The sequence below is a fragment of the Podarcis liolepis genome, assembly GCF_965112155.1.
Source record: "Podarcis liolepis genome assembly, chromosome: 7".
NCBI classification, from domain to species: Eukaryota; Metazoa; Chordata; class Lepidosauria; order Squamata; family Lacertidae; genus Podarcis; species Podarcis liolepis.
The window spans coordinates 75,459,051-75,580,946 of record NC_139561.1 but is presented as its reverse complement, the minus strand read 5'-3'; the positions used below and the strand labels follow the sequence as shown (position 1 = coordinate 75,580,946).

General features: G+C 45.6%; 5 protein-coding genes across 6 annotated transcripts; 2 read left to right on the top strand and 3 right to left on the bottom strand.

The window, feature by feature from the left end:
- Nucleotides 1–1,591: 1,591 nt before the first annotated feature.
- Nucleotides 1,592–32,487, bottom strand: LOC310711153 (uncharacterized protein). The gene is made up of 21 exons (XM_083512621.1): nucleotides 32,326–32,487; nucleotides 29,989–30,027; nucleotides 25,927–25,971; nucleotides 25,449–25,484; nucleotides 24,885–24,941; nucleotides 24,135–24,179; nucleotides 23,600–23,635; nucleotides 15,400–15,441; nucleotides 14,680–14,724; nucleotides 13,485–13,520; nucleotides 12,772–12,828; nucleotides 11,280–11,330; nucleotides 11,000–11,020; nucleotides 9,466–9,516; nucleotides 8,341–8,397; nucleotides 7,583–7,618; nucleotides 5,592–5,624; nucleotides 5,129–5,164; nucleotides 3,568–3,600; nucleotides 3,258–3,290; nucleotides 1,592–1,877 (listed from the first exon to the last, which is right to left on the bottom strand). Exons 1-20 carry the CDS (start codon nucleotides 32,383–32,385, stop codon nucleotides 3,264–3,266), a joined length of 843 nt encoding a protein of 280 aa, XP_083368747.1. The 5' UTR covers nucleotides 32,386–32,487; the 3' UTR covers nucleotides 1,592–1,877; nucleotides 3,258–3,263.
- A 3,329-nt stretch (nucleotides 32,488–35,816) lies between these two features.
- On the top strand, nucleotides 35,817–49,830 carry LOC310712362 (uncharacterized protein). The gene is made up of 12 exons (XM_083515333.1): nucleotides 35,817–35,933; nucleotides 37,285–37,299; nucleotides 39,077–39,097; nucleotides 39,752–39,772; nucleotides 40,804–40,824; nucleotides 41,784–41,810; nucleotides 42,111–42,134; nucleotides 43,457–43,480; nucleotides 44,285–44,308; nucleotides 46,459–46,641; nucleotides 48,273–48,323; nucleotides 49,629–49,830. Exons 1-11 carry the CDS (start codon nucleotides 35,874–35,876, stop codon nucleotides 48,300–48,302), a joined length of 450 nt encoding a protein of 149 aa, XP_083371459.1. The 5' UTR covers nucleotides 35,817–35,873; the 3' UTR covers nucleotides 48,303–48,323; nucleotides 49,629–49,830.
- A 5,470-nt stretch (nucleotides 49,831–55,300) lies between these two features.
- Nucleotides 55,301–66,434, bottom strand: LOC310712355 (uncharacterized protein). 2 transcript variants are annotated; one of them, XM_083515315.1, is made up of 12 exons: nucleotides 66,266–66,434; nucleotides 64,475–64,531; nucleotides 63,695–63,718; nucleotides 62,654–62,710; nucleotides 62,032–62,055; nucleotides 61,325–61,381; nucleotides 60,519–60,542; nucleotides 59,847–59,903; nucleotides 58,621–58,644; nucleotides 57,652–57,708; nucleotides 56,355–56,381; nucleotides 55,301–55,453 (listed from the first exon to the last, which is right to left on the bottom strand). In XM_083515315.1, exons 1-12 carry the CDS (start codon nucleotides 66,338–66,340, stop codon nucleotides 55,448–55,450), a joined length of 489 nt encoding a protein of 162 aa, XP_083371441.1. In that variant the 5' UTR covers nucleotides 66,341–66,434; the 3' UTR covers nucleotides 55,301–55,447. The 2 variants fall into 2 exon arrangements, with proteins under 2 accessions (XP_083371441.1, XP_083371442.1); XM_083515316.1 differs by lacking the exon at nucleotides 60,519–60,542 and having other exon boundaries at nucleotides 66,266–66,422.
- Nucleotides 66,435–73,429: 6,995 nt separating this feature from the next.
- On the top strand, nucleotides 73,430–82,516 carry LOC310712348 (tapasin-related protein-like). Its single transcript, XM_083515307.1, has 5 exons — nucleotides 73,430–73,670; nucleotides 76,646–76,984; nucleotides 78,970–79,254; nucleotides 81,280–81,381; nucleotides 82,119–82,516. The coding sequence occupies exons 1-5, from the start codon at nucleotides 73,601–73,603 to the stop codon at nucleotides 82,145–82,147; spliced, it is 825 nt and encodes a 274-aa protein (XP_083371433.1). The 5' UTR covers nucleotides 73,430–73,600; the 3' UTR covers nucleotides 82,148–82,516.
- An 8,989-nt stretch (nucleotides 82,517–91,505) lies between these two features.
- Nucleotides 91,506–118,525, bottom strand: LOC310712344 (free fatty acid receptor 3-like). The gene is made up of 2 exons (XM_083515301.1): nucleotides 118,234–118,525; nucleotides 91,506–93,001 (listed from the first exon to the last, which is right to left on the bottom strand). The coding sequence occupies exon 2, from the start codon at nucleotides 92,982–92,984 to the stop codon at nucleotides 92,019–92,021; it is 966 nt and encodes a 321-aa protein (XP_083371427.1). The 5' UTR covers nucleotides 92,985–93,001; nucleotides 118,234–118,525; the 3' UTR covers nucleotides 91,506–92,018.
- Nucleotides 118,526–121,896: the final 3,371 nt, after the last annotated feature.

Here is a 121,896-nt window from a genome sequence, read left to right as displayed (position 1 = left end):
TCTCTGCCATAGACTCTTCTTGCTCACTAAACCCTTTTACCTCTTCAGCTTCCAATACATTCTCTTTGCAGTCTGCTTCCTATTGTTCTTCTGACCACACAGACCCCTGGCTCTGAACAATTTACCCCTGGGGCTTCCAGCCGATTCATGACAATGAACTACTTTGAGGGGGTTTTCATATATTGAGAAGCATACAATTTTAATGAAATAAAATAAATATGAAGTATCAGGACTGGTGGTCTAGACTACGGTTCACCAATCTCTTGGGGCACATTTGAAAACTAGCGAAACTGTTGTGAGCACCCTCCCACACCACACCACCTATTATATTAGCTACAATGGAATGTTTCTTTCAAGCCTAACTTTTGTGCAGGAACCTACTTAATTCACATTTTCTGAAACAAGACATCATTTGAAATCCACACCTCTCAGAATTTTGCAACACAGCTTTTCAGCCAAGTGGTGTGTACAGAAATGCATATAATGTGGGTAAAGTGTGCATTAGAATGCAGATATTAGAAGAAGAAACCATGTCAAAATGCATTAGACTGTGGGGAATTACTATGCAAATAATAAAATTCCTTCCAGTCGCACCTTAAAGACCAACTAAGTTAGTTCTTGGTATGAGCTTTCGTGTGCATGCACACGAAAGCTCATACCAAGAACTAACTTAGTTGGTCTTTAAGGTGCGACTGGAAGGAATTTTATTATTTTGACTATGGCAGACCAACACGGCTACCTACCTGTATATGCAAATAATGTATATGTTAGACAACATTGCATACAGAGGTGTGCATATCAGGAGCACAAAGATGCTGGTGGATTTTCATGAGGACTTAAAAAGAGAAAACTGATGCAGAAATGGGGATGGGGGGATAGAAAGCAACCACACTTAACCCAAGAATTTGCTTGCACTTATCAGGCCTGCCAAGACAACACTATTGGTCACTTGTGTCTCCTGACACTGTCTGTGCCGGTAATGTTATAATTTTTCTAATAATTCTGTAAGTTTTGTATTTTTGTGCCTCGATTTGATCCTTGTACATGGTTTTGTACGTATTGTGGTATTTTATCCATTGTGACTTGCAGTTGCTTTTATTGATCACAGTTTATTAATTATTTATTTTAACGGTTAAGAGTGAATTTATTCTTAATTATTATTTGCTGATGTTTTGAGAGTTAATATTATTGTGTACTATTATATTCTAATCGATCACTGGATATTACTTTCTTTGATATAAGTCATTCCATTTTAAAGATATATTTTATTATGACTTTCTGTATCGGATCAGATTATTATAAGGTGCATGTTCTTCATTGCTGTAAACCGCCTTGGGCATAGTAATATAAAAAGGAGGTACTGTATACAAATTAAAAGTGAAAAGAGAAGAAATGGTAAGTACATTACTGCCTGCTGCCTACTGGTGGCACTACAGCTCAGCAGAAGAGGAGTGAGCAGCTATCTTTTCTAGCAATGGTACAGCTGTAGCAGAGAGAATAAGACAACCTTCATGAAAATCGAGATTTAGGAGTACAATCAAGGCTCATGTCAGCATCGTCTACTCCACAATAAAACAAATTAAGAACCATGTCTGTGCAATTGGGGTTTCAGTTTTATTTGCATGAAATATTTTCCAGGGCCAAAGGACAAAGGAATAGTTAATTAAAGACACCAAAGTAAAATCACCCCTAAACCAAGATTTGTTTAGGTCGAATGTTCTGTTTTCCTTGATGGAACGGACTCTGTTAATTTTGCAGACATGTACGTAGGTTTCTTGTCTTTCTGGATGAAAGGAGAAAGGTGTGCTAACTGGTGTCCCAATTAGCTCCTTCGGTTTCTGATCTGTTAGCTCTTGCTCTGGGCTATTTCAGGCATCCTGGAAAAAGACGAGAGGGGAAGAAGTCATAAAAGAAAATGACTGCAAAAAATGTAGGGGCGCCAACTTGGGCCCTAGGTTATGGCATCCATGACGTAACATGACGTTGTGAAGTCATGATGTCACAACATCACATTAATGAGCAAGCTACTGAGGTGCTTCTGAGGCCTGGCTTCTGAGATCACGTCTGAGGCCTCACGGGGCCTTGGCGATCATGTCCAAGACCTCCAATGTGACTTTGGTTTGTACCGGAAGTTGTGTCAGAAGCCTGGCAGGGCCTCCGACTTTGCCTTGGAAGTCACGTTGGGCTTCCAGTGTGACTTTCAGTAGAAACCGGAAGTTACGTCGGAACCTGCGCTGTCGAAAACCACAGCCGAGTCCCCCCACTAGTTGGCAGCTATGACCTGGAGTGAACAAATCATGAGGTCAAATCTCATCCTCCAAGAGAGAGCTTTTGGGGCCCTTCAGTTGCCATCTTACAGGAAAATGAATGCACAGAAACAGCACTGCATCTCTACTTCAGACTCTTCAGGGCTGTCAATGCAGGAGGGCCACAGCTCAGTGGTAGAACACATGCCTTGAATACAAAAGGTCCCAGCTGGAAGATAAGCCCATCTGAAATCCTGGAAAGCTGCCATCAATTGGTTAATAATAATAATAATAATAATAATAATAATAATAATAATAATACCTCACCCATCTGGCTGGGTTTCCCCAGCCATTCTGGTCGTCTTCCAGAAAGATATAAAAACATAATAAAATGTCAAAAATAAAAAAAAACCCTGTTATAGGACTGCCTTCACATGTCTCCTAAAAGTTGTGTAGTTCTTTATCTCTTTGACATTGGATGGAAGGGTGTCCCACAGGGAAGGTGCCACTGCTGAGAAGGCCCTCTGCCTTCTCAAATGATACTGAGAACTACATAGACCAATGACCTGAGTCAGTATAAGGTAGCTTCCTATGTTCCACTCAATGGAGCTTACTCCTGAGTAGATATGCATAGGAGTGCAATGTTAGTTTTTAAAACCTTGGCCATAAAATAAATTTAAAAATTATAAACGAGTAGGCATGAATTTTATCAAAATATAGATAAAATCAGCAGTTTTAAAAGAACAAACCTAATTAGTCGCCCAATTCTCACTGAACAAATTTTCACTGGAAGTTTTTAAACAGAGGTTGGAGGGCCATCCACCTGGGCTTATTTAACTGTACTTCCTGTTTTGCAGGGCATTGGACTAGGTGGCCCTTGGGCCGCCTTTGAATTGCGTGGCGAGTTTCCGCCTCCCCCCAGTTGGAATAAAGACACGGGACACCATTGTTTAGGTTAATCACAAGGAGAAAGGAAGAGGCAATGCCATTATAGGCATATTTGATACTCACATGACTTTACTGCTGCTGTTGCTTTCCCCCCCTCTGGAATGCAAAGTTAGAAATTCAAACAACCGAAAGATACTATTACCCATGTGTTCAATGTAGGCATCTGCAATTGGGTGACTCGTTATGAGCAGTCACACATGTGCAGAACATGCCTCTGAATAGACATAGGGGTCCCAGCCACACAGATCAGCTACATCTGAGCAGCTCTGTGCCCCAAAGGGGCAGGGCCAGTGGAAAGGTGTGGCCGAAGCTTTGCTCGTCCCCTGGAGCACTTCTGGGAGAACTGGTGCTGTGCCCCATGATATGTATTCACCTTTCTCCATGGTTGTCTTTTGTTACCACCACCCTAAAAAGAAAAAAATAAGCCATAATTATTTCTAGGCTTGCGAGAGGAATGGAAACATTGGCTTTGGTCCTGGAGGCCTGGAGAATGGAAACATTGGCTTTGGTCCTGGAGGGCTGGAGGCCAAATGTGCCCCCCCCCCACTGGCAGAGGAAGAGGGGGGCAGGGGAGCGGCCGCCGCCCCCCCATGCTGGGCGCCATGCCCCCACAGATGGCACGCCGCACCCCTGCAGGTGGTGCACCATGCCCCCGGGACGCATGCCAGCCATTCTCCCGCCTGCTTTCCACCCCCAGTGCCAGAGCATGAAGCTCTGCCACTCCCCCCACCTCTCTATCTGTCCTTCCAAATTCTCCCCAGGCCACACCCCTCTAATTTGCACCCAAATCTTTTTGCCTGGCTGCCATGTGTCCTTTAACTCTGGTGAAGCATTTTGTATGCCTGGATGAAGGACATGGAGGAGTATAAGCATGTAGAAACCAGCTTCCTACACAAAGGTGAAATTAACATTGGTTGCTCTGCCCACCTTTATCTCTGGCACTGTGCACCACTGCGTGTGGCCCCTGGAAAGTTGCCTAGGACTGAAAAGGTTTTCCCATCCTTGAGCTAGGAAAAGTGAGGCTGCTCAGCGTGCTTTCTCCTTTCCTGTTCTCGTCTGCAAGCCAACATGATCTGCAATTTGGCATGGGCAACTCTGTCCATTTCAGTTCCTCATTTTTTGCATAGGAAGTTCAATTTTCCATATGTCCACATCGGTTTGCAACTACTACTATTGAAAGTGCTCATGAAAATGCACCACCAGCAATTTGCAGCTAATTTCTCCTAATATACATTGTTTTCATATGCAATTTCCCCAGTTCGCATTTTTGGAAACCAGTTTTCTCCAATTTTGTATGCTGCTTTCAGTAGTAGATGCATTCTTAGGCACACTTCCACCACGCATGCTGGAGAACTGCATTGTAAAATGTGACGTCCAAATTTTGGGGGATGGCTGTGTTTTGGTTTGCGTCTTGCTTCAGAAAGTGTGAGCTGGGGAGGCTGGCTTTCAAATGAGAACGGAATCAGATTTCTCACCTCCTCTATCCCTACCTGCAATAGCCAGGCTGCACCTTGTCTCATTTAAGGGTCTCCGTTGTGGAAGGGAGAGGGAGAAATTCATTTGGTTCACATTTTCAGGCAAACCTATCTAATTCATATTTCACGGAACATTAAACAAGCAATAAACAGCTACCCTTCAAAATCCGCACTTCTCTGAATTATGCGATGCAATTCTTCTACCGAGGAATGTGCTTGTTTGCTTTGTAAAAAGTGCAAATGAAATGAACACACACACATGTGCATATTAGAGCAACTAATGTACAGAAAGGCATATTGGGGGGAAACTGCATGCAAAGGAAGTGTGTATATTCCATTAATTTCTCCAAGTAGTTTCTTGGAGAAATGCATATGGACGTGTGTATGAATCTCCACTCCATCTCAAATCCATTATGATGGGCCTGAAAGTAAGGGAGGTGACTCTTGAGAGTGTCTTACCCTTCCTCCTGCCTTTTTATTCTTGTTTCCTCCAGCCTGCAATGAAAAGAGATAGGGAACATATTAGCCAGGAGTGTTTTCTTCCTCTCGAGACCAATCATGCCAATAGAATGGGGGCAGATGGGGCACCAAAGGAATATAAGGGATAGAAAATACGGCCCTTTGCTTGTTCAGAAGCCCCTGGGGTGCATGCCAGCCACACCCGCGCCTGCTCTCTGCCCCCGGAGCCGGAGCATGAAGCTCTACCACTGCCCCCCCACCTCTCTATCTGTCCTTCCAAATTCTCCCCAGGCCACACCCCTCTAATTTGCACCCAAATCTTTTTGCCTGGCTGCCATGTGTCCTTTAACTCTGGTGAAGCATTTTGTATGCCTGGATGGATGTGTGTATGAACCTCCACTCCATCTCAAATCCACTATGATGGGCCTGAAAGTAAGGGAGGTGACTCTTGAGAGTGTCTTACCTTTGTTCTTGCCTCTTGTTTCTCTGCTCCAGCCTGCAATGAAAAGAGACAGGGAACATATTAGCCAGGAGTGTTTTCTTCCTCTCGAGATCAATCATGCCAATAGAATGGGGGCAGATGGGGCACCGAAGGCATATAAGGGACATAAAATACGGCCCTTTGCTTGTTCAAAAGGTACATCTGTTTCTTGAGCCATTTGGATAGTAATGAAAGGGCCAACCTCAAAACTGGAATGGGGAATCAGGAGAGACTAGAGTTGGGAAGCCAATGAAATACATGAAATAGCAATAAAGGATCAGAGCTGACCATGCCACCAAGCTGAAGTACCTTGCTTCAGCTGTCAAATTCTGGTTGCCTCTAGAGGGCAAACAATTATTGGATCCAAGAGTGGTGACTTCAGTCTTCCTATACTATTCAGCATGAGCAACTTGGGGAAAGGTGGGGTGTAAATGTTAGGCGTGTGCGCTAGCTAGAAGAGGCAACTTGTATCTGTAGATTTTGGGAAGAAGCCTGATGTGTTTCAGAGCCTCTCTGTGTCTTTCCTATATGATTAGACTTTCAATAATGAAATAAGGTTTGTTAAAAACAAGTCTGTTTTCTCCTCATTCACTATAATGGGGGATCTAATAATAGCTTATTGGATGAAATTTGCTGGCATCTAGTGTAGATTAAGTCAGCCGACCTGTACACAGATACATCCAGTGGTTTTCCTTGCAGGTCATCTTTAAAGTTTGATTTAAAAACAAAGGCAAAACAAAACATTTTCATTTTCTGCCAAAACTGAATGCAGTTTGCTGGCGTGGCCACTTCTTTTGAAGAATAATAGCTGCAGTGATTCTCACAGAATTAAAATCATTACTATTTTGGATTGGGTACAACAGGAACAATAGGGGAAGGGGTGGTCGTGGGAAAAGGAGCATGGTTACCCAAGAAATACTGAGGGTGGGGAGGAACAGCAGAGCTGAAAAGAGTATACTTAACGTGCTACAGACATGGAAGTACCGTATTTGGGGAAGGGGAAATGTATGTGCATCCTATGGAGCGAATGCAGGCTCCTTGGCTTCAGCGATAGCAACGGGAAGCCTCCGAAGCGCAGAGGGAGCACTCCCTCTGGAGGCTTCGCGTTGCTTTCGCTGAAGCCTGCAGAGCGAGAGGGGTCAGTGCGCACCAACCCCTCTCACTCTCCAGGCTTCAGGCAGCTATCGGCAAGCCTTCGGAGCATAGCAGGAGTTCCCCCCGCGCTCCTAAGGCTTGCAGATAGCAGCCTGAAGCCTGAAGCCTGAAGTCCAGGGAGCGCAGCGCCAACTCCCGCTGCACTCCCCGGGCTTCAGGCAGCTATCTGCAAGCCTTCGGAGCGCGCCCCCAGTCCTGCAAGCTTCGGTGCAACCTTGCCGCCGATCCCAGACCTGTTCTGGGGGCTGGTGTCAGGGGAAGCTTGGGCTTCTCCCGCCCCATCCCCGCAGCTAAAAACAAAGCCAAGACAGCGAGTGGGATCCATCCCGCTCCCTGTTTTGGCTTCTGCCAAAGCCGTGCGCAGCCTCTCCAAGCTGGAGACGTTGCGCGCAGCTAAAAAGGAAGCCAAGACAGCCAGGAGGATGGATCCCGCTCGCTGTCTTGGCTTCTTTGCCCTTTGGGGAGGGGAAAAAATATTTTCCCCCCTTTACCCCCCCCCCAAAAAACTAGGTGCGCCCTATAGTCCGGTGTGCCCTATGGAGCGAAAAATACGGTAAGTAGTTTGTAGGCTACCAGGTCCCAAACTGTCCTTACTGTCTGTAAGGGTTCATAGAATCATGGATTCATAGAATTGTAGAATTGGAAGCCCAACCCTGCGCAATGCAGAAATCTCAACTGAAGGGCATGTTTTGCAATGATGCAACACGCCTCACCATACAGGTGTCAGTTACATTTTAGGATTAATTCTGACTGCCCCTCCTCCCACCACCCAAAAAATGGGGGGGGGGAATGGGAGAAGGTAATGGAAAATGTCTTACTGCACCGCCGCCATTTCCAAACATCGACATTAGACTCTACAAAAGGAAGAAAAGGCATTAATCTTTCTCTGGCTGATGGACATATAACACCCCACGCTGTAAATCAGGCATGTCCAACTCTCAAGAGACTGGAGATCTACTCCAGCTATTAAAAAACTGGCAGTGATCTATCCATTGGATTGACCAGAGTTGTTGAGCTTTTTGGGGTGAGGATGACAGGTAGAGCGTGATTGACCGGCTGGACATGCCTGCTGTAAATGTATCTACCTCCAGTTTTCTGCATTCTCAGGACTAGACACATAGCCTGAAGGGGCATAAGCCAGCTTCCTATCCAGGAGACTCCCCATTTCTGCAGGGGCTATGCTCTGGATCCCCTAACACATACACAAAATAGAGTAAAATGGGAAGTCGCTTAGCTGATGGCCGGAGAAGAACCTTGCATTCAACTTTTCAGGATTTGTTGTTGTTGTTTTGTTAATTTATTCAGTTTGTTAGTCACCTAATACATTTAGCAAAGACAGCCTAAGTGCCTTCTGAAACTTACTTACAAATGTTCACTCCTGAGGCCATTTTATGTTTTTCTATAGGTGTGCCAGCTAGGATAGAGAAGTTTGTTGTGCACATTGCATACTCGTTAACAGAGCACAAAGTAACTGGGGGAAAGATATTGGGAGGAGCCAACATTATTACTTAGGAAAGGCATTCATTCTGCGATAAAACTATTGTCTTCATAGTCCATGTAATGGAAGGCATCTTACCGATAACGCAGCTCCTCCTCCTCCCCCTCCTCCTCCTCCAAGCAAAGCCATTACGTTCTAAAGAAAAGGAAAACACAGAATTCTTCTCTAACACTGATTTTGGTGCCTCCATCTTGGGCATATCCTATATGATTTTATATTTTGTCAGAGGTGCTGACTTGTGCCCCAGATTGTGGGTGTCCAGCGGTGCATGCATGTGCAATGTGACATCCTGACATCGCTCACACATCACATGCGCATTACACTGGGCTCCATGCTCAGCCTCCACCAGCCACCACCCGCTGCCTCGTGTCCACTGGTCCTCTGCTGCCACTGCAGTGATGAACCTCTGCATCTGCCATGGGGCCCCCATTGGGGCCTACTGTGGCCGCAGGTGTGTTTCCAGGGCTGTGTCTGTGGTGGGCCTCAGTGGAGGCCTTGTAGTGGTGGCCTTGGCCTGGTCACTGTGTTGGTGGGGATCGGGTGGGTGGCCAGCTCCCCTCTTCATTGCAGGGGCTTGGCCCCCCTGCTACAAATATTGAGGGGGCTGAGGCACTCAGGGCTCCATAGAGATAGTGCCTATGTAGATTATTGGGGGTGCCAAAGACCCACCATAGACACCTGGAGTTAGCGCCAATGTATTTTGTTGTCAGGCAAAGAAATCTGCTCTCTGCCCCATGATGGCGTTGCATTTGCATCAGTAACTGCTGTTGTGTTGTCAGACCTTGTAGGGTCAGATCCAGGTTTCTGTGGCCCCTTAGGCAATAGGGTTTCAGTGGGTCCCTTGCCTCACCCCTTCTAATCAAACCACACCCCTCATAGTTGGCTCTCTCTCTGCATCCCATGCTAGTCTTTGTGTCTATTTCTTTTTTGCAGAAGGAGTTTGTGTAGGCTTTTTACATTGCAGTGACTTGGTTAGAAGGCATTCCTTCCTGGAGGACATTTGAGAAACTCAGTAGCACTGAACAAGTAAATGTCTACTCAGAAGTAGGCCATATTGAATTCAGTGGGGCTTACTCCCAATTGAATGGGGTTAGGGTTGCAGCCTTAGAATGCGCTTGGGGAGAAGCAACAAGTATCTGAATAATGATGTCTGAACAAATGTTTAATAAGAACTCCTGGCTCCATAACCAGTTATTCCCTTACCGAGCCGCCACCTTCCTTTTCATCACCACCGCCACCTGAAGACATCATGCTCTACAACAGGGAGAAAAACATAATTTTCTGTAATGCACATGTCCACATCTCCTTTTTTTTGTGTGCACTGTGTGATTTGGTTCATTATTGGGTGAAGAAACCTGCCTTCTGCAGTTGACCCTAGCTGAGGGCCACGGTGTGCTGTGCCGTCTAAAGTGGACTGCTGCCAGTGGTGGCTCCTGAAAGGACTTACGGACGTATGACACCCTCCCTGTTTCCTCCTCTCACCATGTTTCTCGCACACATATAAACAAGGGGGGAATAGGATCTGTGCTGCTGGCCCTGCCCTAAACAATGCACACTGCATTGGCTCAACCAATTCATGTACAATGGTACCTTGGTTGTTGAACGGCTTGGCTCCTGAACAAATCGGCTCCTGAGCGCCACAAAACCGGAACTGAGGGTTGCGGCTTGCAAACGTTTTTTTGGAAGCTGAATGTCCTATGTGGCTTCTATGGCGTCCGATACAGTGCATGAATCTTCTGCAGCCAATTGGAAGCCACGCCTTGGTTTTCAAACAGTTCCGGGAGTCGAATGGACTCCCGAAATGGATTAAGTTTGACAACCAAGGTACCACTGTACATGCATTTAGTACAGCCTATCATCATCATAATTATTATTATTATTATTATTATTATTATTATTATTATTATTATTCTGCCCTTCAGTCATCATGTTCAACGTTGAGCCCTTTTTACAAGTGGCACATAAAGTTCACTTCACATTTTTATGGTGTCAGCCTTCAAAGTATTATTACTATTACTATTACTATTACTATTACTATTACTATTACTATTACTATTACTATTATTCTGCCCTTCAGTCATCGTACCCAGGGTGGTTTGCAAAGAAATGAATTAATTAAATTGGGAAAGGTGAACAGAGACCCAAACAACAGCAGTTAAAAGAGCCTCAGTGGGATGGAAAATGTATATTGAAAAGCACAGGGTGTCTCTCATCATACTCTCTATGAAGTTGCACTGTGATAATATCAGATATAGGGTCGCAGGTGGCGCTGTGGGTTAAACCACAGAGCCTAGGGCTTGCCGATCAGAAGGTCGGCGGTTCGAATCCCCACTACGGGGTGAACTCCCGTTGCTCGGTCCCTGCTCCTGCCAGCCTAGGACTTAGAAAGCATAAAGAGCAAGTAGATAAATTAGTACCGCTACAGTGGAAAGGTAAACGGCATTTCCGTGCACTGCTCTGGTTCACCAGAAGCGGCTTAGTCATGCTGACCACATGACCGGAAGCTGTACGCCGGCTCCCTCGGCCAATAAAGCGAGATGAGTGCCGCAACCCCAGAGTCATCCGCGACTGGACCTAATGGTCAGGGGTCCCTTTACCTTTACCTAATATCAGATAAATGAGTAGCACCCTAATAAGAGATATATTAGATAGTTTCTTCTACTGTCCTGATTCCCAGGAAAACAACTAAAGACTGAAGGAACTAACAGTACAGGCGCTACAATGTATGGTTTCTTACCGAAAACTTCTTAAGCAATCCCTACAAAGGAAAGGAAATGTATTAATCCGTCTGTACATGGAAGACAGGAAATGACATTTAGCTCTTCTTTGACAACACATTGTAGAATTTGAATCACTTATGAGCCTTCTTTAGATGTTTTGTTTAAAATTCAGCTTTGATGGGATACTTTAGGCTTCCTCACAGCCTACTTGTGTTTGCAGAGGAAATATGGTGATGGGGCCACATCCTTAACCCTGCCCTCAGAATTGCCCTGGAATTAAAAGGGAGAGTTTCTTACCGCAGCACCACCTTCGTCAACACCACCTTCGGAAAGCATAGACAACATGGCCTACAAGGGGAACAGGAGAATTATCTCGGTTAATGCACATATTCATAGGTCCACCACCATTTGCTTTGGTTTCTCATTGCATGAAGAAACCAGTATTCTCCAGTCGGCAAAGTTTTATCTTGCCCCTAGCTGCACTCAGTAGTGTGTGCCATGGCGGGCAGCGGCACTCACCTGACCTCTTGACAGCTGAGTTGCTGCTACTTAGCAAGAGTAATTGGGGGTGGGGTGATAGAGGGGCAGGTGCAGTGCAAACCTGCCAGCAGGATCATGGGATCAGATCCTCCAGTACATTTGCACCATGCTGACCTCCTCACCAGCTCATCCCTCCCCATTTCTTCCCAGAAGGAGGTGGGGATTCAGCTGCTGGGAGATCAGGTAAGCAGTCCTCCTGTGTGGCGATACATTCCATTGCTGTTTCAATTGCAGGATGGCAAAGTTTCTAGTCAAGGCAACATTTCTATTTTCCATTGCTTTTGGAAGAGAAAAGTCAATGGGCAGACCCTTTGCAGTACAGTGGTACATCAGGTTAAGTACTTCATTCGTTCCGGAGGTCTGTTCTTAACCTGAAACTGTTCTTAACCTGAAGCACCACTTTCGCTAATGGGGCCTTCTGCTGCCGCCGCGTGATTTCTGTTCTCATCCTGAAGCAAAGTTCTTAACCCGGGGTACTATTTCTGGGTTAGTGGAGTCTATAACCTGAAGCGTCTGTAACCCAAGGTAACACTGTACTTGAATTGCATTTGGAGTATTGGAAATTCTTGGAGGTTCATAAGAAAAGCACACCACTAACCTAGAATACTTCCCAGAATCATATATATGTTCAATGCGTCATGAGGTCCCACTTAAAGAACAAAATGAGTTCCCAATAAATTGTTGGTTAGGGGCGAGTGTTTTGCATAATGCGCTGGCAATCTCCAATATTTCCTATGGGAACATGTCTAATCAGTGATCTCCCCTCCCTCTCTTGCCATGGTTTCTTCTTAAAATGGCTGCAGCCAGCCAGCAAAGGAGAGACAAGGGGGGGGGGGAATTATTTGTCTGATCTCTCTCCCTCATCCCTTTCTAAATGGTTTCTGCCTGTCAACAGCTGCTACCAGCTAGCAGAGCACAAACAACAAGTGGGCAAATTGTGGCTGTTCAGATATAGGAATCAGCTGCACTTGTAAATGAGGTTTGGGCATAATGCTTTATGTTCAGATATGTAATATTTTTGCAGAACAATCAAGCTGATAGCAGGACCTGTGTGCATAGGAGACCCTTAATTGAACCCAGAAGGAGCATGAGTATGGTTTGGGGAGGGGTCGGCTAAACACATGTTTTCATGGTGGTTTCCCTCAACAAGCAAGTCATGTACAGAATAAGGTGATGGTGATGATGCTTCACATTGACATCTGACTTCATGGCAAGATCTGCCCTGCAATGAAAAAGGATTGTGCCTTACCCCTCCACCACCTTCCTCGTCATCACCCCCACCTCCAGCTAGCATAGGGAGCATTGCCTACAAGGAAGTAAAAAGAAAGATCTTTACAGAAAGGCAGGTTACTCTAAGAATAGATGAAGAGTCACTTGGATCATACCCCAGGCCTTTAAGGTCTATCATCCTCTTTTCACATCAACCAAGTGGGTGCCTATTAGAACCTCGTATGTAGAACAAGAGTACAATAGAAGCCTCCTGCTCTAGTTCCTCAGCAACTATCATCTACAGGCATAAGGCCTCTGGTACTTGAGGTAGTGTAACAGCCATCATGATGAATATTTATGGATAGCCTTAACCTCTAAGCATAGGTGCCTACAAAGGAGAGAAAAACATCATCCTATATAATGCGCACGTACAAGGCTTAAACGCCTTACATGACTTTATTTGTTATCAGGTGAAGAAACTTTCCTTGCCACCAACATGTATTACCAAAAGGCCTTGGATGCTCAAAAGTGTCCTGGGGGAGGGAGACACCTGGAAGTCAGGTGCCTGAAGGCTTTGCAGGTAGCAAAACACTTTTAGTACTTGTAAGAATTGAGCTTGCATCGGAGAAACTCTCTTGGGGCGATGTTATTTGCCTCCCAATAAGGACAGCCGCCATGTTTTAGGATGAAATTCTGACTTCCCAAAATAATAGCAGAGAAGAAAATGAGAGAAGGTAATAGAAATGCTCTTACCGCTAGTTTACTAGCGCCACCATTTCCAAGCATCTCCTGCAAAGGAAAGGAAAAGAAAGGTTTTTGATCGTCTCTTGGCTGATACACACTTGGCATCCCCGCTACTCAGTTTTAGACATACTTTGCAGCAGTTGATGTGGAGCATTCCAGCCAATCTGGGCTTTCTTTAGTTGCTGCTTTTCTGGTATTTCTTTGTAGAGTCACAGAATCACAGAATTGTTTAATTTCTACAATTGGTAAATGAAGCCCTTAATGTTGTGGAACAAGTTTATTTAAGGCCCCTGGCTGATGGGTTCAGAACTGTGAAACTAGTAGCACTTTTACAAATGCCACATAATACTTGTTCCACATTTATAAGGAGTCAACAGTTTAGAGCAGGCTTCCTCCACCTCAGCCCCCCAGATGTTTTGAGACTACAATTCCCATCATCCCTGACCACTGGTCTTGCTAGTTGGGGATCATGGGAGTTGTAGGCCAAAAACATCTGGAAGGCCGAGGTTGAGGAAGCCTGGTTTAGAGTAGCAGCATTTTCAGTTAGGGACTCCTACCCTGTTGACATTAGTCAGGCATCCTTGCTATGTTGTTGCAGATGCCTGCTGAAAATTGTTTTAATTCATCAAATCTACCCAGACATATAAGCTAGTTGCCTACATTCATCTCTCAAGGGCTTTACTGATTTTACATGCATTTTATAAATTATTTTATGTATATATGTTTTCAAACAATTTGGGGAATATTTAGCTGTTTTTCTATCAACAGTTTTATTATGTAGAGAACTTAGAGCACTCTGGGATGAGAGAGAGAGAGAGAGAGAGAGAGAGAGAGAGAGAGAGAGAGAGGCTGCTATTGGCCTGCTTGGTAGCCAGCAGTTTTGTTTGCTTCACAAAGAGCAGTTTCATCCCATTGCTTTTATTGTTCCCTTTTTTCTTATTTTTTTAAAAACAACAACTGCCCTACACTTTATAGTTAGATAGATAGATAGATAGATAGATAGATAGATAGATAGATAGATGATAGATAGATAGATAATTGCCTTCACACCATACCTTGGACACCAGGTAACTATCTCTGGGCAGACAGGCTTAGCTACAACAAGGGAGCAACCTCATGTGACTTTGGTTAATGCAATTTTTAAAATCTTTATCCCAGCTGCCTCCCACCAACCAACTGGAGAAGGTGATGGAGAAATTCTTACCATTAAGCCGCCACCGCCACCACCTCCTAGCATGGACATTAGACCCTACAAAGGAAGGAGAAAGCATTGACTGATCCACACATGACATGCACCCCCAACCTCCCACGCTCCAGTATTCTACTACTCCAACTTAGACATGCCATATATGCATTGCTCCATTCTCTTGAACTCAGCCATACTGTCATTTAATGAGCATAGGAAGCTTTCTGTATCTCTACAAATTCTCAATTTTCCATATGACATTCTCCTCTAAATCACTGCCTTCCCACACCCCTTCCTCAATACAGATTTTTTTTTTTTTCAGACCAAGGGTACTCCTAAATGGAGAGGATATGGGAAAATCTGGACTGAGGGAGGGGTATATGTGGGAAGGCAGTGATTTAGAGGAAAATGTGAGACAGGTTAGGCTGAGAGACTGTTACTGGCACCTTGTCATCCAGTGTGCTTCATGAGAGAATGAGGATTTGTCTTCTGAGGGCTGCATGTTGCCTATGGTCCTGGGGGTTCCACGCATGTGCTCAGCATACTGACCAGGAGGCAGCATGAGTATGGTCTGGGGAGGGGTCGGCTAAACACATGTTTTCATGGTGGTTTCCCTCAATAATCAAGTCATGTCCAGAATAAGGATGATGGTGATGATGCTTCAAATTGACATCTGACTTCATGGCAAGATCTACCCTGAAATGGAAAAAGATTGTGCCTTACCCCTCCACCACCTACCTCGCCATCACCTCCACCAGCAGCTAGCATAGGGGCCATTGCCTACAAGGAAGTAAAAAGAAAGATCTTTACAGAAAGGCAAGTTTCTCTAAGAATAGATGAAGAGTCAGTTGGATCATACCCCAGGCCTTTCACGTCTATCATCCTGTTTTCACATCAGCCAAGTGGGTGCCTATTAGAACCTCACATGTAGAACAAGAGTACAATAGAAGCCTCCTGTTCTAGTTCCTCAGCAACTATAATCTACAGGCATAAGACCTCTGGTACCATCATGATGAACATTTATGGATAGCCTTAACCTCCATGTATTTGTCTTCTCCCCATTTATAATGATCCAAATTGATGGTCAACATTACATCCTGTGATTGCAAATGCTATAGTTTCACTTCCCATTACCCACTCAAATCTGCTTAACTTCAGTTAGGTGGAGTCTTCATGTGTGTCAAGACCATACCCATGCCATTTATGTTGTGGGAGATAAAACCTTCACCTAAACAGTCTGGGAAGGTCTTCCTCCTTTCTAAAGTTTATGTATTTCCTAGGACGCTGAGGACTTGGAATGCATTTGAGGTCTCCTTGGGTGATGTTATAGGACTTCCGAGAATCTTTCAGGAGGACTTCTGGCTTCACAACCATAAGAGCACCGGGACCAGTATCCTATTATTAGGTCTAGCACATGGAGAAGATAGATGGAGCGACATCTCTGTCACTTTCACTGTCTCCAATGACGAAACACACACTGATGTCGCACCGTGGAAATAGCTTGAATCTGTATGGGCACCTGCAAGGGGAGAGCTGATATATATTCATGCCCCCAGTACTGAAAACAGCAGACCCTCCAAGTGTCCCTATTTCCCAGGGGTGTCCCTGATTTAAATAACCCGTCCTGGTTTCTGATTTGATCCCAGAATGTCCCACTTTTTGTTAGGATGTCCCTCTGTTTTCATTGAAGAAATGCTGGAGGATATGAAGCAGTGAGATCCTGCCAGCATATTACAGTTATCTTCAAAGAACTGAGCCAGGCTGCCAATTTGTTTTGGAGTCATGTTCAAGGTTTAGCCTTTTTAACAAGTGGCACATAAAGTTCACTTCACATTTTTATGGTGTCAGCCTTCAAAGTATTATTACTATTACTACTACTATTACCATTACTATTATTCTGCCCTTCAGTCATCGTACCCAGGGTGGTTTGCAAAGACATGAATTAATTAAATTAGGAAAGGTGAACAGAGACCCAAACAACAGCAGTTAAAAGAGCCTCAGTGGGGTGGTAAATGTATGCTGAAAAGCACAGGGAGTCTCGTGTCATACTCTCTATGCAATTGCACTGTGATAATATCAGATATAGGGACGCGGGTGGAGCTGTGGGTTAAACCACAGATCCTAGGGCTTGCCGATCAGAACGTTGGTGGTTCGAATCCCCGCGATGGGGTGAGCTCCCGTTGCTTGGTCCCTGCTCCTGCCAGCCTAGCAGTTTGAAAGCACAAAGTGCAAGTAGATAAACTGGTACCGCTACATTGGAAAGGTAAACAGCGTTTCCGTTCACTGCTATGGTTCGCCAGAAGCGGCTTAGTCATTCTGACCACATGACCGGAAGCTGTACGCCGGTTCCCTCAGCCAATAAAGCAAGATGAGCGCCGCAACCCCAGAGTCATCTGCAACTAGACCTAATGGTCAGGGGTCCCTTTACCTTTACCTAATATCAGATAAATGAGTAGCACCCTAATAAGAGATATATTAGATAGTTTCTTCTACTGTCCTGATTCCCAGGAAAACCAACTAAAGACTGAAGGAACTAACAGTACAGGCGCTACAATGTATGGTTTCTTACCGAAAACTTCTCAAGCAATCCCTACAAAGGAAAGGAAATGTATTAATCCTTCTGTACATGGAAGACAGGAAATGACATTTAGCTCTTCTTTGACAACACATTGTAGAATTTGAACCACTTATGAGCCTTCTTTAGATGTTTTGTTTAAAATCCAGCTTTGATGGGATACTTTAGGCTTCCTCACAGCCTACTTGTGTGTGCAGAGGAAATATGGTGATGGGGCCACATCCTTAACCCTGCCCTCAGAATTGCCCTGGAATTAAAAGGGAGAGTTTCTTACCGCAGCACCACCTTCGTCAACACCACCTTCGGAAAGCATAGACAACATGGCCTACAAGGGGAACAGGAGAATTATCTCTGTTAATGCACATATTCATAGGTCCACCCCCATTTGCTTTGGTTTCTCATTGCATGAAGAAACCAGCATTCTCCAGTCGGCAAAGTTTTATCTTGCCCCTAGCTACGCTCAGTAGTGTGTGCCATGGCGGGCAGCCGCACTCACCTGACCTCTTGACAGCTGAGTTGCTGCTACTTAGCAAGAGTAATTGGGGGGGGTGATAGAGGGGCAGGTGCAGGACAAACCTGCCAGCAGGATCATGGGATCAGATCCTCCAGTACATTTGCACCATGCTGACCTCCTCACCAGCTCATCCCTCCCTATTTCTTCCCAGAAGGAGGTGGGGATTCAGCTGCTGGGAGATCAGGTAAGCCGTCCTCCTGTGTGGCGATACATTCCATTGCTGTTTCAGTTGCCAGATGGCAAAGTTTCTAGTCAAGGCAACATTTCTATTTTCCATTGGTTTTGGAAGAGAAAAGTCAATGGGCAGACCCTTTGCAATACAGTGGTACATCAGGATAAGTACTTAATTCGTTCCGGAGGTCTGTTTCTAACCTGAAACTGTTCTTAACCTGAAGCACCACTTTCGCTAATGGGGCCTCCTGCTGCCGCCGCCACGTGATTTCTGTTCTCATCCCGAAGCAAAGTTCTTAACCCGGGGTACTATTTCTGGGTTAGTGGAGTCTATAACCTGAAGCGTCTGTAACCCAAGGTACCACTGTACTTGAATTGCATTTGGGGTGTTGGAAATTCTTGGAGGTTCATAAGAAAAGCACACCACTAACCTAGAATACTTCCCAGAATCATATATATGTTCAATGCGTCATGAGGTCCCACTTAAAGAACAAAATGAGTTCCCAATAAATTGTTGGTTAGGGGCGAGTGTTTTGCATAATGAGCTGGCAATCTCCAATATTTCCTATGGGAACATGTCTAATCAGTAATCTCCCCTCCCTCTCTTGCCATGGTTTCTTCTTAAAATGGCTGCAGCCAGCCAGCAAAGGAGAGACAAGGGGGGGGGATTATTTGTCTGATCTCTCTCCCTCTTCCCTTTCTAAATAGTTTCTGCCTGTCAACAGCTGCTACCAGCTAGCAGAGCACAAACAACAAGTGGGCAAATTGTGGCTGTTCAGATATAGGAATCAGCTGCACTTGTAAGTGAGGTCTGGGCATAATGCTTTATGTTCAGATATGTAATATTTTTGCAGAACAATCAAGCTGATAGCAGGACCTGTGTGCATAGGAGACCCTTAATTGAACCCAGAAGGAGCATGAGTATGGTTTGGGGAGGGGTCGGCTAAACACATGTTTTCATGGTGGTTTCCCTGAACAAGCAAGTCATGTACAGAATAAGGTGATGGTGATGATGCTTCACATTGACGTCTGACTTCATGGCAAGATCTGCCCTGCAATGAAAAAGGATTGTGCCTTACCCCTCCACCACCTTCCTCGTCATCACCTCCACCTCCAGCTAGCATAGGGAGCATTGCCTACAAGGAAGTAAAAAGAAAGATCTTTACAGAAAGGCAGGTTACTCTAAGAATAGATGAAGAGTCACTTGGATCATACCCCAGGCCTTTCAGGTCTATCATCCTCTTTTCACATCAACCAAGTGGGTGCCTATTAGAACCTCACATGTAGAACAAGAGTACAATAGAAGCCTCCTGCTCTAGTTCCTCAGCAATTATTGTCTACAGGCATAAGGCCTCTGGTACTTGAGGTAGTGTAACAGCCATCATGATGAATATTTATGGATAGCCTTAACCTCTAAGCATAGGTGCCTACAAAGGAGAGAAAAACATCATCCTATATAATGCGCACGTACAAGGCTTAAACGCCTTACATGACTCTATTTGTTATCAGGTGAAGAAACTTTCCTTGCCACCAACATTTATTACCAAAAGGCCTTGGATGCTCAAAAGTGTCCTGGGGGAGGGAGACGCCTGGAAGTCAGGTGCCTGAAGGCTTTGCAGGTAGCAAAACACTTTTAGTACTTGTAAGACTTTAGCTTGCATCGGAGAGACTCTCTTGGGGCGATGTTATTTGCCTCCCAATAAGGACAGCTGCCATGTTTTAGGATGAAATTCTGACTTCCCAAAATAATAGCACAGAAGAAAATAAGAGAAGGTAATAGGAATGCTCTTACCGCTAGTTTACTAGCACCACCATTTCCAAGCATCTCCTGCAAAGGAAAGGAAAAGAAAGGTTTTTGATCGTCTCTTGGCTGATACACACTTGGCATCCCCGCTACTCAGTTTTAGACATACTGCGCAACAGTTGCTGTCTTCCCCAGGGTAGGAAATCGATATCTCTTGCCATGATGTGGAGCAGTCCAGCCAATCTGGGCTTTCTTTAGTTGCTGCTTTTCTGGTATTTCTTTGTAGAGTCACAGAATCATAGAATTGTTTAATTTCTACAATTGGTAAATGAAGCCCTTAATGTTGTGGAACAAATTTATTTAAGGCCCCTGGCTGATGGGTTCAGAACTGTGAAACTAGTAGCACAAATGCCACATAATACTTGTTCCACATTTGTAAGGAGTCAACAGTTTAGAGCAGGCTTCCTCAGATGTTTTGATACTACAATTCCCATCATTCCTGACCACTGGTCTTGCTAGCTGGGGATCATGGGAGTTGTAGGCCAAAAAACATCTGGAGGGCCGAGGTTGAGGAAGCCTGGTTTAGAGTAGCAGCATTTTCAGTTAGGGACTCCTACCCTGTTGACATTAGTCAGGCATCCTTGCTATGATGTTGCAGATGCCTGCTGAAAATTGTTTTAATTCATCAAATCTACGCAGACATATAAGCTAGTTGCCTACATTCATCTCTCAAGGGCTTTACTGATTTTACATGCATTTTATTAATTATTTTATGTATATATTTTTTTAAAAAATTTGGGGGATTTTAAGCTGTTTTTTTATCAACAGTTTTATTACGCAAACAACTTAGACCACTCCGGGGAGAGAGAGAGAGAGGCGGCTGTTGGCCTGCTTGGTAGCCAGCAGTTTTGTTTGTTTCACAAAGAACAGTTTCATCCCATTGCTTTTATTGTTCCTTTTTCTTTTCTTATTTTTTTAAAACAACAACTCTTTCTTTCCTTCCTTCCTTCCTTCCTTCCTTCCTTCCTTCCTTCCTTCCTTCCTTCTTTCAATTGCCTTCACACCATACCATGGACACCAGATAAATATCTCTGGGCAGACAGGCTTAGCTACAACAAGGGAGCAACCTCATGTGATTTTAGTTGATGCAATTTAAAAAAAAAATATCCCAGCTGCCTCCCACCAACCAATGGAAAGGACAGAAGAAAACAGGAGAAGGTAATGGCAAAATTCTTACCATTAAGCCGCCAGCGCCGCCACCTCCAAGCATGGACATTAGACCCTACAAAGGAAGGAGAAAGCATTGACTGATCCACACATGACATGCACCCCAGCCTCCCACGCTCCAGTATTCTACTACTCCAACTTAGACATGCCATATATGCATTGCTCCATTCTCTTGAACTCAGCCATACTGTCATTTAATGTGCGTAGGAAGCTTTCTGTATCTCTACAAATTCTCCATTTTCCATATGACATTCTCCTCTAAATCACTGCCTTCCCACACCCCTTCCTCAATACAGATTTTTTTTTTTCAGACCAAGGGTACTCCTAAATGGAGAGGATATGGGAACATCTGGACTGAGGGAGGGGTATATGTGGGAAGGCAGTGATTTAGAGGAAAATGTGAGACAGGTTAGGCTGAGAGACTGTTACTGGCACCTTGTCATCCAGTGTGCTTCATGAGAAAATAGGGATTTGAACTCTAAACTCCCAGTTCATCATTCAAGCCACATCACCACTTTGGTACCGCGGTCTTCTGAGGGCTGCATGTTGCCTATGGTCCTGGGGGTTCCACGCATGTGCTCAGCATACTGACCAGGAGGGAGCATGAGTATGGTTTGGGGAGGGGGCGGCTAAACACATGGTTTCATGGTGGTTTCCCTCAACAAGCAAGTCATGTCCAGAATAAGGTGATGGTGATGATGCTTCACATTGACGTCTGTCTTCATGGCAAGATCTGCCCTGAAACGGGGAAAAATTGTGCCTTACCCCTCCACCACCTTCCTCGCCATCATCTCCACCACCAGCTAGCATAGGGGCCATTGCCTACAAGGAAGTAACAAAAAAGATCTTTACAGAAAGGCAGGTTACTCTAAGAATTGATGAAGAGTCAGTTGGATCATACCCCAGGCCTTTCAGGTCTATCATCCTGTTTTCACATCAGCCAAGTGGGTGCCTATTAGAACCTCACATGTAGAACAAGAGTACAATAGAAGCCTCCTGTTCTAGTTCCTCAGCAACTATCATCTATAGGCATAAGGCCTCTGGTACTTGAGGTAGTGTAACAGCCATCATGATGAATATTTATGGATAGCCTTATCCTCCATGTACTTGTCTTCTCCCCATTTATAGTAATCCAAATTGATGGTCAACATTACATCCTGTGCTTTCAAATTCCATAGTTTCACTCCCCGTCACCCACTCAGATCTGCTTAACTTCAGTTAGGTGGAGTCTTCATGTGTCTTCAGACCATACCCAGGCCATTTATGTTGTGGGAGATAAAACCTTCACCTAAACAATCTGGGGAGGTCTTCCTCCTATCTAAAGTTTATGCATTTCCTAGGTTTCTGAGATCTTGGAATACATTTGAGGTCTACTTGGGTGATGTTACAGGACTTCCAAGAATCTTTCAGGATGACTTCTGGCTTCACAACAATAAGAGCACAGGGACCAGTATCCTATTATTAGGTCTAACGTATGGAGAAGAGAGGTGGGACGACATCGCTGTCACTTTCACTGTCTCCAATGACAAAACACACACTGCTGTCGCACTGTGGAAATAGCTTGAATCTGTATGGGCACCTGCAAGGGGGGAGCTGATATATATTTAGCTATTCATGTAAAAATGCCCTTTTGGAGACATCCTCACTGAAGATGGAAATGTTGAGCACGCAGCAAGAATGTGTCATCTGGGGTGTGGCCAGCTGAGCAGACATTCTTCATGCAATAGCCTTGCATGTGAATATAACCAAAAGTCTAACACATACTGTAAGAGGAGCTTATATTAGATTCTTACCAACCCAATGACATTACTGACTTCATTCCCAAGGCCTACAACAGCTTCACAAATACAGGAAGATTATAATGGATAGTTTCTTACCACCACCAAATATTATATTAGGAAAAATGCATTGTATAAGGAAAAATGCTTGCAAATACTTGGATATTAATCAGAACTGCCTACAAAGGGGAAGTCCTATGGTATATGTAGATATGCTATATTTGGTACAGTGGTGCCTCGCAAGACGAAAATAATTCGTTCCGTGAGTCTTTTCGTCTTGCGATGTTTTTCGTCTTGGGAAGCACGGTCCGTCGCAACTGCGCCTCTTCAAGCGGCTTTTTAAAAAAAGCGCAAGACGTTTTCATCTTGCGAAGCAAGCCCATAGGGAAATTCGTCTAGCGAAGCAACGCAAAACCGAAAAACCCTTTCGTCTAGCGAGTTTTTCGTCTTGCGAGGCATTCGTCTTGCGGGGCACCGCTGTATGGTTGTAAGTGGGATGGGGGGAGGGGAGGGGGGATAAATATGCTCTGTGTTCCTGTATTTGAAAATTCAATTCAAACCCAAAAACACCTGCATGCAAAAATATGGTTTTCAGGAGAATATTGCACTAAAATACTGAGGAATTTTCTTTTTTTTCTTTTTAACAGATGGCTGCAGAAATGTGGAGAACCAGATTAAAGATTGGAAAAATTGGAAATGGGAGAACCAAAATTGACAGATCCTTCTATATGGACATGGAAAGGATGGTCAGTTTCTTACCAAAAAAGACTGTTAAAATTCCCAAATATGAAAAGTAAAAGGCGCCATCCAGCTTACGTGTGGTAGACATGAGAGGACTCTTTGTCCACATTTGACATAATTGCAGAATTCTGACTTCCCAAAATAATAGCACAGAAGAAAATGAGAGAAGGTAATAGAAATGCTCTTACCGCTAGTTTACTAGCGCCACCATTTCCAAGCATTTCCTGCAAAGGAAAGGAAAAGAAAGGTTTTTGATCTTCTCTTGGCTGATACACCCTGGGCATCCCCACTACTCAATTTTAGACATACTGTGCAACAGTTGCTGTCCGCCCCAGGGTAGGAAATCGATATCTCTTGCTGTGATATGAAGCAGTATCTCCATCACCTCTGTTAGCCAGCAGTTTTGTTTGTTTCACAAAGAACAGTTTCATCCCATTGCTTTTCTTTGTTCCTTTTTTCTTATTTTTTTAAAAAACAACTGCCCTACACTTTATAAATAAATAAATAAATAAATAAATAAATAAATAAATAAATAAATAAATAAATAATTGCCTTCACACCATACCCTGGACACCAGGTGACTATCTCTGGGTAGACAGGCTTAGCTTCAACAAGGGAGCAACCTCATGTGATTTTAGTTGATCCAATTTTAAAAAAAATTATCCCAACTGCCTCCCAGCAACCAATGGAAAGGACAGAAGAAGGTAATGGAGAAATTCTTACCATTAAGCCGCCACCGCCACCACCTCCTAGCATGGACATTAGACCCTACAAAGGAAGGAGAAAGCATTGACTGATCCACACATGACATGCACCCCAGCCTCCCACGCTCCAGTATTCTACTACTCCAACTTAGACATGACATATATGAATCGCTCCATTCTCTTGAACTCAGCCATACTGTCATTTAATGTGCATAGGAAGCTTCCTGTATCTCCACAAATTCTCCATTGTCCATATGACATTCTCCTCTAAATCACTGCCTTCCCACACATACTCCTTACTCAATATAGATTTTTTTTCCAGACCCAGAGTACTCCAAAAAGGAGAGGATATGGGAAAATCTGGACAGGGAGGGCAAAATGTGGGAAGGCAGTGATTTAGAGGAGAATGTGAGATAGGTTAGGCTGAGAGACTGTTACTGGCAATTTGTCATCCAGTGTGCTTCATGAGAGAATGGGGATTTGAACGCTAAACTCCCAGTTCATCATTCAAGCCACATCACCACTTTGGTACCGCGGTCTTCTGAGGGCTGCATGTTGCCTATGGGGGTTCCACGCATGTGCTCAGCATACTGACCAGGAGGGAGCATGAGTATGGTTTGGGGAGGGGGCGGCTAAACACATGGTTTCATGGTGGTTTCCCTCAACAAGCAAGTCATGTCCAGAATAAGGATGATGGTGACGATGCTTCAGATTGACATCTGACTTCATGGCAAGATCTGCCCTGCAATGAAAAAGGATTGTGCCTTACCCCTCCACCACCTTCCTCGTCATCACCCCCACCTCCAGCTAGCATAGGGAGCATTGCCTACAAGGAAGTAAAAAGAAAGATCTTTACAGAAAGGCAGGTTACTCTAAGAATAGATGAAGAGTCAGTTGGATCATACCCCAGGCCTTTCAGGTCTATCATCCTGTTTTCGCATCAACCATGACTAAAATTAGACTGATTTGCCCATTTCTGGTTGTGATTTGCTCATATGGGACTTCCTGTGGAGGGCATCCCAGAGTTTTTGCTCCACCATTGAAAATTCTCTCTCTTCACACCCACCCGTTGAACTGTAGTTGGTTGTAGGACAATGGATGCTCAAAAGTGTCCTGGAGGAGGGAGATGCATGGAAGTCAGGTGCTTGAAGGCTTTGCAGGAAGCAAACCACTTTTAGTGCTTGTAGGAAGTTGGCTTGCGTCGGAGTGACTCTCTTGGGGTGATGCTATTTGCCTCCCAATAAGAACATCAGCCATGTTTTAGGATGGAATTCTGACTTCCCAAAATAATTGCTCAGAGGAAAATGAAAGAAAGTAATAGAAATGCACTTACCGCTAGTTTGCTAGCGCCACCACCTCCAAGCATCTTCTGCAAAGGAAAGGAAAGGTTTTTGATCTTCTCTTGGGTGATACACACTTGGCATCCCCACTACTCAATTTTAGACATACTGTGCAACAGTTGCTGTCTTCCCCAGGGTAGGAAATTGATATCTCTTGCCATGATATGGACCAGAATATTTTCCTTTTCTTATTTTTTAAAAAACAACTGCCCTACTCTTTCTTTCTTTCTTTCTTTCTTTCTTTCTTTCTTTCTTTCTTTCTTTCTTTCTTTCTTTCTTTCAAATTGCCTTCACACCATACCGTGGGCACCAGGAAACTATCTCTGGGCAGACCAGCTTAGCTTCAACAAGGGAGCAACCTCATGTGACTTTGGTTGATGCAATTTTTTTAAAAAATATATCCCAGTTGCCTCCCACCAACCAAAGAAAAGCACAGAAGAAAAGGGGAGAAGGTGATGGAGAAATTCTTACCATTAAGCCGCCACCGCCACCACCTCCAAGCATGGACATTAGATCCTACAAAGGAGGGGGAAAGCATTGACTGATCCACACATGACATGCACCCCCAACCTCCCACACTCCACTGTTCTACTACTCCAACTTAGACATGCCATATATACATTTGCTCCATTCTCTTGAACTCAGCCATACTGACATTTAATGTGCATAGGAAGCTTCCTGTATCTCCACGGATTCTCCATTGTCCATATGACATTCGCCTCTAAATCACTGCCTTCCCACACATACCCCTTACTCAATATAGATTTTTTTTTTTCAGACCAGGGGTACTCCAAAAAGGAGAGGATATGGGAAAATGTGGACTGAGAGAGAGGGATATGTGGGAAGGCAGTGATTTAGAGGAGAATACGAGATAGGTTAGGCTGAGAGACTGTTACTGGCACATTGTCATCCAGTGTGCTTCATGAGAGAATGGGGATTTGAACTCTAAACTCTCAGGCCCTAGTTCATCACCACACTGACTGTTAAACTGATGGACAGGAGAGGGAAAAGGGAGGGGAGAAGGAGCGATCACCCTGTAATATTTATTTCATAGAATCATAGAACTGTAGAGTTGGAATCTACCCTGAGGGCCATCTATTCCAACCCCTTGCAAAGCAGGCATTCTGCTCACAGCCATTGCTGATTATTAACTGAATGGCCAGATAATGGTTCATATTGTTTCCTTTTGTTTTTGTGTGATTATCAGAAACTTTGGGCTTCTTTTCAATGGGGCAACTGAGATCCCCCCCCCCAAAAAAAAGATTGTTGAATGGACCACAGCTTAGTCATAGAGCCTATTGGTATTGGGAGACTTCAACTTCCACGCTGATGCCACTCCCTCCTCACAGGCTCTGGCCTGATGTCTTCCATGGCGACACTAGGGCTCTCCCAGTTTGTTTCGGGCCCCACACATCAAGCAGGCCACACGCTGGATTTGATCTTTGGCGCCGGTATAGATGTGATCATGTCTCCTTCGATGAAGGTGCCATGGTCTGATCACTACGCTCTGAAAGCCAGGATTGACTTTCCACCCCCACCCTGCTTAGGTGGCGAGCCGATTTGGGCTCGCCCGCAGAGGCTGATGGACCCTGATAGATTCCGTCAAGCCTTGCGGGACCTTGCTCCCCCTGGCGACTCATTGACTGAGCTTGTTGAGGGCTGGAATACCCAGCTCCTGGCAGCCATTGATGAGATCGCACCTAAGCGCCCTCTGTGACCCCGCAGAAACCGGGCTCCCTGGTTTACCGAGGAGCTTCGGAAAATGAAGCGGGACCTCAGATGGCTAGAGCGAGTATGGCGGTGTGCCCGTGACGGAGCCTCAAGAACATCTTATAGGGTTTTTATGAAAACCTATGAGATGGCAGTGAAGGCCACTAAGAAGTCTTACTTCTTGGCCTCCATTGCATCCGCTAGTTCTCGCCCGGCACAATTATTTAGTATAATTCGGTCTTTAACGTCCCTTGAAGGACAGCCAAATTTAAATAAAAATCTGACACACAGCTGTGAGGCATTTGCGAGCTTTTTTGCTGAGAAGGTCCTGTTGCTCCGCCATGACCTCCCTGCTAATTTGGATACAATAAAGGAACTGGAGGCCCCTCGACTGTCCTTGAGTCCAGTATTGGACAACTTTGACCGGATATCTCCAGCCGATGTGGACAGATTCCTCCAAGCTGGAAAGCCCACCACCTGTCCTCTTGACCCGTGCCCGTCATGGCTGATTAGAGCGTGTCCAGACGAGGTGCGGGCCCCCCTGGGGGATATCATCAATTTGTCCCTTGGCACCGGGATATTCCCAGGGGAACTGAAGGAGGCGGTGGTGCGTCTGCTCTTAAAGAAAACATCATTAGATCCCTCAGATCTATCCAATTACCGCCCGGTCTCGAATCTTCCATTCCTGGGTAAGGTGATTGAGAGAGCGGTTGCTGAACAGCTTGGTAGGTTTCTGGATGAAACATCTGCTTTGGATCCATTCCAGTCCGGCTTCCGCGTTGGTCATGGGACCGAGACGGCTCTGGTCGCCCTAACAGATGATTTCCGCAGGCAGCTGGATCGAGGCGGGTCGGGGCTGCTGATTCTTCTAGATCTGTCAGCAGCCTTTGACATGGTCGATCACAAACTCCTGGACCACTGCCTTGCCGACGTGGGGATCCAGGGCACAGTCCTTCAATGGCTGCGCTCGTTTCTCTCTGGTTGGGGACAGAGGGTGGCGCTTGGGGGGGAATTGTCATCGCGCCACTCCTTGGTGTGTGGAGTGCCTCAGGGTGCGATTCTCTCCCCAATGCTTTTTAACATCTTTATGCGCCCCCTCGCCCAGCTTGTCCGGAGTTTTGGGCTGGGTTGCCATCAGTATGCTGATGACACCCAACTCTATCTGTTGATGGATGGCCATCCTGACTCGGCCCCAGACACACTGACCAGATGTCTGGAAGCTGTGGCTGGATGGTTACGTGGGAGCCGGTTGAAGTTAAATCCTTTGAAGACAGAGGTCCTCTGGCTGGGGCGGGACGATATGGGATCAAGGGGGCAACTCCCATCTATTGCGGGGGTGCAATTAGTGCCAGCACCGTCCATTAAGAGTTTGGGTGTAATCTTCGATACCTCCCTCTCTATGGAGGCGCAGATTACAGCTATAACAAAGGCGGCATTTTTTCATCTCCGCCAAGCTAAGCAGTTGGCCCCTTACCTCTCTCACCCTGACCTAGCCACTGTGATCCATGCGACGGTCACCTCCAGACTGGATTATTGTAACTCGCTCTACGTGGGGCTGCCCTTGAGACTGACCCAGAAACTCCAGCGGGTGCAGAATGCCGCGGCGAGACTCCTTATGGGGTCTTCGCTGCGAGATCACATTCATCCGGTACTATACCAGCTGCACTGGCTCCCGGTGGAGTACAGGATCAGGTTTAAGGTGCTGGTTTTAACCTTTAAAGCCCTATACGGCCTAGGACCCTCGTACCTACGGGACCGCCTCTCCTGGTATGCCCCACAGAGAAACCTACGGTCTGCAAATAATAACATCCTCAAGGTCCCAGGCCTCAGAGAGGTTAGGCTGGCCTCAACTAGAGCCAGGGCCTCCCTGGCTGCGGCTCCAATCTGGTGGAATGCTCTGTCACAAGAGACTAGGGCCCTGAGGGACCTGACATCTTTCCGCAGGGCCTGCAAGACAGAGTTGTTCCGCCAGGCCTTTGGTCAAGGCGCAGCCTGACTCCCTCCTCTGGCAACCTGCACAGAATTTTGCTTAATTGGTTGCCATCAATTTGATTTAATTAATTTTTATAATGAAATATTTTTAGATTGTCTGACTATTTGACTGTTTGATTATTTGATTGTTGTTAGCCGCCCTGAGCCCGGCTTCGGCTGGGGAGGGCGGGATAGAAATAAAATTTATTATTATTATTATTATTATTATTATTATTATTATTATTATTATTATTATATGATTTGCATGCAGAAGGTTCCCAGATTTGATCCTGGTCATCCCCACTGAAAGGCCCCTGAGAGCTGCTTCTGGTCAGAGTGGCCACCACAGTTCAAGATGAGGACAGCTTCCTTGGTTGCAAAAAAAAAAATTCCTCACATGAAAATTGCTGCCTGTTGTAGTGACTGTAATGTGCTGGCCTCGTTGGTGCATGGATTCTTGTTGTATTTTACGGATATGCTGCTAGCCATCTGAATGTAGCTCACAGACCATGGCTTGAGAACCCCTAGAATGGAGTATCAGAGGTCAGATCTCAAATATCTTCTCAGGCATTGAACTTCCTGGATGATGCTGGGGCATCCAGTCTCTCTCTGCCAACTGACCATCTTTCTTGTAGGGTTGTTGTGAGAATAGAATGGGGGTGGTGGTTAGAAAATCCTATACTGGATGACCAAGACCCTTAGTTGAAGGGTGGGATAGGTGTGTGAGATATATTTCTGTGCGGAGTGGAAATCGATGTGAGGTAACTGTTGCTGCCCACTCATTCAAGTTGTGAACCTTAATCATTTTAAAGGGGAGACACTGTAACTGAAATCCAGCTTTGCTTAACTTACCGGCATCCCGCCTTCATCTTCACCCCCATCTTCATCACCCTGCAAAACAAAACAAAACAGGCATTATTTTCATTTCTACGATGTCTGGCCAGTTACAGAGATGCACTCAGGTGCAGAATGTCAGTGTCACTGTGCTAAGCATTCTGGGAAACAGGTGCCCTGTTGACCTCCAGAGTTTGGAGGACCCCTGGACAAGATAACCTCTGTGATTTCGCCTTCACAACCCTCAGGAAGCCCATCTTGTCACTGACGTTACCACCAGGTCCTCCACCGACTTCACCATTGCTACCATCTACTGGCTTAACAGGCAGATAGCCAATGAGCAGGCAGGCAGTGGCACCTGTGGCCCCTCCCTTTCACCACTACCGCTGTCTGGACCGAAGTGAGAGGCAAGTGATCAAGCAAATCGCAGCCATGAGAAGGAGAAAGTGGGACAGGTGTGTCTATTTCTTGTCAGGAGGGATGGGTGAATATGTCAATTTCCCTTCTTCTCAGGTTTCTTATTTCTCTACTTTTAAAATGGCTTCCCCTACATGTTCACATCAGTTCATGCTTACAATTATTATTATTTTAAAAGTTAAACAACCCTCTGACTTTTAGAAGACATCTGAAGGCAGCCCTGTTTAGGGTCGTTTTTAATGTTTGATGTTTCATTTTTATATTCTGTTGGGGGCCACCCAGAGTAGCTGGGGAAACCCAACCAGATGGGTGGGGTACAAATACATTCTTTCTTTCTTTATTAGTATTATTATTATTAGAGGGCCTCCTGATAGTACAAATATCTGTTTAGATACACATTTGTGTGCATTGTTGCCTAGCATATACATTTTTTTTTTACAAATAATTTCCCCCTAACACAATGCTATTTGTATGTTATTTATCACCAATATATGCATTATTATATACACTTTTCCCTGCAGCAGATGCATTTTTGTTCATGTTACCTGGCTGGAGAACTCCATTGCAAAATTCAGAGAGGAGCGAATTTTCAACGATGGCTGTGTTTCAGTTCAAACATTGTTTTAGAAAGTGTGAATTAGGAAGCTTTGCCTTTAAATGCAAAGAATCAAATTTCTCCGTCCCTGTTTCTCAGTGAGCCCTGCTTGTGACTGAGGCCTTGGCAGATGCCTGACCTTATCAATCTTTGATACTGGTCCCGATTCCATGTATCTGATTCATAATGCAGTCCATTGTCCTCTGGGATACTTGCTGCGACAATGTTCCCAAAACCTCTGCATCCCACTTAGCAACATGCACTTCCCCGTTAAGGCTTACTCATGGATAGAAAAGGCATGCACATTTTGCATATTAATTACAAACATATGAATACCAATCAGAACAGAGGTCACATCACCTGGAAGGACACATTCATGTATTTCTGACAACTTGAAAAATGTACCCTTTTCCTTACAACTCAAGCTTTGAGGCCAAAGCTTTGAACCTATGCTCTTTTAAATTGAACAAGGCCAATAGGTGGCAGAATCAACTGTCTTGTGCTAGTGCCAGGACCAAGTTTGTAAATGTGGGGAGTTTAGCAAACACTCCTCCCCAAATGGTGGCTAGACCCAGCTGCCTAGCACTTCTCAGGGCACTGCTGTGGCCCACGACCATCACATCATTGAGGGCAACTGGCCTAGTTCCCAACTGTTCTCTCAGGTTGAGTTCGCATGTTGTTGGGCCCACCTAGATCTGGTTTGAACCCTTATCCATCAACTGACTCAAAAACATAAAGCCCATTCAGAGCTTCAGTACTGCAAGTAACATCACAAGAAATCCAGGACTTTAAGCACTCGAATGAAACATCTGCACCACGCACCTAAAGCACTAATATAGCACTTTGAACAGCCACAGCTTCCCCCAAAATGTCATCTGGCCTTGCCCAACCGCAAAGTAGGCTGAAGGAATTGCCTCACAGTGCTACAACTCTCAGGGTAGTTTAACAATCAATCTCTCTTCCCAAGGAATTCAGGGTATTGTAGCTGTGAGAGGGGAATAGCCATCTCATAGCCATTTTCAGCACCCATAACAAACTACACTTCCCTGGAGGAGCAGACTTTAGTCTTTCAAACTTTAGCGGTGCCCCATGTGAGGCCAAAATTTAGTGCCCGCTGCCTCTCACGCCCTGCTCAATTCACAACATCATAGTTATGATGCCCTGTGGCGCACTCTAGGCTTGGTGTCCAGTACGGTGGAACTGGTTGCCCTGCCTAAATCCACCTCTGCTTCCCAGAATCCTTTGGGGGAACCCATGGCTATTCACTGTGGTATAATACCACTTGAAATCTGTGGTGCAATTGAAAAGTGATCCCAACCCATTGGATGCATTCTCTCTCTTACCCAAGCCTGTGTTGAGACTGCAAAAAGCAAAGCAGTCCATACAAGGAACTGCATCAACATCTTCGCCTCTCCAAGATTCTTCCACACCTTGATGTTCCTGCAGTAACAGTATTCCGTTCTGCAGCTACATTTAATACATGTGCCAGCAGGCCTGAGTGCCCAAACCCAATGCTGCTATTGTTATAGAATTTCTGCTCCCTTCCTGTCAAGGAAATGCAGCAGGGTGTGTGTGTGTTGCATTGTGCCACGTAAAATGATTTCATTTGCCACACTTGAGGAAAAGGAACAGTGTTGTGTTGCTGCCTGCTTCATATGGGGAGGTCAAACTTCTAAAAAAACAAACTAGTCACACTGCCATAACGATGATCGAAGCAGAGCCATTTCGTTATAAGCCTCCAGAAAACATTTTTATGGGTAATCATTAGGGATGCATGACTCTGCCAATTTTGGTTTCTTGTTTTTTTCCAGTCTTGGCCACTTCCACACCACACCACCTTTAACACAGTATCATACCACTTTGAACAGTCAGGACTTCCCTCCTGAAACAATCCCAGGAGCATATTTGGATATGGGTGCTGATAGTTGTTAGGAGGCCTCTATTTCCACCTCAGAGCTACACTTCTCAGAATGGTTTAGCCATCAATCCCTCTTCACAGGGAACTCTGGGAATTGTAGCTCTTTGGGGGGGAACATAGGGGGGGACCCCTAACAGCTCTCAGCACCCTTAACAAACTACAGCTCCCAGAATTCCTTGATGGAAGCCATGGCTATTTAAAGTCATATCATAGTGCAGGGGTCAGCAAACTTTTTCAGCAGGGGGCCAGTCCACTGTCCCTCAGACCTTGTAGGGGCCGGACTATATTTTGAAGAAGAAAAATTAGGCAACAGCACCACAATCCCCAGTGGCTGCTTACCTGTGTCTTGCGAGTGGCAGGGGCTGGTGGTGGCGGTGGGACAATGACTGGCCCACGAAAGGGCTCCAGAGAGGGTCTGCTTAAAATGGTGGCCACTCAAGCACTGCTGCTGCTGCTGGCACCAACAAAGCCCAGCCCCCTTCCTCCTGTAGGCCGGGTGGGGAGAGGCTAGGAAGAGGGAGGGAGTAGGCGCCGCCGCCGTGTGAGGGAGAGGGAAGGAGAGGGAAAGAACATGTACGCTGGCGATGCACGCGGCGATTCCCAGACCGTCCGCAGGCCAGATCCAGAAGGCAATTGGGCCTGATCCGACCCGCGGACCTTAGCTTACCTACCCATGTCATAGTGCTTTAAATGTATGGTGTGAATGTGGCCTCAAATTCAGCAGCAATTTTTAAATTAAGAAGAAGAAAAACATCCCCATGAAAGTTCAGCAGCATTTTAGTGTACTGTATATTATTTTATATGCACTAGGGCTGTGCATGACCTCACAACCCGATCTGAGGCCTGACCTGGAACACTGAATTGGCCGTGACCCAGATCAGGCCCTGAATGAATCCTGCAGGTAAAGCTTCTGTGAAGCAACACCTTGCAACAAGAAGGACTAATCTCTCCTGATGAACAGTTTCTATGACCCAGCACAGCTCTTCAGATGGACTAGCACTGGCTCTTTTAAAAAGGGGGGGGCAGGGTGGGATTAGGTAATGTAAGTCCCTTACCTGCATTCAGGTTTAGATGTAGCATAATCCAATATATCATTATAGGACTCTATCAATTCATTCCCATCTCATTCTGTTGCTTGTGTGGATGAGACCTATTTTGAACTTTCTTTGGTGGTGCCACCTTGAGTTCCATCAGGGGAAAAGATGGGGTATATATAAATATATAATGATAATAATGATAATGGTGGTCATTCTGGGATTTGAGGGCTCAAGCTTCTGCTTCCACTTTGCCCTTGCCAAGAACCTAATGATTTTGGCTGATCCATCTGGCCCAGAGAAGGTGTGCCAAATCTCTTTATCTATGCACAACACTCTTTGAATCTGATGCCCTTTTCGCTGATAAGATTCATTTACCTTGGTCTCCCTTATCGGTGCTCAGGTCCCTTTTGCAAACAACAAAGAAACCATTCTAAGGTTGGTCCAAGAGTAGCAGAGTCCCTGTTGATTCAGAACAGCACTGTGGTTTCATTAGCTGGTTCAGTGGCGATATTGCAGCAAGCTCATTCAAAGGGGCATCTGATGATGACAAAGGATTGTGATAAGCCAAGGATCATGAACTTCAAATCATGATAAGACAAGGATATTGCTTTAATAAACCATAATACATATGTGATTCAAACACCAGGGGCTTTGTTAGGGGTGGCTCAGGGGGTTACCAGGAGACCCCAGAACTCCTGCCTTTCCCCCCTTTATTTTTATTTTTTAAACTTTGCTAATAGGGTAGTTGGCAAACTGCATCTTCATTTCCCACCATCTTCTTTTCCCAGGTGCATGTATTAACAGCAGGGATGGGAAGATATCCCAATTTTGATCCTCTCAGTTTCTCATTTTCCCCTTATACTGTCACTTAGCAAACCTTACCGGCTCTGGGAGTGCATGAAGTCAATCCATTGTTGGAGCACTGAATAAGAAAAATATGAGAATGTGGATTGTAACACTCCCAAGAAGGTGGTATGTACTCAGCCCTAGTTAACAACAAGGCAATCAGTTTGCTCATTGTTATTTGTACAGGTCTGGGAATTATGTCTGAGCTGCTTCTTCTGCTAAAAACTACAGGCGATTTATTCACAATTTTATCTAACAGGGTTAGAGAGAGAAAATGTTCCCATTAATATTTAAGATGAGCCTAACTGAGTCTCATCTCCCAAAACAATACGAGAGGTGAAACACAGTAGTCCTTCAAGATTTGCTGTTCTCTGAATTTTCAAATGCAGTTCTCCAGCCAAGTAATACATTTTTTCAAATGCCTATACAATGCAGAGTGTGCATAAAAATGCATCTAACAAGTGAACATTGCATATGTTAGGGAAACCCGCTTTGCAAGAAGAAGTTCATTAGGCTTTTTGCATACATATTTAATTTTAGGAGAAATTTGCACAAAAACACTAACGAATTTTCACAAGGACTTAAAATGCATTGCTAAATGAGAAATCAACAGAGTTCAGAATTGACAGCTTGGCCCAGCCCTAATCAAGGGAGATGTTATTAGAAAGTTAGTTGAATGACCTCAGCAGCTATGGATTTTGCCTTCCAAAGGGTACAGCAAAAATCCGAAACAGACATGGCTGTGTCCAGCGTCCAGGCATTTTCCAGCACATCAAAGAAGTGTCAGATAATATTTCTGTGCCAGCTGCAGAAGTGCCAACAGCCATGGGATGCCACGTCCAGTTGCCCTTTGCATCCTTCTTTTCCTTGGATGCAGCCATGTTGTTCCATACTGTGGTTAGGCTGATGCAATCCATCCCGTGACCTTTCCTTATTGATAAACCTATTATCCACATGCCTTTTGACAAAGGAAACATTGAGATTTGGACCCACTGAGCCTTCCCAAAGTGAGTATAAATGCTGGGGTTTGGAAAGGACAGTTTGCGCTTTGAGTAGTATCTCAAAGAGTGAAAAGAAGGAGACCGGCAAAATGAAGCTGCTGTATCCATTGGTTGTGTTCCTTTTTGTGGCGGTGTCTGTACAGAGCTTGGTAAGAGGGGAGTAATTCAGTGGGCTGGGTTTCATGCTAAAAACAAACTTAGAAGCTTCCAGCTAAAGACTTGGTACAGATTAAACCAGTGTATGGATGTCAGCTTTCTGTGACCCCTTTTCTGGCCTTGTGCAGCTCTCCCCTCTGTCTAGACCAGGAGTGGGGAAACTCTGGCTCTCCATATGTTGCTAACCAACAACTTCCATCAGCCCCAGCAAGCATGGCCAATGGCCAGGAATGATGGCAGTTGTTATTAAGTGCGTTGTCCTGGATTCCCACTGTATGTGCATACTCTGTGAAGGTTACCAGTATTGCTAGTTTTGCTAGAGGTGTTGCTAAAAAACAGAAAAGCTTTTTAAAGGGGGGGGGGCTCAGTGCAGGCCAATATTACATTAAAATGGATGGGTGGTACCCATTGTTAGCCATAGATGAGAGCCATTGAAATTTATGAACTTACATTTATTGATTGTGGTGGTTTAGTGATTTTAGTTTACAAAGTATGATTAGCATTGGATGTTTTACAAAATTCCAACGGGCACAGCTAATTGCTGCATAAAGGGACCAGCCTCTCTCTCCTTTATCATTTAGCTCCGGCTGTAGCAACTGCTATTTTGTCTAATAACTGCAGATGTTAACCAGCTTATCCCTCTTATACTGGTTGTTGAAATTTAGTTTTAAGCTTTTGGGGGGGTTATGATTAATTTGCTTACTGGCTTCAGTTTGGCATTCAGCATTGAGCCCAAAGCAACACAAGTGCATTTCCAATGAAACTTATTGATCCATGTTGCCCTCATCCTGCCACCTTCTTTCTTTGTTGATTTGTACTTTTGGTTCCAACCCCCTTCCCACCCCCTTTCCCATTATATTTCACTTTCCAGATCTGTGATTTGGGGGAAAGAGACTTGCTCTTCTCCCCCCCCCTTCCCCCGCCCCGGTCATCTTTGTCACCATCTTCCTCTCTGATATAACACTGTTAAGTACTCTCTTGGAGGGCTCTGAATTAAATAATAAATAAACAACAACACAGGTGACAAATCCCTTTGAAATATGATTTTATTTGACAACCTCTGTAAACTGTTAAGACCTTTTTTCCTTTTTCCCTTCAGTGTATAATGCAAGTTGTTTCAATGCCCCATTTTCAATTTTTACATTTTACAATTGTATCAAGTTCATTTACTCCTGATTTTTTTAATCCTTCTTTTGACTTTATCATCAAAAGCCCCTCATGTTGCATTGATATTTATATGTATGTTTTGTTTCTGTTTAGGAAAAATGAAGTGAAAAATAGATTTTAAAAAAACACAGAGAAAAATAAAGTATTCTGAACACTGATGGCATTTTTCTCTTTCAGGGTTCTGTGGGCGCCGTAAGTATCTGTTTTATCTGTTTATGACATGTATGGACTGCAACAGTGTCAGGAAACTGAACTTGCAGAAAGACTCTTTTGTTGGTTCTCTGCTCTAATTAAACTTCCAAGGAATTATTTAAAATTCCACAATTGGAGGCAACAATGGTTCTGAATACTGTAGTCCCTCGGGTTACAGACGCTTCAGGTTACAGACTCTGCTAACCCAGAAATATTACCTCGGGTTAAGAATTTACCTCAGGAAGAGAACAGAAATCGTGCGGTGGCAGCGGGCGGCCCCATTAGCTAAAGTGGTGCTTCAGGTTAAGAACAGTTTCAGGTTAAGAACGGACCTCCAGAACGAATTAAGTGCTTAACCTGATGGCCATTTTCTTTTTTCAGGGTCTCAAGGAAATGGTGGTTTTCTTGAGTCAAAATGAGAGTACCCCTAAACAATTTTTTTTTAGAAAAAAGCACTGCCTATATGGACTAGAGAACACCCAAAACCAAAGGAGTAGAACAACATTGTTGTTCATTCCTGTCCCTTAATAGGGCTCCCACAGACTGTTTAAAAGTCACTGAGCATAGGCAGAAGGAAGATCTACCTGAGAAAGGAAGGCTTAATTCACAGTAATGTGTTACCAGGCAATAAGAATCCAGAGTGTGTCTGTGCCAATCAGCCGGTCTATAAGAAGAGCTGTGCGTTGGGACACAGGAAAGTCCCTGGGCAAGAGTCAGATCTTCTCCCCAAGTGAGGCAGGGTTGCTCCATCAGCACAACTGGAAGACACCAGTCAACTCGCACATCTGCTGATAAGCCACCATTCACTGCTATACAACATTACACTAGGGGATGGCACCACACACATCAACTCTTAAGGGGTGGATGTGTCTTCAGCCCCTCAGTATTCCTTAGCAGGGGACTTAGCCTCCCCCCCCCCCGATATTGAGGGGGTGGAGGTCTAACCACCGAGCATCAAAGGAAGGCTTCTCCTGAGTGTGAGAGAGGAGGAGCCGCGATCAATGAAACTGTGCAAAGCCTGCTCTCGATGATGTGGCTCCTTCCAATGATGGATACATGACACATGTATGTGTGACATGCTGCACTGATGGGGCCCCAATCTTCGGTCCAAGGAGGCGTCTCTGAAAGGCATCTTGCTGAGTGGGCAGCTCTTACCCACCAACCCTGGCCCTACCATTGCCTGGGATATTTATTTGTTTGTTTTTTATTCCACTCTTCAGCTAAAATTGGAACCCAAGTCACCCAAAAAAAAGGCAGTGGGGGGGGGGAATCCTTTCCCTCTGGCTTACAATCGAAAACAAAACAAAATGGATTGGCACAGAGGAGGAAATCTGTAAACTGAGCTGCAAGTTCTTCCAGTGACTCGCTAGACAGGGAAAGGTCAAGGAGAGACAGAATTAGAGGTGGCTCCCAGCTGCAGCGATGGAGTGGTCCTGCCTCACTTCTGTTCTCTTTGCTACTGCAGCCTGTGACATATTCATCCTTGTTTGTTTGTTTATTGCATTTATATTCCCTCTTTTTTTCTCCAAGGAGCTCAGGTTGGTGTGCATAGTTCTCCCCTTCTCATTTAATCCCCAGAACAACTCAGTGAATTAAGTTAGGTGGAGAGGCAGGGACTGGGCCAAGGTCACCCAATGAGTTTCATGACAGAATCAGGATTTGAACCCCGGTCTCCCAGGTCCTAGTCCAACAATCTAACCATTCTGATTCTCTCATCATCTTATCGTATATAACTCTGTTGAGCACTATGCAGACTGATGGCAATTTTCTCTTTCAGAAAGGCAAAGGTGCGCTGGAAGTAAGTACCTGTGGTCTTTCTCTGTGGCTCTATGGACCATGCCAAACCCTTAATTTCCAGAAGAATGCTTTTGTTACTTCACTTTATTTATTCCACTCTTCAGCTAAAATTGGACCCTAGGTCACCCCCCAAAAAGGGGGGGGGGAATCCTCTCCCTCTGGCTTACAATTGAAAACAAAACAAATTGGAATGGCACAGAGGAGGAAATCTGTAAAATGAGCTGCAAGTTCTTCCAATGACTCGCCAGACAGGAATAGGTCAAAGAGACACAGAATCAGAGGTGGCCTCCCAGCTGCAGCGATGGAGTGGTCCTACCTCTCTTCTGCTCTCTCTGCTAGTGCAGCCTGTGACATATTCATCCTTGTTTGTTTGTTTATTGCATTCATATTCTCTTCCCCACCCCCAAGGTGCTCAGGTTGGTGTGCATAGTTCTCCCCTCCTCATTTATTCCCCACAACAATTCAATGAATTAAGTTAGGTGGAGAGGCAGGGACTGGGCCAAGGTCACCCAATGAGTTTCATGACAGAATCAGGATTTGAACCCTAGTCTCCCAGGTCCTAGTCCAACAATCTAACCATTCTGATTCTCTCATCATCTTATCGTATATAACTCTGTTGAGCACTATGCAGACTGATGGCAATTTTCTCTTTCAGAAAGTCCAAGGTGGGCTAAAGGTAAGTAGCTGTGGTCCTTCTCTGTGGCTGCCAAATATGGACTATGCCAAACCCTTAATCTGCAGAAGAATGCTTTTGTTACTTCACTTTTTTATTCCACTTTTTAGCTAAAATTGGTCCCCAGGTCACAAAAAAGTGAGGGTCCTTTCCCTCTGGCTTACAATTGAAAACAAAACAAAATGGATTGGCACAGAGGAAGAAATCTGTAAATGAGCTGCAAGTTCTTCCAATGACTCACTAGACAGGGATAGGTCAAAGAGACACAGAATCAGAGATGGCCTCCCAGCTGCAGTGATGGGGTGGTCATGCCTCTCTTCTGCTCTCTCTGCTACTGCAGCCTGTGACATATTCATCCTTGTTTGTTTGTTTGTTTGTTGCATTTATACTCTCTTTTTTCTCTCCAAGGAGCTCAAGTTGGTGTGCGTAGTTCTCCTTTCCTCATTTAATCCCCACAAAAATTCAATGAATTAAGTTAGATGGAGAGAGAGGGACTGGCCCAAGGTCACCCAATTAGTTTCATGACAGAATGAGGATTTGGGTTTTTTTGTTTTATATATATATATATATATATATATATATTGATTGAAGTTTCAGAAAAAGGAATTGCATAAAGACAAAAAATACAAGAATAAAATACAAGAATAAAAAACAAAAACAAAAATACAAGAAAAATACAGAATAAGTACACAGATAAAAAAATAAAAATAAAAGATCAGCCTTTCCATATCTTACATTCATATCCTTGTTTCCCTGACCTCCTCATACCTCCCTTTTTTGTATTCCAATTCAATTAATTAATTCAGCAATTTCTTTCCCTCCTTATTATCCTGATCTTTGATCTTAATATATTATAACTTTAAATTTTTACCTATTTAAAAATCCAATTTTCCATATTTAAAGACAGAATGAGGATTTGAACCCTGGTCCCCCAGGTCCTAGTCCAACTATCTAATCACTCTGAATCTCTCATCAGCTTCTTTTATATAACTCTGTTGAACACTATGCAGACTGATGGCAATTTTCTCTTTCAGAAAGGCAAAGATAAGCTGCATGTAAGTAGCTGTGGTCCTTCTCTGTGGCTGCCAAATATGGACTATGCCAAACCCTTAATCTGCAAAAGAATGCTTTCGTTACTTCACTTGCTTTTAATTGTGCTTGTGTGGATTTGTTTTTTAAAGTCGCCAAGATTAAGGAGGAGGGAGATCTATCTGTGTAGTGAAAGAGTGAATTCACAGTGTTTTATTAGTGAGACAAAAGCCCTTCAAATCTTGTTGAACTGCATCATGCATCAACCTCAGCCAACATAGATAATAGTGAAGGCTGATGGGAGTTGTAGGTCAACATAATCTGGAGGGTCAGGTGTTTCCCACTCCTCCTAAGCTCTCCCACATGGGTTGAAAAGCTGCCATTCATTGCTATGTGGGAAAACAAAGCATAAACCTGCCTACCAGGCCCGACACAGAGTAATTGGGCCCTACCTTTGCTCAGTTTATTATTTACATTAAAAAAGAACTCTATTTTATCTCTAAAAGTGACTCCCAGAGAACTAATTTTAAGAAGAAAAAACAAAACAGAACCACTGCCTTCAGGCTTACAATTTAAAAAGATGCAAAAATTCAAATGGGAGCCAGCCCTGATCTGAGGTTTTGTCAGTGCACACCAGCACTGCAAGCCACCACTTTGATTTCCCCAAATGATGGAGTGTCGCTGCAAGGCATCATGGGGAAACTCCAATGCCTGCCTAAAACTCTTACAATAACCGCTGCTATAGGCAGGACTCTGCTACTTTCCTAGGGGCTACCTCAAAATGGCAGCCTGACCTGGTCTCAGGTTGTGTCAGCACACAAGATTTGATGTAACAAATGAGCTTTCCATGCTCAAGGATGGGATTTCCATGTCCATTCAAACCTCAGTGACCTAGAGCATCTGCCAGGAGAATCTTTCATGTACCCAAGGTTTGTTGATGGAAAAGCAGAACTGAATCACCCTTGTTTTATTTTTCATTCCTCAGGGTCATGTGAAGCACAAAAGAGATCTTGTGAGTATATTGTAATGCATCACATTGGCAACACACACACACACACACACACACACACACACACACACACACCCCACTACAGGGTCAGCCCGATCCTCCTCCTCACGTGCAGCCCCTCTAATGACTACTATAGTCCCTATGACAAGGACTGGCAGATCTAAGCAGTCCTTCTCTTATATAACCCTATTGTACATTATGCAATAATAATAATAATAATAATAATAATAATAATAATAATAATAATAATACTGCAGATAAAAATAAATGACTCTCAAGATTGCTGGCATTTTTCTCTTTCAGGAGGCTTTGGATGACGATGTGGATGTAAGTATGTGCATTCTCTGTGACATGTAAGGACCGCAACAGGGTCAAGAAACTTAATTTGCAGAAATACTCTCTTGTTGGTTCCCTGCCCCCCTCTAATTAAGCTTCAGAGGCATTACTTAAAATTCCACAGATGGAGGCAGCATTTCTTCTGAATACATTCTATGCCGGAATGCACAGAAGAGGAGAGGGGTCTTGGACTCAAATCTTGCTTGTGCGTTTCCTGCAGGTTTCTGGTTGGTTATTGTGAGAATAGGCTAGATAGGACACCAGACTATCCATGTAATAAGAGAGTAAATGCGCACTGCACTATAACTGAGATGAAGAAGAAATACCCAGGGTGGACTGTGCCAATAGGCCTAGAATTCTGAAAAAGGAGTGTGAAGTTGGAACACAGCCTAGGGAGCAAAACATGCTCATTACTTCTAGGCGTACCTGAGCCAGGGCTCAGAAACTGACCTTGCAATGGCCATATCCCACCTTCCTGGGTCCAGTGCTGCCTGAGGGGCGGGCATTAGTGTACCCCTTTCTTTTCTGTTCTTTTCTTTTCGCCATATCATTTTTACTAATTTTACAATAATGCTTTCCATTACAATTTCTCCTCTTATATTTTACAATTTGGCGTTTTAGGGCCATGACTTCCTTCAAACTTTCCTTATGATTTTCTACCTTTCATTTCAAATTTCTGCATTTTCACTACTTAACCATTGCTTTCAAATCAAAAACATCAAAGCACCATATTTTCTTATTCTTCTCTGCGGTGATTTTTATACCTTTCCTTACAAAGCTTCTTGCAATCCTACCAACGTGTTTGATTGACTACAATTGTCTTTCAAACAATTTACAAATTTAGTCCAGTCCTTGATGAACTTCTGGTCCCGCTGTTCTCGGATTCTTCCCTTCATTTTGGCCAGTTCCGCATTCCCCATTAACTTCAATTGCCATTCTTCCTTTGTCAGTAATTCCTCTTGTTTCCACTTCTGTGCTAATAAAATTCTTGCTGTGGTTGTTGCATATAGGAAAAGCTTAGTATCTTGTCTGTTACGTAGTGTACCTCTTTCTTGCACCTTGCCTTTCTTCATTTGAGGCCCTTGTCGCCACCAAATAAGAGATCAATAATTTCCCAGGTTGCCTCTTATCAAACAGCCTCCAAAACTTCCCCTAGGTCTCTTTAAAGCCTTCTTTAGGTAGCCAAGATGTAGACTGTCTACAGTAAGCTAAGGTCACACAGCTTTACGAAACGTAAATCCACTGGGGCAAGGAAATCATGGTGTTTGACTCTGGTAGGCACTATGGGGACTGATGGTCATTTTCTTTTTCAGGATCTCCAGGAGGAAGTACTTGAGGTGAGTATCTGTGGGGCTTTCTGTGTTTGCATCCTATATAACGGATTAGAGTAGCACCAAAAGGCTCAGGAGCAGAATAACACAGTGGTTTGTTCTCTTCCCTTAATTGGGTTACCACAGAATATTTAAAGGTCATTGAGGAAAAGAAGGAGGAAGAGCAGAAAGGAAGGCTGAACTGACAGAACTGAGAAGAGGAAACTTCAGTTCCCAGGATTCAGTTCCCAGTCATGTGCTTTAAATCTAGGGCGTGAAATATCCCTAGGTTATTAAGAGCATTCCTTGTCTCAGGTGGGTTTCCACAGAGACCCAATAACAGTGATCAGCTGTGGCGATCCATTGAGTTTGATATATGTTTCTGCCAAGGGCCAGCCCAACCGCTAGGCAAGGTGAGGTGACAGCCTTGGGCAGCAGGATCCACAGGGGCAGAAGGTCTGGCATCCAAGGAATGCACTGTCTGCTGGTGACACTGAGAGCCCCACCCCAGCAGTGGCCTCAGATTCCCACTTCAGTTGTTGGGTGTAGTTTATTTTATTCCTCCCCTTCCTCCCAATGTGGATCTTCACTCACCCCTCCTTCCTTGGTGGGGAGGGGAGGATTTTGCAGTTTGCCCAGATACCAAAACATCTTAGACCAGCCCTGCTTATGCCCCTTTGTCACTGCCACCAGCTGTAGACCTATGATGTGCAAGCTCCTGGGGGGCAAAGGCCAGCACCCCCTTTTCCTCTTTTCATTTTCATCCTCACCTTCCTCTGTCATATAACTGCGTTAAGCACTATATACATTGTCTGCAATTTTCTCTTTCAGGATGTGGTCGATCCATTGGTGGTAGTAAGTATCTGTGAGCTTTCTCTGTTTGTGTCATGAATGGACTGCAATGGTGTAAAAACAAAAATAACTGGCAGAGGAACTCTTTTGTGGTTCCCTTGAATTCTGCTTCCATGGAATTTTTAAAAAGCCAACAGATGTAAGGAGGAGGAAGAACATCCAGCCGTATAATGGAAGAGTGAATTTGCACTGTTCTGTTAGTAAGGCACAAAAGAACCCAGGATGGATCTGTGCCAATATGCCTGGCATCCTGAAAAAGGAGTGTAAGCCTGAACACAGCTGAGCAATGGGGAAAGAGGACCATTAGTCCAAAGTGCATATTGGCTCAATGTAGTATTATACAACTTATCCTTTAATTGGTGGAGTAAAGGACCTAATTTCCGCTCCATGATTCCAAAGGAGGCAATCCACAGGCATTAATACAGCACTCTCCTGTGGGAGCCAGCCCTGCTCTCAGGCTATGTCACTGCGCACCAGCACTGCCTTGATGTCTGGATCTGCAAGCCACCATTTTCATTTCCCACAATGTCCAGCATGCAGGATTTGACATAACAAAGGCCTTTCAACTCCAAGGATGGGATTTTCATGCCCAGTGACTCAGAACATCTGCCAAGAGAGTCTTGCCTGTCTGCAAGGTTGTATATGGAAAAGCAGGATTGTTTTATTTTTCATCCCTCAGAACCCCCTTTCGCTGATAAAAAGAGATCTTGTGAACATGTTGTAATGTGGCACATTGGCAAATGACACACACCTGCACAGAAACAGCCCAATTTTCCTTCTCAAGTGTAGCACCCCTAGTGACTACCAAAAGGGCTGGCAGATCTAAGCAGTCCTTCCTGTTATCCCTCTCATCAAAGTCTTCTCTTACATAATCCCATTGTGCATTATGCCAACTGAAAGCAATTTTCTCTTTCAAAATGTCAAATATGTGATTGACTCAATGACAGTACATATCTGTGGGCTGTTTATTTTTCTTACTCTGTCCCCTGGTGCCCACTATTCTGGGGCATTGTGGGAACGTGTAAAGCTTCCAGCTTCCAGTGGAGATCTGGAGCATTATAGGGGATGTAAAGGTTTCTATTTATATGTCACTCAAGCTACAAAATCCTTAGGCATCAGAAACACTAAGAAATGAGACTAGGGTGGTCCCATTGTAGCTTGATGTTCTCCAGGGCAGCAGGTGGCACCTGCTGAAGACAAGCTAAGTGAAGTCAAAGCAGAAGGTAGGCAAAAGCAGGACCTTGGACAGTTCCAAATAACCCAATTGGTTGAAACTACCTGGAATGGCAATAAAATGCTAACATGGCCATTGGACCACGAGAGGCAGGGAGAAGTTTGTTAGGCTGTGGAGGGGTGTTGGGATTTGGAGGTTTGGTTGACTGGGGAGGAGAGTGTCCTATTTTGAGATTCTTTGCCTTGATCGACAAAGGGAGGATCGGGTTGCTATTATGACATTTTTGTCTGGACACAGCTGCTTTCATATTCAGATCCCCAAAACAGCAAAAAAAATAAAAATGAATTTTAATATTCCCCAAAGCTAGGGATGGGGAACCTACAATGCTCCAAGTGTTGTTGGACACCTACAACTCCCACCTCCCCTGGCTATTTGCCGCTCTGGTGGGGGCTGAGGGAATTTGAAGTCCAACGTCTTAAGCACCACAGGTTCCAGTGTAGAAAATGTGTGCAGAAAATTATGGCTATAAAATAAAAGAGGCATTCAAAAATATGTACCTTACTGTTGAATCATAGACTCATAGAGTCATCCAGTTGGAAGGGAACCCAGGGGTCTAGTCCAACCCCCTGCTGTGCAGGAATCTCAACTAGATCATACCAGACAGATGGCCATCCAACCTCTGCTTATATACCCTTGGAGGAGAGTCCACCACCTTCCGAGGGAGTCTGTTCCACTGTTGAACAGCTCTTACTATCAGAAAGTTGTTGAATGTATTGAATGTGTTGAGAGGAGGGTGTTTTTATTTTCTTAAGAAACTTCATATAAAATGTATACAATTAAATGCAGACTTCTAATGTGTTCCTTGAAACATCAAGACAGGATGGGAACAGACCTCTGATCCAGGAATGATGAACCAGGAACGATGGACCAAATCAGCTGCCCATTCCATCCTTAATAGTAATTGTTCTTTGCTTCCTAGACTGAAGAAGAGGTAGCTCAGCCTGAAAGTGGCAACAACCACGGCAGAGGCCATGGCAGAGGCAAAGACAAAGGCAAAGGCAAAGGCAAAGGCAAAGGCAAAGGCCATCACCATGGCCATGGCAAAGGTGAAGGCAAAGGCCATCACCATGGCCATGGCAAAGGCAAAGGCAAAAAGAATGAGGTGAGAAATGAGGGCACATTTTTATGGATCGCTCTTTCCTACCTTTCCTTCTGATCCTTGGCTTTTGGGGCTCTCTTCTGGCTACCCAGGTGCAGTCATAGGTCAGTCACATGACCAGGGAGGAAATGCAGTCCCGCCAAACATAACAAAAGAAGTAACAAAATGGGCATTCAAATGTGTGCATGCAAAACGTAATGGGCGGCTTCAAACCACAGTCACTGTTCTGCAAGCCCATCTTATTGTTTATCTTTAGAAGAAGCTTGGACCAGACAACCCTGAAAGCAGAGGACTGCTTTGAATCAGTGGCATAGCATGGGGGGCACGGGGCAGTCACCCCAGACACAAAATTGTTAGGGGTGCAAAATTTCAACACCCAGTGCTGCCTCAATACAGCTGCACACTTCCACAGCTGGGCTCTGTTGAAAACAGCTTCTCCATGAAAAGCAGGAAGTGACCTCTCCAGACAATGGAAAGACTCATCTTTTCTTATCTCTGCAGCTTCAATTTCTTGGATGACATGGACATTGTTAGGCAGTTGAATGCACAAGGGCACCCCATCCATTTCCCTCCCACCCCAGCTCCGTGTGGCCCCGGGGACTGGCAACCCATGTTACGCCACTGCTTTGACTATTAATTCCATAAGGGCCAACTTCTGTAAAGTCACACGGACACCTGACTGCTGGCTTGAGGTTCTCCTCTGATCTAGGGGGAGGCCATGCCAGAAAGTGGTGCTCCCACTCTATAAAGTTAAAAGCATTTCTTTTATCTTAATAAACATACACTTGCAGTTATGCCACAATCAGACTCTGGGGCTGCCATCAGGAAGCAGTTGTGGAAAAATGATTGTCTCTTTTGTGGTGGTAATGAAGCAACAGGTGCTTGAAACTGGTAGATGGGTTTAGCACTGCTCAGGCTGAATTGTATTTGTTTTGAATGTGTTTCATCAACCACTTTGAACATCTCCATTTAGAGAGGAGAATGGGAAATTAGTGCAAGTTTACTGAGAAGTAAATATATCGGAAAGTCAGTAGTTTGAATCCCTGCAACGGGGTGAGCTCCCGTTGTTTGGTCCCAGCTCCTGCCAACCTAGCAGTTCAAAAGCACACCAAAGTGCAAGTAGATAAATAGGTACCACTCTGGCGGGGAGGTAAATGGCGTTTCCATGCGCTGCTCTGGTTTCGCCAGAAGCAGCTTAATCATGCTGGCCACATGACCAAGAAAAACTGTCTGTGGACAAATGTCGGCTCCCTCGGCCAGTAAAGCGAGATGAGCGCCGCAACCCCAGAGTCATTCGCGACTGGACTTAACTGTCAGGGGTCCTTTACCTTTAAATATATAATAGGGTTTCCGTATTTCTAAAAGTGAAAATCCAGACAAAGTTGTTGAGCTCCCCCCCCCCCCATGTTGTTGAGGACATATGGCAGCCCTACATCTGTTGAGCAGCTTGGGGGGGGGGGGAGATTGTTCAGCTGGCGACTACTAGATGCTTCTTAATTATTTTAAAATGAGAAATTGTAAGATACCAGTAGGCCCCTCAACGAACTCTTAGTTATTTTAAAAAAATTAATTTTCAAGTCTGCTTGACCAGAGATAAGGATGGGGATGTAATAAAACTTGTGTTCTCTCTTTAGGTGGAACCAGTAAATGAGAATGAGGAGTAAGCAGAAAGGACCCCACCACCTGTAAGTTCTCTAATACAGATGATCTGCTTAAAATAAAAATAAATCCAGTAGCCTTCAATGTTAAACCCAGCTTAATTGTATTTAACAAACTTCATTCATTCTTATGCTCTGCCTTCCCCAAACCCCAATGCGTATTGACATTAAGACATCATCCTTTCTCCCTAGAGCATCAAAGGAGCAGCAGATCTGTGGGGTAGATGAGATACCTTACAGAATTCCTAGCACTAAAATACAGTTCTCAGGATCTGAGCATTGTTTTGTGAGACACTGGGAGCTATGACTGTTAAATGAGTACAGAGCCAGTGTGTACTACATATTTGTGTTTTGTGTGTCTTCCTTTCTTCTATCATGGGGGCGGGGTGTGTGTGTCGCAGCACAGTTGGGGTTCCTACGGGAACAGCCAAAGAATGACTCTTATCACCAGAAATGGCTTCTGTTGCAGATGAGGCAAGCCTGAAAGGCTGCATAAAATGCTGCTCTCTAGGATTCGCGTTACTACATCATATTCTCTGTTCTTTGCCCCCTCCCCAATTTTGCCCACAACAGTCACTCTGCATCATGTACCCCCTGACCATGAGCAAAGTTATTGGTCCATTTCCCCTTTAGGGTCTTTCTCCCCTAAGATTTTATGTGCTTTTGAAAACACTCAAGAGTTTCCCAAGTCTGCTGATTCCTTCTTCTTGCACGGGGGTTACATAAGCAACAGCACTCAGAGCCTGAAAACTGGAAATGGACAGAAGGATGATCTGTGTATTCTAGCAAATGGCTCCTAAACATGATTCATGCTGACAATCCCAGATCAACCATGAATGAGAACCCACTTTTCGTGAAATTTATACACTGCTTGATTGTAAACACACACACATCTCAAAGCAGTTTACAAAGAGAGAGAAAACTATAAAATTATCGGCAAAAACAGTTGAAAGCAAGTATTTAAAACATAAATAATAAAATCAGCTATAAACGAAAAGGAAATTAAAACACACATCAACATTCTATGTATCTGGGTAGGCTTGTCTAAATAAAAATGTTTGTAGCAGACACTAAAAAGAGGACAGTAAATGAACAGTGGATATCATGTGACACTCATAACAGTGCCAGTCCCACAGATCAAAGGGGCTGAGTGGGAATATACGAGGTAAGGCAATCTTGAAGATAAACCAGTCCCAAGTTGTTAAATGTTTTATATATTAATAGAAACAACTTGAACCTGGCCTAGTATCAAACCGTCAACAAGTGCAGATCTCTGAGAACAGAGGTTTATTTGCACAACTCTCAGCTTGCTGCTTTTTTCTCTCTTTTCAGCATTCACTTAAATCTAAAGCAAGAATTGGCCACTGGACCAGCTATCCTGCTCCCTGCTAATCAAAGACAACAAACTGCATCATGAAACAACCAGAGTTGCCATGGTGATGGTGATCATCAGTTGCTCGTGAATGGTTTTTGTTCTGTCTTGTCTGCTGGGTTGAGGAAAGCTTCAAAACAATAAAAATTAGCAAGCATCCAATTTCCAATGCGTGGGGTCTGTTTATTTGCCACAACTGTATGAATATGGCCAAAGAAGTCCTCAGCAATAGAAATGCTTGTGCTCCCACCTTAGTTATTTGTGATACATGGAGCCAAGGTGGGATGGAGAACCAAATCTCTTGAACCAAATCTCCTGGAGGCAACTGAGCAATGACAACCAGGAAATCATCCACTTACAGTCCTGGGTTTGGCATTTCTAAAGACCAAATGTTTGCTTCTGACTGTAGGTGTCCCCACAGAACAGGGATGGGGGAACCTTCATCAGAGATACAGTTCCCCATGGACAACCTTCCAAGCTAGTAGCCATTGACAGGCTGATGCACCATGAATTTGTTCGGCCCTCTTTTACAGCACTTTAAGTTGGTGGTCATCACTGCCACCCGTGGAAATGAGTTCCATAGTTTAACTATGCTTTTGTGGCACAGAGCACCCTTCTATGACAGGGAGACGCAGGTCTGTAACATGTGGTGGTGGTGCCCCGCGTCCTCTTGGTCACTTCCTTCTTCACTGTGTTTCCTCGAGTATTTGGAGAAGACATGAGTCTTCTCATCAGGCTTTGTTTGAGTGCTTCCCGCAACAACAGAACTGTGCCTCTCCACTTCCTAAAGTGTGATGAGGCCCTCAGTGGGGCAGAGATAGCTGTCTCTGAGGCACTTCCTATTATTCCTTCCTGCGATCTAGGACTGAGGTTCTGGTGAAGCGTGAGTAAGGAGAAAGGGCTCAACAGCAGCACCTCCTCCTCCATTGGAATTCTGCTTCTTGCTAGATCTGCGAAGCCCATTCGCAGGTGCTGAAACTGCACTTACCCATTCAGAACCAAGGTCCTGTCCTATATAACAACCTAATAGAACCTCCATGTTCAGTGATACTATATCTCCAAATAACTAGTGCTGGGGGAGCAACGGTAGAAGAGAGCCCTTCGATAGCTCAGTTGGTTAGAGGATGGTGCTGATAACATCAAGGTTGCATCCCTGAATGTGAAGCCTGCATATTCCTGCACTGCAGGGGATCGGACTAAATGATCCTGAGGATACCTTCCAACTTGACAATTCTATTAAATGGATCTAGATCTCCAGTACTTATATTCTTGAAGCTGTTGCCACTAACTGAGTTGCCACCAAAGCTCTGCGGCTCCCCACTTCTTTGAATGGGAAGGGAAATCTTGTTTACAGAGCGTCTGGTAAACTGACAGACTTTTTGAAATATGTGTTGATTTGCTAAAGAGGAGTAGGCAAGCGTTCAGGTGAATAATCTGTTAGCTTAGGGCGGCTAACAACAATCAAATAATCAAACAATCAAATAATCTAACATTCTAAAACATTTCATTATAACAATTAATTAAAATCAAATTAATGGCAACCGTTAAGCAAAGTTCTGTGCAGGTTGCCAGAGGAGGGAGTCAGGCTGGGCCCTGACCAAAGGCCTGGTGGAACAACTCTGTCTTGCAGGCCTTGTGGAAAGATGTCAGGTCCCGCAGGGCCCTAGTCTCTTGTGACAGAGCGTTCCACCAGATTGGAGCCACAGCCGAGAAAGCCCTGGCTCTAGTTGAGGCCAGCCTAACCTCTCTGAGGCCTGGGACCTTCAGGATGTTTTTATTTGCAGACCGTAGGTTCCTCTATGGGGCATACCAGGAGAGGCAGTCCCGTAGGTACGAGGGTCCTAGGCCGTATAGGGCTTTAAAGGTTAAAACCAGCACCTTAAACCTGATCCTGTACTCCACCGGGAGCCAGTGCAGTTGGTATAGTACCGGATGAATGTGATCTCGCAGCGAAGACCCCATAAGGAGTCTCACCGCTGCAGTGAAAGCTGCAGTGCCTAGTCAAAATGTTACACCCAGTATCCTGATCTGTCCTATGCAGATTCAGGCAGAGGGGAAACCTAATTGATTTCACTGGGTGACAGCTCACAGTATTCTGCACAGAACTGAGCTATCAGAGGGATTCCTGTTTCCTGTGCACTAGGCGCTAGACACCTCTCCCAACACCGTGGGAGACTGAAAGACAGAGATAATCAGATAATGATGGGGGAATTTCATTATCTGCATTCCTCTTCAGTTGGAAAAGGAACCAGGCTCTGATCTGCAGTTTGCCTGGCGGTCTGGCACTCACTTCCCCGTGGAATGCAAGGGCAGGCAAAGGCACTGGGTGCACACAACACTCTGGCTGTTGCGACCCCCACCCCAATCCCATTCCTGGAAGCACAGGTTTTCCTGTTAATTGGATTTTAATTGGAGTAAACTAAAGGCCCGTGCCAGAGACAATGAGATAAGAAACTGGGAAAACAACCCAGCTACAAGGATGTGAAAGGTTTGGATTGAGAGCAGATTTCATACGGTCAAAAAGATGATGGGGGGAGGGGAGCCCACCGTTTGCTTACTTAAGGTTTTTCTCTGCATTTATGATACAGCAACCCCATCCTAAATGCAAGTTTTATTTCAAAATATCTGCACAAGTGAGGATGGAAGAAATCGTAATATAATATGGAATTTAACAAAATTGGAACTCTGTGTGAGAGAGAGAGAGGAACTGAGAGGGAAGGGGGGGGGGAAATGCTATGCTTTGAAAATATAGAGCAAAATCCTCCCTAACCTCTATTATCCACAAAGGAATGTGTTTGAGATAAGGATAAATGGCCATAAATCAGCAACAGGGAGGAAAGGAGTCTACCAGCTGTGAGAATAGAAAATTTTGGATTAACAATCCAAAAAAACCAACTCAGGGCAATCTCCCCCCATTTTTGTAAGTTTGAGTCCCCCAAAATAGGGGTTGTCTTAGTGAGTGTTATACACAGAAAAATACGGCAAATTGTACAATTTGACATTGAATAATTGGCATTAATAATTGTATCAATTGGATAGAATTGTTATTGTTATAATGAGGCTGTTATTGGATTGGAAAATCAATATATCAATCTCTCAATATCTCTCTCTCTCTCTCTCTCTCTCTCTCTCTCTATATATATATATATATATATATATATATAACAACAACAATTGAGCTGTCAGAGCTGTTCAGGTTCTAAGCACTAGAGGGCATGAAAATGCTTCCCCATAACTCTGAGCTGCAATCAGTGCTACATGGATGAGGATAATGGTGCTCTTCAAAGAGATACATTCAGCACTGCTAAAATTCTATAATGCAATGCTGGGAAGCACATGAGTACTGACCCATGCTCAGTCAGGAAGAGCAGGAAGAGTGTCTTGTCAGGTGGATGGCTGGATAAAGCGACCAAACTCTCTGGTTCCTACTCTGTATCACTGGGATCTGGGGTGAACAACTGGGCAGAATTTGGACTGAAGAACCTTGACGAGTCAGAAGTACTTTCTCCCCCCCCCCTTTTTTTAAAGTAATATTTTTATTGCTATTACTGGTTACAAATCCTTAAAGAACAGTGAAACAAACAAAAACCACCACCCTGCCTCCCCCCAGAGATGAAATGATAGATTACAGTGAGGCCAGCAACCCTTAGAACAGCACAGTCAGAGATTTAGTCCATCGAGCTCAATCACCTGCCTATCCTGATTAGCGATGTCTCTCAAGAATTTCAGAGACAGTTCTCTCTCAACTCAAGGCAGTGTACAGGGTTCTGGCCTCTTTTTGCCTCACAACCATCCTAAGAGATGGGCTAAGTGATAGTGGGAGAGAGAGAGAGAGAGAGAGAGAGAGAGAGAGAGAGAGAGAGAGAATGGCCTACTCATCTAGTCAGCTTCATGGGTGAATGGTAATGATGGCTCCAAGATGCTTGGAGTGCCATCTTCTGAGTGGGCCATTCAATCGCCCTCCCTCTCTGTGCCCAATCCACACAACTTCCCAGGGAAGACATTCCAGGCAAATGGGAGTTGGTGCTCCATCTCCTTATGCAGGATGCTGCTCACATGCTCAGAGAGGACAGGTAGCAAAATGAAGGTTGAGGGACACCAAGTCCAGGAGGCTCCAGTAGTCAACCCTGTTCAGGGGCATGGACCTTGTCTGGTGCCTGATGATGCCAGCTCCTGACATTGTTTGTACTGAGCAAGTCCATGAATTCACATTTCCCTGGTTTCAGGCTGCAAGCCTCACTGTGTCTACTCACAAGCAGGGATTAGCTGGCCCCTAATATAATGCATTCTTTTACATTGCCTTCCACAGATGTATAGATTTGTATGCATACTTTTATTTGCATTTGAGCATGCATTATATGGCTGGAAAGGAGATGTGGGTGGTGCTGTGGTCTAAACAACTGAGCTTGCTGATTGGAAGGTCAGCGGTTCGAATCTGCGCAACGGGTGAGCCCCCATTGCTCTTTCCCAGCTTCTGCCAACCTAGCAGTTCCAAAGCATACCAGCACAAGTAGATAAATAGGCACCAACAGGAATGTAAATAGCATTTCAGTGGCACTCATCACAGTGTTCTATTGCGCCGGAAGTGGTTTAGTCATGCTGGCCACATGACCTGGAAAGCTGCCTGTGGACAAACGCCAGCTCCCTTTGCCTGAAGCGAGATGAGCGCTGCAACCCCATAGTCACCTTTGACTGGACTTAACCATCCAGGGGTCCTTTAACTATATGGCTGGAGAACGGCAGAACAAAATTCAGGAAAGTGAAGATTTCAAAGGAGGGGGACGCTTCTGTTTGGTTATTGTTTCATAAAGTGCAAAGTTAAATACGAAATGAATCAAATTTCTCTCCCATCCCTATTCAGAAGTCCCACTGAATTCAATGGGCCTCACACCCCAGTAAATGGGGTTAGGGTTGTTACCTTAATGCGACTTTCAAATCACTCCACCTCTCAGATTTCCTTATTTGTTCAAATCTCTCTTATTTGCTGAAGGTGGGTGGCAAGCTGGTTTGCGTAAGACCAAACTGAGCATTTGTGAGGAACTTGATGTGGAGATTAAGGTCTGTGGAAGGCAGAGGTGGAAAAAAGCTTGGGGGAGGGTGTCAGCAAATTCACCTGTAAGGCTGGATTTGTTTGGACATTGATAAAGATGTATTATGGTCTGATTAACTGGGAAGGTGCGGAAGGAAAATGGGGAAAGGTTAAGGCCAGAGTTGTTGCCACATTCATCTCCTCCTCCAGTCATTCAGTTATATTTACATCGAAGGAGAAGGTCAGAAATATTTTTTTTCACTCTTAGAGAGGCATGCAAGGCTGACCCTAGCATTAGGCAGAGTGAGGTCATCACCTCAGGCCGTTGGATGCAGATTTCATGAAAGGGCAGCAAATTGTTAGCTCTCCATGGGAATCTCAATGGAATACATTAGTATTAAATTAAGCAGTTAACAATTTGCTGCCCTTTCATTAAACCTACGCCCAACTGCCTGGATTGCAGGATTTTTCTGTCTCAAGGGCCAAAATAATTTGGCCACTCCAATTCACCTGACTCCACCCTGAGATATACTTTTGGATTAATCCAGTCTTCGTGCAATGCATTGGGTTTGTTGCTATGGAATAACTGAAAACTCAAACAGATTTATTGATCAACAAGTGACGCCAAGGTTCTTTATTTGCAATAAAAGGTTTTGGTTGTTCAGCAGCAAGGAAAGATCCCACAAGAGAGATTCATTTACGAAACAAAAAGGGGCAGAAGGCACTGTGTTGCAGTGGTTTCCTGAGTGTCTAATACTGCAAAAGAAGAAAAGGAACACCCATTAGAATTCAAGAGAGACCCAATAGGACAGCTCTCCCCAATATGCCTGTCTCTCTAAATCTCCTCATCTCACATTGCACTGGGCGCTACAGCACATGACAGATGTCTGTCACAGGTACAAAAAGGTGTTTCTTGCAGTAAAAACACTATATTATGAAATCAGGGTACTAATCTGTGGCCCATACATTTTCCTGAATATTTGAAGAAGGTATGTGTCTTTCTAGCTAGATACTAGACTTTTACCCCACTCTCAAGGTGGGCTCAAAGTGCTTAGACAGACTTAGATATGTGGCTGCCTTTCCTCCAATTTCCCCCACAACAAGCTTTCCAAGGAACAGCCATTGCTCAATAGTAGGCCATCTGCTTTGCATGAAGATCCATGTTCAAACCCTTGCATCTCCATATATGACTGGGAGAAACCCCCTTTTCTGAAACCCTAGGCAGCCACTGCCAGTCAATGTAGACAATAGGGAGGTAGGTGGGCCAGTGTATCTGACTTGGTATAAGACAGCATCCTCTGTTTGTTCCCTTATTAGGCTGAAAATGCCAGACTAGATGGGAGCTTGGCTTGACAAGCATCCCTTACATCCCTATTTCACTGTTAACTCCCCAGTTACCACTGGAAACAAAATGCTAGGCTAGATGGACCTAGCCTATTTCTCGACCTATTTCACCAAGGCAACTCTTACATTCTTATAATACATTAGTTCTGCCCCCATCCCATAACACTCTGCTGGGATGGCATGATGCATCCATTTTTCCTGTTTATGCAAAGGCAACCCTGTATGCTTCCAGTGATGCTGTGGCAACAAAATGACACAGCCATGCCATCAAACCCTATTCCTAATGGAGAGATTCAGCAGTACTAATACTCACCCAAACAATGGGGTCATCATTATTATTCTGCAAGGCAAAACATTGACAGATTATTCAGCTACTAATCCAAATTTGTGGTTTTTCAAGACTCTTAGGCGGCACGTTCAGGTTTGCATTTGGAGTTAGGCAAGGGGGGGAATCACTTTGAGGGTTCTTTTCCATATACTATCTATAAAAAAAAGATCTAGACCTGGGAGGAGAAACTCTGGTCCTCCAGATGTTGGTGGACTGCAAATCCCATCATCCCTTGATACTGGCCATGCTGGTTGGGCCTGATGGGGGTTGGATTTTAACAATACCAAGAGGGCCACAGGTTCCTCACCTCTGACCTAGTTCCTCTCACTCACAAGATTTTTTGGAATATGGCATAAAGTGAAGTCATTAAGTGTTACCTTTTATGCCCAGCATGGAGAATAAAGTACAAAGAGTAGAAATGGAGTACTTGGGAAATGCTTGGGTAAAAAGGTAATACTTAGAAAGTACTCAGGGTAAAAAGATAGGCATCCACATGATACATGAGATCGCGCATTGGTGGTTATGCTACATGGTTAAGCTGTGGGACTCTGGGGACTGCCTGTCAAAATTGCTTCTTCTTCTTTTTGTAAAAGAACTAACAGGCTTGACATTTGAACAGATAGTGATCTGATGTAACTGAGAGCATTTGAAAGGGAAGAAGAGCGCTGCCAGGCTCGACAATGGAGTGCTATGTTTTTAATTGTTATTGAAACCTTAATTCATGTGTGGCAGAAGAATTATGGGAGAGAATCCATGGGTGCATGGATCCATGTAACTAGACAGTGGGATCTTCTGTTTGTTCCATCCCTACAGAACAGCTGCTTCACAACCATTCAGTCTCATTGCTCTCTTGGAAATGCCCAGGCTTGCTGTCAACATTTTCTTGGGGGGGGGGGGAGCTGTCTAGCTGGCAATGTCAGAGATCATCCAAGAGATACTATGAAATATTTTGTTGCAGGCTGAGGTATGTGTGTTTGATTATAGAGAAGGCAAATGACTCTATAAAGTATTCCCCAAGGGTATTTCAAATGCTAGGGCAGGATTGAGGCCCTTATGTTTTTGGACTCCAACTCCCATCAGTACCAGTCAACATGGATAATGATCAGGGATTATGAGAGCTGTCGTCCAGCAACATCGGGAAGGCAAGAGGGGGCCACCCCTGTGTAAGGTGATCCCAAAGCTTGGCTGTCTTAAGTAGCCAGTTGCCAGCCCAAGAGAAGAACTGGTGTGACAAGCGAATGTACAAGCAAGATGGTCAAGTTGGCCTATCTCTGGTACTTACTCCATTGTTGTTGAAGCTGTTGTCACCAGCATTGTTGTTATCAAAACTTCCACTGTTCTGTAAACAGAATGCAAGGGGATATATTAGTGATCTGCAGTTCTCTCGTGGCAAGGAGCTTTACGGGGTCAGTTTCCTTTGAGAGAGCATTATACCCTTATGGCATTTGGTAATACCTACAAATATACAAGTTCAGCAAGGAGGTGCAGGAGGTGCCTGAACCTGTCACCAATACTGGAACCAGGGTCCCCACAGTGGATGGCTGTGACTGGGAACTGCCCTCTGTTTCAATTTGCTGCAAAGTGCTGGCATAGCTTTGCTTTGGAGCACTGTGCGAGGAATTTTAAATGGGCAGCCAGGGTGTCCTCCACTGTAGGAGGAGGCCACCTTGCCAGGGACACATCAACCTAGAACCTGCCTACAAGAATGAACACAGGCCAAAAAGGGGGGAGAGTGCCAGGGCAGTGTTTAAAGCAGGGGGAGTTCCTTCAGAGGCAAAAAGGCACATGCTTGTAGCTTCCTAGACAGATGCACAGCTCAAGTTTTCCATCTGCATTCCTCTTTGCTAAAATCTTTCTCTCCAGAGTACATGCCCCAGCAGACAAGTGAAGGAAGTAGCAGTCCCCAGCCATCAATGCTAATTTAAGCAAACATCTTCTTTTGATTCAGTTTAAATCAATTTGGGTGTACCCAGTACCTTCACACTATTGACTCAAGCTATACAGTCCCCCCCCCTCAAAAAAAAAATCTATAAGTATAAGTTAAAGGTTGCTTTAACTCAGGGTTGGGGAACCTGTGACCCTTTAGATCCTGGGTGACTCCACCTCCCAACATCCCTGGGCCATCACAGCCAGTGGTCAGGAATGAGGGGAGTTACTGTCCAACAATTATCGGGATGCCCACTGGTTCTCCATCTCTGTTTTAGAGCAATGCTAGACTAGACGGATCATGTATACTCTTGCTGATACTTACTCCTCCATATGCCCAAAACTGGTTCTGCAACAGAAAACAGAAAAAAACAGAAACTGAGAACACCCCTCAGATACCCAGTCTATAATTAGCAGGGTACATATTCCACTAGATCAAAAGCAATAGCTCTATCACTGAGAATCTACGACATGATCTATCCATTATACACAGGAAGCTGCCAGGTAAACAGAACAGGCAGTTAGTGACAGTGCTATCTGCCAGCCTTTCCTCCAGCCTGGAGAATTGTGGTTGTCCTATCATCTAGGGTATGTGGCTGATGCTGTTGAATGACAGATCAGCTTTGAATCAGACCTCCCTCATCCACAATCTGATTGTAGATGAAGAAGACCTGGTCTGCATCACTGAGACCTGGTTGGGTAAGTAGATGGAGTTGGTCTCACCCAGCTGTGCCCACCTAGGTACTTGGCGCAGCATCAGGGCAGACTGGAGGGTCGGGGAGGGGGAGTTGCTGTAGTCTATAGAGATTCCATCTCTAATTTTGCTTTAAAATGCATCTTGTGTTCCCATTTTGTTTTGTTTTTTTGTATTTTTATGTTGTGAATCATCCTATCATCTTCGTATGAAGGATGTTATACAAATCTAAATAAATTATTATTTTTATATCAACTCAGACCATTGGTCAATCTAGCTCAATATTCTCTACACTGGGGCAGGGTACATTTTTCAACTGAAGAGACACATTCCTTTCTGGAGACCTTCCAGGAGACAAAGTGGGCAGAGCGATGTGTGAAATCTACCTTACTACTGCAAAGTAGTTTCTTCATATTCACACAATCTCCTCTACCTACCACCCAGACAATGGATACTGTGCCCTAATTGGATGTGGTTCTCCAAGAAGCAGAAGCATACACGGCATATTCCAAGCCCGCCCTGGAGATGCCAGCAATTGTCCCTGGCACTTGCTGCATGCAAGGCAGGTGAACTAAGCATAAAGCCATGGTCCCTCCCTGAGTTGGGACAATGTGCTGCAACACTGTAGAAGGACTAGCATTAATGGAGATCTAAGCTTGGGTAGAAATGCATCCTTTTATTAAGCCAATGCATTTTTTATTTTTAATCAATGTATTTTTAAAATAATAATAATCTGCATGTTACCAAAGAGAATGAAGCATAATTAGTGAGAATGTTTGCTGCCATTTCTAAAAAAGAGGCCAATATTTGAGGAAAGGGGAATATGGATCATCACAGAGGAATTCTAGGGGACTTACTCCATTGTTGTTGAAGCTGTCAGATCCTACGCTGTTGCCATCAAAGCTGCCTGCATTCTGCAAGGGGACAGAATGAGCATAATGTTAGGTGGAGGACTGGAAACAGCAGCCCCTTCTTAAAACAGCATTAACTGGATCAGAGTCAGGGATAGAGCTCTTGGAAGGATTTGGATGTGAACCCAAAGGTAAAAAAGCTCCCCACCCACCTTCTCTCTCTCTCTCTCTCTCTCTCTCTCTCTCTCTGTGTGTGTGTGTGTGTGTGAAGAGGCTGAGGGCATCTACATTCTCTGAAACTGTTTCTCATCAGAATCCACACCCACCTAACAAGTGGAATGGGTAGTAGCCACTGAACAGCAATGCTAACTTAAGCAAATATCTTCTTTGGCTTCAGTTTCAATCACTTTGGGTGCACCCAGCACTGACACTATTGAATCAATACAGGCTCTTTTCATGTTCTAACTACCAGCTGATCTATAGGATTAGGGTTGCTTTAACTTAGGGGTGGGCAACCTGTGGCCTTCCAGATGCTGAAGGACTCCAGCTCCCATGATCCCTGGGTCCGGAATGATGGGTGCCACTGTCCAATGAAATCTGGATGCCCACAGGTTTTCTATCTTGGTTTTAGGGCAATGCTAGGCTAGATGGATCATGTACATGCTTGCTGATACTTACTCCTCCATTCCCCCCAAACTGGTTCTGCAACAGAAAACAGGGGAGAAAAGTCATAAATTAAGAGCATCCCCAGATACCTAATTTATAACAAGCAGAGAAGACATTTCACTGGACTAAAAGTTATAGCTCTCTTACTGCAATGCTATTATGCAATCTACCCATTTTACTTAGGAATTCTATGGTTCTATGGAAGCAGCCCTGTCCTGTGTCAAGTCAGATTAGTGCATCCAGCTCAGTATCGTCTGCACCAGGGCAGGGAACCTTCTTCAAACCAACAGCTACATTCCTTTCTGGGCAACCTTCCAGGTAACAAAAGCCAGTGGTGGACACAGCCAGGAACAAAGGTGGACAGAGCAATGACTGTGCATTTTACCTTATTACTGTAATATATTTACTTCATATTCATACAACCTTGTATATCCGTCCTCCAAGCAGTGCATATTGTGCCCTAATTGGTTGTGGTTCTCCAAGGTTTCATACAGGGCACGTTCCAAGGCCTCCCTGGAGATGCCAGCAATTGTCCTGGCACCTTCTGCATGCAAGACAGATGCACTAGCCATAAATCCATGGTCCGTCCCTGAGTTGGGGCAACACTGTAGAAGGACTGGTATCAATGGAGAACTAAGCTTGGGTGGAAATGCATCCTTTTATTACACCAATGTATCATTTTATTTTTATTTTTAATAATAGGATACCAAAGAGAAGGAAGCACAATCAGTGGGAAAGTTTGCTACCATTGTTTAAAAAGAGACCATTATTTGAGGAAAGGGGAATATGGATCATCACAAAAGACAGAGGGGACTTACTCCGTTGTTGTTGAAGCTGCCAGATCCTGCGTTGTTGCCATCAAAGCTGCCTCCATTCTGTAAGGGGACAAAATGAGCATAATGTTAGGCGGAGGACTGGAAAGAGGAGCCCCTTCTTAAAACAGCAATAACTGGATCAGATCGGGGATGGAACTCTGGACAGGGTTTGGATGTGGACCCAAAGGTAGAAAAGTCCCCCATCTTCTCTCTCTCTCTCTCTCTCTCTCTCTCTCTCTCTCTCTCTGTGTGTGTGTGTGTGTGTGTGTGTGTCAAGCAGTTAGCAATGGAGGCAGATAAGAAAACCTCAGGTTTTCTATCTATGTTCTGTTAAACTGTTTCTCATCAGAGTCCACACCCACCTAACAAGTGGAATGCGTAGTAGCCACTGAACAGCAATGCTAACTTAAGCAAATATCTTCTTTGGCTTCAGTTTCAATCACTTTGGGTGCACCCAGTGCTGAACACTTTTGAGTCAATACAGGGTCTTTTCGTGTTCTAACCACCAGCTGATCTGTAGGATTAGGGTTTCTTTAACTTAGGGGTGGGCAACCTGTGGCCTTCCAGATGCTTAAGGACTCCAGCTCCCATGATCCCTGGGTCCGGAATGATGGGAGCCGCCGTCCAATGATATCTGGATGCCCACAGGTTTTCCATCTCTGTTTTAGGGCAAGGCAAGATGGATCATGCATATGCTTGCTGATACTTACTCCTCCATACACCCAAAACTCGTTCTGCAACAGAAAACAGGGGAGAAAATTAATAAATTAAGAGCATCCCCAGATACCCTATTTACAACAGGCTACATTCCTTTCAGGGCAACTTTCCAGGGGACAAAAGCCAGTGGTGGACACAGCCAGAAACAAAAGTGGGCAGAGCAATAAATGTGCATTTTACTTTATTATTGTGTTAATCCATTCACATTCACCAGCCCTTTATCTTCCATCCAGGCAGTGTATATTGGGCCCTAATTGGTTGTGGCTCTCCAAGGTTTCATACAGAGCACATTCCAAGCCCTCCCTGAATATCTGAGTGATTGTCCCTGGGATCTTCTGCACGCAAAGTGGATGCACTAAACATTAAGCCATGGTCCCTCCCTGAGTTGGGCCAACATGCTACAAAGGACTAGCATGAATGGAGATCTAAGCTGGGGGTGGAAATGCATCCTTTTATTAAGCCAATGCAACTTTTTAAAAAAATCATCTGCAGGTTACCAAAGGAAGCACAATCAGTGGCGATGTTTGCTACCTTTATTTTTTTTAAAAAAAGAGACCATTATTTGGCTGAGGAAATACGGATCAGCAGAAAACACATAGGAATTCTATGACTTACTCCATTGTTGTTGAAGCTGCCAGATCCTGCGTTGTTGCCATCAAAGCTGTGTGCATTCTGCAAGAAGAGAGCATCCTGTTAGGTGGAGGGCTGGAAAGAGAAGCCCTTTTCTAAAACAGCAATGACTGGATCCGGGTCTGGGATGGAAGTCTGGGCAGCAAGAGTAACCCTTTCATGGCTATTAGCTCCAGATAGCCTTTTCCTCCATCAATTTGTTTAATCCCCCTTTAAAGCCAACCTCTGTGAAGTTTGGTTTCTCTTGCTTTCTTAAATTCAGTTCTCCATTCTTCCAGATTAATCTGCATTTTAAAAACCAACAGCAGCTCTCATGAGAATCTATCGGCATTTTGGTGTGTTTTCTCTGAATCATTCCACACAGTTTTGCCTTACAGATATTTCGGGGGGGGGGGGGAATGTTCTGTAGCAGAATGATTGGCATATGCTACTTTAACTATAATATGCATGTATATGCACAGCTGACATGCTGGCATGTGGTTTTTTGCACTGCAAATTTTGGAGAAATGAAAGAAAGAAAATTTGAAGAATTTTGAAGGATGGCTGTGTTTTGGACTAAATAGTGTTTAGGAAAGTATGGATTAGGTAGGTTTACCTTTAAATGAGAATGGAATAATATTTCTCTCCTATCCTATCACCTCCACTCTCCATATGGACCCCAATACAGCACAGTGGGTACTCGCCAACCATTGCCCAAATTTTGATGTATTTTTGATTTCTAGAGGGCTTGAGTAATCCAAAGGAACAGCCAACATTTCTCTGTTCAGTTACTACTTGAACTGTCATTGGGGTTTTGAATATTTTTTTAGAATTCAATGAGCAGGTGCTGCTGATAACATTTGAGTGCAGGATGGGGGTATATGCTGGTAGACCCCAACTCCCACCAGCCCTAGCTCAGCATAGCCAGTGGTCAAGGCTGATGGGAATTGTAGTCCAACAATACCTGGAGCCCCACCGGTTCTCCAGCTTTGTTTTAGGGAAATGCTACATGAGATGGATCATGTATATACCCTTGCTGATACTTACTCCTCCTAATCCCTCATAATCGTTCTGAAAGATAAAAGAAAAAGAAAAACCAGAAATTAACAACATTTATAATTGAAAGAGTGCACATTTCACCAGATTACAAATTCTATCCATTCTACATAGATAGACAGCTGCCTTACACTGAGTCCCAACATTGGTCTATCTAGCTCAATACAGTCTACACTGGGGCTGGAATACATTTTCAGCTTGAGGGCCACATTTCATTCTGGACAACCTTCCAGGGGCCAAGTGCAAGTTGTGGGCGGGGCCAGAGACGAAAGTGAGAATAGAAATAAATATGTGGGGGTTTTGTTTTGTTTTTTTACTTTGCTACACGAACTGAGTTTCTTGACATGCACACATCCTTCCTGATCGTCCATCCAGGCAGTGCATTTTGTGCACTGACTGGTTGCACCTCTCAAGGGCCTGAGGCTGGAGAGCTTCCAAGTTCTACCTGGAGATGCCAGGGATTGACTTTGGGACCTTCTGCATGCAAAGCACCAAGCAGTGAGCTGAAGTCCCTCCCTGAGTTGGAACAACATGCTAGAGCACAATGGAAGGACTAGTATGAATGGAGATCTAAGCTTGAGTGGAAATACATCCTTATATTAAGCAAATGCATCCTTTATTTTTTTAAAAAATATATATAGCAATTTGCAGGGTACCTAACAGAAGGAAACATTTCAGTGGAAATGTTTGCTAGCATTTCTTTAAAAGATTTTTATACATATAGTGGAAAGGGGAATACTGATAAACACAGAGGAGTTCTGGGGTACTTACTCCATTGTTGTTGAAGCTGCCAGATCCTACATTGTTGCCATCAAAGCTGCCTCCATTCTGTAAGGGGACAGAATGAGTTATTCTGTTAGGTTGAGGATTGTAGCATCTTCCTAAAGCAGCATTGACTTCATTGGGGTCTTGGATGAAAGTTTGGGCAAGATTTGCACGTGGACCTAAAGGCAGAGAAGTGTTTGTGGTTGTAGGGGTGTGGGGGAAGCAAACACCAAGCAAGGGAAACATAGAAGAAGCGAGGGCTCACAGAAGGCTAGGGTGATCTTGGTGGAGCTCTCATACCCTTTGCAGTTAGTGGTCTGCCAGGCATGCGGAATTTCAACAAGTAAAGTTTGCTCTGATGATTTTTACTCTTAAGTCAAGGAAAGCTCCAGATGCCAAATTTGCACTCCATAAGGGATGTGAGGCCTCAGCAAAGCAAAGGAGCAAACTAGACACATTAAGAACAAGCCAATTCATGGCCACTTGCTCAAGAGGAAGATAAATAGTATCATGACCTCCAGTTGTAATATGCTGGCCAGCGACCTCATCCCTGCCTCCTTTCATACATGGGGTGAGATGCTGCAGAAGTGGCCTATTGAAGTGCTTTGCCCTCTTGGGGACTGTTTCATTAAATTTCTTCCAAGAAAGGGAAAATTCTCCACCAGTTTCTCAAAAGTGAGGCAGCAGTGCCAATAACAAAATGTCTCTTCCTCCTTCCTTCCTTCCTTCCTTCCTTCCTTCCTTCCTTCCTTCCGCATGTGCCGCTAACAACAGCTGCCTTTGCATCTTCCAAAGTATCCCTGACCAGGCAGCATTGCTAGCCAATGGAAGCAGGGGGAGAATGGTGTGTGCCACTCAAAAAAATGACATTTGGGTGAACTCTGCAAAAAGGCATTCCAAATGCAGTGAGGAAATGAAAAATCTTAGAAGTGCTTTCAGAAAAATGCATTGTGATCTATTGATTTATCTTTAAGTGGGAAATGAGGTTTGTGAGTCTTTGTTGTTGTTTAGTCGTCTTAGTCGTGTTCGACTCTCCGTGACCCCATGAACCAGAGCATGCCTTGGAAACTCTCATTTTCTTCTCAGAGCTTCTCCTTTTTTATGTCTATGGAGTTTTCTTGGCAAAATACTGGAGTAGATTGCCAGTTCCTTCTCCAGATGGATCACATTTAGTCTAAACTCTCGGTTATGACCTGTCCATCTTGGGTGGCCCTGCACGGCATAGCTCATAGCTTCTCTGAGTTATTCAAGCCCCTTCGCCATGACAAGGCAGTGATCCATGAAGGGGTTGTGTGTCATAGGAGGCCATAAACACCTCACAGTATCTCGAGAAGGAAACCTACAAGACAAATTTTGAGAGGGGTCGGGGGGGGGCACACAAAACTCCATCACAGTGGAGAGCCCAGGAGCAGCCAGCAATTAACTTTGTGCTTCCAGGGCTTTGTAGAAGAGTTCCAGGTTCTTCTTTTTAGAATATGATAAATATGAAGATTAGGTAGAGCATTGCACTGTAACCCTTGCAAGAAGAAGAGTGAATTCACAAGTACAGAAATAGCAAATTGGGATGGTCATTCGTGGAATGTACTACTTCAGTAACGGCATTTTAGAGTTGCCTGATATTTTTTATTGGCTCCTGTGCCCCAAAGCACAACATTAGCAAATGCCGACACTGTGAAACACAGCCCTGATTTCTACAGATTCATCAGGAAGTTTGAGCAATCTATGCATACACACTGACCCCTCCCCCCTCCCTGGGCACCACCTGGGCTTTCAGGATTTTGCCTTGTTCGTTCTTACCGCAGGTGCAGCCTGGGTGCTGTGCAGAGACAGCAGGCAGAGGCCGAGGAAAGCAGCTGCGACCTGGAACTTCATTTTGGGTTTCTCGTGCTTTGTTCTCCCTCTCAGCTGGGCTTGGGAATAATGGTGTCTTGTGGGGCTCTATTTATGCTGGGCCCTATCATGGGCAGGGCCACACTTGTGGGCCAAGCCCAGTGACTCATGCCTGCAGCTCCCTCTCCCAAGGGTGGGGAACCTCGGGCTCAGCAATATTTATTTTATTCATTTAGAATAAAGTATTTACACTGGTTAGCTTTTTAAAAAATAAAAAATCTGAGCCATTTATGACAGTTACAGATAGGTAGCCGTGTTGGTCTGCCATAGTCAAAATAAAAAATTCCTTCCAGTAGCACCTTAAAGACCAACTAAGTTAGTTCTTGGTATGAGCTTTCGTGTGCATGCACACTTCTGAAGACTTCTGTGTATCTGAAGAAGTGTGCATGCACACGAAAGCTCATACCAAGAACTAACTTAGTTGGTCTTTAAGGTGCTACTGGAAGGAATTTTTTATTTCCATTTATGACCGTTATACATAAATCCACACAAGAAAAAGCAAACAAAATGTTAACATGAGAAATCCACAAACTGTTATGGAAAGAGGAATTATTAACCGCCTGCATAAACATGATGGAATAGAAAACAGGCATTTAAAGGTTGAAACGGAAGGCACCTGCTGAATATTCAGGATGTTCCGCAATAGGGGCCAATGACTCAGTTTCCCGTTTCTGTCAAACGAGCTTCACCAAGTCTGGGAATGATGAACGACCCTCCTGCAGATGGTCTCAGTGATGGAGCTGGGATGTAAGGGTTAAGGTGATCCCTGAGGTACCCTGGACCTAAGTTGTTCAGGGCTTTGCAAGTTAATACAAGGACCTTGAACCTGGCTCGGTAGTAGATGGGAAGCCAGTGCAGATGTTTTATCAATGGTGTTCCCAGCCAGATACCCCCATCAGCAATCTGGCCACTGCATTCTACACCAGCAGAACCAAGTCCAAGGGGAGCCCCACAAAGAACCTGCTGCAGTAATCAAGCTTCAGGATGACCAATGCATGGACTACAGTGGTCAGACTACCTTTGCACAGGATCAACTGGAGCTGGTGAACCAGACAAAGCTGGCAAAAGGCAAAAGGTCAGAGAGGACGCTCTAGTGACAAAGATGTATCTGGGAGTACCCCCAATCTCTGCACTTGCTCCTTCAGGGGGGGATGTAATCCCAGCCAGAACAGGTGATTTGTCAATTTCCCAAACATGCGAAGAACTGGGCTTAAGACTGGAAATATGAGGAACTGATAGAAACTAAAACTGATTGTCCACCATGAGTTAGAGGCACTTGCCACAGGGCTAAGCTCTCTCTGACGCACACCAAGGCACAAATATAAAGCAAGTGGCTGGTTGAACAAGGTACAGTGGTACCTCGGGTTAAGTACTTAATTCGTTCCGGAGGTCTGTTCTTAACCTGAAACTGTTCTTAACCTGAAGCACCACTTTAGCTAATGGGGCCTCCTGCGGCTGCTGCCACACCGCCGCCGCCTGATTTCTATTCTCATCCTGAAACAAAGTTCTTAACCTGAGGTACTATTTCTGGGTTAGCAGAGTCTGTAACCTGAAGCATTTGTAACCTGAAGTGTCTGTAACCCGAGGTACCACTGTATGTTCATTTGGCTGTGATTCTTGTTTGCTGAAGGTGGATGGGATTCCTGTTTGCACACTGAGGGCAAGACCCACTCTGACTGCTAAGAGCTTGATTTGAACACTGAGGCCTGAGCGGGGGGGGGGGGGGGGCGGGAATGGGACGACTCACTGATAACGTGGGATATTCTGTTGGGCTTTTGAAACAATATAGTCCACAAGATTACAAATGAAAATCTGCTGCGTTGCAATGATCAGCACAGATTGCCACATGCTCTCTTTCGCACCTGGACCGACTATTTTCTGTACATGCACATGGGCAAATGATTGGGAGTGCTCCAATGTCTTCTTTCTGGAGTGATTTGAGTTGTGTTTTTCTAGAAAGCTCTGTTGTACATAACAGAACTTGCTCACTCTCCTCTTGCAACTGAAGCACCTTGTGCTGAAATCAGGGATGGACAAAAAAAAAAAATGACAATGTCAGTTTCATAGAATCATAGAAATGTAGCGTTGGAAGGGACCTCAAGGGTAAGCTAATCCAACCCTCCTGCAGTGCAGTTCCTCCTTTTCCCAATCTTAAATTCAAGTTCATTTTTGAAAAAGTTCTCATGAGAACCCACTAGCAACTTAGGGTGCTTGCCCCGTGCCTAAAAAACCACAGTTCTGCGCAGTTGTCCACTTGATTCACACTTTCTAGACACAAATCCAAGCAGTTCTCCTCCTTGCCCCACTCCTTTCCCAGGGGAAATCTGCTCCTTAGCTCTAAATTGGAGGAAACGGCCATCTGGGTAAAAAGCTGAATTGCCATTTGCTCCGACTGAGCACCAAAGAGCAGTTTTCCCTGGGGGAAGGCAGAGGGAAAAGAGAAAGCATGGATAAGCCCTTACTGAGCACTTCTCCCATTATGCACAACTTTGCAAAGCAATTTCCCTAAAATACTGCATTTTTTTGCATGTTATCTCGACCAATATATGCATTTGTACACACACTTTACCATAATATACACTTTTATTGTCCACATCACTTTGCTGGAGAACTGCACTGCAAAATTTGGAGAAGTGTGCAGTTCAAAGGATTGCTGTGTTTTGGTTCTCATACTCACCTTTAAATCCAAATTGAATCAAATTTCTCCCCTATCCCTAATTTCACCTGCGTGAGAAGTTATGTGTGTTGAAATCCACTCCCCACCAACACAGGACGTTGGAGTTCTGCTGTCCTTTGCACCTGGCTTCCCTAGTTGTCCCTATACTGCATATTTCCGTAGAGCTTGAGAGCTTGAGACAGTGATCTCTCTGGCGATTATATCTCAGACCACATCTAGGCCATCAGAGTGGTTGTGGCTTAGGCTGGGGCCTGGGTCTAGCGAAGCGGCTTGCTTCGCTAACCAGAAAAAGTTCTGGGTTGCGCCAGCGGACTGGCAGCCACACAGCAAACAGAGCTGCATGACAATCAATAATAGATGCTGAGGCTGTTGCATCTGTGTCACGGCCCTAGCCAATGGAAACACACACGCTCTCTCACACACCCGGTGTGTCCTAGATAGCATGTCACAGAGCAAAATGGGTTAATAGGGCATTCTTCTGAAGACTGAATGCTGGCGACAATCAGCCACGCGCATGATGTGCAACCTGCAACTTTCCAGAGATGTTGCAATTCTGAATTGCAGGAGCTCATCCTGAAAGCCCCTATAACCACACCCAAAAATGCAGGTACTTGTATTGACCCATTATATATAGGCAAACAGACAGAGATATAAGAATTGTGTGTGGATGTGTGATTGCACACAACAAAACACAGCATATAGTATAATACCCAGTTGTTTAGAATTGGCATAACTGCAATCCCTTGCATAGTTTCCTGGAAGGAAGCTCCATTGAACTCAGTGGTGCTTTCTTCTAACTCCATCAGTGCAACATTGAGCTTTAACCAAAGATCTTCAGTCCGCTAGAAGGCAATCTGTGCCTTTTAATCAGAAATGCGAGCAACTTTGCAAAGAACATTGCTATTTAAGTTACTAGAATGAAGAGCAAAAGCTACTCCATCAAAGGAAAGGAAAGGTGTCTCCATCCTTCTTGATTAGCTTCCCTGAACTGTCAGGCTGAAATCCTTCCTATACTAAGCTGGGAGTATTGCTCATTTAATAGTTTTGGATTACTTTAAGCCAGGCATCCCCAACCTGCGGCCCTCCAGATGTTTTGGCCTACAACTCCCATGATCCCTAGCTAACAGGACCTGTGGGCAGGGATGATGGGAATTGTAGTCCAAAACATCTGGAGGGCTGAAGGTTGGGGGTGCCTGCTTTAAGCAATATTTAAGCAGGACACTTGCAGGTGCCCTCTGGGCAGCCTCACTCACAATGCCTTGTTTGAAGAAAGAATCCTTCCTCAGAGCAAGGCATGGAGCATCCATGTCATGTTTGTCAGCAGCAAGCAGCTGATCTGGTGGTGGATGGGTGGATGGGAGAGAGGGAGGCATGATTGTCTCAAGCAAGAGACACGTCTCTCGCTGGTTCTGCAGAATGGAAACCCAGCGGTCTGTTGACAGCAAGAGGGTGACTGATCAAACCATAGTTGTGTAATTGTCTTCCAGGAAAAGAAAATGGGTTATTTCAGCTATTGCTTCTAAAAAAATCAATTTGAAAGAACAATTCTATGAAATGCCAAAGGCCGGGAGGTATATGGGTCCCTGCTTCCACGCAGGCGTAACTTCATTTAGCTAAATGGTTAATCCATCAAAATACAATCATTGTAGCTCAAGACAAACATCCCTGGAGGGAACCAAGTTAAAACAGTGGTTAAGAATAGGCTCATTTGCTCAGTTGGGCAATTGTGATTCTAATCCCGTCGAATTCGGAAGGATAGCTGTAAGCAACAAAGAAATGGCAAGTGATCAGGAGAGACAATTAAGCAAATATTGTTGTTGTGGATCATCAGGGTGCTTCCTCTATGGCAACTGGCTGGGAAATGATTTGATCCAGTTCAACGTGACTTTTGTCCCTCTCTCTCTGGAACATGACCAAAGCAAAAAATCCATGGAAGAAGCATCTGTAAAATAATAATTAAAAAGCAGAAAATATTCATCAGCAGGAGGTCCCAGGAGACAAGTTTCTGGACCACCCATTTTTGCCTTATCCTCTGCAATGCGTTTCTCAGTAGGTTCCCTTGGGATAGAACTGCCCTGCATATCTTTGCCTGCTGATGAAAAGTAAGCAGAGAAGGGGCCAGCCTAGCCTCCCATGAAAGAGAGTTCCAAGAAGGTCCTCTCTAGTGTCCTCACCAATCATGCCTATGGAGGTGGTGGAGCAGGGAGAAAGGCCTCCCCTAGAAGATCTCCAAGCCTGAGCAGGCTCATATAGAAAAATACAGTCCTTCAGATAGCTGAGACCTAAACCTTCTAGGGCATTATAGACCATAATCAACCCTTGGAATGATGCCCAGTGATGGACCTATAGCCAATGGAGTTGTTGTGACATAGGAATCTGCCTTGTATGGATTCTGACCCTTGGTTCTTCGAGATCTGTATTGTTTATATGTGCTGGCAATGACTCTCCAGGGCATCAGACAGGAAGCCTACCTGGAGAGGCTGGGGATTCAACTGGGGGCCTTCTGTACGCAAAGCAGATGCCCCACCACTGAGCCAGCAAGGTAGGGAGCCAGCAATGGCGGCTGCTGTTCTTTCTAATCATCCACCCCTGTTGTTGGCTGGGTCGGAGGCAGCAAGCTGATGGCTATAGCCAGAGGGGCAGAATCAGTGCTACAGCGTCCCCGGGGTCAGCAGCAGGCCCCTTGCTGAGGCATGGGCCCTTTCACCCTCTTGACTAACGCTAGAACCCATGGATACCCAATGAAGTTAAATGTTAGGCATTCCAAGACAAATAAATCAAAGAAGTTCTCCATGCAGCTCCTATAAAACCCACCCTCATCAGGAGGCAGTGATAGGTCACCAACCTGGGTGGCTTTAAAATAGGGATGGGCAAATTCCTGGAGGAGATGGCTACCAGTTGCAACTAGCCACAATGGCTATGCTCTGTATGCATGGTTGAAGGCAGTAATGTTTCTGGAAACTGCAGAAGGGGTTGAGAGCTCTTGTGCTGATCTTCTGCTTTGGAGCTTCTGGTTGGCCACGGTGAGAACAGGATGCTGGACTACATGGGCCATTGGCCTGATCCACTACGTTCTTCTTACTTTCTTGCAAACTTGAAGCCAGTGCTGCTCTGAAAATGGTGTGCTTTGTGGGGCAACTGATGTGTACTGGAGAAAATATAAATTTGTTTTCAGGCTCCTGATAACCAGCAGATACGTAAGAATCGATAAGGAGCAGCAGTGGCCTATTGTCTTATTTTAGGCATGGCTCGTTTTTGGCCAGATATTTAGCACTCCCGCCCAGTTAGAATTTTTCAAGGGAGGAGGCTCCAGAGGACATGGAGATATGGTCTGTTTGGACTTCCAACACCACCCAAGATAACATTCTGTGCTGAGGATTCTGAGGACTTTGGATCCAGGATAAGATGTGGAGAACTACGGAGGGACTATAAAGCTAAGCGTTATGCACTGAAGGGCAAATTTCTGTATGGAAGGGTCTGTAGAAAAGAGGCTCTGCCCATTGTGGTATAGTAGGAAAAAAATACCTGATATGCAGAACTAAATGGAACTAAGAGGATCCCACCCTGTCCCTAGCCACAAATATGGCTTCATCTCATAGCTTTTAGAAATCATGGAGTGTGATCATAGAGCAGGGCCAGCACATCCATGAGGTGGACAGAGGTAGCTGCCTCAGGCAGCAGAATCTAATGAGTGGCCACCATGGATGCTTCCTTTGCCACTGGGGAAGCAAGGAGAACCAGTGGTGGTGGCAGCTTCTGGGTTCTTGTGAGATATGAGAGCACTGTGAAATCTCATGAGATCTCACTGGAACCTGGAAGTCGTAGTACAACTCTGATAAGCGAAGCTTTGACGATGGCGACACTTTCCTGTTTCACCTCAGGTGGCAAAGCAAGATGAGTCACCAGGTTTTAGTGTCTTAAATCTTAACATTTTAAATAATAGTGAAAATAGCCTCCACAAATGCATTATATTAGGGAAAATGGCTTGCAGAAAATGTGTACATTGGTCAAATTTTCACATAAAATGTGTTTATTGGGAGAAAGCCTCTCTAAAATGCTAATGGATTTCCACAAATATTTTCTTTATTTGCAAATTGCTGCTAACTGGAGAACTGGGGGGGGGGGGGGGAATATGACCTTAGGAGGAATTGAAATTTCACAATGATTAAATATATATTTTAAAAATTGCTGCAAACTGTAGAGAACTGAATTTTAATTGGGAGGAAAATGAGAAACCGAGAGAATTGAAATTCATAGATCCTTCCACCCCTATTTTCAAGGATGGTTTCTGAAGTTGGTTTGTATAGAACAAGTTATGGGATGAGCGTCTGGTGGGCCAGCCCTGATTCTAAGCAAGCCGTTTTTTATAAGAATCCCACGGGGGTTCTCAACCTTAAGAGAACAGCACAGATGGTCCAAGAATGAGAAGCTTATTTTGCTTCACAGCCTTGACCTGAAAAGGAACTGTTGTGCTTTGTATCATGTGATTCTTCAGTCTCTCTTTGCTTCTCTGAGGGGAGAACCTCTGTCTTTTCTGAACTGCAAAGCTGAGCAGCCACAAAACAATGAAGCTGAAACAGGTTTATCTCCTGCTGGGAATTTCCTTCCTGCTCTGCACCTCAAGCCTTCCCACAGGTGAGTCTGAGGGATGATGGGAAAATCCTATGCCTGCTTTGATGTGGGATATCCCTAAACAGAGATGCTATAAACTTAGTATTGGGCATGGAAGGAGCCCAAGTCTTTTGAATTGAGTCGCTTGCCTCTGAGAAGGAAGAAATGTCTAGCAGATTTATTGCAAAATGAACAAAACTTGAGATTCCTCAAAAATACATTTTTATTCTTCTGTTGACGACCGTAGCTTAGGAATTCCATACTAGCAAATGAATTTCAATCCAGATTTTGCATTTGCAAGATGAGTTCCGCAGGCTTCCCCACTTGCAACCTTTTAGCAAGAATGTTCTTGTTTCCTATGAATATGTTTCTCCAGCTCTGCAGACATGTGTGTATATATGTCATCATTTACTGTAGTTTTCATTGGCTCCTTTCTTTCTTTTTATATATATAATTTTTATTAAATTTTCTGTTTTACAATTTAAAAGACTCATTTTACATCCTTAAGATATACTTAAAATATCAGTGACTTCCCTTCTTCTCTTTCCATGGTTCATTTTACATATAATAAATCCCTACATATTTTACAAAAACTATACCATTCAGTATTCCATTATTGCATCCATCAAAACTTGTTTACACTGTTGAATTTATCTTAATGCTGCCAGCGTTTTCAGCTGTACACAGTTATTTCCCATATATTCAATAAACGTTTTTCAATCTTCTCTAAACATATGTTCTTCTTGTTCTCTTATTCTATATGTTAAGTCTGTGAGTTGTGCATATTCTGTCAACTTAAGTTGCCATTCTTCTTTCATTGGGACTTCGCTTGTTTTCCAATTTTGGTCTAACAAAACATGAGCCGCAGTAGTAACAAACATAAATAACCTTTTTTGACACCTGGGAATTTCAGTCTGAATTATCCCCAACAGAAAGGACTCGGGGAGGGGGGGTTTGGTGGCGGGGAAGTACTTTAAAACATTTTTTTTCAATTCATTGCAGATCATTTCCCAATACTCTTTTATAATAATAATAATAATAATAATAATAATAATAATAATAATAAATTTTATTTATATCCCGCCCTCCCCAGCCGAGCCGGGCTCAGGGCGGCTAACAACAGTCAAATAACAATCAAATAATAACATTCTAAAAATATTTCATTATAAAAATTAGTTAAAATCAAATTGATGGCAACCGATTAAACAAAATTCTGTGCAGGTTGCCGGAGGAGGGAGTCAGGCTGCGCCCTGACCAAAAGCTTGGCGGAACAACTCTGTCTTGCAGGCCCTGCGGAAAGATGTCAGATCCCGCAGGGCCCTAGTCTCTTGTGACAGAGCATTCCACCAGGTTGGAGCTGCAGCCGAGAAGGCCCTGGCTCTAGTTGAGGCCAGCCTAATCTCTCTGAGGCCTGGGACCTTGAGGGTGTTATTATTTGTAGACCGTAGGTTTCTCTGTGGGGCATACCAGGAGAGGCGGTCCCGTAGGTACGAGGGTCCTAGGCCGTATAGGGCTTTAAAGGTTAAAACCAGCACCTTAAACCTGATCCTGTACTCCACCGGGAGCCAGTGCAGCTGGTATAGCACCGGATGAATGTGATCCCGCAGCGAAGACCCCGTAAGGAGTCTCGCTGCGGCATTCTGCACACGCTGGAGTTTCTGGGTCAGTCTCAAGGGCAGCCCCACGTAAAGCGAGTTACAATAATCCAGTCTGGAGGTGACCGTCGCATGGATCACAGTGGCTAGGTCAGGGCGAGAGAGATAAGGGGCCAACTGCTTAGCTTGGCGGAGATGAAAAAATGCCGCCTTTGTTATAGCTGCAATCTGCGCCTCCATGGAGAGGGAGGTATCGAAGATTACACCCAAACTCTTAACGGACGGTGCTGGCACTAATTGCACCCCCGCAAGAGATGGGAGTTGCCCCCTCAATCCCATATCGTCCCGTCCCAGCCAGAGGACCTCTGTCTTCGAAGGATTTAACTTCAACCGGCTCCCACGTAACCATCCAGCCACAGCTTCCAAGCATCTGATCAGTGTGTCTGGGGCCGAGTCAGGATGGCCATCCATCAACAGATAGAGTTGGGTGTCATCAGCTTACTGATGGCAGCCCAGCCCAAAACTCCGGACAAGCTGGGCGAGGGGGCGCATAAAGATGTTAAAAAGCATCGGGGAGAGAATCGCACCCTGAGGCACTCCACACACCAAGGAGTGGCGGGATGACAGTTCCCCCCCAAGCGCCACCCTCTGTCCCCGACCAGAGAGAAACGAGCGCAGCCATTGAAGGACTGTGCCCTGGATCCCCACGTCGGTGAGGCGGTGGTCCAGAAGTTCGTGATCAACCATGTTGAAAGCTGCTGACAGATCTAGAAGAATCAGCAGCCCCGACCCGCCTCGATCCAGCTGTCTACGAAGATCATCTGTTAGGGCGACCAGAGCCGTCTCGGTCCCATGACCAGCGCGGAAGCCGGACTGGAATGGATCCAGAGCCGATGTTTCATCCAGAAACCTACCAAGCTGTTCAGCAACCGCTCTCTCAATCACCTTACCCAGGAATGGAAGATTCGAAACTGGGCGGTAATTGGATAGATCTAAGGGATCTAATGATGTTTTCTTTAAGAGCGGACGCACCACTGCCTCCTTCAGTTCCCCTGGGAATGTCCCGGTGCCAAGGGACAAATTGATGATATCCCCCAGGGGGGCCCGCACCTCGTCTGGACACGCTCTAATCAGCCAAGACGGGCACGGGTCGAGAGGACAAGTGGTGGGCTTTCCAGCTCGGAGGAGTCTGTCCACATCGGCTGGGGATATCCGGTCAAAGTGGTCCAATACTGGACCCGAGGACAGTCGAGGGGCCTCCAGTTCCTTTATTGTATCCAAATTGGCAGGGAGGTCATGGCGGAGCGACAGGACCTTCTCCGCAAAAAAGCTCGCAAATGCCTCACAGCTTCATTGCAGATCATTTCCCAATACTCTTTTACCCTTTCCATTGCCTCCTTTCAGCCTCCGGCGTCCATTACTCGGTGGTCCAGTTTCCAGCAGAGGTCACTGCCATCGTGGGAGACAACGTCACCCTGAAATGTGCCTTCTCCATCCAGACTGGGAAGCCCATTTCAGCCAAGGGGGGCATGTCCTGGTTGAAAGGCCCAAGGACAGCAGGATCTGTGGTGGTCCCAGGACCCCGCTTCAGCCTGTCTTATCCAGACACCTTCCTCAGCCCAGGAGAGGGACTGCTGGTCATCACCAACGTCTCCTTGGAGGATGCTGGGAGCTACACTTGCCAAGTGATGGTGTTGGGTGAAGAAGAGATGTGTGGCAATGGGGTCAAGCTCCATGTTTATGGTAAGATAGGCCAGCGATAGGTAGGTAGGTCTGTTGGGCATTGAGCCTCTCTCCTTCAGAAAATGCTCATAGAATCATAGAATAGTAAGGGACGAACCCCCCTGCAATGCAAGGATCTCTGTGTTCCTCTGCATGCCTATACTTCAACCAAGGTTCTTTGGTCAGGGTGTCCGGATGACAGGAATAGCCAGTGCTGCAACCTCTGGATGTTGTTGAGATACAACTTCCATAACCCCTGGCTGTTGCGCATGTTGGCTGGGGACTGGTGGGAATTGGACTACAGCAACATCCCCTGCTTGAGGGTCTCACAGCACACGATTGTGCTTGCCAAGCTAAATAACACTCATAAAGAATACATGGACCTCCATAGGGGTACGTAAGCAGTCCCCTCTTCCTGCTGAAACATCATTCCCAATTTTCCATATTTCATGGGGGGGGGGGGAGAGCGCGAGAGAGAGAGAGAGAGAGAGAGAGAGAGAGAGAAGGTGTTTAGCATTTGCAGAACCTGAGATATGAGGTCAAATGTGCAGACACAATTCTTCTCACTTTTTTGTGAGAAACCAGCCCTCTCCACTCTGTTCGCTGTTTTAATTTGCCTCTCTCCCCCCGGGGGGGGGGATCCTCCAGATGCTCTTGAAACAATTCCTATCTTAATTATATACACATATATGGCTATTTATTTATCAATGAAATAAACAACTATCTGACTTTTAGAAGACATCCGAAGGCAGCCCTGTTTAGGGAAGTTTTTAATGTTTGATGTTTTATTGTATTTTTAGTATTCTGTTGGGAGCCACCCAGAGTGGTTGGGGAAACCCAGCCAGATGGGCGGGGTATAAATAAATAAATAAATAAATAAATAAATATACTGTTATTTTTGTTTAGAACAAAGCTGCATAAAAACACACAGTAAAAACATATTAAAAAGTTAAAAAAGGTAAGGTAAAGGTACCCCTGCCCGTACGGGCCAGTCGTGTCCGACTCGAGGGTTGTGCGCCCATCTCACTTAAGAGGCCGGGGGCCAGCGCTGTCCGGAGACACTTCCAAGTCACGTGGCCAGCGTGACGAAGCTGCTCTGGCGAGCCAGCGCAGCACACGGAAACGCCGTTTACCTTCCTGCTATAAAGCGGTACCTATTTATCTACTTGCACTTAAGAGTACTTTCGAACTGCTAGGTGGGCAGGAGCTGGGACCGAACGACGGGAGCTCACCCCGCCGCGGGGATTCGAACCGCCGACCATGCGATCGGCAAGCCCTAGGCACTGAGGTTTTACCCACAGCGCCACCCGCATCCCAAAAAAAGTTAAAACCACACCTCAATTAACCCTTTGTAGAAGGATGTATTCTTAGTTGCCTGCATAGGCCTGGAAGAATAGACAAGTTTTCAGCAGACGTTTAAAACTTGGCACAGAAGGCACCTGCTGAATCCCTGTCGGCAAAGTATCACACTGTACACAGGACTGGGTCTATTTCTTGTTATTATCAAGTGAGCCTCGCCAACATGGAGATCAACGAGCGATGCTCCTGCTGATGATCTCAGGGACTGAGCTGGGCTATAAAGGTTCAGGAGATCCCTGAGGTACCCTGGACCTAATTTGTGCAGGCAGGTCTCTGCAAATTAATAACTTCAGCCTGGCTCAATGGTAGATGGGCAGCCAGTGAAGCTGTTTTAACAGTGGTGTGCTGTCTTCCTGGCCACGCACCTCCTTCATCAATCTGGCGACCACATTATAAACAAGGGCTGTGATGAAACAATCATTGTCCTCTTAAAGTTCTCTCTTCCAGCCTTGATGCCACAGAATGCCCTTTGCTGGGCAAAATTCCGAAAATCCTCTTTTTGCAGCTCATTGTTTCTGGGCACGGAGAGGAAAAGTCATCCACTCTCCATGCTGCTGCTTCTGAATACTTGTTGCTAGAAACTGCTGGAGCTGAGAGTGTTCTTATGCCGCTGGCAACTGCTCTCCTTCTCTCTTTGCCTCCCGCAGCTCGCCCCACCCAGCCGGTCGTTTTCCTGCAACTCCAGACTGAGCCTGAATCCAAATGGACCCTCGTTTGCAGAACGGGAGGCTTCTACCCTGCTCCGGTGCGGCTCACGTGGTATCATTCTGGACTCCAGCTGAATTCCTCCCAGCAGGATTGTACAGATCCCATCGGCTTCTCCCAGGCTTCTAGCTTCTTAGGTTTGCCTGATCCTCACCAGAGGGCGAGCTACACTTGCAGCGTGGAGCACCCATCGGTGTCCGAGCCGATAAGCGTTCAGTACTCTTATGGTGAGTGGGTAAGGAGCAGCCAGAATTGCTCAGAGCACTTTTGCCTCCTTGTGGTCGCTTGAGGATGTACGGAAGGTTCGGAGCTCACTCGCGTTGGAGAATAGGATACAGTATTAGGGACTGTGGTTCTTCTCAAGCAGTTACACCAGTGCCAGATTTATGTATAAGCTAAACAAGCTATAGCTTAGGGCCCCACTCTCTTGGGGGCCCCAAAAAATTTAAAGGGGAAAAATGTGGATGTACATTTCCAAAATATAAGATAAAAAACAAATAAAACAAAACCTACATACAGCAACCGTGTGTTGTGTTGTGTAGGCTCCTGTGATGTAAGTAATTGGCCCCCGCCTGCTAGCCTGCTCCCTAAAATATCACTGGTTTGCTCATTTCTATGTATAGGGTGCCTACTTTCTGCATGGACTGTTATGTGCCAATGTCTTTAGATACCTATTAGGTCCATAAATTACCATATAGCATCTATTCAACACAAAAAGGCAGCAACCATTTGTTGTTGATAAAGGACAGCTGGACATATAAAGGGCCCCATTACCTTCAGTAGCTTCGGGCCTCATCAAACCTAAATCTGGCCCTGAGTTACACCCAGTGCTCACCATGAACTTCTCCCTCATTCTCTTAGAATGGCAATGGCGCCCACCTGAGAGGGGCCGCAGCTGAGCTCCAGTGAGCTCTGGCTGAAAAAAGAAGCCCTGGTTACACCCGATTCAAATTGGCTTGCAAAAGCTCTAACTCATGTTCTCCACAAGCAAGGTTTTTTTTTTAACAGTTCCAGTTCTGAAAACTGTTTTTATTAGCAAACTGTATTCGGTTCAATAGCCTTAAAATCCATTACCACAGCACTTTTAAAAAATCAAATTAATAAATAAAATGTTTAAAAGAAAGAATACACGTGGTGGTGAAAACAGAAGGAATAATGACACATGTGCCAGCTCATCTGGCAAACTCACTTGTCCAGAAGTTAAAACTAGCATAAAAGTGCCAAGAATCAGAATCCTTGACTTTATCATCAAGGATGAGTTGGCAACCTCAAACTCAAGGGCCAAATTCAGCCCTTCAGCCCTATCTGGAACTCAGGGAACACTCCTTTTCACTAGTCCTGCTTTGTGAATCACCTGAAGTGATTTTGCCAGGTTTGAACTGGCATAATGCTGCTTGCTAGCCTGGGTGGTGTGTGGTGGTATATGTGTAAACATGGTATAAAAGAAAGTGTCCTACCTTTTACTCCACTGATGTTTGCCCCTGGCTCTCCCCAACACTAGCATGTGGCCCTGGGAAGGTTGCCTATGAGGCAATGTGGCCCTCGAGATGTTCCCTAACTCTGTTATGGACTATTACAGGGATTTTCACTGTACCATTATTTGGTAACTGCTTCTCCCTGTGATGCATCACTTTATCATTAATTTGCCTTCCCTTGGGGAAAGGGGCATTTAAAGTTGCAACTCCAAATAGCTTTCCATTGTTTGTTGTTGTTTAGTCATTTAGCCGTGTCCGATTCTTCGTGACCCCATGGACCAGAGCACGCCAGGCACTCCTGTCTTCCACTGCCTCCCACAGTTTGGTCAAACTCATGCTGGTAGCTTCGAAGACACTCTCCAACCATCTCGTCCTCTGTCGTCCCCTTCTCCTTGTGCCCTCCATCTTTCCCAACATCAGGGTCTTTTCCAGGGAGTCTTCTCTTCTCATGAGGTGGCCAAAGTATTGGAGCCTCAGCTTCAGGATCTGTCCTTCCAGTGAGCACTCAGGGCTGATTTCCTTCAGAATGGATAGGTTTGATCTTCTCACAGTCTATGGGACTCTCAAGAGTCTCCTCCAGCACCGTAATTCAAAAGCATCAATTCTTCGGCTATCAGTCTTTTTATGGTCCAGCTCTCACTTCCATACATCACTACTGGGAAAACCATAGCTTTAACTATATGGACCTTTGTTGCTTTCCATTATTTAGAGGCAAATCCTACATCCAGAACCCACAAATAGTTTCTACTCTAACCAATCATACTCTCCTCCTTCCAGAACCACAGAGCCGGTTCTCTTCCCCTCCCTTGGTGATTGAAGTTCTGAACCTGCTGAAGATTGGGGTAATCTTTGGCATCACCATTGCCCTTCTTGCACTAGGTACGTGACAACCCTCTCCTTTCTTGCCTCAGATCTCCCAGCATGCATTCAGCTTAAGTCTATCTGGTGATTTGGTTTTCCTTTGACAGCATGACTGCTGTCCTTGTCGGGTTTTCTTCTTTATTTCCCTGAGTACTGCATTGACACAATTTTCTCCAGCTGTGATTCCTTCTACCTTCCTGATTAGTTCTGGTGGGCAGTCCTGCTCCATCAGGGATCACACACCATAAACAGAATGAGGCAGGTGCAACACCTCTAGGGGGCTGGGGTGTAAATATTGAGGGGACCCAGCATGCAGCTCACACATGTGCTGTTACATGTGACACACATTGAGCATTGCAGCTTCAGTACCCAGCTTCTCCTCCGAAGGATACGACATTATGACATATGTTACGTGCATGATGTCACATACATGCAACACACATAATGTCATGCACGTTCAACGCATGACAAGCCTCCTCAGCCTTGGGGGCAACCTGGTACCTCTAGATACATAGCTAGACCTGAGGACGTCACTAGGGCAAGTGAAGGCAACTGAGAAGTGAGGGGTCATAATTCACTAGCAAACCTTTTACAGCACATGCATGGAGGGAAATTGGCAAGGAGGGGAGATGGCTTTCACCACGCCCACATAGTTTGCAGAAAGCATTTTTTTCTTGGTGCTTTTGGCTCAGTTCTAAAGCACATATGGGTGCTTGCTCCCTTGACCATATATTGTCTTTGTTTCTCTTCCACAGGGTGCATAGATTGTTGCAAAAAGCATTGAAGAAGATCTCCGGTAGTTCAGGCAACAGAACTGCAACATCAGGTCCTAGGATCTGACATCAAGGGGTACTTCTAAGGGCAGAGGCAGATATTGGTTTTTATAGAAGAATCAGGCCAGTTTGGAAGGACCTCCTCGGCATTCCAGATAAGCATTCCTATTCATTTCCAGGGCTGAAGTCAGGTGTGGATGAGAGATTTATCACTCTGCATATTTGTAGCAAAATCCAGCTGTGGACAGCACCTACTGGCTAGTGCCGGTCATGTTGCCAAGGCACTTCTCCGTGTACCTGCTGGAGAAGATTTGCAGCTGTGTTTACAATGTTTTCATTTAAACATATAGGAACTGGTGAATATATAGGTGGCAATTTTTTTTTTAAAAAAAGCAGACTGTCCAATTGCAGCATGGGTGGAAGGCATGGGTGGAAGGCAAGGGTGGAAGAGTTCAACTCACCAGAATGTAAATTGTGAAACTGCAAATTAGCTATGTGTCTTCACATGCAGATGAATAAATCTCTGTGGTTTCTCTTTCAAATATGACTTCTGGTTTCGTCCAGTTTTATGCTTCCTTCACCCAATTTTGTTCTCATGAGGACTTTAAGAAAACAAATTCCCAAGCTGATGTGGAAAGGTGTAAAAGTGACTTTAAGACTAGGAAAATAAAAACTTGAGGGAGCTGAAATTGCCACATCAGTCCATCTCTATCTAAAGGAGTCTTTCCCTACCTTAGAGACAGTAGAAATTAATGAAGGATATTCAAAACAATATAGAGCAGAATAATATGGATCCAGCTCCATCAAAACACATAAACTTTATTAGGATGTGGTTGTTTGTCTTTCCTGGGAACTAGATTATATTTACACAATCCGTTTTGGACACTTGGTTTGGAGGGGGTGGGAAATCACGTTCAGAGATGCAGTGCTGAATCGCTCAACCTGACATTGAATCCAAAAGAGGTACACAAGCATTTCCCAGAGAAGTCGATGTTTAGCTCTGGTTTCATTAATGAGCTGCTAGAGAAACAAATAGTCTGCTTAACAAGAAACCTTCAGGAATTGCGATCGCTTTAGATGCAAAGAACCTGTGACCCAAGTTTAATTGCGCATGTTACTCCTGCTCTGCGTCTTCCAGCAGTCCTTCTCTGGGAACCGCTTTCTCTTCTACTGTCATACACAAGTCCCCACCACCACCACCCATATAGTTCTCAAGAGTGATGGGACACCATCCATTGCTCCCAGGGAGACTAGTTAAATTGCCATCAAATTGTGCAGTAGCAAGCAGCTCTGTCCATTAGTTGCTCAGGGCTGTGAGTGACTAATGGACCATTTTTTAAAAAAATCTGAAAGAACAGAAATCTCTTTTAGTGGAAGAAAGGAGCAGAGGAAAAGATGCAGTCCTGAAACTACTTTGTACACTCTAAAAATAATAATAGCATAAGCCCCATTTGCACTATTAAAGGTAAAGGTAAAGGTTAGATCCAGTTAGATCCAGTCGCGGAGGACTCTGGGATTGTGCGCTCATCTCACTCTATTGGCCAAGGGAGCAAGCATTTGTCCGCAGACAGCTTCCGGGTCATGTGGCCAGCATGACTAAGCCGCTTCTGGCGAACCAGAGCAGCGCACGGAAACGCCGTTTACCTTCTCACCGGAGTGGTACCTATTTATCTACTTGAACTTTGACGTGCTTTCGAACTGCTAGGTTGGCAGGAGCTGGGACCGAACAACAGGAGCTCACCCCATCGCGGGGATTCGAACCACCGACCTTCTGATTGGCAAGCCCTAGGCTCTATGGTTTAGGCCACAGCGCCACCCGCATCCCATTTGCACTATTACACCTCTTTAAACAGTCATGGCTTCTCCCCGAAAATCCTGTGAACTGTAGTTTAAGACTGAGAGTTCTTGAGAGACATCTGTTCCCTCACTTAACTACTTTAACAGTGGATCTTCCAAAGAAAACTGCACTGTGTGAAACTGCTAAGTTCCAAACGATCAGGAAATTAAATTAATCACATGTGGCTTGATTTGAGATTGCGAGTTTATCTCTTATGTTAGATAATCAGCTGGCCAGTGCCAGGATGTTTGCATTATCATCCACACTGCCTAGTATTTGACAACGTGGGCTTGACTCCACAAACGTTTGTGCCATAATAAATAAGTCAGTGAATAAATAATGGGGCAAAAGTCTCTCCGGGTGGAATCCAAACATTAGTCATCTGCAGAATAATTTATGGACATGACTAGGTTCAATCATTTCAATGGGTTTACTCTTAGTGAAACTGAGTTGGATGCAACCTTTTGCTGTTGGGATTCCCTTGTTAAGGTTCACTGCAACATTTTTCCTTTTACATAATTATCCCAGTCCTTCATGTATTTCATTATCCTCTGGCTTCACTCTTCGCTATTCCCACCCCAAAACATGATTATGTCTTCTAATTTAGGATTATTATTCATGCATCTGATGATATTGAACCTTGTGCCATAATACAGCTGTCACAGTTCAAGCCTAACCATGCCTACTCAGAAGTAAGTCCTGTTGAATACAATGGTGCTTCCTCCCAGGTAACTGGGGTTAGGGCTGCTACCTTCATGATTAGGATGCCTTATTTAAAGTCTCCCTTATTTTGCTGCGGACCAAAATTGGCCACCCCTTTGAAAAGTAATGTGTTTTCATTCTTTCCCCAGTAATGCTGCTTGACTCCAACTTCCATTGGCTAGCTCTGAGAGGGGAAGAGGGATGATGGGAGTTGTAGTTCAACTACATCCAGAGAGCCACAGGTCCTCAATTGCTGTTTAAAACATCCCTCTTGTCATTTCCTTCCAGGATGATTTGCCCATCCCTCTTCTTATTAATAGGAGGAGGAAAGGACGTTGCTGGAAGTTTTCACATTCCCATATTTTTCCCACCCTCGCTGCTTTCCCTCCTTTCATCAGAATTCTTCTTCAATCAGCAATTGCTGCCCTGACCACCAGAGCTAAAAATATTCTTATCCAGCCCAGGGTCCTGCTTAACATCTCTCCTCCTGACAGCTGTTGGGAATGTGGCAGAGCATGCAAACTAGCCAGCCTAAGTGGGTTTCCTCTTTCATGTTTCTTCTTAAGGGTAGGTGCCATGGCTGTCCAGATGTTACAACATCTGGTGGACCACAGGTTCACCAGCCCTGGTTTATGCCAGACTCTTCTGTACATTACGCAAGCAACCTTACAATGAAGGAACTGATGAGAGTCACTGTTACAATGGATGAAATTATGCTCCAAGCTTAGGACGGATGTGAGGTTCCTCAAGGTTTTTTGAGTTCCCTGGCTTGGAAAAATGAATCTTGATAGCTTATGGTGGTTGCCTAATCCCAGAGTCAAACATTACAGCTCCCAAATGCTGGACAAACCAATGATATTTTAATAAACTCTAATGTGATGCAACCAACTTTACCAGGCAATTATAGGAGTCTCGAGGAGAGAGGATGGTGGCTTTTGTATAAAATGTCAAGCAAAGGTATGGGGGGGGGAACCTTTTCAGCCCAAGGGGCCAAATTCCCTCTTGGGGTCTGCATCCCAGCTGTGGGTGTGGTCAGAAGCAAAAGTGGCTAGATATGACTCTGCATTTCCAACCACACAAAAGCCACAAGTTACTGTAAAGGTAAAGGTAAAGGGACCCCTGACCATTAGGTCCAGTCATGGCTGACTCTGGGGTTGCGGCGCTCATCTCGCTTTATTGGCCAAGGGAGCCGGCATACAGCTTCCGGGTCACGTGGCCAGCATGACTAAGTCGCTTCTGGTGAACCAGAGCAGTGCATGGAAATGCCGTTTACCTTCCCACCAGAGTGGTACCTATTTATCTACTTGCACTTTGACATGGTTTCGAACTGCTAGGTTGGCAGGAGCAGGGACCGAGCAACAGGAGCTCACCCCATTGCGGGGATTCGAACCGCCAACCTTCTGATCAGCAAGTCCTAGGCTCTGTGGTTTAACCCACAGCGCCACCCATGTCCCTACAAGTTACTGTGCACACACACAAATTCCATCCAGGCAAGTGAGGGGCATTATCACAGTTCAATGACATGCTGTAGCCAGACAAAAACACGCAAGGATGGTGTGAAGCAGGGCTGGTGAAGGGGTTGACCTAGAGAGGAGGCATGGCCTAGGGAGAGTTCTGAGGGCCAGAAAGAGAGGTGTGGAGGGCCACAGCCTCCAGGCCTCCACACCTCTGTTTCAAAGTGCAAACTGTCGCACCAAGTATCCCTAACTGTGGTCCCTCCTCATGTCTGTCTGTGTAGCAGATGTAGGCAGCTGGCTCCCTCTCCATCCCTGGGGTGCCTATGCCTTTTTCTATTCCCAGAGAGAACAGTACAGCCTTTATCACATTACCATCTCATCTAAGAGCTACAAGTGCTTTGCAAACATCAGCTAATTGCATTTTCTTAACCTCCCCCTGGAGGTTGCGGCAGCTGAATTGTGTGTGTACAATGGGAGAGAGGCTCAGGAAGGGAGGAGAGATAAAGGGAATCAATGAACCTAGTAATCATCCCTCTTTTCTCTTCACCCACCCTTGTTCCATCCTTCACCTTTGGTCACTTCTATCGGTTTCCAGGTGTAAAGGAAGAATGCCAGGAGGATCAGGCCACAAGCTCCCCCCCCCCCTTGCCCTGGTTCCAGCCGGTTCCATCCAAACAGACTGCCTTAAATGCAATTTAAAGAAACAAATTTAAAAAGAGGAAATACCACCACCCCCATATTCACCCTCTGATGTGCTTATGCATCACTCCCTGAGCCACTCTGCATCACCATGAAAGGGTTATGATCTCTAGGATAATAAACATTTGGCTTCCAAAGGCTGTTTTCCAAAGGTCTCTCTGTGTGTCAACCTCTTTAGTCTGTCACCTCTCTCCTGGCTCAGCGGTGCCTGTCAAATCACTACAGTGGTACCTTGGTTCTCAAACGCCTTGGCACTCAAACAACTTGGAACCCAAACACTGCAAACTGGGGAGTAAGTGTTCCGGTTTGCAAACTTTTTTTGGAAGCTGAACCTCCTCCATTTTGTGTTATGCTTCCGATTTGAGTGCCACACTTCTGTTTTGAGTGTTACGTTGAGGTCTGTTTTTTGCTATTTATTTTGTTTTTGTTTTATTATTTATTATTATTATATTATTAGTTTTGTTTTTGCAACCCTTTTTGTTTTGTTTTTGTGACTGTGTGGAACCCAGTTCAGCTACTGATTGATTGATTGATTGATTGATTGTGTGACTGCAGTACATTTTTTATTGCTTTCATTTTATGGATCAATGGTCTCATTAGATAGTAAAATTCATGTTAAATTGATGTTTTAGGGGTTGTTTTTAAAAGTCTGGAATGGACTAATCCATTTTGCATTACTTTCTATGGGAAAGCACACCTTGGTTTTGGAAAGCTTTGGTTTTGGAACGGACTTCCGGAACAGATTAAGTTTGACAACCAAAGGTACCACTGTAATTAGGTACTTTGAACTTCAGGGGAAGCAGAGATATATCCCCTTGAGCTAAATCTCTCCAAGCCTGATCCAGCCCTTACAGCTCATCAGTCTGGCTGATTATACTGTGAAGAGTGAGAGAGACCAGTCATCCTCTGGTTTGCTCTGGCAGGTTTGCCACTGCTGTTTGTGCTGCAAGATCAGATTCAGTTTGATAAGCTGAAGCAGGGATTTCTTGGTGGTGTCCTCCAAACTGTAGAACTCCTTCCTGAAGGATATAGTTAACCCCATCAGTTCTGGCTTTTAAGGAGGCCTTGAAAAAAAATTGGCTTTGAGCTGGGATGTTTTTGGGGTCATTATTTATTTGTTTTATAAAGGAGACCCACATTATTACAATAAAAAGTAACACTATTAAGCACAAACACAGCAAATACAGGTTCCCTTATGGGACAATGGTTGGTGGACCTCCAGCATTTGCAACCTGAGGCAACTGCCTCACTCTGCCTAATGGTAGAGCAGTCCTGTTCTTTATCCATCTTTTACCCCTGGTCCTCACCATGGCTTATGTGAACCTAGCACAGTAGCTTAGCAATGGTTGAGTAACTATTAACCAAGGGTTGTATTTGGTTCATAAAGTTCCTTTTACATGTAAACCTGGCCGTTTCACTGAACAATGGTTAAGGAGCTATCACTGCCCCCAAAACAACAGAGCCATGAGTGAGAAGCAGCAAAAGTTTCAAAAAGCTCTCAAAGCTTGCTGGTCATTTTTTTTAAAAATAATAATCCATGTCTGCTTTAGCTATGGTTTATTAATTATGGTTAACATTAACCACCAGTCCTTGTGGGATGTAATCCACTGGGAGCAGTCAAATACAACATTCTTTGTTTTCCTAGAGAAGACATGCAGGGGAATGTTTGGTCCAGCCAGTCGAAAACGTCCTATTTCCTCCTGACTGGAGCATCCTTCCTTTGCATGTGACTAGATGTGGGCGTGACCTTACCTGTCCAGGTAACAAAAGGACAAGGCATGCTACCACTCTCTCTCTTTTCCATCTTCCTTTCACCAGTCTGCAGTCACTGGAATTAACTCCCCCCCCCCAATATGGGGTAGATCCACATGTACATATTTGTAACTAAGTCCATCTTCAGGGATCCAACTGTGAACTGAATGTGAGTAAACTTCTTTTAGTGACTTTAAATAAGATTGTCATGTCTTTATTCTTTTAAGAGGGATAAAAGGGAACTTACCAGGAACATACAATTCAATACTGAATTGTATGCTAGTAAGAGGTTTACACAAGCCTGCAACCAGCTATCTGCTGCATGTTAGAAGGGGAAAGTAAACTCTGCTAATTAAAGGGACTTGCTAGCACAAGTTAGGAAGGATATTAATAAACAATATATCCTCTCCTGCCACCCTGAGCATTCCCACACTCCTTAGCAACTCCCGCTTGTGTTACACGGGTTCACTGCATCTTGCCACTTCAAATTACCTGCATTCAGTAAAAAGGATGGGCTTCCTCACATGTCCTCTGGGAAGTGTTAACAGGCCACATTGGGACCATCATGGCTGCCCAAACGGCCTCTTAGATTTCTCACACATCTTGAGAGCAGCTTCAAACATGACAAAAAAGGGGGGGAAGTGCCAAGGCATGAACCGTAGAGTCTTATTTCCTCTTTTGGCACTGCTGGGTTAACATCCAAAGTAGGCAATATGCACTCAGGTTCCCCCACCCTCCTTAGGGAGATGTGCACCCTCCTTATTTTGTGAAGTCACTTTCGATGGGATCTGGCCCCCCCACCCATCCAACACGACCACACACAAACATGGAACATGATTCTCTACAGTTTTAACACTTGGTGTTATTTGTGGCAGCGAACAGAGTCCTTGTTTCTTCAGAAAATCCTTTTCCAGCAATGAGTCAGAGTGCCGAAAAGCACATATATGCCCCCTTTCCAGCAGAGCAAGGAAAATAGAAGGAGCTCAGTGTCACATCATCCCTTTTCTGGAAATAGTTGGAGAGTAAGAGTCTCTGCTAGGCATCACCAAGCACCTCACCCTGCTGTGAACCACCTCCACAATGCCGCTAGGAACATGTGGAGCAGCATCCAGGATATCAGGAGCCATGGGAACATTTAAAGAAAACAATACCCGACCTGAAGGATTTGGAGCAAATGATTCAGCAGAGGAAACACAGCCCAGAATAACTAAGGAGATAGTACAAGAATACTTGGCTAGTTTAGATGTATTCAAGTCTCCAGGGCCAGATGAACTGCATCCAAGAGTATTAAAAGAACTGGCAGATGTGATCTCAGAACCACTGGCAGTCATCTTTGAGAATTCCTGGAGAACAGGCGAAGTCCCGGCAGACTGGAGGAGGGCAAATGTTGTCCCTATTTTCAAAAAGGGGAAAAGAGAGGACCCAAATAATTACCGCCCAGTCAGTCTGACATCAATACCAGGGAAGATTCTGGAGCAGATCATTAAGCAAACAGTCTGTGAGCACCTAGAAAGGAATGCTGTGATCACCAATAGTCAGCATGGATTTCTGAAAAATAAGTCATGTCAGACTAACCTGATCTCGTTTTTTGACAGAATTACAAGCCTGGTAGATGAAGGGAACGCAGTGGATGTAGCCTACCTTGATTTCAGCAAGGCATTCAACAAGGTGCCCCATGATATTCTTGTAAAGAAGCTGGTAAAATGCGGTCTTGACTATGCTACCACTCAGTGGATTTGTAACTGGCTGACTGACCGAACCCAAAGGGTGCTCATCAATGGTTCCTCTTCATCCTGGAGAAGAGTGACTAGTGGGATGCCACAGGGTTCTGTCTTGGGCCCGGTCTTATTCAACATCTTTATCAACGACTTGGATGATGGACTCAAGGGCACCCTGATCAAATTTGCAGATGACACCAAACTGGGAGGGGTGGCTAACACCCCAGACGACAGGATCACACTTCAAAACGACCTTGACAGATTAGAGAACTGGGCCAAAACAAACAACTTTAACAGGGAGAAATGTAAACTATTGCACTTGGGCAAAAAAAATGAGAGGCACAAATACAAGATGGGGGACACCTGGCTTGAGAGCAATACATGTGAAAAGGATCTAGGAGTCTTGGTTGACCACAAACTTGACATGAGCCAACAGTGTGACGCGGCAGCTAAAAAAGCCAATGCAATTCTGGGCTGCATCAATAGGAGTATAGCATCTAGATCAAGGGAAGTAATAGTGCCACTGTATTCTGCTCTGGTCAGACCTCACCTGGAGTACTGTGTCCAGTTCTGGGCACCACAGTTCAAGAAGGACACTGACAAACTGGAACATGTCCAGAGGAGGGCAACCAAAATGGTCAAAGGCCTGGAAACGATGCCTTATGAGGAACGGCTAAGGGAGCTGGGCATGTTTAGCCTGGAGAAGAGGAGGTTAAGGGGTGATATGATAGCCATGTTCAAATATATAAAAGGATGTCATATAGAGGAGGGAGAAAGGTTGTTTTCTGCTGCTCCAGAGAAGCAGACACGGAGCAATGGATCCAAACTACAAGAAAGAAGATTCCACCTAAACATTAGGAAGAACTTCCTGACAGGAAGAGCTGTTCGACAGTGGAATTTGCTGCCAAGGAGTGTGGTGGAGTCTCCTTCTTTGGAGGTCTTTAAGCAGAGGCTTGACAACCATATGTCAGGAGTGCTCTGATGGTGTTTCCTGCTTGGCAGGGGGTTGGACTCGATGGCCCTTGTGGTCTATTCCAATTCTATGATTCTATGATTTCTCATGGCTCCTGATTTATTTGTCTCCTCCATAACTATCAGAGCAGTGCCTAGGGCAGGCATAGGTGAACTCGGCCCTCCAGATGTTTTGGGACTGCAGCTCCCACCATCCCTAGCTAACAGGACCAGAAGGGACAGCCCCATGGAGAAGGGTCAGCCCCATGCCTTGTGGAGCTCATGGCAGTGGTGCCTAGTCAGAATGAGCTTGCATCCTACATGCACTCACCAAATTAAACTTATTTTCTTCAAAACATATTCAAAATAAAACTGGAGGGAAGTGGCTCTCACCCATCATTACTTCTAGCCTTCAAGAACCAAGAGGGGAGAGGCTTAATTGGTAGAGCATTAAAACCTTTAATCTTGGGGTTGTGGGTTCAAGCCCCATGTTGGGCAAAAGATTCCTGCATTGCAAGGGGTTAGACTAGATGTCCAACTCTACAATCCATGATTCCTCAACCCAGCGTGGAAAAGGACTTATGGAGCTTCTCTGGGCACAGTCCAGCTAGCCTCAGAGGTGCAGAAACTGCAGAGGTGCATGATACTGAGATTTCAGTTTCAGGGGCCTGGAGCCATTTCTGTCAGACTTAAATCAAATGTTGTAGTATCTGCTTGGCCCACAAAGAAAGTCTCAGTCTCTGGTCATGTCCATAGATGTAGATGGTCATAACCTGGAACAGCAAACTGCCTCCTGGGGGCCTGCTCTCCCCAGTTTTTCACTCTCTCTATAGAACACCTTGCGGATCACTGAAGGCAAGGCACAGACTCTCTCTACCCGGGTCAGGAAGCCCCAGCATGAACGTTGCACTGCAGAGGAAGAAAAGTAGAAGATGACTGGATCCAAGCTGGCATTGAAGGTGCTGAGGAGCAAGGCCTCATCCCTCCACGGTGGATCTTCCCATTGGATGAAGCCCACCACGTGGGAGATGTTGTAAGGTGAGAAGCAGACGATGAAGACGGCTAACGTGGCCGACACCAGCCCCACGGCTCGCTGCTTTTTGCTCCTGCGGATGTGTGGCGAGGAGATCACGATCCTCATGAAGCCGAAGTAGCAGAAGCAAGTGAGCAAGGACGGGACCAGGAAAAGGACGATGCCAAGCTCCAGGCGGACGGGGAGCAGGATGGCGAGCTGGACATCTGTGAAGTTCTTATAGCAGTTCTTATGGGAGCCGTTGTCTGGCTCTGTGTTGTTGTATGGCGGAAGCTCGGTGATGTACACAATGCTGCAATGGGCAAAGGAGCAGGCCCAGAGGCCTAGGCTGGCCACAGCCGCGTAGGCCGAATGGCGCCTCAGCTTGTAGTGGATGGGGTAGGCCACGCCCAGGTAGCGCTCCACGCTCACTGCCGTGAGGAAGAGAGTGCTGGAGTAGATGGTGCTGAAGTAGAAGAGGCCGCTGAGGGGACATAGGGGAGCAGGGAGAGGCCACTGCCCGGCAACTGCCTCTGCCACCTTGAAGGGCAGGAAAGCCAGGAAGCAGAGGTCAGAAACAGTGAGGTTGAGGAGAAGGACACAGTTGGGTGTGGCCTTGGTCTTCAGCTTCTTGATGAGGGCATACAGGGCCAGAAGGTTGGTGGGAAAGCCCGTCAGGATGGTGAGCAGGTAGATGGAGAGGTAAACACCAGAAGGCATGCCAGATGCTTTTTCACCTGTGTGGGGAGATAAGGTGTGTGAGAGAAGCCGTTTGTGAGGAGGAGGAAAGAGGAGGGGAAATAAATCTGATGCCGAGCGGTTGCCCTCAGACATTTCCTTTTTAAAAATGTTGTGGAAGTTCACCAGCATTTTAGTGCAAATTCCTAATATGCACATATATAGATAACTATGGCACATTTTTGCAAAGCAGCTGTCCTTTCCATAATGGGTTTTGGTCTGCTGTTTTCACTAATGGGTGCATTGTTATGCACACCTCACCTGAGTATATGCAGTGCTATTTTTCTAGAAAAAGAGGTGCCAGAACTCATCGTGAACACCTCCCTCAGTCTCTTAGAATGACAATGGCGCCCACCTGAGAGGTGCCGGAACTGAGTTCCGGTGTGTGCCGGCTTTATACATATGAGTTGGGTAAAGAACAGCATCTCAAAATACAGAGATTGGCAAATTTCAAAGGATGCTGTGTTTGCTCAGGTATTATTTCAGAAAGTGCAAATTATGTAGGTTTGCCTTTAAATGAGAACTGGATTTATTCTCACTCACTCACTCACTCACTCACTCTCACTCTCTCTCTCACACACACACACTGAGAGGTTGTGGATAAGACCTGTGATGTATCTGAAGGTTGCTGAGACAAGATGGCAACCAGAGCATCTGCTTCTCTGTTTGCTTTGCAAACCATTTTCAATCCACCCTCTGAATTTACCCCCCGCAGCGGTCCTGTGTAGGGCAGACAAGATGTAATCCAGCCAGGGACTGGAAGTCAGCCAAGAATAGGTGAAGAAAGTTTATTTATTTCTTATTTGCTTTGCAATACATGTGAGCCAGGGAGAAATTGAGAGGGCAGCCAATCAAACCCAGCATTTATTTGTCAGCCTTGGTAGGTCTGGAGCCAATCTTTCTGTGCCAGCCTGTTCCAATCTCTGCCAGACTGACTGCTCTGGTTCAGGAGTTTTCTGCTGTGAATATTTGGGAAATAACACATGCCTGGTTTATTCTCTGTCTTTAAGGACCCCATCTGCACCATTCATTTAAAGCTGTATCATACCACTTTAAACAGACATAGCTTCCCTCAAAGGGTGCTGAGAGCTGTAGGAGACCCCTATTCCTATCAGAGGACTACAGTTCTCAGAGTTCATTTTTTACATTACTCTGGGAATTGTCACTCTCTGAGGGCAATAGGGGTGTGCAGACAACACTTAGCATCCTTAATCCACTACGGTTCCCAGGATTTTGACTGTTTAAATTGGTATCATTGTGCCTGTGGTGCTGAGTGCCTGCCATCAGCTTCTGTTTGTGGCCCACCCCTGTTTGAACAGGGATAGCATACCTTCTGTTGTCTGTGCTCTGGTAACCTAAAGGTTAGATTGCTGCAATGTGTGGGGCTGTCCTGAAGATGGTTTGGAAACTTCAGCTGGTGCAGAATTTGGCGGCTCGATCGCTCACCAGGGTAAGATGGTTTGAGCATATTACACTGATCCTGGCCTGACTGTATTGGCTGCCAATTAGTTTCCGGGTCCAATTCAAAATGCTGGTTTTGACCTATAAAGCCTTAAATGGCTCAGAACCAAAATCCCTCAAGGACCGCCTCTCTGCATATGAAGCAACTCAGATCCTGCAATCATCCTCTGAGGCCTTTCATTGTGAGCCTCCTTGTGAGGTCTGGGGGTGGCAGCACAATAACAGGCCTTTTCTGCACTGGCTCCCTGCATGTGGAATGCGCTCACCAGGGAAGCACACCAGGTGCCTTCATTATGTATAGTTTAGTTGCCAGCCAAAGGCATTCCTCTTCTTCTAGACCTTTGGCTAATTAAACTGTTGAGGGTGTATTGGTTTTGTTTGTTACTGTGGTATGTATTTCTGTGTCTTTATATGGTAAAGTGCCTTGGGATCTTTGGATGAAGAGTGTTATAGAAATAAATAAATAAATAAATAAATAAATAAATAAATAAATAAAGTGCAGATGGGGCTACGCTGGTGGGATCTACACACATATTTTTTTAAAAAACATTGTGAAAAAGCCTATTAAAAACATTTTGAAAAATACATTGCATTTTGCATAGCTCACTTTCGCCATCTAGTGTCACACTTGTATATTGCACTTCACAACACATTTAAAATGTTTTATTTGCAACTGCATAGCTTACTCCACTCTTGTTGTTCCTAATGGCTGCAAACTGCTTTGAGGTTTGTTTGTTTTTTTAACAACCGATTGGCATGTAAATTCTGTGAAATAAGTAAAATAGAATGGAATGGAATGGATTAAATAAAATAAAATAAAATAATGTCTCTTTCATTCCCTGGGGCTGGTGCCTCTGCCTCCTTCTTTACATTTTTCTCCTCCCCAAGTCTGGAAGCCCAGTAGTTTAAGGGTATTAAAACTGGACTTCTTCTTCTCTGCATTGATTTTACACGCCATGGTGGCTGAAGGTTATCCAAGCAAGGTCTGAGGAAGCCTTGCTCTGAGAGGAGATGCCAGAGCATCTATAAAACTCCCAAGCTTTGCTCCTTACCATATTCATCCCTGTTTTCTCAGTTCTGCACTGGGGCCTGAACTGGCTCCTTCGAGGGATGCACACAAGGACATTCTTCATTCCTAGGGCCTCATAAAAACCAGCACCATAAAAAGCAGAAGGAGCGAGTGAAGCTCTACATTGGAAACAAGGGTGGGAAGAAACCAGCAGCGCCTCCTATTCACCAAGCAGCCGCTGTAGTGGCAGCATGGGGGGGGGGCTGCCAAGGAGAAAGCAGATCTGGCTTCCAAAGTACACGACACAGCTGTCACAACCACTGTGGCAGCAACAGGCTGCCCTTGTGGATCCTGCAGTCACCTCACCTTGCCTTGCGGATGTGCCAGCCCTGTGTGTAAGAAGGGATAGCTTCTTACAGCTTAGCATGGAGCCACAGATGCCACTTCTTCAGTGCCAGATTTACGTGTAAGCTAAACAAGCTATAGCTTTGGGCCCCACTGTCTCTTGGGGGCCCTCCAAAAATTTAATGGTGAAATAAAATTGGATGTACATTTCCAAAATATAAGATAAAAATAAAATAAAATAAAACCTACATACAGCAACATTGTTTTCTGTTGTGTAGGCTCCTACTATGTAAGTAATGGGCCCCCAATCATTTTAAGTTAGAGCTTAATAATTATTTCACTATTAATACACTTCTTCTTAATTGTATTTCACTATTAGTATACTTCTTAATTGTATTTCAGTTCAGCAATTACTTTGATAAAATACATATTTTGTGATGTGCAGATGGCTTTAGATACCTATTAGGTCCATACATTAAAGGTAAAGGTAAAGGGACCCCTGACCATTAGGTCCAGTCGTGGCCGACTCTGGGGTTGTGGCGCTCATCTCACTTTATTGGCTGAGGGAGCCAGCGTACAGCTTCCGGGTCATGTGGCCAGCATGACTAAGCCGCTTCTGATGAATCAGAGCAGCACACGGAAACGTCGTTTACCTTCCCACCGGAGTACCTATTTATCTACTTGCACTTTGACGTGCTGTCGAACTGCTAGATTGGCAGGAGCAGGGACCAAGCAACGGGATTTCACCCCGTCGCGGGGATTCAAACCACCGACCTTCTGATCGGCAAGCCCTAGGCTCTGTGGTTTAACCCACAGTGCCACCCGCGTCCCTACAGGTCGATACATTACCATATAGCATATATTCAACACAAAAAACAGCGACAATTTGTTGTTGACAAAGGACAGCTGGACATATAAAGGGCCCCATTTCCTTCAGTAGCTTAGGGCCTCATCAAACCAAAAACTGGGCCTGGTCAGCTTCCTGTGTTCCTACACAATAATTCGGGGTAAGTGTCACAGGAGAGGACGATGCATTCCTACAAATGGCTGGTAGGAATTCTTTAGCATCACACCCAATTCCCCATCTCTATTAATAGGGTGTTACTTTATTCTCTCTGTGTGTGTGTGCCAACTGCAAGAATCAGCTTGTTCCAGAGTTGGCTTTGATCTATAACAATCTCTTCCAGCCTGGCAGCATCCCCAGAAAAGGTCAACAGGCACTTTTGGTTTACAAAGCCTGCAGCCATGTGTTTGGACAGAGTGATATGGGCACTGGTCCAGTACCAGCCTGCTGGCATAAACCATCCTGGCACACTTGGCACCATGCCCTGGGCAATCATTGGCTCCCCCCCCTTCCCATCTTCTTTTTGCCCCTCCTGGCAGTCTGTGTTGGCGAAAGGTCCATTCCTAAGAAGGATCAAGGCCATGAGGTAAAGGGAAAAACAGGAGGAGTAGGAGTAATAATAACAATTTTATTATTCATACCCCACCCATCTGGGTCGGCCTCAGCCTGGCAAATATTAGTCCCCATGGACAGGGGCGCTGACTTGGGCCCCACACTGTGGGCGCCCAGTGCCCACTGTGGGTGTCATGATGGCACAGTGAGCAACCTCCAGTGCCTCGGTGATGACAACAGGATGGTGCCTGTGCTTCCGTGGAGGTGGCTGACATTGTTTTCGGAGGTGGGCATGCAGCGGTGGCAGTGGGGGGCATGTGGTGGTGGCTGCAGCATGTGGTGTGAAGGCGGCACTTGGCCGCAGGGGGCGTGCGGAGGCTGAAGTTGTCTCACGACAGGGCCAGCCCTACAGGCCAAAGATTCCAGGAAACCCACAAGTGGCACATGAGCACAGCTGCCCTTCACACCTGTTGGCTCTCTTCACCTGAGGCTCGGTGGCACAATGCCCATGTGAGCATGGGCAACACAGGGTGGAATGCAAGATCCCTACACTTTTGTTCTCACAACAACAAGCCTGTGAGGTGGGTGAGGCTGAGAGCCAGTGACTGGTCTAGAGACACACAGCAAGGTTTGTGGCTGAGCAGGAAATGTTATTGTCGCTGCTCTAAATGGGATCACCTTAATAGATGGTCCTGTTTGCGGGCAGGCTCTCAACCTGGTCCCCCCCCCCCCAGCGTGGGTGGAACTAACGCACACGTGCCGGGGTGGCACCACAATTACCCAGGGCTATTGCCCAATCATGTCAAAGGGTGATAGTGGGGGAAAGTATAAAAGCAGCAGCATGGCATGTGCCAGGCTCCTGCTTCACGTTGAGGGCCAGGTAGGAATTCTTCCCATTTGGCAATTTGGCACAGGCCACTTGGTTTTTGCCTACCTCTTAGCAATCATCACAACTTTGTAAGGTTTGGCGGTTAGGCATTGGCTTATTGTGAATGGGGGAGGGGAGGTTGGCTATCACCTGCCCCTCCAGTTTCAAGGGTATTTCGTTAAAGGAAGCCGTGGCCTGGTTCCTGTCCGAAATCCGCTTGAAGGGTGAGGGACGTGCCTGGGAACACCAGGAGAGATGCAGGCGGGTTCCCCCGAAGCAATTTCCCTTTGGGTGCTTTACCCTTACAGACTTCCTGCAAAGGGGACAGGAGTCAGATATAGTCTTGCCAATGCCTAAGCCAATACCTCTCTCATTCCTGTAATCAATAAAGTTGTGGCCAAATTTTTGCCCAAAAACCTTAAACAAAATATCCCTGTCCGTGTGAATTTATTTATCTTAATGGGGGGTCAGCTTGAGGGTCTTGCCACGCAACCCGCTTGACTCTAGAAAGGGAGATGAATTTCTCAGATTAGCATTGGGAGTTCCAGCAGCAGAAGCAGCACCTTCATTGGTCGCTTGGCAGAAGTGCTTAGTCAGTATGACTCTCTGGACAGACTGGCGAGCAGCAGATGGCCAGACTCACTGCACTGTTTGTCCCAGGCTAGGGAATGGGATCAGAACGGCAACTTTAAGACGAAAATGAGAGATAGGGGAAATATTTGGAGCTGTCTGTAAACAAGGTCAATAAACCCTTTGAGCAAGCACAAGGATGGATGGGGGTCGTTGTGATGGCAGGGGAGGACACACACACAACCATTTTCCATAACAAATGCTGGCCCCCAAACAGTGGCAGGGGGCCTGCCTGGACTCCAGAGGAAACTGTTTTCCATCTCAGAACTGCTGTTTGCTTTGGAAATGGGAGCTCTGAATCTTGCAGATTTTCGCATGGGTTATTTCTCTCTGTTCTTTCGCTAGTTTACAGAGCGGACGCTTGCGAAAGCCGCTTTGAGAGACACAAAGGAGCTGCCACTTCTACGAAAGCGACCCGTCTGAGACCCGGTGACACATGGCAGACCTCTTTATTTGCTTCTTCTAGGGGCAATGTATAGGGTAGCTCAAACAAACTTCCGACACATAGGAGTAGGCCTATCTTTTCCCTCTCACTCTCACTGTGGACAGATCCACAGGATGAATCTGTAGTTTCCTCCTCTCAGAGACGCAGTTCTCAGCACCCTTGACAAACTACATTTCCCAGGATTCTTTGGGGGGAGTTGTGTGCTTTAAATGTGTGCTGGGTGTGCTTTAAAGGCATCGTGTGTGTCAGGGGTTCAGGAGCAGAGGCAAGGGCAAGGGAGGAAACAGAGAGCGAGGGGGAGGAGGCAGAAGAAAAGATGAGTGATGACGACGACCCGAGATCTCCGAGTCTTTCCAGTGAATCAGAAGATTCACAGAAAGGAGCACCAGTGGCCAGGGCAAGGGGGGAGCCTAGGGGGACACCCCAGGAAGAAAGGGCCAGAGGGGGCTCAGAGGGGAGCAGTGGGAGATCGGGACCAGCGTCACCCACAGAGAGCAGGGGAGAGGAAGGGCGCCAGGTATCAAGCGCGGGAAGCTCACAACAGGAGGGAGGGCACGAGTCAGGAGTGGCCACACCTCCATCGGGGAGCGAAGAAACGGTCAGACGGAAAGTGGAAGGTTGGGCGCGCGCGCCAAGTTCAAATGCACAGGAAGGTGGCGCAGTAAGCAGCCCGGAAAGGGAGCCAGGTCCTAAAGCCCGGCGCAAGGAGACAGGAGGGTCCGGGGGGTCAGCGTCAGAAGAATCCCGGAAGGAAGAGACCCCGGGGGGCAGAGGGACCCAGAGAAGAACAGTCAGGCGGAAAAGGTGGAGTAAGGCTAGGGTATTAAGTTGGTGTACAGGGGGCGGAGACTCAGACGGAGCTTCGCCGGTCTAACCCTTAAGACGTAGAGTTGCGCGCAGCAGCTTGAGAATGGAAACTGTAACTCAATAAAAGACTTTTACAAGTGACCGCTGGCTAGCGTGATCCTCTGTGAGCTAGGATCTGGAAGCAGCTCTGACAGTGTGGATCTACCCTTTCTCACACTCACTCACTCACTCACTTTCTTTCCATCTCTGCAGCTGTCTCTTAATATCTGAGCATTGAGTTTTTAGATTCAGATCAGAACCACAGTGCTGGGGGTATGGTGGTTGACCTCCACCGAGGGATGAGGGAGAAATTTGATTCTGTTTGCATAAAGGGCAAATCTATGTAACTGGCATTTTCCAAGCAGCATGCAAACCAAAACACACTCTGCCTTCAAAATTCACTCCTCCGAAGTTTGCAATGTAGTTCCTGAGCCAAGCAATGTGCATTTTATAAACACAGTTGTACATATATTCCACCATTCTGGTGAACCACATAAAAAGGGGTGCAAGGAAGCACAGGATTCCAGTTGCAAAGAATACTGGCTTGCTTTTTATGTCAGGTTTCTAATCCTTGTGGACAAAGATGTACTGAAAAGCATGTGCAAAATGCTTGCTGAAATCTTAGAAGACAGAAGGGGTGAAATCAATAAGATTTATTTTCCGTGACTGGGTTACTGTCTCTGTGCTCTACTTTGCATGACTGTGCCCTAATTTGCTCAATTAATTTCTATACCACCCTTCATTAAAAATCACAGTTCAAAGCATAAAGCAATAAAATAACAATGTTATCAGACAGTAAGGCACACGGTCAAATACAATAAAACTTCAATACAACAGCCTCTGTATAAAGCAGCAGGGAGACAAACTGTTCTGCAAACATCCTACCATATGAAATATTAATACAAAATGGTTCTGGAGATATCAGGAGGTTCCCCACCCAAGCCCAAGTGAACAGGGGAGTGAATTCCTTGTGATGACAAGCTTGAGAGGCAGAGAGAGCCTGGGCTGTAGTCGAGAGAAAGATAGACCTATAAGAAGACACCTTGAATCCCTGTTCAGCCATAAAGCTCAAGGGCTGACCCATCCTTCCCCAACCTGGTGCCCTCCAGAGGTTGCTGAACATCCAACTCCCATCAGGCCCAGCCATCATGGCCAACGCTCATTAATGATGGAAGCTATAGTCCAAACCTTGCAGATTTCTGATTCACCATTGGCCCAATTCAGATAGACCATTGGCCCAATTCAGCAAGCTCTTCTCATGCTCTTAGGAAAGCTGTTAGAGGAGAAAGAAGTACCGTAATGTGAAAGAAAGAGGGAGGAGGAACGGAAGAACTTGGCAGCTGGGTGAGTGGGGGAGAAGTAACAATTTGAATGTGCAAGGAGAATGGGAGAAGAAATTACACGACAGGGGTAAAAATACTTTTAAGGGGAAAATGTAAAAGCAAAAAAGCCTTCTTCGCTTGGAGTCTCTGGATTTGCTTGACATGAAAAGACCAAGTCAAAATACCTCCACAGAAAAAGAGCACACTTTTCTTGAGGAAAATGGAACTCAGGATCTCCGTGCAAGGAAATCACCGCAGCAAAGAATTTAGCAATGTTTTCAAAGGTGAATCAGGCTATCAGCAGAAAAGGATGCCAAGCTCTTCCACCACCTGCCACCATTTTGTGACTGTCTCTGCCCCTGCACCACCATTTTGTGACTGGTGGGCCTTGGTAACTTTCAGCTATCTCAAGAGGACCCTGAGGATAGAAAGACTGCGAACCCCTGCCTGTTAGCCTTCTAGGCATTTAAAGACTGCTATAATGCCTTCAATGACATCATCAATGACTTTTCTTGTTTTCATTGCATTTGTTAAAAAAATTGTGTTGTTTTTCGGGCATCTGTTAATCCCGCTTTTGTGTTTTAGTTCTCTTCTTATTTAATATTGAGATTCGGCCAAAATGACACAAGCTCATTTCCTAATACTACAGTTTAGCAACTCTGTGTAAAGTTCATTCAAATAAAACCCAAGTTACAAGTTGGCACACAATTTATTGCCCATAAATTGAAACAATCCAGCTGTTGACATAAGCTATCAGACATTGTTAATGGTTGTCCTGCTAAGAGATGCACCAGCCAATGGCAATAATAAAATGCTATCGGAATAAGCTAATGAAATGCCCCCTGGAGTAGATGTTGATTGGTGGTAAGAGCTGCTGGGGTGTGTGTGTGTCTGATTCTTACGCACGCTGGACGGGGCTGTGGCATCATTGGGTGTGGAGCAAGGTTGGCACCAGGAAGGAAGGAAGGAAGGAAGAAATAATGGGGAAGCACCGAAGGGCCAAAGTGCATTGGGTGGAGATGGAGAGCCTCCCTCACACACGTTAGAAAGGAAGTGGGGGATACCCCTATATTTCACATTAAAGCTGAGCCAAAATTTCTCAGAAGACATTTCTGCCAGCAAGTTGTAGTGCAGCATACCTGCCAAGGGCTCCAGAAAAAAAGGGGGCAGAGATCACATTGAAAAAAGGCACACATTGTCATGGGACTTCCCCAGGAGCACGTCCCAGAAGACACATGTCCCAGTATTTCTGAAGAAGTTGGATGGTATGGTGCAGGGGTGGGAAACCTCCACCCCACAGGGCCATTTCCCCCAAACTACACCCATCTGTTAGCTGATGTCTCTTGTGACATCATCTGATGGGCAGGAGGGCAGGGTAAAAGTCTACCTTGGCGGCCTGTGCCTGTTCCCATGAATCAGCGATGGATAGCTCAGCTGGTAAAGCATGGGGCTCTTAATCTCAGGGTCGTGGGTTCAAGCCCCACATGGGGCAGAAAAAAGAAAAGGAAGATTCCTGTATCGCATGTGGTTGGACAAGATGATCCTTATATTCCCTTCCAACTCTACAATTCTATGAAATGTGCATGCCAAAAATATGTAGATCGGGAGGAAATCGCACTAAATTACCGATGAATTTCCATGGGGAATTTAAGGGAAACTGCAAATCTACCATATTTTTTGCTCTGTAAGACGCACCAGAGCATAAGATGCACCTAGTTTTTGGAGGAGGAAAACAAGAAAAAAAATATTCTGAATCTCAGAAGCCAGAACAGCAAGAGGGATCGCTGCGCAGCGAAAGCAGTGATCCCTCTTGCTGTTCTGGCTTCTGGGATAGCATTTGCTCCATAAGATACACACACATTTCCCCTTACTTTTTAGGAGGGGAAAAGTGAGTCGTATAGAGCAAAAAATACGGTATTTTGAGAACCAAATTTAAGGTTGGGAAAAATGAGAATCTAAGAGAATCCAAAATTGGGAGATTTGTTCATCTCCAGTACTGCCACCCATTATGAGGAATTCCTTTGCCCCAAGATCTTCCCAGGGTTTGGGGAACGGCTATCACTCAGTGGCAGAGCGTCTGCTCTACATGCAGAAGATCCCAGGTTCAATTTCCAAGTCGGGTTGTCCTCTAACTGAAACCCTGGAGAGCAGCTGCCAGTCAGAGAAGATAGTACTAAGCTAGATGAGTCAGTGGTGTGACTCAGTAGAAGGCAGCCTCCTATGTTCTATGACCTATGTTCTTCAGTGCCCTGGGAGCAGCCGTGGGGGTGGCAGGGGGCAGCTGGCGCATGGCATCACTTACAGGCTATGTTTCCCAGCCTAATTGCCACTTTCCTGGATACATCACCAAACCACCCTGTGCAAAAGGTCGTGAACAGCCAGGCCTGTTCCTTGAAATGATCCATCTGAGACAGCAAAGCTGTTGATGGAAGGAGATGAGCTCAAGAGGTGACGGAGATGAGATTATGCCAGATCAGACGGCAAATGGTTGCTGGTTGCGGGCGGTTGTTCTGTGTTCTCATATCACTGGGGAGGAAGTGGCTGCAGATCTAACTCTATTGCTCCTGTTATGGTGAATAATAATAATAATAAGACCTTTCCGGACACTCAGTTGCATGGTTGAGTTGAATCACTTCTACGACATATGCTGGCTTTGATGAAGGAACTGCAGAACTGCAGGAAAAGTTGGAAATTCACTTCCAAGCCTAAGGACCTCACTCTGTCTACTGGATCCCAGGGAGGACACAACATCAACTCGCTAAGGTCAATACCTAGAAGAGAAACTTGCTTGGGAAGACCACTCTACACTGTCTTGAATAGAAGGAGGGATTTGCTAAATGTGCAGCTCACCGGGAATTCATCCTGGAATTCGATCTCACAGTCAGGGCTGGTTTTAATTATAAAAAGCAGGAATTGTGCAACAGAGGAGGGGGAACTTTTTCTGCCAGAGGGCCGCATTGCATTCTGGGCGGCCTTGCAGGGGCCACATGCTGATGGTGGGCAGGAACAAGCGCAAAGGTGGGTGGAGCAAGGAGTGTGAATTGTAGCTTTGTGCAGTAGGCTCACTCTGTATGCACACCAACTCCTCCCTATCCTCCATTGAGATAAGCAAGGAGTTATGTGTCCAGAGTTCAAAGACACATTATAACTAGGCAAAAGCACCCAAGACTGGAGATGGGATGTTTTCCTGGGGAGAGGGGAGTAGATTATGCAATGAGAGGGTACCCATTTGAATTCTCATTCTACTTTGCTTCCCTCCACCCCACCCCACCGCTCCTTGCTTTCAGCAAGTTTGTCATAATTGGGCTCCTTCCCGATTCCCGGAAATTAAGGCTCAACTTTGTAAGAATATGTGAGCCAGGAAGTCAGATGGCCCCGTCGCCATTAGCTGTAATGATTCTCACTGACGTCTGGGGACCAACGAAAGGCAGGCAATTAAAGGCCAATTTACTGCGGGACCTGATGGTGGCCTGACACTATTAGCGATGTCTGAATGGAAGCCAACTGGGCAGGACGCACAGGGCCGACCCAAGACATTTTGGCACCTGAGGCGAACCACAAAATGACACACTCCCAGTCAGGGAAAAGAGGGTGAGTGAAGAACAAGGGGAGAATAAATATCTCCATCAGAGACAAGCATGGAATAGATATCTACGTCTGGAAAAAGGAGCAAGAAATTGAATCAACCTTACCTGAATCAAAGTGGGAATCAAAGGCTGTTATGGGGGAGAAAGGAGCCCACGCTGAATCACAACTTGGTAGGACAGAGCCCAAGAGACCAGCCCCTGCCGTTTTCTCCCCAGGGGTGGGAGGAGATCAGCAGTTCCTCCCATTCACCAAGAGGCTGCTGTAGAGGGGGCATGGGGGCTGCTGCTGAAAGGGCAGCTGATTTGGCCTCCAAGGAGCATGCCACAGCCATTGCTGCCACCACACCACCACCAGCAGACAATGCATTCCTTGAAGGCCGGATCTGCTGCCCCTATGGATCCTGCTGGCTGAAGCGGTCTCCTCACCTTGCCTCATGGGTGGGCTGGCACCATCATTTTGACAATCGACCCTTGAAAAGCTCCCTTGAAAGGGAGGCACAGGGCTACTGATGGACAGAGCTTCATAATAAAAGTGTGGAGACCCTGTGACCCACACACACAATCCAAAAAAGTTTCATATCAAAAATGGAATGCTCAATCCCTGCCAACTACACAAGAGTAGTTGGCAATGTTTAATCCAGTTTCTGTGGGCAGTTTTGGCAAGATGCCTCCAGAGCGTCTGCTGTCTTGGGTGAGCCTACACTTTTCTGCCTCTGCCACCGCTGCCCTATCTCATTTGCCCTATCCCTCCAGAGCAAGCGAAAGTGTCTCCTCCACATTCTCATTTTGGTTGTAGCCAATGCTAGTCCTACACAGAGGAGACCCATTGAAAGTAATGAACGTGACTAACTTGGGCCTGTTCAGAAAAAAGGCTCTGTTTTTGAACAGAGAGCACATTAAAGGGGGGCGGGGAGTTCTTGCTGGTTTATAGGGCTGGGGTGCTTTGTCAATGAACGTGTGATTTGACTTTAAGCCTAGATCATATTGGCATTCGACATCTGCAATAGGTTTCCTGAGAAGTTCTCTTTTCGATTAATATCCCACCGGGGTGAGGCAACCCATGGGAAACATATGACACTCAGGATATTGGGGGCAGGGGGAGACATATTGGGGGAGCCAGTCTGATCTGTGATTTCCTGTCCCAACCAAGACCTACACAGAATCTAGGGCAGAAGAAACTTTTCAATTCCCCAGCCACTGATTGGGCCTTGATGGGGAGCCCTTTCCCCCACTAAACTTCCAGAATCCTAATCTGTATACAACAATAGTTCTTTAGCAAGATGCCTAAACTACAGAAGCCTCATATGACAGCATGCGATGCCAAGCCATTTTGTTCCACCCACCCCAGATCTTTTAACCTCCTTGCTTTTGACCTAGAAGCACTGGCTACTTTTGCTCTGAGAACATGACGAAGGCGACAGGAAGATTTGCGCTTTGTTGACAGCGCCTCTTCCAGGGTCATTCATGCCATAGAACTGGGCTGTCAAGTCAAGACTCTTGTGCCTTGTTTTTGATGATATCATAGGAAGCCCTGGCTGGCTGGCTCCACAGAGGCGAGTGTGCCTTAGAACATTATTGCCCCTCAGGGTTTGAATAGGCATTCTCTCATATCCTCCTTCACTTAAATGTGATTGGCTGAGAAGTGCCTGTGGTTGCCAGGGCATGCTTGTTGTCTTTTGAGCTTCATAAGTGGGATCTGCAGCAAAATGTTGCAGTGTACTGCTCTTTAGGGTTCCTGACAGCCATAAAAAGCTTAAATCTGGCATAAGAAGAGCCATCTGGATGAGGCCAATGGTCTATCTAGCCCAGCATCTTGTTCTTACAGTGGACAACCAGCTCACAAGCAGGACCTGAGCACAGCAGCGCTCTCCCTCCTTGCGATTCCCAGCACCTGGTATTCAGACACATGCTTTCTGTGACAGTGGAGGATCTTCATTGGTTCCCAGTACATTTCCAATCACAATTCAAAGTGTTGGTGCTGACTTTTAAAGCCCTAAACGGCCTCGGTCCTGTATACCTGAAGGAGCGTCTCCACCTCCATTGTTCTGCCCGGACACTGAGGTCCAATGCCGAGGGCCTTCTGGCAGTTCCCTCACTGCGATAAGTGAGGTCACAGGGAACCAGGCAGAGGGAATCCTCGGTAGTGGCACTTGCCCTGTGGAACGCCCTCCCACCAGATGTCAAGGCAATAAACAACTATTTTACTTTTAAAAGACAACTGAAGGCAGCCCTGTTTAGGGAAGTTTTTAATGTCTGATGCTGTATTGTTTTTAATATTCGGTTGGAAGCCGCCCAGAGTGGCTGGGGAAACCCAGCCAGATGGGCGGGGTATAAATAATATATCATCATCATCATCATGTCCATCGTGTTCAGTAGCCAGTGATAGCCTTATCCTCCATGAATTTGCCTAATCCAATTTTAAAGCCATCCAAGTTGGTGGCCATTCCATAGTTTAACCCATGTGCTGTGGGAAGGAATGTTTTCTTTTGCCTGTCCTGTCCAGCAATCAGCTTCATAGGATGCCCACCATTTCTGGTGTTAGGAGAGAGGGAGAAAAAACTTTTCTCAAGCCCCTTTCCATGCATCATTTTATACACTTGTATCACGTTGCCACTTCCTTGCCTCTTCTCTAAACTAAAACATCCTAAAGAGCTGCAACCGTTCCTCATTGGTGAGTTGCTCCACCTCCCAGCAGCCCCTTCCCCTCACCAGTCAGTTTCCTCATAGTTCTCAGCTGACGCTCAACATTCCATGGCTACGGAGCATGCTCAATCCATATTAGAGTGGGTCTTTTTTTGCAGGTAGGGGGCGTTCGCCAGGGTTTCAGACATTTGCCTTTCCCAACTCTGCATGGAGCTGGTGGGAACTGAACCTGGGACTTTGTGCCTGCAAAGTAGGCACTCTAACCACTGAAAAACAGCCTCTGTTTCACTCATGGCTGCATGAACCCAAATACCCCACATTCTAATCCAAGGCCACATTCACACAATATATTTAAATTTTAGATCATTGTGCTACAGTCATGGCTTCCCTCAAAGGATTCTGGGAGCTGAAGTTTGAGGTGGGTGCTGAGAGCTGTTGTTAGGTGAAACCCCAAGTCCGCTCCCAGAGCTACAATTCCCAGAATTTCCTGGGAAGAGCGAACTGTTGGATAAACTCTGGGAATTGTAGTTTAGGGAGGTGTACAGGCCTGCTAACATCTCTCAGCAATCTACTGCTCCCAGAATCCTTTGAGTGAAGCCATGACTGTTCAAAGTGGTATCATTGTGCTTTAAATATATTGTGTGAATGTGGCCCAACAGTCCAACAGACAGTTCCCTATCTGGGATAGCCTACCTGGGAAAACCGTTTTTAACCTGTGAAAATTCTACAGAGCACAGCAAGCATACAGCTCTGGATGGGATAAAGTTGTGGGGGGGGGGCAGATGGCAAGTTGCCCAGTTATGCTTCCTAAGGCATGATGGGATTTGAGAATTGCAGAGGCTCTTCTGTTATACGCCAGCAAAAACAATGAGCTTGTCAGCAATCTTAACAAGATGGTCTTTAACCTCTGTCACTGGGAGATGGCAGACAGCCCTCCGAGCTAGGAAGTCTATTGCACAGTGCAGTTGTTCAGCTTCAAACATTACACATCACCTTTCTCCTCTGTACTGATATGATCACACACACCTGACAGCAGGCAGCTGAGCCCTGGCAATCTGGAGATCAGGGCTTGCTGCTTAGGCTAGAGCAGGCATGGCCAAACTTGGCCCTCCAGATGTTCTGGGACTACAATTCCCATCATCCCTGACCACTGGTCCTGTTAGCTAGGGGTGATGGGAGTTGTAGTCCCAAAACATCTGGAGACCCACCACCTTGTAAGGCAACCTGCTCCACTCTCAAGCAACTCGTACCATTCAAGATCACCCCAGGAGCATGCGCAGAGTCACTTCCAAGCATCACTCACGATGCAAGAGCCTGCAGACTTAGGACAGAGGAGAACGCCTTCCAGTTCAAAGGCTATGGCTTTCCCACAAGCCTGAGTCACACCACTTCTCTTTTCAAGAAATCCAGTGCCAAATCCTTATATATAACCCCAGCTAAGATAAAAAAAGATTTAGCAGCCTGATCCTATGCACATCATGGCGTGGCATTGTGTCACTAGCTCTGACGTCTTTTGAAGGGAATTAGGCCAATGCACAGAGGATCTGTCTGTCAACCCTGATTGCCAAAGAGGTCTGCAATACTCAGTGGCAGCTGGAACAGAAGCTAGGTGCCTGGTACCACCTTAAATTGAGCTCAGGCTTGGCTTGCCCTGGATAGAAACCTGGCTCCTGTGCGCTTGCAGTGGTGAGATGACTTTGGCGTGTGACTTTTGCTGGGAAATAGACAACTGGAGTGCATTCCTGTTGATTCTGGTGGACCTCTTAGTGATGCTTCAGTACCATTATCAGCCACACTATCTTTCTGAACACGTGGCTGGGATGGAACTGCTTTGAAGCTGCTTTGGTCTCTCCTGGAGGGGTGTGTGTGTGTGTGTGTGTGTGTGTGAGAAAAATTCCCTTTCCAGAGTAAGTCAACTGGCACAGGGCAGCCATTTATTTATTATTATTTTAATGCTATTGTTATCATTGTGAGAGCTGCATTGAGCTTGACACTGTTGTTGAGAAAGCTAAGTGCACGTGTTAAACCAATCAATCAATCACTGGATATTATTATTAGTTACGTCACATTTTTTGACATGAGATCATGGCAGCAATTTTTGGCATCACAATCTTGCATGATTTTGCACCACACTCTCACTCCAAAAAGCGTGTGTTTTTTTCTCCTCCAGGGCTGTGAACTTGTATGGTGTTCCAAAACGTGTGTTTTGAGGCATCATGCTCTCATGCAAGCACACAGGCCTGAAAAAGTGCTTTTTAGGAGGCTGCAATCTCGCACAGGTTATGTGAGTCACCTGTGAGCATGGCCCAAAAGCTCAACAACTTTGTGGGGTTTCCTGGTTTTTACTTTTTGCAAATATGGCAACCCTAGGATTGAGGAATATGGCAGAGCTGGTGCAATTAGTACCAAAATCGGGCCTCCACAACCGGTGACCCACCAAGCTGAACACAGTCCACTTCTCCAATGTGTTGTGGTCTGCCTTGTACTCAGCAACCCCATCTTTCAGCTCTTCCAGGAAAACAAGCAAAACATCAATTTGAATGACTTTCTAGCAGGCTATGGTTTGCGGCTTATGAGCTGAGGCCAGCTTGGTGGTTCGTGTTGCACAGGGATAGGCAACCACCAACCATCCTTGTGGATGGCCTTCAATTTTGAGAAGAAAGGAGTCATCAGATGTCAATACCTGTCTCTAATCTTCCTTTCACAGTGTTGGGACACTCCTTAGTGGTTTGACAATTTCATCTGTTCTTACTTCATCTGTTCCAGGCATAACACTGAAAAACAGATGCCCGGGAAGAATCCTGGCATGAATTAAACCCTAGCCTTCCCTAAATCAGCTCAAGTGTATTTGGACTTCTCTGGATTATAAATGGAGACGTTAAGAGTGCCTGGAATTCAGCCACCTCTGGGGGGAATACAACCTGGTTGCCATGTAAGGGGAATGGTGGAAACTGGGATGGCACTTGCCCACAAAATGGGGAAAGAAGACAGGAAGTTCATTTGCAGCTCCCTTGGGTGGCGAGAGACAGGAACCATGTGCTCTGCAGACACCTGAGGACGGCTTCACCTGCTGCATTAAGAGCTTGAGCTCATCACATCTGATCATGGCAAAGCCATGGTTACTCATTCCTCTGAATACCATTTGCTGGGAATAAAAAGTGGGGAGAGTTGTTCTTGTTGGGAAACTGCCAGGGAGATAGTGTCCATCATGAGCCCCCAAGCTGGAGTTCTGGACGTCCATCGGCCTCCCGTACTCATGCAGATCCAACAGTTAGGGGCACAAAGCCTTTGGAAATTCCTGGCATCATTCCTAGGCTGGTGCACCCTCTTTATCAGCAGAAACGCAGCCGAAAGCTTGCATCACAGAAGAGCAGAAGAGCATAATTTACAGACTTTATTTAGCGTTTAACAGAACAAAAGAAAACACGTCCATTCTGTCAGCGTGTCTGAGCCGACTGAGAAAACGAAAGAAAAAAACAGCAAGCATAAACATCCTGTGAATAGGACATGCGCAGACTCTGTTGCTTACAAAAGCCTGCTCCCTTTTAAGGTGGAACGGAAATATCCTAACATCCTCCCCCTTTCCGTGTAACCTGTTGTACCTGTGGTTCACTCAATTGCAACCTTTGTACATAAACCTTATGTTGTTCTCTGTTAACAACCTTAGACAACAGATCAGCAGGAATTTCATTTCCTGGCATGTAGGACACCTGAATCAGTCCTTTCTGGATACACTCTCTTGCACGATGTAACTTAATCTGCAAGTACTTGGTTCTCTGCTTGCAACTCTCGGAGTTCAGCAAAGCCAAACAAGATCTATTGTCTTGATACACTTGTACAGGACATTTCACAGAAACTCTGATGTCCTTAAACAGTTGCATCAACCATTCACAATCCATGAGTGAAAATGACAGAGCATTGAGTTCTGCTTCACAGGAACTTAGGCTCACTGTTGTCTGCTTCTTGCACAACCAGTCAAACAGGCAGTGGGTGTACATGTAGCATACTCCAGAAGTGCTTGTACCATCCGTGGTGTCACTTCCAAAACTAGCATCTGCAAAGATTTCAAGACCTCCAGTCTTCTGACTGGTGAACCTCAGCCTGTAGTGCATAGTCCCTTTCAAATAGCGGGCTATGCGTTTCAGAGCTTTCCAATCCTGAACCGTAGGATTGTTGGCATGTCTGCTAAGCAGATTACAGCTTACAGCTATGTCAGGTCTTGAACATCTGGCAATGAAATTCATCTTGCCTAGAATGCATCTGTATAGCGTTGTGTCAGAAAACGCTTCAGCAGTACTGTCTACCTGGTAACCTGTCACCATCGGTGTGTCTGCTGGGTTTGCATCAACCAAATTCAACCTGGTTAATACATCAGCAATTTTCTGTGTTTGGTGTACCAGAAAATTACCTGCTTGGTCCTTCTCCACCTGCAGAGAAAGATAGTTGGATACCTCACCAAGATCCTTCATGTCAAAGTGCTCCTTCAGTTGAGCTAGGGTGCTTTGGTAAAAAGCCTGATTCTTCCAAAACATCAGAAGATCATCAACAAAACATAAACAATACAGTTTGTTTTGCCCCTCCTCCTTGACAAACACACATGGATCAGCTTTGCCCTGGTGAAAACCTAGAGAAAGCAATGTCTCAGTGAGTTTTGTGTTCCAACACCTGGCACTCTGTTTGAGACCATATAAGGATTTCCGCAGTTTACAGACCATACCCTTCTGTATCTCCATCCCATCAGGTGGAAGCATGAACAGCTGTTCATTCAAAATCCCGTACAAAAAAGCTGTATTAATGTCGTGGTGGGAAACATGCAGTTTCTCCTCCGCAGCGACCTTGAGCATCAGCCGAATGCTCTCATATTTGACTGTGGGTGAGTAGGTCTCGTGGTAATCCTGTCCTGGTACCTGTGAAAAACCTCTGGCAACCAATCTGGCTTTGTGTCTGACTACCTTGCCATTCTGGTCTGTCTTGGCCTTGAAGACCCATTTGCTGCCAACCAGTCTCATTCCTGGGACTACCGGTACCAATTCCCAAGTTTGGTTCCTGTTCAAGGAATCAACTTCAGCCTTCATGGCATTAAGCCAAGGCTCAGCATCTTTAGAGGTCAACTCCTGAACCTCTTTGAAGCTTGAAGGCTCCCATACCTTCTCTGAGCTACTAAGAACAGCAGTTGCTGTCTTAGCAAACTCATCAGCATACCTCTTTGGAGGTCTGCCCTTTGTCGCCCTTTCAGATCTGCGTACTAGACGCAAGTCTTCTGGACTCATCTCCTCTTTCTTAGGAGAAAAGTGACCAATGGTGAACAGTGGTTCTTCCAGTTCATTGTCAGACGCATCAGATGGTCTGACTGAGGCTTTTGCGCTCTGGTAGTCTGCTGTGTCATCACTTTCACTGACATCAGCAGCAGCGCCGCCCACTGAACTGGAATCCGAACTCTGATCATCCTCATCCTCATCCTCATCAGCATCATCCTCATCCTCATCAGCAGCAGCTTTCTCATCTTTAGCTGCTTGCTTGACATCACCTTCATCCTCCTCTGGGTAACTCTGGAAAATTCCCACATTTTCCCCCCACTTAGGATTGTACTCAACACTCCTTGTGAACTTAATGGATTTAGAGTCAGTCATCCATACCCTGTATGCACCTTTTTCGTACCCCATAAACAAACCATGTGCCCCACGCTTCCCAAGCTTGTTGGTTTGTTGTGTGCGTACCCACATGTCTGAACCAAAGATTCTCATGTGTTTGGTGTTGGGTTTCTTGCCAAACATCTTCTCATAGGGGGTACAACCAATGGGTGATGACAATCTGCGATTATAACTGTAAACCAGATTCCCCAAAGCTTCCCCCCAAAACTTATCAGGGAGATTGGCATCATGCAACAAGGTCTTGATTCCTTGCAGCAATGTTTGATTTGCTCTCTCCGCAAGCCCATTCATCCATGGCGATCTGGGCGTTGACATGTCATGCTGGATTCCCTTCTCAGTCAGGAAAGCTTCAAACTGCTGAGAAGTAAACTCCCCGCCCCGATCAGTAAACAAACAAGAAATACGTTTACTGTGCACATTCTCCAACCAAGCACAGAATTCCTTAAACTTCGGAAACGCTTGCGATTTCTGTTCGAGCAAATACACATGAATGTACCTGGAAAAAGAATCAATCAGAATCATGAAGTACCTTGCTCCTCCTAAAGAGGGCGCTAGTGGACCAACCAGGTCCGCATGCACTAGCTGGTAGGGTTTGGAAGCCTGCCTGCTAGACTCCTTGCCTTTTGGAGCAACCTTCACCTTGTTCTCTGCACAAGATACACATTTCATGTGAAATTTACAGGGTTTGATGTTCAAACCTTCAACCACCTCTGGCATCTTGGCCAGTGCCTTCCAAGAGAGGTGACAAAATCTTCGATGCGCATCATGAATGCAACCTGCATGAAGAACTTTGTTAGTTTGTGCAACACAACAAGAATCAGCATTAGAAACAATAGCAGTGTCATCATAAGTTATATGGAACAAACCATCCATAAACTTTGCATGCAAATAGTCCTCTTTGCCTTTACTGATGACACAGACGCTCCTCTTGAAGGAAATCTGAAAACCACGCCCAGTAAGCTGTGGGACGCTCAACAAGTTGCTCGCAGCTCCTGGAACATACAGTACACCGCTGATGGTTGTGTGCAAACTTGCAAGTCTCACAGTCCCTTCTCCAGCAATTTGCAACGTCCTTCCATCAGCCAGGTGGATCTCACCTTCCTGAGGCTTGAAGGAGATAAAGAGATGCCTGTCCTTGGAGATGTGGCGCGTGCAGCCTGAATCCACAACAAAGTCGCCTTTGGCTGTTGGAGCAGTCTTTACAGCAAGCAAACCCTTGTTTTCCAGCGGTTTGGGCTTTTGCAGCTTGCCCCCCTGCTGCTCCTGGCCAGCAGACTTGCCTTTAGCCTTTGGTGAAGCTGTGCCAGCAAGCAAAACCTTGCTTTCCACTGACGTGGGCTTTTGCAGCTCGCCCCCCTGCTTCTGGCCATCTGCAGACGTGCCTTTAGCCTTTGGTGAAGCTGTGCCAGTAAACAACGCTTTGTTTTTCCCTTGCGCGGGCTCTTCACCCTCCCTCTGCTCCTGGCCATCTGCAGGTGTCTGCCTGTGGCTCTGTTTACCTTTGCCTTTCCGGCCTCTGCAAAGGCGATGGCCTTGGTTCCCATGAGAACCAGAGCTCTCAGCTGCCGACTCCTTGGCTCCCCCTGGAGGCTGGAATGCTGCCTGGGACGACGTGACGGTCAGCTCCCCCTGCAGCTTGCAACCGGTGCCCTCAGCATCCCTGCACTCAAACGCATTCTGGGAAACAGCTAGGACCTCCGATGCAGTCAAACTCTGGGCTGGGATTTTTGCTTTGTGAGCTTTTTTTAAAGCAGACCACATTGCACGTGCAGTGGTGTTGCCAGCCAGCGTCTTAATTTCCTCAAGAGATACGGATAGGACTATTATGTCAATCGCTTTCGAATTCTGGCCTTTCCATCTCTCTGTCAGAGGAACTGGGGGGGCTTCAAAAACGACATGCCACACCCCAAACTGACGCAGTAAACTCTCACACCATTTTGCCCAGGGTTCATAATTCTGCCCATCCAACTTAAGGCACTGAGCATCTCCATCAGCTTGGAAAAATTCCATTTCAGCTTTTGGCAGTAGCCGCGAGTCTATTTTAAGTTGAAAGACTCCTTATCTTGGCAGCCCATTAATCACGAACTCTTTGGCTCGGCTCCCAGGTCAATTAAGCCTTGCCGGAGTTCAAAGGCTCTTTGCCGAGGTATAACAGAAAAAGCGTCCCTTTGCTTTCGCTTTTCCCCCCTTCATACCTCAAACGCAGTCTGTTGCAGCTTTACTCTCCTGTAGGTGCCGTGAATCTGGGCCCGAAACCTTGTTGTTGGGAAACTGCCAGGGAGATAGTGTCCATCATGAGCCCCCAAGCTGGAGTTCTGGACGTCCATCGGCCTCCCGTACTCATGCAGATCCAACAGTTAGGGGCACAAAGCCTTTGGAAATTCCTGGCATCATTCCTAGGCTGGTGCACCCTCTTTATCAGCAGAAACGCAGCCGAAAGCTTGCATCACAGAAGAGCAGAAGAGCATAATTTACAGACTTTATTTAGCGTTTAACAGAACAAAAGAAAACACGTCCATTCTGTCAGCGTGTCTGAGCCGACTGAGAAAACGAAAGAAAAAAACAGCAAGCATAAACATCCTGTGAATAGGACATGCGCAGACTCTGTTGCTTACAAAAGCCTGCTCCCTTTTAAGGTGGAACGGAAATATCCTAACAGTTCTTGCACTCAGTTCTGTCTTGCAGGCTTCCCATAGGCATCTGGTTGGTCAGTGTGAGAACAAGATGCTGGAACCGATGTAACCTTTGGCCTAAACCAGAATGGCCCTTCTTATATTCTTATGTTAACTAGTTGTCATCGCTCCTTTAAAGTTCCATAGAGGCTGAGCTCCAACAGGTGTTATCCTGGGGCAGATGCCACAGGAGTGTGCATGTATTTTAGGGGTGAGGGCGGGAGTTAAATACTGAAAGAGGAGATCAGGGTCATCTCTCCTAGCAAAAATGAGAAGATAGTTCATGTACATGTTGTCTCAGGTTCTACAAATGCTTGAACCTTACTCTCTTTTTTTAAAAAAAAAAAAGGAAGGTGGGAAATCTGGGGATAATTCACTTCCTTGCTGCCACCACGCAAGCGCCAATGCCCTAGCCCAGGGGTCAGCAAACTTTTCCAGCAGGGAGCTGGTCCACTGCCCCTCAGACCTTGGGGGGGGGGCAGACTATATTTGAGGGGGGGGGAATGAACAAATTCCTATGCCTCACAAATAACCCAGAGATGCAGTTTAAATAAAAGGACACATTCTACTCATGGAAAAACACACTGATTCCCAGACCATCCACGGGCCAGATTGAGAAGGCGATTGGGCTGGATCCGGCCCCTGGGCCTTAGTTTGCCTACCCATGCCCTAGGCCCTACGATCAGCAAGGATGCAAGCCACCAGGTCACCATTGCTGAAGGGCATTGTGGGAAATTTAAATGGCCACCTGCCGCTTGGCTCTGATGGCAGTTCTGACACTTTGCCAAGGATGCCATCAAACTTGGAGCCTCCATTGGAGGTTGAGAGTTTCAGAGGGACGTCTTCTGGAGGGGAAACCATGTTTGTGGGTTACAGGAAACAGAGTCTTACTGCATCTTAAAGGTGAACAAGTTTATTACGGCATATGTTTTTATGGGTCAGAGCATGCATAAAGCGATAACTTATAGGGTATAAATATCCTGGCTACATGCACAATAAGAAAAAATATTGCCCCCTAAACACCAGCAGTGTAAGAGTTAGATGGTTGGAGGAATGCCAAAGTACTTATTCAGAGCCTGAATGAAAACAGAATCCAGTCAAATGAATCTAAGACTTAACTGGTATAGGCACAAGTCATCTATCTGCTAGTGACTAATGGGGTGCTCAGCAGTGAAAGCAAGCATGTCCAGAAAGGGAATTGCTCTCTGTTGTGAGCTTGCGACTTACAGGAATGGTTGAGAACGAGATCCAAGGATATAAATTCCTAGATGCTGGGATTCACTTAGGCACATGGACTTGGTATGCCTCTTGGCACCAGAGGCTGAAGCCAGCCTTCTCCAAGTTCTTGGGTGTTTGCAGCACATGTCGGAAGGGGCTCTACGCATGCTCCTATGTGCTTGCAGAGAGCTTATGCACTGTGGGAACTGGAATCCCTGTTTTTGGAACTCAATTTCACAGAAGGTATGTCATCCTTGGAGATGGAACTCCAGTAGTTGCTTCCTTCCCACCCCCCACCCCCCTCCTGATATCACTTCTGGAAGTGTAGAATAGGCAACAGCTCTAGAGTTTCCAGCCAAGATCCCAAACCACCATCCAACAAATCGTGCAAACTCAACAGAGCTTTAGATGTGTGGCTTTTTGCACTGCAGGAAGCCCTGGGTTCAAATCCCCACTCAGCAGCAAAGCTTACTGCCTTGAATAAGCTTCTTCTACCTTTTTCTCCCAGGAGCTCAAGGTGGCGACATGGTTCTTCCCCCTGCCATCTGCCCTTTAATCTGCACAAACAACCCTGGGAGGTAGGTTAGGCTGAGAGGCAGTGACTGGTCCCAGGCCACCCAGCGGGCTTTGTGGCTGAGTGGGGATTTGAATCTTGATCTCCCAGGTCCTAGTCCGACGCTCTAACCACTACACCACACTGCCTCCAATAATTCTCATCTATCTGTATATGACTAAACCTCACAAGGTTGTTGTGCAGATAATCCCCACTCCCGATATGCCATCTCTGAGCTTCTTGGACTGAAAGAGACAGATACAAAAAGATAAATAAATGCCATGCGTATCTCTTGCCTTTCACAGGCATAATCAGGACCCTTTTTCTTTTGCTCTCTTCCCAGCTGGCTCTGTAGCAGATTACAAAGATTTCTCTTTTTTTGTGGGGTGTGGGGTGGGAAATGCATATGTATTTAGAGACAAGTTTTGGAGCACAAGTTTTGGAGGACCTGAATCAACAACTGGTTACTCAGTTCTTGGTTTGTTAAGAGAATGGAGAATCAGAAATGCAGGAGAATCTTAGCTATTAGAAATCAATCACTCAGCACCTCCCGAACATATATTTGACATCCACCTTAGCACTTACCTCCCTAGGTTGGGGAAACCGGACACCTGGGTCCCTTAAGGAAAGGAGGAAGGAAAACCTCTATTGCATCACCACCGCCCAGTCTTGTCCTAGGGATTTCTTTTGCAAGATTCTTTGCTCTGTAAATTTGGAGGTAGCAGATCCCTTGCTGGCTTCTCTTCGCTCGAGTCCTGGATCTCGCTCGCTGCTCCACCTGGACCCTTTGCATCCAACCGAAAAGTGTCCTAGCGGACCGCTTGGAAGACGTCTGACTCACGAAGAGCCAGGGGGCGGGGCTGCCAAGTGGGTGGGCGGGACTTCGAGGAGAGCCGTGGCGCGGGAGATGCTGAATGGGGCTTGCCAGGAGAGCGCCCGTGAGTGAGCGCGCCTCCCGATCCTCTTCGTGCTTACTCGGAAGTAACTCCCGGCACGTTCAGCGTGCGAGGCCATCTTCCCAGGTAAGCAGATCCTGGAACCTTCCCGAGCCATGTCTGGAAAATGGGGCTGGGGAGGCAATCCTACCCGCGCACATCCTTGCTGCGAGTAAGCCTGCTGGGACTCAGCGGGAGTTACATCCGAGTAAACACGCAGAGGATCGGGCTGCAGGCCGCTGGGATGCAAACGGAAGGAGGCGGGAGAGGTCAACAGGCAATGGAAAGCAAGCGATGTTCATCTTAAAACAAAGAGGAACAAGATTAACACGATAACAACTCGCCGGCGAACTCTGACCAGGTGCATTTTTCCCTGGCGCGGGCTGAGCTATTCCTGATCCTCATCAGTTGGTCGTAGATGGATCATTACATTCACAGAAGTGGCTCTCCGAGGCTCCAGACAGCAGTTTTTCCAAATCCTACCTGAGTTGAACATGGGACCTTAAAGCATTTTGTGCGGGTATGAGCCAGAAGCACGTGCACGTGCACTGACTACTCCTTTTGCCCAGAATCAGCAATAACGGAAGATGACGGCCCCATCTGCGCTATACTCTTAAAGAGGGATCTTCCCGTCTCATTTCTGTCCCTGAGACAGCCAGGTTGAAAGAGGTGTGCAGCGCAAGACGTGGTTTTACTGTCCAGACCAGCAAAACACCAGCTGGCTGGCAACCACTACATCCTTCATGAATTTAAAAAGCATTGGCGCTTTCTCTGGGCGAGAACCTAGCAACCCCGCCTAGTGGTTAGGGCAGCCCTGCATAGCCAAATGAGCTCGGAATGGAGCGAGAGCTGCTTCTGGTTGCTTTAAGCAGCCCCTTGGTAACTCGGTCGAGCCGCGTTGACTTTTTCACCCCTGTGCACCTGCTCCTCCTGTGCCAATATTTGTGTACCTTTCCACCCCACTCCACCCCGCTTTTACACTCTTCCTATTATGTTAAATGACTTCCCCAATAAAAGAGCCTTCGTTCCTCCAGCAACCTTGTGACTCAATATCACTAGTTATCTGTGTTCTTCACCGTTTTACAGCTTGTTCCTTATAGGATTAATAATGCCTCTCAAGCAAACAGGAAAGGGGGGAGGGAGGTTTATAAGTGCACCAATGTGCCCGGGACAACATTGTCCTGGCTTTCTTACCCACGGTCCATCTGGTGCCAGCTTCAGGAAGTGGTTTGAGCAGAAACAGGGTTGTCAACCATTTCGTTTTTTATTGGTTCGGTGTCTCCAGAAAAAAGCCAGTAAACATCAGAACAACACAACAAAGCTTTTTCTTGTCTTTTAATGCCGTATAGTCCAGGCACCACTTATGATGTATCTAAATTCTTCTCTAGCCCCAGAGCGTGCCTGCATTACAGAGGACAGTTCTCTGTTTGAAAGGTCTTCCATCAGGCTGCAAGAGAGGAGGGAAGGGGGGGTGCAGGGTTGCACCATCAGCACAGCTGAAAGTTCAGCAACTTTTGGTGCTTCCTCGCCTTGAATTTGTCCACCCCAGCTGGTCATTAGATGAACTTGCATAACTAAGAACTTTAACCCGAGTTCCCTTCTCTCCTCCTCCTTCCCAGTCCATTTTCCTTTTGTGTTTCATGTCTTCTTAGATTGTAAGCCTGAAGCCAGGGACTGTTTATATTTTCATTTTAGAGTAAGTTGCTCAGGGGGCCTTTTTTTTTTTTTTGGTTGAAGAGAAGGACAGAAAAAAATAAAACGAATACATACCTTTATTGAAAGCATCTTCTGTTTGAAGGGCTGTTTTTTCAAAGACCAGCTGTGGGAAGGTGACTACCTGGGGTTTAGCAGCTTTTAAAGGGCCAAAGAAGCCAATATGGATTAGGTGTTCCATTACCTGGTTTAAGTTTGTCTCTTGGAAATTCTTCCATATGCCTTTCTGAAATTATCTGCTGGATGAAGACTGCATGCTCAGTTGCTCCACCTAGAGGCCTGGTGCAGCAATGCTTCATTACCAAGCTTGGCACAGTAATACAGTATCCCTGGGATCGGACTGGTATATTTGGTGTTGGGTAAATTTTCACCCTTGTATGTAGAATTCCATGCTGTCTTGCCTGATTAATCTGGAGCCATCTAGCCTATCCCCGTGCTTCTTGCCCACATGGTAGATTAGTTAATTGGGTTGGCTTGAGGGGGGCAGGCAGAACTAAGTCTGGGTACCCACTTTTGGATGTAACTCATTCACACCCATAAAAGATTTTCTGCTGCTGACAGAAAGGGAGAATTCAGAGGGGAGGGGTTATTGGGGGGAGTTGTTGTTGTTGTTACCTGTGGGATATCTTATTCGGTAGAGCATGAGACTCTTAATCTCAGGGTCTGATCCTCTTTTAATGCCATTCAAGAGTTAACTGTCTGTACAGTCGTACCTTGGATCCCGAACACCTTGCAAGTCAAACGTTTTGGCTCCGGAACGCCACAAACCCAGAAGTGAGTGTTCCGGTTTGCGAACGTTCTTTGGAAGCCGAACGTCTGGCGTGGCTTGCACGGCTTCCGATTGTGTGCAGGAAGCTCCTGCAGCCAATCGGAAGCCACGCCTTGGTTGTTGGACGTTTTTGGAAGTCGAATGAACTTCCAGGACGGATTCCATTCGACAACCAAGGTACGACGCTGAAGAGCAGCATGTGATGCACAGCACTCTAACCAACAGAGCTATTGTGAAAGGTCCTCCTTGCCAATAAATGAATAACAAATTACATCTGTAAGACGGGAGCATATATTGCAAGAATGCAGAGCCAGTGGTCTTCCATCTGTTGGACTGCAACCCCCCACCATCCCCAACCTTGCTGGTTTGGGTTGATGGGATTTGGAATCCAACAGCATCTTGAGCAGTGGCGTAGCATGGGTTGTCAGCACCCGGGGCAAGGCAAGTAATTTGCGCCCCCTAACCCTAACCCCCAGATGTTGCGCCCGGTGTGGCCGGGGCCCCCTGCACCCCCCACGCTACGCCACTGATCTTGAGCTCCACCATTTCCTCTTCCCTGGTTTATAGATGACACAGCTTGTTGTTCTCCTCCTGCCTCGTCCAAGGAGAATGATTTCCCTTATTGCAGAAATCAAAATTTCATAAACTTCAGTATGCATAAAATTGCAGTTCCATGAAACAAAAAGTTCCTTTTTGTGTGAAATTCTCAGTTTGACGACTGGTTCTTCCCAGTACCTAGACCCTTAGGATGGACTCCCAAGCACATGAGGGGCAGGGTGGATGGGAGGAGCACACTGTCTCTAGATGTGACATGCCGGTGCCCTCTTGTGT

Coding starts and splice junctions, on each gene's coding strand:
- LOC310711153 (XM_083512621.1), bottom strand. CDS start 32,385: ATGTTGATGCAGTTCCTTGTATGGACTGCTTTGCTTTTTGCAGTCTCA. Junction 24,180..24,884: donor ACGAGGAAGGTGGTGGAGGG/GTAAGGCACAAT, acceptor CTTCCTTTGTAG/GGTCTAATGTCCATGCTAGG. Junction 7,619..8,340: donor GAGGAGGAGCTGCGTTATCG/GTAAGATGCCTT, acceptor TTCCTTTTGTAG/AGTCTAATGTCGATGTTTGG.
- LOC310712362 (XM_083515333.1), top strand. CDS start 35,874: ATGAAGCTGCTGTATCCATTGGTTGTGTTCCTTTTTGTGGCGGTGTCT. Junction 39,773..40,803: donor AAGTCCAAGGTGGGCTAAAG/GTAAGTAGCTGT, acceptor TTTCTCTTTCAG/AAAGGCAAAGATAAGCTGCA. Junction 41,811..42,110: donor TGAAGCACAAAAGAGATCTT/GTGAGTATATTG, acceptor TTTCTCTTTCAG/GAGGCTTTGGATGACGATGT.
- LOC310712355 (XM_083515315.1), bottom strand. CDS start 66,340: ATGAAGTTCCAGGTCGCAGCTGCTTTCCTCGGCCTCTGCCTGCTGTCT. Junction 61,382..62,031: donor AGTTTTGGGTGTATGGAGGA/GTAAGTATCAGC, acceptor GTCCCCTTACAG/AATGGAGGCAGCTTTGATGG. Junction 58,645..59,846: donor ACAGCTTCAACAACAATGGA/GTAAGTCCCCTA, acceptor TTTCTGTTGCAG/AACCAGTTTTGGGCATATGG.
- LOC310712348 (XM_083515307.1), top strand. CDS start 73,601: ATGAAGCTGAAACAGGTTTATCTCCTGCTGGGAATTTCCTTCCTGCTC. Junction 73,671..76,645: donor CACCTCAAGCCTTCCCACAG/GTGAGTCTGAGG, acceptor GCCTCCTTTCAG/CCTCCGGCGTCCATTACTCG. Junction 79,255..81,279: donor AAGCGTTCAGTACTCTTATG/GTGAGTGGGTAA, acceptor TCCTCCTTCCAG/AACCACAGAGCCGGTTCTCT.
- LOC310712344 (XM_083515301.1), bottom strand. CDS start 92,984: ATGCCTTCTGGTGTTTACCTCTCCATCTACCTGCTCACCATCCTGACG.